Source organism: Phyllobates terribilis, unplaced genomic scaffold, assembly GCF_046119375.1.
Source record: "Phyllobates terribilis strain yellow unplaced genomic scaffold, ASM4611937v1 Scaffold_9__5_contigs__length_417890890, whole genome shotgun sequence".
In the NCBI taxonomy this organism is placed as follows: domain Eukaryota; kingdom Metazoa; phylum Chordata; class Amphibia; order Anura; family Dendrobatidae; genus Phyllobates; species Phyllobates terribilis.
The window spans coordinates 353,787,874-353,909,769 of NW_027362769.1; the positions used below are offsets into that span (position 1 = coordinate 353,787,874).

At 47.7% G+C, this 121,896-nt stretch overlaps 1 protein-coding gene across 4 annotated transcripts; it reads right to left on the reverse strand.

Moving 5' to 3' along the window:
• Nucleotides 1-23,382: 23,382 nt before the first annotated feature.
• Nucleotides 23,383-103,471, reverse strand: TTYH3 (tweety family member 3). Of its 4 annotated transcripts, none has more exons than XM_073648145.1 (14): nt 103,010-103,471; nt 82,352-82,521; nt 78,348-78,459; nt 73,715-73,935; nt 72,662-72,757; nt 62,956-63,028; nt 60,900-60,975; nt 50,766-50,821; nt 49,693-49,785; nt 49,476-49,568; nt 49,255-49,391; nt 48,079-48,255; nt 41,777-41,832; nt 23,383-27,675 (listed from the first exon to the last, which is right to left on the reverse strand). In XM_073648145.1, the coding sequence occupies exons 1-14, from the start codon at nt 103,133-103,135 to the stop codon at nt 27,638-27,640; spliced, it is 1,524 nt and encodes a 507-aa protein (XP_073504246.1). In that variant the 5' UTR covers nt 103,136-103,471; the 3' UTR covers nt 23,383-27,637. The 4 variants fall into 4 exon arrangements, with proteins under 4 accessions (XP_073504246.1, XP_073504245.1, XP_073504248.1 ...); XM_073648144.1 differs by having other exon boundaries at nt 41,757-41,832; XM_073648143.1 differs by lacking the exon at nt 23,383-27,675 and adding an exon at nt 36,053-36,154 and having other exon boundaries at nt 41,757-41,832.
• Nucleotides 103,472-121,896: the final 18,425 nt, after the last annotated feature.

A 121,896-nucleotide genomic window follows, 5' to 3' on the forward strand; every position in this document is an offset into this window, starting at 1 on the left:
TTCCATCTTTCCATCTTTCTTCTCTCTTTCCATCTTTCTTCTCTCCTTCCATCTTTCTTCTCTCTTTCCATCTTTCCATCTTTCTTCTCTCCTTCCATCTTTCTTTTCTCCTTCCATCTTTCTTCTCTCTTTCCATCTTTCCATCTTTCTTCTCTCCTTCCATCTGTCTTCTCTCTTTCCATCTTTCCATCTTTCTTCTCTCCTTCCATCTTTCTTCTCTCGTTCCATCTTTCCATCTTTCTTCTCTCCTTCCATCTTTCTTCTCTCTTTCCATCTTTCTTCTCTCTTTCCATCTTTCCTCTCCCCTTCCATCTTTCTTCTCTCTTTCCATCTTTCTTCTCTCCTTCCATCTTTCTTCTCTCTTTCCATCTTTCTTCTCCCCTTCCATCCTTCCATCTTTCTTCTCTCCTTCCATCTTTCTTCTCTCTTTCCATCTTTCTTCTCTCCTTCCATCTTTCTTCTCTCTTTCCATCTTTCTTCTCTCTTTACATCTTTCTTCTCTCCTTCCATCTTTCTTCTCTCTTTACATCTTTCTTCTCCCCTTCCATCTTTCCATCTTTCTTCTCTCCTTCCATCTTTCTTCTCTCTTTCCATCTTTCTTCTCTCTTTCCATCTTTCTTCTCCCCTTCAATCTTTCCATCTTTCTTCTCTCCTTCCATCTTTCTTCTCTCCTTCCATCTTTCTTCTCTCTTTCCATCTTTCTTCTCTCTTTCCATCTTTATTCTCTCTTTCCATCTTTCTTCTCTCTTTCCATCTTTCCTTCTTTCTTCTCTCCTTCCATCTTTCTTCTCTCTTTCCATCTTTCTTCTCCCCTTCCATCTTTCCATTTTTCTTCTCTCCTTCTATCTTTCTTCTCTCCTTCCATCTTTCCATCTTTCTTTTCTCCTTCCATCTTTCTTCTCTCTTTCCATCTTTCCATCTTTCTTCTCTCCTTCCATCCGTCTTCTCTCTTTCCATCTTTCCATCTTTCTTCTCTCCTTCCATCTTTCTTTTCTCCTTCCATCTTTCTTCTCTCTTTCCATCTTTCCATCTTTCTTCTCTCCTTCCATCTGTCTTCTCTCTTTCCATCTTTCCATCTTTCTTCTCCCCTTCCATCTTTCTTCTCTCCTTCCATCTTTCTTCTCTCCTTCCATCTTTCTTCTCTCGTTCCATCTTTCCATCTTTCTTCTCTCCTTCCATCTTTCTTCTCTCTTTCCATCTTTCTTCTCCCCTTCCATCTTTCCATTTTTCTTCTCTCCTTCTATCTTTCTTCTCTCCTTCCATCTTTCTTCTCTCTTTCCATCTTTCTTCTCCCCTTCCATCTTTCCATTTTTCTTCTCTCCTATCTTTCTTCTCTCCTTCCATCTTTCTTCCTTCCTGCAGACGCCAAGGTTATTATCACCAAAGCCTCTTGTATACAAATCCACAAAAATATGATCATTATTATTATTTTTTTTAAAGCAGCATTGATTCCATGGTTTGTTACATGTGAAAAGGGTTTACATACAAATCATCTATATAAACTACAATGAACAACTAAGGCCTTATTCAGATGTCCATTGTTCTCGTATGAGTGCAACCTATGTTTTTCACAGATAGTACTCGCACCTGTAATAGTGAATGGAGTCATTCACATGTCCTTGATTTTTCGCGCACCGAGTGACCTACACAAAATTGTGGAGACATGTCCGATTTTAATTTGAGTGTCAGATCAAAATGGACAATGCAAGTCTATGGGACCATGAAAAAACCAGACAGAACTCCGCATGCCATCTGGGTGATAGGAGAAATGGGAAACTTTTTTTTGTCACGTACGAGAAAAACTGATGAAACTTGGATGAAATTCTGACCGAAACACCTGATGAAACTCGGTCAGTTTTTCTTGGACTTGAAAAAAAACTCACATCTAAATGAGACCTAACAATTACAGACATGTATAGTAGGGGAAAGGACTTTGCCCCCTCAGGCTTACGATCTACAAGGTAATGGGGAAGGAGAGCTGGAGGCTGGAGCAGCTCCAGTGCTAGTGAGGAGGCAGTGGGGAAAGGCGAAACATCGCATGGACTGATTCCATCTATCTATCTATCTATCTATCTATCTATCTATCTATCTATCTATCTATCCAGTGTCAGACTGAAGGACATTGGGCCCACCAGAGGATTTGATTCTGAGGGACCACCTTACTCCCCCACTCAAGAGCCCCATAGTAGCTGTAAGGTTTGCACTATGAACTCTCCTGAAAGAGAAGCCAGGGCCCACCGGAGGATTCTCCGGTTCTCTGGTGGGCCAGTCCAACCCTCTATATCTATCTATCTATGTATCTATCTATCTATGATCAGCACATACTTATGAGGATTCTTTCCTGAGAAATATCAGGCTGCGGCTCGTCCTCCTCTCCCAGAAGGTCAGGGTGTCTCACCGGTTGGGTGTCAGTCTTTAGTGATGCAGTAAACTTAGTAAAACATTGACATAGTGGGACATCCTGCGTGACATTGTCTCAGGCCATCGGTCACACTCCAGCGCTCGCTGCATTTCTGGCTCTCTGCCCGCACTGGAATTTTGATGATTTCATCTCACATGGAGTTAATGGGGAGGACTATGATGAGATTATAAAGTTTACAGACGACCGCAGACCTGCAATTACTGCTCTGTTTGTTGATATTGGGACATTTTCCCTAGATGAGTTACATGTATGATGTATCGGATGGGGCAAGGGCGGACATATCATTGGTGCAACCTGGGGCCAAGGGGTAACGAGGTCACTATTACCCCCAAAACAAGTGTAATTGTGCATTATGATGAGCTCTTTGACAGCTGATGGCCAATATACTGGTCTTGCACAGTGGTCCTTTTCTGTTTGTGTCCACCAGTGCGATGGAGGATAACTTACCGATCATAGGGGGGCCGACCACCGAGAACCCCAGCAATACCAAGAATGGGGCTCTACCGTGCTCATCTTAAATGGCGCAACCTCTGCTCCATTCATTGTCTACAGGACTATTAGCAAAACCCAAGTACAATGTGCACGTATTCCCAGCTATGAGGGTCTTAGAGGTCGGACCCTCGGAATAATGAAGAGTTGGCATATCCTAACAGTGGCAATACCCTTTTAAGTTGCTATAATGCCACTGATGTGCTCTTCTTCTACAGCTCGCAGTTCACAAGATGTCAGTGTAGAAAAGGAAGCCAAGCAACAAGAGAAGCCCAGTGAGCCCTGATTGGTACCAAGAAGGGGGTCGGTACTGTTCATTTTTGATCAGCCGTATTTGTTCGATGGGAAGTGGGGTTTTCGCATTGAATGGCACTTTTTTTTTTTGTTAGAAGTGTTCATTGATAAAATGGTGAATACAGAGTGTCAGAACCATATCAGGAAGACCACTAAGTAGAAAGTGTTCATTTCCCCTGCAGCACTCCCAGAGGAAAAATTAGGTATTACAAAATGGTTATTAAAATCAATGCAGTGTCCATATTCTGCATGGACATACTGGGACCTCCAGAGAAAGACACTCGTTATTCTCCAGCCTGGTGAGGGTCCTGAATGAGGTGCTAGCCCTTTAGTAGAATTTTATTTTACTATGATGGGAACCCCATAGGCGCAGTTTAGACACATATGCTAAAGTAACCTACCTGCCAGTGTTTAATGGACGTGTGTGAAACTATTCCAAAGGATGTGAACTGAAATCCTGTAATGAGTTGTCACTTTGGTGCAGGGTGTCTGCGGAGGGGTGTGTAGGACGGGGTGCGGATTTTGGCATGTGGCAGCTGCTGGTAATGAAGAAGACACTTGACTAAGCAAGTAAACAAGTGTGTCAGGCTCCTTATGTTTCCCCTCATACTCACACCCTGGTGTCAATGTCCCTCCACTGAATAAATCTCACCTTGATGCCCTGGTGTGAGGGTCTCCTGCAGGGGGTCTTCATGTGAAGTGTGCCACCCCAACCCCAGAGCAGGAACCAGGTACTAGGTGCTAATTTCCCATATTCTCACCATGAGCAGACCATTTTAGACTTCAGGTGTTGTCCACCTTTTGGGACAATTTTGTTTTTCTTACTTATATGCATGGGTTTTTTGGCTAAAAATCATTTTTGTAATTAAACATTTTCCTCTGTGTTTTCCTCTATTGCTGGCTGCAGAATGAGTTTGCTGAGAACCTATCAGTGAGCTCATTCTGACGATCCAATAGGAAAGCTTCTAACTCTTATCTTACATTCCAGCTGATGAACACAGACCACATCAAAGTGGAATGTGCAGGGAAACAAAGAACCTGTTAAAGCAAATTTTTTTTAATGAAACCAAATGGCAAATATGACTTTTAGCCACAAATATATACAATTAGAGGAAAAAAAAATCTTCCCAGGTGTGAGAAACCCATTACAGATAGGGGTAAAGGGCACAAAGTGGCCGGTTCAGTTATATAGGCCCTATTGCCCCCCACAGATATTGATGACCTGATCAGGAGGACCACCAATCCCAATGTCGCTGCAATCACATTGTGGACTGGTGCCCTATGAATCTCATTGTAAGTACAGTATCATGTATGGCATTGGTATTATGTGAGCACTGTATGGCAGCATTATGTGGCACTGCCGCTTATGCACTGCATAATATTTCATTGCAGTGTGAAAAGGGTCCAAAATTAGTTGCTCCACAAGGTGCCATTCAACATTAGACCAGCCCTGATTACACAGCACCCATTCAAATGAATGGATGACTATATTTGTACTGATTCTGCCATGACTTTTCACGTTCGCTATAGGAAGCTGAGAGTACATTGATAAACCACTATATAATAAAATAGCCGTCAGCTGTATAGTGAAATTTCACTTTTATTGCATATTATTAAAATTAGTAATTCCCCGACTACAGCAAGGTTCAAAGTTTGGTTTCCAAATAGTCCTCATTAAGAAAAAAAAAATTCAGAACCATCCACTATTAAAAAGCACTCCAACATGTTTCGCTGTATACTGGCATATTCAGGGGATAATGGCCCTTTGATAATACCTGTATATGGTGAAACTTGTCAGGAGTTTTAGATCTTAATTTTTAAAAGTGGTTCTGCTGTTCCTGAATAGCAAATTATTCTCATATTATAAAGCAGTAGGTATGTCTAGATGGTGTGCTTGCAACGGCACTTGCAAGTCAGGAAAAGTGGAGCCACTATTAAAAAAGCACTCTAACATGTTTCGCTGTATACTGGCATATTCAGGGGATAATGGCCCTTTGATAATGCCTGTACATGGCAAAACTTGTCAGGGGCTTTACATTTTAATTTTTAACAATGGTTCTGCTGTTCCTGGATAGCTAGTGCTGGTGTGCACTGCGGGGGCATCACCTAGAAATGCCCACTACCATATAATATGTGAAAAAGTAAATGAGCTGATTAGCATCGATAGTGACTTAATATGAGTTTGTTTTTTGCTACAGTGGGTGTATTACTGGTTTTATTAATATGTAATAAAAGTGAAGCTTTATCTCTAAGGTTTGTGGATGGTGAAACTTTGGCAATTGCGGACGGTCCTCTTGATTAGAAGCTATTCTTGTATTAATACCATGTCATCCATTCTTTGTTACTTTTTGTATAGTGAGAGCTCCGTAGAGCCTGATGGCATCACTGGGCGGTCATTGTTCCTGCACAAGGCCTGTATAACAAGCTCTGTTCATTGATGTAGGGTCCTGGGTGAGCCTGAATGCTTTCTCCGCACCTTTTATAGCTCTTGGGTAGATTTAAAATGACATGGCTAAATTATTTCATATCTATATATTTTAATAAACAGGTCTTTTTCTAGAAATTTCTAACCTAATAACTTTGAAAAACCGCACATCAGAGTCAAGAAAACAGTGATATGGCTTTCTTTGGAACATGCCATTACTGAAGGTACCAGTAGGTGGCAGTATTCAACATATTAGATACAACTGATCAGATGAGCTGATTCCTATAAACAGTTGTAAACTAGCACCCCCTAGAGGACAATATTTATTGGCACAGCAATTAGAAAAAATAATATGTTTTGTCGCCAATCAACAACGAAATGGTGAGACTCTCAAGCACCTATCACTTTTCCATCAATATGCAATTTTTCTTACCTGGTGTAAATGCCGCTGTTCTCCTGAATCCGGCGATGTTTTTCTTTTGTTCCTGCTCCTCTCCATTCCTGAGATATCACTCCTTCTTTCCTGTATATAAACTGTTCCTTTTTGCCAATTGGGTGTGGTCCTCAATAAGAATTGTTCGGGACCCTGCCCTCTTGGCTAGCAAAACTAGATTTATATACACGGAAGAAGGGGCTATAGCTCAGGAACGAAGAGCAAATCAGGTAAAAGTGGAGCCACTATTAAAAAGCACACTAACATGTTTCACTGTATACTGGCATATTCAGGGGATAATGGCCCTTTGAAAATGCCTGTATATGGCGAAACTAGATTTATAAACAAGGAAGAAGGGGCCATATCTCAGGAATGGAGAAGCGTAGGAACAAAAGAGAAACATCGCCGGATTCAGGAGAACAGCGGCATTTATACCAGGTAAGAAGAATTGCATATTTATCTACAGTGTGTGATATAATCCTAATAGGAGGACGCCCCCTTTAAACCTTACCTCGCTGTACACCCCTCATTGTCAACCGAAGAAAAATGTAACCTAATTCTCAGCAAGCAGAAACCTGAACATTTCAGGATCCAGATGAAATCTGCTCCAATGTGAGAGGCGATAACAGCGACTCGATGCTTTGTGTAAACCGTCTGCTTCACTTAACCCGCTCCTCCCTGGATTATGAGGTTAGCCACACGCTAAGGTTTACATTAACATGTGCCTATAGAACGCGTCATAACAACAGGAAAAAATCATCTCATGTAACAGATTAACATGTCAGCAGATTTCCTCTGCAGAACAGTAAAAGAATAAAAACTACACTTGCTGACTTAATGCAAAGTGAAACATCTGTGAAGCGGTGCCTTACATTGTGCATGTTGTTATGCACTGTTTATTTCTACTACACATATAAAGCCATTCTGACCTTTACAAACACTATATGCTAAAGAGGCACTGTACCTTTAAAACTTAAAGGGATATAACAAGAAAAAAAATGCTTACTGTTTGGGACTTGTACCGATCATGAGAATGCAGGTGTCCTTCTTTACTATCCCATATTCTCAAATTATTTAATTGGTAAAACTGCAACGTGCTTGTTAAAAAGCAAGCAACTTTTGCAACTTACTTTTTTAAAAAATCCTCTCTGTCCTTATAAAGATTTATCATTTTAATACTGCTAGTTAACTAGGTTACCGCCCACCGCTACAGTATGCTAGGCACTGAGCACAGCGCGTACAAGCTCTTTCTGATAGAGTTTGTAAGCGCTGCTTTGACACTGGCCAGATCGCTGGATGAGGTCAACATCAGTGCCCCTGCCCTCCTCCGAAGCTGAGGAGACAAAGCTGCCTGTGCTTGCAGCATTGGAGAAGGCACAGTTCAGACCAGCATCGTAATAATGCTGCTGGTTTGAACTGTCAATCAGGACAAGCAGGAAACCAGGAGCGTTCCCTCCAGCAAACCTATGAGGAGGAAACTTAATTTCTTATTATACAAATTCAATACATCACATAGACATGCCAGCAAAATCTTAAACAGGCTGCAATACACATCACAACCACTGGGGGCCTCATTTAGACACATCTACTATATAATTATCTTATCCCGTCTGTCTGTCTGTCTGTCTGTCTGTCTGTCTGTCTGTCTGTCTGTCTATCTGTCTGTCTGTCTGTCCAGGAAATCCCACGTCGCTCATTGGTCCGGCAGCGGCCAATCAGCGCCGCGGGATTTCAGAAAAAAGATGGCGGCCGTTAGCGGCTCATCTGCGGGACGGAGCTCAGCGGCGTTGCACCCGGAAGATGAGCGCCGCGAGGCGCTCATCTCCCGGCCGGTACCAGCAGAAGGACCCCGACCGCCGGACCCATCTGCGGGACGGAGATGCAGCCGGGAGATGAGCGGCGCGAGGCGCTCATGTCCCGGCCGGTAGCAGCGGAAGGACCGCCGGCGTCGCTGACATCCATGCGGAAGGGAGGACCGGGAAGCAGCGCTGCGGGTCGGGATACTTCTGCTGCGAGCGCCCGCTCATGTCCTGGGTTCTCGCAGCGGAAGTAGCCGCACAGGCAGCGCCGCTCCCCGGACCTCACCAAGACGATTCGATGATTGGTCGCGGTCTTCGGACCCGACCAATCACTGATCTTAGCGCAAAAGTTAAATACCGCTGTGCTGATTGGTCGCGGACGCTGCCCGCGACCAATCACGATTTGGGCGCCAAATTTAAATATCGGCCGTGACCAATCAGCACAGTAGTGGTTAACTTTAGCCGCAAGATCAGTGATTGGTCGCGGGCCAAGACCGCGACCAATCACCAATTTGTGCGGCACATTTAAATAGCGGCCGCGACCAATTGGATGTCAGCGCCGCTCCCCGGTCCTCCCTTCACACCCTTGCCGCATGGATGTCAGCGGCACTGCCTGTGCGGCTACTTCCGCTGCGAGAACCCGGGACATGAGCGGGCGCTCGCAGCAGAAGTATCCCGACCCGCAGCGCCGCTCCCCGGTCCTCCCTTCACACCCTAGCCGCTGATGTCCCCATAGTATCCGCATGGTGTTACAAAGGTCCGGACATTTGTGTTAAAAATCGCTGATTGGTCGCTGGCGGTGCCCGCGACCAATCACCGATTTGGGCGCCAAATTTAAATATCGGCCGCGACCAATCACCGATCTTGGCTCCACATTTAAACACCGCTGTACTGATTGGTCGCGGCCGCTATTTAAATGTGGCGCCCAAATCGGTGATTGGTCGCGGGCAGCGGCCGCGACCAATCAGCAGAGCAGTGTTTAACTTTAGTGCCAAGATCACTGATTGGTCGCGTGCGGAGAGCGCGACCAATCAGAGAATCGTATTGGTGAGGAGCGGGGAGCCTAATCGTATTAGTGAGGACCGGGGAGCGCCGCTGCCTGTGCGGATACTTCCACTGCGAGAAGCCTGGAGATGAGCGACTGCTCGCAGCAGAAGTATCCCGACCCGCAGCGCCGCTCCCCGGTCCTCCCTTCACACCCTAGCCGCTGATGTCCCCACAGTATCCGCATGGTGTTACAAAGATCCGGACATTTGTGTTAAAAATCGCTGATTGGTCGCTGGCGCTGCCCGCGACCAATCACCGATTTGGGCGCCAAATTTAAATATCGGCCGCGACCAATCAGCAGAGCGTTGTTTAAATCTGGAGCCAAGATCGCTGATTGGTCGCGTCCGATATTTCGCGACCAATCAGCGATTTTGGCGCCAAATTTAAACACCGCTCTGCTGATTGGTCGCGGCCGCCATCCACGACCAATCAGCGAGATTGGCTCCAAATTTAAACAACGCTCTGCTGATTGGTCGAGGCCAGCGACCGCGACCAATCAGCAGAGCGATGCAGAGCGGGATTTAAATTTGGCCCCAAAGTCGCTGATTAGTCGCGTCTGACGGCCGCGACCAATCAGCAGAGCGTTGTTTAAATTTTGCGCCAAAATCGCTGATTGGTCACGGCCGGCGGCCTCGACCAATCAGCGATTTTGGCGCCAAATTTAAACACCGCTCTGCTGATTGGTCGCGGCTGGCGACCAATCAGCGATTTTGGTGCCAAATTTAAACCCCGCGCTGTATCGCTCTGCTGATTGGTCGCGGTCGGCGGCCGCGACCAATCAGCAGTATTGGCGCCAAATTTAAACACCGCTCTGCTGATTGGTCTCGACTAATCAGCGATTTTGGTGCCAAATTTAAACACGCTCTCCAGTCCTCACTAACATGGTTCGCAGATTGGTCGCGGCCGCCGCCCGCGACCAATCACCGATATTGCCGCCAAATTTAAACACCGCTTTGCTGATTGGTCGCGGTTGCCTAACGCGACTAATCAGCGATTTGGGCGCCAAATTTAAACGCCGCTCTGCTAATTGCGCCCCATCGGCCGCATACCTATTCTAGAATACCCGATGCGTTCGAATCGGGCCACCATCTAGTCTATATATATAATTGTCTTATCCCGTCTGTCTGTCTGTCTGTCTGTCTATCTGTCTGTCTTTCTGTCTGTCTGTCTGTCCAGGAAATCCCTCGTCGCTCATTGGTCCGGCAGCGGCCAATCAGCGCCGCGGGATTTCTGAAAAAAGATGGCGGCCGTTAGCGGCTCATCTGCCGGACGGAGGTCAGCGCACAACTACCCCGACCGGCGCCGCTGACCTCCATGCGGCTAACGTCGGAAGATCAGCGGCTTGGCCCGCTGATCTCCCGACAGCAAGTGTGAACGGAGGACCGGGGAGCGGCGCCGCCGGTCGGGATGCTCCTGCTGCGAGTAGCCGCTCATCTCCCGGCTTCTCGCAGCAGAAGGAGCCGCACAGGCAGCGCCGCTCCCCGGTCCTCGCTAATACGGAGCCGCACGAGCAGCGCCGCACCTGGGCCCACACTAATACGACGCTGATTGGTCGCGGTGGCCGGCCGCGACCAATCAGCGAGATGGGCGGCAAATTTAAACGCCGCTCTGCTGATTAATCGCGGCCGGCCACCGCGACCAATGAGCGAGATGGGCGGCAAATTTAAACCCCGCTGTGCTGATTGGTTGAGATGGCCGGCCGCGACCAATCAGCGAGATGGGCGGCAAATTTAAACGCCGCTCTGCTGATTGGTCGCGTTGGCCACCGCGACCAATCAGCGAGATAGCCGGGAAATTTAAACGCCGCTCTGCTGATTAATCGCGGCCGGCCACCGCGACCAATGAGCGAGATGGGCGGCAAATTTAAACGCCGCTCTGCTGATTGGTCGCGGTGGCCGGCCGACCGCGACCAATCAGCGAGATGGGCGGCAAATTTAAACGCCGCTCTGCTGATTGGTCGCGGTGGCCGGCCGCGACCAATCAGCGAGATGGGCGGCAAATTTAAACGCCGCTGTGCTGATTGGTCACGGTGGCCGGCCGTGACCAATCAGCGAGATGGGCGGTAAATTTAAACGCTGCTCTGCTGAATAGTCGCGGTGGCCGGCCGTGACCAATCAGCGAGATGGGCGGCAAATTTAAACGCTGCTCTGCTGATTAATCGCGGCCGGCCACCGCGACCAATCAGCGAGATGGGCGGCAAATTTAAACACCGCTCTGCTGATTGGTCGCAGTGGCCGGCCGCGACCAATCAGTGAGATAGGCGGCAAATTTAAACGCCGCTCTGCTGATTAATCGCGGCCGACCACCGCGACCAATCAGCGAGATGGGCGGCAAATTTAAACGCCGCTCTGCTGATTAATCGCGGCCGGCCACAGCGACCAATCAGCGAGATGGGCGACAAATTTAAACGCCCCTCTGCTGATTGGTCGCGGCCGGCCACCGCGACCAATCAGCGATATCGGCGGAAAATTTAAACGCCGCTCTGCTGATTGGTCGCGGTCGCCGGCCGCGACCAATCAGCGATATAGGCTGCAAATTTAAACGCCGCTCTGCTGATTAATCGCGGCCGGCCACCGCGACCAATGAGCGAGATGGGCGGCAAATTTAAACGCCGCTCTGCTGATTGGTCGCGGTGGCCGGCTGACCGCGACCAATCAGCGAGATGGGCGGCAAATTTAAACGCCGCTCTGCTGATTGGTCGCGGTGGCCGGCCGCGACCAATCAGCGAGATGGGCGGCAAATTTAAACGCCGCTGTGCTGATTAGTCGCGGTCGCCGGCCGCGACCAATCAGCGATATAGGCTGCAAATTTAAACGCCGCTCTGCTGATTGGTCGCGGTGGCCGACCGCGACCAATCAGCGAGATGGGCGGCAAATTTAAACGCCGCTCTGCTCATTGGTCGCGGTGGCCGGCCGCGACCAATCGGCGAGATGGCCGGCAAATTTAAACGCCGCTCTGCTCATTGGTCGCGGTGGCCGGCCGCGACCAATCAGCGAGATTGGCGCTAAATTTAAACACCGCTGTGCTGATTGGTCGCGGCCGCCGGCGACCGCTACCAATCAGCGAGATTGGCGCCAAATTTAAACACCGCTCTGCTGATTGGTCGCGGACGCCAGACGCGACCAATCAGCGAGATTGGTGCCAAATTTAAACAACGCTCTGCTGATTGGTCGCGGTTGCCGGCCTCGACCAATCAGCGATTTTGGCACCAAATTTAAATACCGCTCTGCTGATTGCGCCCAGTCGGCCGCATACCTATTCTAGAATACCCGATGCGTTAGAATCGGGCCACCATCTAGTATAGAATAAACCTCTCCCAGCAGAGTATCACAAAATCATATTTTTATACAAATCCGCTCATCTGGGGATATGTGGAGCCAAGAGGAAAGGTAAGGAAGGACAGACCTGTGGAAACACAAATATTCCAGGCACCTGGAGAATATGAGAATCTAGAAGAGCGCGATGTAAGATACAGTAGTATTATTCTGCTGAGGGGCTGATCATAAATCTTATTGTATATCTGTTAATTATAGGGCTCACAAAGAGAATGATGCCAAATTCCTGAGGGGGACGTTCCAAGGAACTCAAGTCCAAAAAAAAAAAAAAAAAAAAAAAGCTAGACCACTCCTTTAATGTCCCCAGTCACATTGCAAGGCTCTTTAAAAGGTTGGACATTGACTTATATTTTAATAAAAATTCCACGAAGTGGAACAATAGTTTTCTTTCATTCTAGGAGAGAGCTAATTTGCATGCTTTACCTATGAAGCATTGCCAATAAGACTTTATATTGAGCTGGTCTCCTTAAAGGGGTTATCCAGGCTTGGGGTTCCAACGTTCTACGTGACTGCAGCCTTGTGTATCCTCACAGCACGCACAGTGCGTGCTGTCACAATTCTCCAGTGCTGGGAGCGGGTGAGTGACCACAAGTATGCGATATGTATGCTTCCAGCCACATTCCGACTAGACATGTCACGTCTATTGAGTGAGGCCACGCACGTCTAGTCGGCAAGTGACCGCATGTATGCGATTTGTAGGCTTCCAGCCACATTCCGACTACATGTGTCACGTGTATTGAGCAAGGATGTGCACATCTAGTCGGCATATGACCGCATGTATGTGATTTAAATTAACAAAAAGCTGCAACAAATCCCTGGTATATGTAAGGTGTCCCAGAAGACATTATTGACTATAAATAAATCCAAGAGAGAAAAAGTGATGTGCGTCACTTTGCCTGTATATTGGATTTTCTATAGCAGTAAATGTTTGTTTTTAATTCAATAAAATTTATACCTTTTTATGAACTTTGTTGTATTTTTGGTCCTGGCATTTTTTCTCTCTTGGATTTATGTATGCGATTTGCAGGCTTCCAGCCACTTTCCGACTAGACATGTCACGTTTATTGAGTGAGGCTGTGCAAATCTAGTCGGCATGTGACCGCATGTATGCAATATGTAGGCTTTCAACCACATTCCGACTAGACATGTTACTTCTATTGAGTGAGGCTGTGCAAATCTAGTCGGCATGTGACCACATGTATGCAATATGTAGGCTTCCAACCACATTCCGACTAGACATGTTACTTCTATTGAGTGAGGCCGTGCACGTCTAGTCGGCATGTGACCCCATGTATGCAATATGTATGCTTCCAGCCACATTCCAACTAGGCATTTTACTTCTATTGAGTGAGGCTACGCATATCTAGTTGGCATGTGACCGCATGTATACGAATTGTAGCTTTGAGCAACATTCCAGCTAGATGTTTCACGTGTATTGAATGAGGCCGTGCACGTCTAGTCGGCATGTGATCGCATGTATGCATATCGCATACTTGTGGGTATACGCCCCTCTGCTGCTGGCACTGCAAAATTCTGACAGCGCTCTAAAGATTCATAAGTCTGCAGTCAGAGAACTCCAAACCTGGACAACCCCTTTAGGGAGAGACAGTCCTTCTCCTCAGAAGCCCCCTTTAATAATACTGCATTTACCTTTCCAATACGTCTGTCCCTGAATTTCCTGCCTCCATCAGTAGATGACAGTGTTATATCTCTGGGGTCATACGCCACAGGTAACATGAATGTCTATCGATATAGGGATGAAGAATCCCACCGGCTGCCACGAGGCTCAGGGAATCCGGGCCCCACCATCACCCTGCGGCTGTCACAGCTCTGACTTGCAGACGGCTTAATCTTTAATAATAGAAATACATTTTTGGTATTCCGCTTTTTTCCCTCTATTCCTGATTTTAATACAAGGAGAGCCGGCGTGCCAGGACAGACTTATAATTACTCTCTGTTCATACTTGCCTTACATTACCATACAATAGGAGTGTGGACCCACATCTCACACCCTCTAAAATTAGCAGTAACGGATGGAAAGTCTACGTCTGGTTCATCCTTAATAGACGGCAACATGGCGCCAAAATATAATGATTTTTATCCAGACTGATTTTTTTTCTGAAAAGAGCACCACACGTGTTGTGTTGAAGAACTACAGCCTGATTTCACCCCTTTCCCGTCGGTGACAATTTACACTTAGGCCCTTTTGTCCTTTCCTCTTCTTCAATCTAAGAGCCACAATTTTTTTATTATATAGCCGTATGATAGATTGGATTTTTTCCCCTCCATTTTCAGTACATTATACGGTAAAGTGAATGATTCCATTTAAAACTGCAACTCGTCCGGCAAAAAAAGAAACGAGCTAAATGAAAAATAAAAAAGTTATGGCTCTTGGAAGAAGAGAACGAAAAGACGGGGAAAAAAAAGTTGCTTTGTGCTTTAGGGGTTAAACAGGAGCAATCAGAGCTGGCTCTGGTCACTGCTGTTAGCTGCACCTGCCCCTATATGCAGTGGGGAAAAAAGTATTTAGTCAGCCACCAATTGTGCAAGTTCTCCCACTTAAAAAGATGAGAGAGGCCTGTAATTGACATCATAGGTCGACCTCAACTATGAGAAACCTGTTCTCTTGGCAAGAAAGAAGCAGCGTAAAAAATTTAGGTTTTGGTGCATTTTTTGCTGTGTTTTTCAGGATCCCAAAGTTCAGATTTGCTTCCACCACAGAAGCATGAACACAGGTCACCCAATGCAAGACATAGTTACATAGTTTATAAGGCCGAAAAAAAGACAAGCGTCCATCCAGTTCAGCCTATTTCTTGTGCACTGCAGCTATTCCGCAGCGTTGATCCAGGGGAAGGCAAAAAAAAACAATGCGGTATAGGCCAATTTACATCATTGAGGAAAAATTCACTTCCCGACACCAATCTGGCAGTCAGATTAAATCCCTGGATTAATTAACTATCACTAAGCATAAGATGTATTTTTATTGTTCTCAAGAAAGGCGTCCAGGCCTCTCTTGAACTCTTTAAGTGAGTTGGACATCACCACTTCCTCTCCCAGAGAGTTCCAGAGTCTCACGGCTCTGACCGTAAAGAATCCCCTTCTATGCTGCTGCAGGAACCTCCACGCATAATGTGACCCCTCGTCTTTGTCACCATCCTTGGTATAAACAGGTCATGGGAGAGATCTCTGTACTGCCCCCTGATGTATTTATACATGTTTATGAGGTCTCCCCTAAGCCTTCTCTTTTCCAACGTAAATAGGCCTAATTTTGACAACCTCTCTGGGTATTCTAGTCCCTCCATTCCCTTTATTACCTTAGTCGCCCTCCTTTGTACCCTCTCTAGCTCCAATATGTCTTTCCTGAGCACCGGAGCCCAGAACTGTTCACAATATTCTAAGTGCGGCCTTACCAGCGCTTTATACAGAGGAAGATCAATGTTCTCATCATATGCCCCTATTCCTCTTCTGATGCATGCCATGACTCTATTTGCCTTCGCAGCTGCTGCCTGACACTGGGCACTCCAATTTAATTTGCTGTTAACCAAGACGCCCAGGTCCTTCTCCATGTCAGATTTCCCCAACGGTTTCCCATTTAATATGTATGGGTGACTGCTGTTTTTCTTTCCCATGTGCATGACCTTACATTTATCGGCATTGAACCCCATTTGCCATTTTTTGGCCCAACTCCCCAATTTATCTAAATCCTCCTGTAGCTGTGCCCTATCCTCATCTGTATTAACTACTTTACAAAGTTTAGTATCATCTGCAAATATTGCTATTTTACTATGCAACCCTTCCACTAGATCATTAATAAATATATTAAATAATATAAGGCCCAAGACAGACCCTTGAGGCACCCCGCTAGTAACCCTGACACCCCCTGAGCTTACTCCATTGATAACCACCCTCTGCTTTCTACCACTCAGCCAGCTATTTACCCACTTGCACACATTGTCCCCCAGACCAAGCATTCTCATTTTATATACCAACCTTTTGTGTGGGACGGTATCAAACGCTTTGGAGAAGTCAAGGTCTACAACATCCACTGACTCTCCCCGGTCCAGCTGTGAGCTCACCTCCTCGTAGAAGGCCATCAGGTTTGTTTGGCAGGAGCGATCCCTCATGAATCCATGTTGATATGAAGTTAGACAGTTATTATCATTAAGATATTCTACAATAGCATCTCTAAGAAATCCTTCAAACAATTTACCCACAACAGACGTTAAGCTGACTGGTCTATAGTTCCCAGGGTCACTTTTAGACCCCTTTTTGAATACTGGTACCACATTTGCTTGGCGCCAGTCTAGTGGGACAGTCCCTGTCCATAAAGAGTGCTTGAATATAAGATACAGCGGTCTGTCTATCACATTACTTAATTCTTTTAGTACCCGGGGGTGTATACCATCTGGGCCTGGTGACTTGTCTATTTTGATATTATTTAGGCGTTTCTGAACTTCCTCCTGGGTTAGGTGGGTGATATTTAGCGGAGGGTTTACTTTATCACTCTGCATTTATATGTTCATGAAAAATACACATTACAAATGTAACAGCGGGGGGAGGTGAATTGGTGTGGAATAGTTTACCTAAGACATTGGCAGACCATTGAGTTTGTAGGACACTGTTTACTTTCACGCTTTGGTCTGTCATTGAGTTGCTCAGGCATTGTTCAATTTCACATCTTGGTCGGCCACAGGTATTGTTCAATCTCACTCCTTGGTCGGCCAATGTTTACTTTGTACACATCACTAAGTTAATTAAACTGTACTAATCCTAACTGCCATCTCAGGTGACCAAGGCAAGATGGTAAACTTGGGAAAATCACAAAAATAAATATGTTTCACATACTGCTGTACTTTCTTTTTTTCACTAAAAACGCAGGAAAATGTTCATACTAGGCATTTTTTCAGTGTCTTTTGCATCACCCATTGCTTTCAATGGGTGAAAAACGCTGAAAAAACGTTGAAAGAAGTGACATGCTCTATTGTGCAAAAAAACATGCAAAGCACAAAATACTGAGGACAAAAAAAACAAGCTGTGTGCATGAGATTTCTGGAATCTCATAGACTTTGCTGGTACTGTAAAACGCAGCTGAAAATTTGCATAAAACACTAAAAAAACGCCTAGTGTGAACAAAGCCTTAATGGAAGAGACAGATTGAAGTGTTTCTTACCGAGGATCCCAACTCTAAGTCTTGGCTGTACACATTTGATCCATTTTGGTCAAAGCTCCCAACCTCACCTGGGGTGGACTCTCTCGACTGTCCCCCGATGGCAGATGTTGGAAGAGGTAAAGATTGCGATGTTGGATTTCACTTGCTCGATCCTTGTGTTCTCAGGAAGAAAAGCTGCAGCCAGAGCTCACTCCCCTCCTCCTACTGAGAACTCATGCACGCTCAGCCAAATCAAGCATGCATGAGCATGGCGCAGTCGGGTGAGATAACTGTACTGTACCATATATGCATCTTGTTTAGATTAGAATGCATTTGCTTCTCTCTTTTTATTTTTGTTGTTGTTGCAAAAAATGGATTTTGGTTACCTCCAGCATTAGAGAGCCTTTTATACCCACTGATGACCACTATCTCCATTATGGAGACTTTACTGGACCCCAATGCAAGTGCATTCAGATCTGGGCCTGCGAGGAATATTGTTCTGAAGGATTTTCTGACCTAAATACCAGACAGGTTGGCCCTCAACCATCAAGTGTCCCTATCCACCAATGGATTTGACCCTTTTTTGTTGTTATTGCCATAAAAAAAAAGCTAAAACCAATTATTAAAAATCTTTACATATAAAATGCTTTGCTTTAATGACAAAATCTGCCAGAACTTAGCTGGCCAAACAAAGAAAAAAAAAACTTTTATCAGTAACAATCTTTGATAAAGTGATTTTCTGCACAAAGCCGCAGGACATTGAACTTTTCTATTCATGTGCTGCCACCTGGTGGACACTTAACAGAACAGCATGCACTTTCTTTGGATTTTCCTTTTGAGTTACTGTTTTATTAAAGTTTTGTTGTCTTTATAGGATGTCAGCATTGCTCAACTGACTATAAATACACTGCTCAAAAAAATAAAGAGAACACTCAAATAACACATCCTAGATCTGAATGAATGAAATATTCTCATTGAACGTTGTAGGGAGGTCATACAGGCACGTGGAGGCCACACACAATACTGAGCCTCATTTTGACTTGTTTTAAGGACATTACATCAAAGTTGGATCAGCCTGTAGTGTGTTTTTCCACTTTAATTTTGGGGGTGACTCCAAATCCAGGCCTCCATTGGTTAATAAATTTGATTTCCATGGATGATTTTTGTGTGATTTTGTTGTCAGCACATTCAACTTTGTACAGAACAAAGTATTCAATGAGAATATTTCATTCATTCAGATCTAGGATGTGTTATTTGAGTGTTACCTTTATTTTTTTGAGCAGTGTATTTGCAGTCATAGATGGAATTTAGGGCTATCTGGTTGTGCTCCAGACCCTCATGATGAGGAACTGTGACGGGGACAATCACAAATCTCCTCTATTTTATTGTGTGTTTATACTGTATTAGAAATTTTGTTGCAAAATGAAAATATTCAAATTATTTCTGATTTTTTTGGATGTAATTGTGATTGCCAATCTGTCAATAAAGCTTATGGTGACAAGTTTTGTGTTCATATATCGCCATCTGCAGGCCACATAAAGAATACCATGCAGGTCACTTTAGCATTATTAGATGTTTTGTACGTCAGTCATAATGAAGGGATCCCTGGAGTAAGATGCGATAAATTCAGTAAGAGGTGTGCGTCAGCTGGCGTGGCCTGGCATAAAAATGCCAAAAGTCACAATATTTTTACGTAACTTTAAACTTGTGCAGTTTTATGCCAGAATTCTGGTGAAAAGTACTTGACGACTCCTCCCCATTGGCTTATACTGGAGGACATAGCTTAGGATAGAAGAATCATTTGCTTATATATTTTGTGTAGATCTGGTGGTTTCTTCGTGCTCCTTAGTTCTATATAGAGAGGACTAATCACCAGTCAATCAATCTAATCATATATTTTTCAAGTGTTGAAGGAAATAAACAAAATAAGTAGAATATACAAATTCCATAAAGCTGCTGCTCTTGGCTGTCTTTAAACCAAAAGTTCCCCATTATTGCCTGTGAATTTATCTGCTACAAAAAGACACAAGGAGATGGTACTATCTGTACCTACATCATCTACAGAGAACGGCAGGGTGAGTATCTGTTGCGATATCATCTACAGGGAGAGACAAGGAGGTGGTACTACCTGTACCGACATCATCTTTAGAGAGAGGCAGGGCGGTATGTTTCTTCATAATCTACAGGGAGAGACAAGGAGGTGGTACTATCTGTACCTACGTCATCTACAGAAATAGGCAGGGCGGGTATCTGTTGCATCATCATCTACAGGGAGAGAAAAGGAGGTGGTACTATCTGTATCTACATAATCTACAGAGAGAGGGAGGGCGGGTATCTATTCCTTCTATAGGGAGAGAAAAAGGTGGTGGTACAATCTGTACCTACATCATCTACAAGGAGAGGAAGGGCTGGTATCTGTTTCTTGATCATCTACAGGGAGAGACAAGGAGGTGGTACTATCTGTACACCATCTACAGGGAGAGACAAGGAGGTGGTACTATCTGTACACCATCTACAGGGAGAGACGAGGAGGTGGTACTATCTGTACACCATCTACAGGGAGAAGCATGGTGGCTCTCTGTTACTTGATCATCTACAGGGAGAGACAAGAAGGTGGTACACTCTGTATCTACATCATTAGCCAGGAGAAACTAGGAGGAAGTACTTTCTGTACCTATATTATTTACAGAGAGGCAGTACTATCTGTACCAACATAATCTAAATGATAAGAAGGCAATACTCTCGGTACCTACATCACTTGTAAGAATAAATTGAAAGGCAGTACCATATGTTCCTATCCTTCATATCTACATGGAGAGACAGAAAGACAGTACTATCTGTGCCTATATAATTTAAAAAGAGGCAGTATTCTCTATACCTAGATCATTTATAAGTAGAGGAAAAAGTTAGTTTCATCTGTACCCAGATCATTTAGAGAAAGAGACATCTGTACCCAGATCATTTACAGAACGAGACAAACAGCCAGCACTATCTGTGACTACATTGTTTTGTGAACAAAAGAATGGATTGCTCTTCCTAGCAAGGTGATCAACGCATTACTGAGCTTTAAGTAGAGGGATGGTGATCACCGTGTCGTTACATAGCCGGTTGCCACACAATTGGCTCCAGTACTCACCGGGTAACACAATACCAGTTGGTAAGGAAGCACACATACACACATTTCCTTATGCCTTGTTTCCATATGTCCCTTCATGGTTTTGCAGCCTTCAGTCTGAATCTTCAATGTGCACATTCCAATAAGAACAAGGAAAACCACTGCATGAACAAGTGTGTCCAAGCTTTTGACCAGTGCTGTACCTCTGCTGCAGAGGATAAGTTCATCACAGTTATGAGAAACCTCACATTGACAGCACTTCAGAAAACAGCCCTCACAAAGGATGCACAGACATCAAGTTGCAGACACATCTGAACATCAACTGTCCAGAAGAGGCCAAGAGAAGCCGGCCTTTATGGTTGAATTGCTGCAAAAAAAGACAGCATACAAGATGAGACTTGTTTGGGCCAAGCACCACAAGGATTGGACATTCAATCAGTGGAAATCTGTACTGTGGTCTGACGAGTCAAAATTTGATTTTGATACCAACAGTCATGTATCTGTGAGGATCAGAAAAGGTGAGCGGATGGTTTCTACATGTGTGGTGCCCACTGTGAAGCAGGTGTGAAGATGTTGGGAGCTTTGCTGGTTGCACGGTTAGGAATTTATTCTAAATTCACAGCACACTTACTTAGCATGACGACCACAGCAGTGACATGCCATCTCATTCAGTTGTTTTCTTGTTCTTATTGGAATGTACACATTGTAGATTTAGACTGAAGGCAGCAAAACCATGAAGAAATAATATGGAAACGAGGATTAAGGAAACATATCAGAATATTTGTTAAACCATAGATTCATCCAACTGTCTTGAAGGAGTTCCCAGAGGTGTTAAACACTTGCTTCTGCTTTGGATTCACTCTGTCTCCAACTCATCTCAATTGGGTTGAGGTCGGGGGATTGTGGAGGCCATGTTATTTAACGTAGCACTCTGTCCTTTTCCTTCTTGGTCAAACAGCCATTACATAGGCTGGAAGTGTTTTGGGTCATTGTCCTGTTGGAATACAAATGAGGGTTCCCACTAAGTACAAACCAGATGCGATGGCCATTATTGTAAAATGCTGTGGTCGCCATGCTTGGTAACGGAGTCTGGAATTTGGAATAAATCACCGTCATCAACAAAGCCCCTATCTCCCCCGCCCACACAAACACCTGCCCCTCTGCGCCGCATGGTGGGCAGCACACATGTAAACGATTCGCTCACCAATTCTGCCTTTCACAAAAACATGGCGGTTGGTGCACAAAGTTTGGCTCATCAGACAACAGTGCAGATTTCCACTGATCTAATGTCCAATCCTTCCGTTAGTTTGTACTAACAAGTCTCTTCTTGTTCATGGTCCTCAGAGGTGGCTTCTTTGCAACAATTTGTTCATAAAGACCAGCTTCTCGCAGTCTCTTCTGGACAGATGATACTGAAATGTGTCTGCTACTTAATGAATGTGGATCTTTTATGAGGGCTATGATATGAGGTTTTTTAAGCTAGCAACTCTGATGAACTTATCCTCTGCAGCAGAGGTAATTCTTGGTTTTCCTTTTCTTGGGGAATGAGAGCCAATTTCATCATATTGATTGCTGGTTTTCATGATTGCACTTGAGAGTACCCTTAATGTTCTAGAAATATCCAGAATTGACCTTCATGTCTTAACAGTAATGATGGACTGTCATTTCTCTTCTCTGTATTTAGTGGAGTGGTTCTTACCATATTCCACAACTTTTTTTAAGCCAGAATAGTGGTCAGCACTTTATCGAACTGCCTCTGGAAAACACACTTGATGGTCACAAATACGTTCGGAGGCCAGTGATTCCACAAATGGACTCTTGCCGAGGAATACCTTTTCACTGGATGCCATTCTAGGTGACGACCTGATGAAGCGGATTGAGATAATGCCAAGAGGGTGTAAAGCGGTCATCAGAGTAAAACCAGATAGATTTGAGGAATCTACACGTTATGGTTTATGTCACACGTGGTCCTTTGTGGTTTTTCTGTCTTCAGCCTGAATCTATATTGAGCACACGCCAATAAAAATAAGGAAAACCATTGTATTAACAGTTGTGTCCAAAAATTTGACCGATATTGTACATTAAATACTCAGTTTATACATAAGGCCATTTTCTGGTGACACATTCTCTTTTTAAAGGGGTTATCTAGAACTTTACCTTTGATGGCACCCGGAACCCCCGCCGATCAGCTGTTCCCGGTGTCCGCCAGAACTGCTCAGTTGTGGAGCTGCACAACTCCGTCAACAGAATAGTTGGGTACTGCACGTCCCCCTATTGATTTAAATAGGGGGCAAATGTGCACTGACCGGCCGCGGTAACTATACAGTCGACAGTACTGTGCAACTCACTAACTGAGCAGTTGCAGCCGCCATCGGAAACAGCTGATCAGCAGAGGTGCTTGGTGTCGCACCCCCAGCCATCAGACCATTGATGGCCTAAGTATAGGCCATCAATCTTAAAGTCCCGGAAGACCCCTTTAAAAATCCTAACTTTTCAGTATTAGGGCAACTATAAAATAAAAAAGCAGTCCTATTGCATAGTGTCAAAATGTAAAACTGGACTGTCACTTCACATACTTTGAAGAGGTCATTTTAAGAAAAACATGGCCCTTTTGTGGCTTTAAAATCTTGTACAACTCATAACTGATATAAAAGAATTGTAATAAATAAGGTAAAAAAAAAAAAGTTCAGAAATAAGATTTGCAGCCTTTAACTTTTGACCGTTCATGTAAAAGCTTAAAGCAAATGATTTCGCCAACATTTGGCTCCTGAGAGGTTGGACCAGGAAACAGACCAATGGAAAGAACCCTGTCTGGTACAATGCATCGCTAAATCACAGAAATGAAGGTATTTCCAAGATTTCACCTCCCAGTCATTTAAAAAGGATTCATTTTTATTAAACATTACAATAAAATTCATACAGAAAATGGAAGTTAATCATGTGATACCTAATTGGACAATATAATAATAAAAAAAAATAATATAAATATAAAATTGTTTTCCTCCAATTACACCGGCTCTGGTCCTTACTTCCAATTACATTTTTATTTCTTCAAATTTAGAAGGTTATAGGAGACTCGAGTTTCACTGAAACTTCCGGATGAGGCGGGAGATTCCAAGAATTATTTTAAACCTCTTACAATGGTAAAAAAAACAAAAGTTACAACGCTCAACTTCTCAATAATCTGCCGCTTCCCAAGTCAAGTCTCTTTTCTATGTGCCCCCATTGATGATGTGTTGACGCGACACTACTGTTGCCGCCAATCACTGGCCACAGTGGTGACCCCAGTGACCAGTTTGGCAAATCCCATATTATGTTGACGTCATTGTTGGATTGAGTAAATCGAGTAGACCGAGGACTAAGGCATTGTTGGCCTAAGGTTACTAATTTTGTCATTTTTTTCATTGTAAGAGTTTTTTTTTTTTTTTAAATAGTCATGTGATACAAATTTAAAGTTGGACACTTTTGCACGGATTTTTCTTTATTACTGTTCACTCTTCCTAAATGCAAAATTAAGCAAAATAGTCTCCATTAAAAAAGTACTAACATTTTGATGCTGCAGATCTGCTTGCTCTTTCCCTGTGTTACAATAGCAGCAAAAATGGGGTTTGTACACAGTACATCAGAAAGTGGAGAGGGGGGAAAGCATCCAAGGAAGGTAGCTCACTCAGGCAGTGGATAGGGAGGAAAGCATGTGATCCTTCAGGAGAAATCGGTCAAAGGCATGAAGGTGTGTGCATACATGAAGAATGTGTGTTTTTTTTTTTTTTTGTAATTCACTCCGTAACGAATTACAATCTCTTTCCAGATCCCAGGTCATCATAAAGGACAGTCAATTCACGAAGAATAAATTCAATGCAAATAGAAATTTTCCACTAAAATCCGTGCAATTTGGCAAATTCCAACTGTGTCCGATCCGCTCATATCTAATTTAGACATATGTACAAGTTTTCGCTTTCCGACAACCAACAGGCCGAAGCAGGTTTATTTTGCAGTAGCCTTATGTTTTGCAGGCAGATATGAGTTTTGGGTTGACCATTTACTGTATAAGTTTTTCCCTTGTCGAGAATCTTACAAGAACCAAAATAGTTTAGAAAAGACTAGACTTAATTAAAGCCCAGATTTTTGAAGACTGGCAAGCAAGTTGAACCTATGAATATCACAAAGAGGACACAAACACCACAGTAATAATCTCAAGATTCGTCGTTGTCTTGAGTTGGTTTCCTTTACAATAACAAGGCAATCTTTTACAGGGGACACAGAGTCAAACATGCTATGTACATTTCACATTTTCAAGATGTTCATTCGAGAACAACCTGATTGGTTTCATCGCGGCTGCAATAGTCAAGAATAGGAATTAAATAAAAAAAAAAAAAAGAAACGATGAAGCGAAAACCCAGGTGCCAACAACAGCATTGTGCTTCGTAAATGGCGTTGACCAAAGTGGCAAGAGTAGTCCGTCATGGTCTTATTTGGACCAGCTTGGCTCAGTTTTAGATCCTATGGCCCGAGAGATGATGCAAAAATCGTTTCTTAAGACTCATTAATATTGTATTTATATCATGAAAAGGAGTCCTCTGTTTTCTCCAAAATGGCACAAGTTCATGGTAAAAGTGAGGTGCGCTACATAGATGACATCCCGTTACAAGGGTTAGGAGATATCTATACAAAAAAAAAAATCCCATTACTATTCCGCAAAGCTTTCTGATAGACAGTGGATGATCAAGCTCAACAGCTTTAGCACCAGTGATAGAAGTTAAAATTCTCCAGTTGTTAAGACATCTTGAATGTAGGCTTGAGGTTTTTACGTAAAGATCCAGCCATTACAAGATGTCCCCCTGAATTAAATCTCATGTCCATCCCAGCCACAAGATTAAGAAAGCAAATAAATAGTACAATTGTAATTGTAAAAGTAAGATCAAAAGAAATGAAAAGCTGTCAGTCCAAGACTCATATATGGCATTTATAGGGGCAGCAGAAATCAGCAAGTGGAGCAGAGGGGCCGAGAGAAAGAAAACCTAGCAAGTGGGGCAGAGGGGGCGAGAGAAAGAAAACCTAGCAAGTGGGGCAGAGGGGGCGAGAGAAAGAAAACCTAGCAAGTGGGGCAGAGGAGGCGAGAGAAAGAAAACCTAGCAAGTGGGGCAGAGGGGGCGAGAGAAAGAAAACCTAGCAAGTGGGGCAGAGAGGGCAAGAGAAAGAAAACCTAGCAAGTGGGGCAGAGGGGACGAGAGAAAGAAAACCTAGCAAGTGGGGAAGAAAGAAAACATAGCAAGTGGGTGAGATAGAAAACAGCAAGTGGGGGAGAGGGGCGAGAAAGAAAATATAGCAAGTGGGGGAGAGAGGCGAGAAAGAAAATATAGCAAGTGGGGGAGAGGTGCGAGAAAGAAAACAAAGCAACATTTTATACAATGTAGCTAGAGAGAAAGGGGTACAATTCATTGTACTATATGTATGTGTATAGTCACCCCCCATCTTCCAGCAGTTCCCCAGCTAACCCACCGTCTGACATGCAGTCATAGATGTTCATGAATCTCATCTCTATCCATTAGTGGCAAATCATCTCTTTAGCAGTGCCGAGTAGATAAACCAGAGTCAACTAGATGATTAAAAGAAAAAAAGTATATATAATTTTAGATATAATATGCAGTCAGAATGCACAAGGGGCAGTTTTCCTTCAGAAACAGTGGTTTTCTGTTGGCAAAAAAAGTCAAAAGGCAAGACTAGCCATACTGTAGTGGCATATATATATATTTTACACCAGTATTGATGGATGTAAATGACAGTAATGACTTGAAAAGTCTAAAAACTCATCATTGATTATTCTACAATGCCAATCCAGTCAAGGATTTTCAGACCTCGGTATGTAAAAAAATTGACGTATTTGTTCCCAAATTTTGTGGGAGTTTTATCCTCCCGAACCAGTATAAAATTTCTCATCCGTCATTGAAAGTAATGCAATAAGTCTGTGCGGCATGGAGAGGGAGTCTCTTGTATGGCATATGGAACTTAATGTTATGATGTGTAGGCAGTGACTGCAGTCGAGATGGGGTTTAAGCTAGTAGGAGTTTGTCCAAGACCTCAAAATTGATAACCCATCCATAGAACAGATTAGCGGGGGTCTGAGAGCAGTTTCCACGGCCACTGGAAGTTCAGTGTATGGTGAGAGTCAATACACAATAGCGCCATACACTGTACAGTGGTCGTTTTCTGGTACTGCAGCTCCGCTCTTATTGCAGTGAATGAGAGGATGTGCAGTACCCAAAAAAGGCCACTACATAGTGTACAGAGCTGTGCTGTCCCTGCTCAGTACACTGTTGGGGGGTGCAGATGGTCGGACCCCCACTGATGGATATCGATGACCTATTCTTGGGGTAAATCATCAATATTAATAGTCTTGAACAGCCAAAAAGCAGAATACACTATCGCACAGCATGGATCTACAGACATCGTACAGAGGGAAGTGTGACGAGACCAACACGACATGCGATTTACAATTGGGAATGTGCACAGAAAGTCTGGTCAATGGTGAGAAAACTGCTGCCAACCTTGCTAAAATAGTTTTAGTGCATTTTTACCCCCAAAAAAAAATTTAATTTCAATATTAAAAACAAATTAAGTGGTTTCCAAAAGTTACAAATAATACTGAAAAAAAGAACATTGGCTTTGTATGCATGGTGGGAAAAAAACAAAAAAAGTAACATTAAAAACAGTAAATATTGATGGTGTAAAAAGTATACAAAATAAAGTTACATATGATTTAAATAATAAATTGCACGGCAGCTCAAGAAATAAAAAAAAATAATAATAATTAAATTCCTTGCGTAACATGACTGATCAGAAACTCCAGAGGGAGCAACAATAAATTCAAGGACTAAAGAGATGAGCTCATCATGGAGGCCAAGGAACATCTTGTGGCTTCACGTTTCCATGCAATGGTTTCCTTTGTTCTTCCCGTGGACAGGAGGCGAGGAGCACAGGTTACGGGGGTGTCTAGGAAAGCCAACATTTAGTAGACACATTGAACCACATGGCAGGAGGAGGAGGAGGAGTTCGGGGCTATAGCGGGCAGACATCTGCCTGATGACGTCTAGGATCACCCGCGTCTTAGCGAGCTTCTGATTCCGGCCGGTTAGTAGCCAGATACTTTGCTCTCATGCTTGACGTGTACTAAAGGGATAAAAGGGTACAAAAAATAAAATAAGACAAAAAAACAAAGATTAGCACAATGTTGTCCCAGAATTGGAATATAAATTTACAAGAACTCACTGGATTCTCATCAGGATCGTCAGCAATGTCGGATGAGCGATTCTACACAACGGTATTGGATGGTGAGATGAAACTCTGACCGGTAAGGCTAAAAACACGACCACTGGGATGAATGGCGGATACATAGAAGTAGCGTTATGTGCAACAGAAGACTCTAATGGAGGTTGTACTTTACAAATACAAGACATGTGCTCCATCACCGATCATCAAGGCTCATCGAGGAGAACCTCACTTGCGCGTCAATTTCGAAAGTCAATTGAGAGAGCTTCGCATGCGAGCCCACCTCTCCGTCCCGGTGGTGTGAGATGGGTATTGATTTTAGAGGAGGGGTCTGTATCTATCAAACTTCTCTAAGTCCATGATGGGAATCCCCCCTTACAAGCCTATCCATGGGACCCTATAAATCATAAAATGAAATGGGCCACAGTGGTGGAGACGTGCCTCGTGCTACCGCTCAGGGTACTGGGATCAACGATCTAGCCTGCTTGGGCTATGAATGTTTTAGTCCTTAAAGTGAAGCTCCAACTTTAGGAAGAGCAGGTCCTCCAAGCAGACTTTCCTCTATAGCCCAGGGTAGCTTTAACATGTGGCGCTGGGGTCTCTCCTCATAGTATGACATGTGCCAGAGACCCCCAGCTGATAAATCTAGAGCAGGCTCTAAACAACGCCGTGCCAGAAAAAGCTAAAAAAATGAGTTACGTTGGGCAGAAATCCTTTCCAGATCTATCCATACGGCAAAGTGTCACAAACCATAATGAGAGGTGGGATAAAAAAAAAAAAAAAGAAACCATTTTTAGTTCGGTCAACCATTTTTTCTAAGCTACAAAAAGCATAAAAGACCACCAAGAAAACAAGGAAAAAAATTAAAAAATATATAAAAAAAAAAAAAGTTTTACAATGATGCAAGATTTAGGTTAGAATACTCTACCCGAAAAAAAAAAAAAAGGGTCAGCGAACCCCCTCACACTGCCATGTAGTCAATAAACACAATCTACACCAATCACACCACGATAGGGGGATCACAATACTTTTCTGCCCCCCGCTAGGACTCGACTGACCAGCATTACCCCCAATATGGTCTGAAGTGATAATGATCAGGCACATAGATGTCTATGTGAGTGATTATTGACATCACAACGTGGCCCCAAGAGCTTGACCACCTCACGATGGGGATACCGGAGAGGGGGATGCAACAAGAGGTGCCGCACTGCCTCTCCGGATGGGATTAGCAGCATTTTTCACTCCCTATTAAATAATATCCCTTTTATTTCCAGTTCGACTTGATATATAGAATTGTATACAAAGTGTTCTGATGACCATTTTCAATAAAAAATATACACAAAAATCAGAATATCCAAATGAGGTCACTGATCGCCCCATGGAAGTTCACCGATCCGGTGAATGAGATTATATATATCTATATTTTTCTTTTTTTTTTATTAACAATGTACTAGGGCCCATCCATACAGATTATATTGAAGGAGGAAGATGTCGGGGGAGGGACGGATCACGCATGTTGGATTTCAACATGTCCCATCCTTTGGGGAGATAAGCTGATGCCAGAGGTGTCTGGTAGCAGATTAGTCCCCCGCTCCATTCAGAACACACGGCGGCAGAGCCTGCGTATGTGCGGATTCCCATCTACATGGATGATCAGATATGGACCCTCCACCTTCTCGGGAGAATTAAACGTCTGCTGGGGAATGGAGGTACCGGAAATGTGTCAATCGGTAAAGGTAGCCTTCGTTTCAAAAGGGATTCTGTCCCTAACTACCCCCATACACAAAAGATAAAAGACAAATTTGGCCAATTATCTAAGGTGTATGGAGGCGGTGTTATCCAGCCAGCGAAAGCGTCTAAACCGACTAAGTAGTCTCTCTACATAGTGGTCCCAATTCTACCTGTGACATTAAAAAGGGGTATTCCCATCTCCAAGATCCTGTCCCAATATGTAGTAGATGTAATAATAATAATATTAGCAAATACTTCCAATTAGAAATGTAGTATAGTTCTTCTGATTAGCCAAGCGCAGGGCATTGCAGCAGCTTAGGTATCCATGGTTACAACCACTCATACAGTACCACTTAGTTATTTGCTACTGGTCGTAACCACGGACACCTAAGCTACTGCAATGCCTTGCACATGGGCTAAATCAAAAGAACTATACTACATTTCTGATTGGAGGCATTTGCTAATATTATTAGTACATATTGGGATAGGATCTTGGAGATGGGAATACCCCAACAATAACACAAGTTTCCAGGTCATTGACTGCTCCCTGGGCGACTACATTTTGGGATCACCTGAACGCAAGTGTAACACAGTAATAGCCATGAAAACAATGGAGGGAGATGGCAGGAAATCCACGGAGTGGTCATTGTTTTCTGCAGGAATGGAGGTCAATGTGTTAACACCTGTGAAGGGGAAGGAAACGAGAGAGAACAAAAACACCAACAATTTACAGCCCCAACGTTACTGCAATGACAAACACGGGGGAGCGGTGAGAGGAGGGGAGGAGGAAGCAAGCTCCGCTAACCCGCGTGCATGCAGCGAGCAAGTATGCCGTGCCACCGCGCTCCCCTCCGCCAAGTGTGGGGCAGCTGCAGCCAAAATGGCACTGCAGGCGATCAGTGTAAGCACTGCAGGCGATCAGACACAGTGTAAGCACACGCAGCGTTAGGCCGTTGGAAGGGATCAGGCAAGGATGAAAAGGACGTGTTCAGAGGAGTGTGGCTCAGAAGTGTCAGGGCGGCTGAAATGCGAGCATGGTCGGATAGCTACAGGCTGGACCAGAATAGGCCGCACCCAACAAAGGCCTGGCTCAGAAGTACTGATAAGATGGCGTCTGTGAGTGCGTCATGGGTCCTTATTACACCAGGTCTATGCTTGGGGCACGGCACATGTAACATGGGCAGAACAGCTGAAAAACCCAACAAAGTGACGACAACTTCTTATAACAACGCCTAGCCATTACTACTACATAAATAAAATGGCTGCTTACCTGCAAAACTGCATGGCCATTAAGGAAAAGACCCTTAAAAGGGTTGTCCTACACACAATATAAGATAGGCGTTGTATGGTCAGTGGTGGTCTAACTGCTGAGAAGACAGCCATAGAGGGTGTAGGTGCCCCGCAGTGACCACAGCTCCATTCACTTCTATAGGCATGGGAAGGTGCATGTGTGACCATTACTCTATTCACTTCTATGGGAGCGATAGTGAGCATGTGCAACTATTGCTAAATTCACTTCTGAGAAGGTGGTAATGAGCATGTGCGACTACTGCGGGAATGGTAATGAACATGTGCGGCTACTGCTCCATTTACTTCTAAGGGAATGTGCAAACACTGCTACATTCACTTCTATAGGAGTGGTAATGAGCATGTGCAACTACTGCTCCATTCACATCTATAAATAGATAATGAGCATGTGCAAGTACTGCTCCATTCACTATTGTGGAAATGGTAATGAGTATGTGCAAGTACAGCTCCATTTACTTCTATGGGAATGATAATGAGCATGCGCAACTACTGCTCCGTTTACTTTTATGGGAATGGTAGTGAGCATGTGCAACTACTGCTCCATTTACTTCTATGGGAATGGTAATGAGCATGTGCAACTACTGCTCCATTTACTTCTATGGGAATGATAATGCCCAGGTGTGGTAAGCATGTTCACGAGTTCTCAATTTACACAGGAGACACAAGTCCCCATTTGCTGACCACTGGGACCCCCTACTGATCCCACATGTATCACCTATCACCTAATAAGATCAATTAAACAATAAACCAAAACATATGGTGGGCGAGCAGCATGAACGACGCGTGTCTGTATCCTTAGGACCTGTAAGCCATACAATAAAGCTGGAGCTCCTTTACTTAGCACTCCTTTCCTTGCTCTCCATATTTGTTTCTTTAGCGCTCTATATTGTGCCACCCCTCTGGGAAATATATGAAAACACTGACAACTGGGCATTACAGGGGTATTCCCATCTCAAGTTTGTATCCCAGTATGTAGTAGGTGGAGAAAATACCTTCAATTAGAAATGTAGTATAGTTCTTCTGATTCACTATGTTGCTTACCCCATGTGCAGGGCATTGCAGTAGCTTAGGTATCCATGGTTATGACTATTAATAACTAACCGTCACTATATGAGTGGTCATAACCATGGATACCTAAGCTACTGCAATGCCCTGCACATGGGGTAAGAGACATAGCGAATCAGAAGAACTATACTACATTTCTAATTGGAGGTATTTGCTAATATTATTATTACACCTACTACATATTAGGATAGGATCTTGAAGCTGGAAATACCCCTTTAAGCATTGTCTTGTTAATGACTTTGCATGGTCAGACACACCCTAATGACAAGGGGAAAGGGAGCTCTCAGTTATTGAGTCATTCGCTGTATTTTCAGGAGGAACGGCACTATGCAGAGCTCTATGGAAAGATGCTCCAACATTGTTATCTCCTGGGAAATCCAACCTACATCATATACTAGAGCAGTGTTTCTCAACTCCAGTCCTCAGGACCCCCCCAACAGAGCAGGTTTTCAGGATCTCCTTAGTATTGAACAGGTGAGAGAACCTGTGGCATATTTTGGTGCCTTGATAATAATTCCATCACCTGTGCAATACTAAGGAGATCCTGAAAACCTGCTCTGTTGGGGGGGTCCTGAGGACTGGAGTCGAGAAACACTGTACTAGAGGATGCAGGTAGAAGCAGACACATCGCCCGGAGTGGACAGGACTGTGCCGTCTCAGGCAAAAAAGAGACTATTACACTGACGAGTAATGAGAGTGGAGGACATGACAAGAAGGGCTCTGCTTTTTCTCCAAGAAGCAGCGCCTCTCTTGCCAAGAGGTTGCAGCTAGTACTGCACCTCAGCCTACTCATCCCTTACAACACCTCCCCTTTTCTCTGAATCGTCAGTGCCGATAACAAGCTCTCGTCAGAAAATGGTGATGTCCATAAAGAGGAGCCACTCTCTTGATTTTTCCTCCTTATTCCCGTGAAGAATCGCCATCGGTTAGATATAAAATGTGCAACCTTTTGATGAAGCCTAATGGTGGAAAGGGTCGCGGCACAACGATGGGGACATTACACGGCCCTGGATGGAGAACAGTTGCGGGCACGGCCACCGCTCCGGAGGAAGAACAGTGGGCGACACTGATGATCAGGGGGCCGCGGGATAATCCGTGGGGATCGGGAGACACTTACTTTCTAGGTTTCTTTTATATACAGTGGGTACGGAAAGTATTCAGATCCCTTTACATTTTTTCACTCTGTTTCATTTCAGCCATTTGGTAAATTCTAAAAAGTTCATTTTTTTTTCTCATTAAAGTACACTAGAAATGTAGAAATTTTTGCAAATTTATTAAAAAAGAAAAACTGAAATATCACATGATCATAAGTATTCAGACTCTTTGCTCAGACACTCATATTTAAGTCACATGCTGTCCATTTCCTTGTGATCCTCCTTGAGATGATTCTACTCCTTCATTGGAGTCCAAATGTGTTTAATTAAACTGACAGGACTTGATTTGGAAAGGCACACACCTGTCTATATAAGACCTCACAGCTCACAGTGCATGTCAAACCAAATGAGAATCATGAGCTCAAAAGAACTGCCCAAGGAGCTCAGAGACAGAATTGAGGCAAGGCACAGATCTGGCCAAGGTTACAAAAGAATTTCTGCATTACTCAAGGCTCCTAAGAGCACAGTGGCCTCAATAATCCTTAAATGGAAGAAGTTTGGGACCACCAGAAGTCTTCCTAGACCTGGCCGTCCAGCCAAACTGAGCAATCGTGGGAGAAGAGCCTTGGTGAGAGAGGTAAAGAAGAACCCCAAGATCACTGTGGCTGAGCTTCAGAGATGCAGTAGGGAGATGGGAGAAAGTTCCACAAAGTCAACTATCACTGCAGCCCTCCACCAGTCAGGCCTTTCTGGCAGAGTGGCCCGACGGAAGACTCTCCTCAGTGCAAGACATGAAAGCCCGCATAGAGCTTGCTCAAAAACACATGAAAGACTCCCAGACTATGAGAACTAAGATTCTCTGGTCTGATGAGACGAAGATAGAACTTTTTGGTGATAATTCCAAGTGGTATGTGTGGAGAAAACCAGGCCCTGCTCATCATTACCTGCCCAATACAATCCCAACAGTGAAACATGGTGGTGGCAACATCATGCTATGGGGGTGTTTTTCAGCTGCAGGGACAGGACCGGCTGGTTGCAATTGAAGGAAACATGAATGCGGCCAAGTACAGAGATATTCTGGATGAAAACCTCTTCCAGAGTGCTCTGGACCTCAGACATGGCCGAAGGTTCACCTTCCAACAAGACAATGACCCTAAGCACACAGCTAAAATAACAAGGGAGAGGCTTCAGAACAACTCTGTGACCATTCTTGACTGGCCCAGCCAGAGCCCTGACCTAAGCCCAATTGAGCATCTCTGGAGAGACCAGAAAATGGCTGTCCACCAACGTTCACCATTCAACCTGACGGAACTGGAGAGGATCTGCAAGGAAGAATGGCAGAGGATCCCCAAATCCAGGTGTGAAAAACTTGTTGCATCATTCCCAAGAAGACTCATAGCTGTACTAGCTCAAAAGGGGGCTTCTACTCAATACTGAGCAAAGGGTCTGAATACTTATGACCATGTCATATTTCAGTTTCTTTTTTAATAGATTTGCAAAAATGTCTACATTTCTATTATTTTCAGTCAAGATGAGGTGCAGAGAGGACTTTAATGAGAAAAAAAATGAACTATATGTTCTTAAATCTAGGTCAGGGTGCTCTCTACAGGTGGGGTCTATTGGTTGCCTGTATAGGCGGTGCAGACATCTTACTTTGTTTGGGTATCCATGGTTATGACCACTCATATAGTGACAGTTGTTAATGGTCGTGACCATGGATATCTAAGCTACTGTAATGCCCTGAACATGGGGTAAGCAACATAGCAAATCAGAAGTACTATTCAACATTTCTAAATGCAGGGATTTGCTAATATTATTACACCTACTACATATTGGAAAGGATCTTGGGAGATGAGAATACCCCTTTAAGGTTCTGATACACCCTATATAGCCGTCAGTTGACCGATTGCTATCTCTACTGTGCTCCCAATATGCATGCGCACTTGCTTCGGCTGAGCAAGCCTTTTCAATTTATCCCGTGGGAGAAGGATCAGATGTTGAATTACGACCAGCCGATCCTTCAGTCCTGTAGAATATTGATCTGATAAGTGATCCGTCCCGCAGAATAGGTGGGTTTGGCCGACTTGTATCATATATAGGGGGGCTTTTATTTTCAGAATCGACTGGAAAGCGATAGAACATCTTCGCCACATGCCAATCACTCCATAGGATGGGAGTACCCCCTTAACGTGGATATTTTTACGGGTCACCAGTATCTTTCTCCTTTTATCCAACTGGATATGAATATCAATTAGGAGCAAGAGACTGGGTAGACATGAGCAATCACTGCCTGCATATATGTGGCACAAGGCATGCTGGGACATGTAGTCAGCACAGATGTCATACTTTACATTTTTTTTTCACTTACAGGGGTATTCCCATCTCCCAAAATTCTATCCCACTATGTAGTGAATGTAATAATTAGAAATATCGTATAGTTCTCTTGAATCGCTGTGTCTCTTACCCAGTGTACAGGGCATTACAGTAATTTAGATATACTACTAGGGGAAGAGGAAAGTGGCCATAGCAGCGCAATATGTCAGACTAAGAGGAGCCTGATATGTCATGGACCTTGATACTCCACCCTTGTCGCTATCCCCATCCCCCCATTATTTTACCACTTGCTTTGGAAATGCTAACATGTACTTATTCCTGCCAATAAAGCCCATTTGAATTTGATATCAATGGTAACTACCACTAACTGTCACTGTACGAGTGGTCGTAACTAAAGCTACTGTAATGCCCTGCACATGGGGTAAGTGACAGTGAATTAGAAGAACTATACTATATTTCTAATTGAAGGTATTTGCTAATCGTATTATTACACCTACTTCATATTGGGATAGGATCTTGGAGATGGGAATATCCCTTTAAAGCGGGACAAGAAGATCTTGATGCCGCTCCCATTGAAAAGGTGACTGACGCGCTTCAGGCTTTGGCTGTAGTGTTGTGGGAGTTGGTGGAGATGTGTAAAGTAAAAGGCATTGGCCCGGGGGAAGGAGGGAGAGAAGGAGGAGAAGAGTGCAGGGTAGAGGGGAAGGAGAGGGGTGAGTGAGGGGAGGAGGACCTGGGTTCAGTACCTGTTCCGATAGAGAGCGCTGTTACCAGTACGTCCGTGCACTGTCCGAGGGTTTAAACTGCCAGCTCAAATGGCTGCTACTGTCCATGGCAGCCAAATACAACTGTGAGGTTGCAGGAAAGAAAGAGAAAAAGAAAGTGGAGCCTGAACGTGCATGAAACATGATATAGTGCAGCCGACACACCATGGCGACTCGTCCGTCCATGTGTGCGCAGGAGGGGGCGCTATCACTCTACAGGAATAGCCCTGGATCAAAAATAGGGAGCACACAGGGGAGGGGAAGACCGGGAGAAGAGATACCAACACACACTGCAGCGGGCGAGACGTCTCTCAGTCATCTCTATGTAGAGGGGACACTCGTGTGGCTTTACAGATCAGTACCTGGTAGTGACCATGTGAGTCCATAGTGGAGGAGAGAATCACCCCCAAATTGTACAGGAGATCCGAACATTCGGTGCATAATACCAGCCACCTGCAAGGATGGAGACCTCCAGACCTTCATTTTCCTGACCCTCTTTACTCACATATCCTTCAAAAATGTGTCCATCACCTACAAGAGATCTGCATTTTCCCCTTAAAGCTTATCCCCAAAATAAATGTACGAGTGGGTGACTGGTCTCCAAAAAGATGAGGCCTGTTGAAAACCAATATGTCCAACTCTTGTTTGACCTAACATCTGCCAGTGGGGGAAGAATTGGGAGACCCTCATTATAGGAGAAACTGTCCGACATTAATAGAAAAGGGGTCGTATCATCAACAGGTCCGCTATCCACAGGACTGGAGATAGAAGTCTCATGTCCTTGCATGTCTAACCCCTACTCCATTCAGTTCTATGGGAGTGGTAGGGTGTGTGTCACAAGAGCACATCAGACCCCAGTTCTCGGGGTCACAGGACCCCCACCATTCATAAGCCATATTGATAGTATGACCCCTTTTATCATGCACATCAGATAAATGTTGCTGGGTTGCCCACTTAAGGTGTATGGTAGTGGTCAGGTCAATCAAGGGATGGAAATGTTGGATTTCAACAAGTCTGATCCTTTTGTTCTCGCAGCCAGAAGTGTCTTTTTCAGAACACAAGCACGCTCGGTGGAATAGAGCATACATTGCATGCTATCTACGGTGTATGGACAGTTTTAGTTTGTCTTGTATCCTATATGGCAGGGTTCCCCAACTCCAGTCCTCAAGGCCCACCAACAGGACATGTTTTCAGGATTTCCTTAGTATTGCACAGGTGATAATTACATCACCTGCACATCACCTGTGCAATACTAAGGAAATCCTGAAAACATGACCTGTTGGTGGGCCTTGAGGACTGGAGTTGGGGAACCCTACTATATGGAATCACCAGTGATACAGGGAAATATCTCCAGTTACGTCGCCCATGGTACAGATCTCCTGACTACTTAGGTTTTGTATGGAGAAAGGATAAAGATCTTTAAATTAAATCTTTTCCGTCGCCTTCCCCATTACCGTAGGGCTGCAATGAACGGACGCAGTCGGGGACGTCACAGTAATGAGTTTTAATTAGTCAAGCCTTGCATGACCATTCAATTCCTGTTAATTTTCCCTTTAATGAGCAGCCCCGGGGAGAAGGCAGACCGCAGTGATTACAAAGGCCGTAATGAGGGGGGGTTAATCTGTCAAATCTGAAAGCAGATCACAAAAGAAGGTCCTACGCACTGTACAGCCTTTGAAACCTTGTAAATTTTACTATTTTCATTTACTTAATCCATATAAAGCGCAGTTTTTCCGATAGAGAGCACCAAATCCCTGAATACCTGCAGCCACCACTAGAGGGAGATTAAGAGCTTACTGCATACATTTAACCCAATACTAAGAAGCAAGCTCCCCCTGGTGGTGGCTGCAAACGGACAAAATTTTACCTAAGTACTGCAGCTCTTCACAGTGGAATCAGAGCAGTGTAGCAGAAAAAAGAAAGTTACTGCGACAGTCAAAAAGAAAAAAAAAAACACCAGCATACGGGTGCACATTTATTACATGTATTAAAGGGGTTTCCTCGCCTTATAAAGTGATGGCTTATTACCATGACTTATAACCATGGAGGGGGCTCAGCCTCTGGGATGCCACCGATCCTTTCAATATTCTCTGCAAAGACACCCCCGGTCAGCTCCCTGCGCAGGGAGCCGCCGTCAGCCCATACGATCAACTAGGACTTTGCTGTAGCTCCCTGCACTGAACTGGAACAATGATAGAAGGGACGTGGCACTACCCTACGTCGGTGTTCTAGGTCTATGCCATCACTTTAGAGGTCAAAACCCCTTTAATCGGCAAAAAAGACATGAGCTGTACAATTTAGCGATGAAAAAGCAGAACACACAAGTACAAGGAATAGGACTGATCATCCTTGGTTGAAACCTGTGGTCCCATTCAGACGAGCCATATAGGAAGCGGTGAATAGACTTCGCTTACACATGCATGCTCGTTTTTGCTGAGCGTGCATGAGTTTTCAATGGGGAGAGTGATGAAAGCTGTTGGCTAATCTTCTGGGGAAAATAAAAGGATCTGGAGCTTAGATTCAACATGGCCGATTATTCTTGCAATCTGACATCTGTCGGGGGAGAGTCAGGAGAGCTCTTACACATTACATGGTTGGCCGAGGGGTTGGGATCTCCAAAATTTGTCTGATATTATCCTAATGTGAGTGGGGGCTTCTATAGCTTCAGTATTATTCTAGGAGCGCTCCCTGGTCCTGCGGCCATGGTGGTAGTCTATGGCTGTTGGACCAGAGCACGGCGGACCTGCCGGCATCATCAGAAGCTCTTCTGATAGACTGGGCACAATGTCATCTGCGCAGCACGTCCCACGCAGACATCAGAATACGCTCCAAGGATGACAGCAGATATGAGGGTCCGTTGGATCAGGGTCCCGTGACTCTGTTCACCCGTAGTCCCGGTTTTTCTCTGCGGTGCTGATCTCGGAGCGTGCTGCCCCAAGATGTTCTCCCTCACGTTGGGTCTCGCCATAGCATTATCTATCTGAAGAATTCTACATTTTCAGCATTTTAGGAAAGACTCCAATTAAGAACATGACTGGCCCACACGCCGACAGTGTATGAAGCCGGCCCAACCATACCGCCCCCGAGCCTCAGGGACGACCTTCTAGTTCTAGGGTCTCCACAGTCAAGAAGAAAGTACACGCCAAAAGAGATAGGGGCTTTATACCAACAAGTGCGAAATCGACTCCATGGATATGGCTATGGCTGTGGAATGAGATGTGATGGATGGGATGTTTCGGTGGCCACACGTCCGGCCATGTGGTGTGGAAATATCTCATACGGCTTCCTATAAAGAACTCCTGACGTCCTCTCTTCCATCTCCTCTCAGACTTCTGCTGCCTTTCTCATAGAGATCTATGGCAGGGGAGCGCGCTGGAGCTCGGAGGGGGGTCTGCTCAGAACTTCAGCACATTTGGACGTGAGAAGGTAGACGAGGAAACGACCCTCATCCGCCCGCGCTGCCCACCTTTGCCTTGTATGTCAAACCCATTTGTGCACCATGAAGTCGTGAGGACCAACTTCAAGCACCGCACAGTCTGAGGGATGACGAGGGCACGTCGTGAGCAGCGAGCGCCAGCTGTAATACACAGCCAAAATCCGTCTGCAACAGCTGGGACTGGAGAAAACTCAGATCTTGGCCTTTTAAATTCAACGATAGTGACCGAAAGATGTAAGGGGAATCTGGCAGCAGGTTTTTCTTATGTATTCTTAAAGCAAAATTATGTAGAGGCCGAGACCCCAATTCCCGCAATGTGTCACTTATTCTATTGTTTCAATACAATCAGTGTTTTATCAGCAGGAGATTATCATCACTAGGTGTCTTCTGCCTCCTAGTTCTCCTGCTGTGTATCCCCACCCCCTACACAGAAAGCCACCAATCAGGTGTGGGCGGGGTTATACAGAGCTCAGCATTGGCACTGCTAGATCTGCAGCAGAGAAAACAGGGATTTTATCAAAATGACAGCAAGTGATACATCGCTGGAATCAGGGTCTCTTCCCCTACATCATGCTGTTCTAAGATTACATAGCAAAATCCCGGTGAAAGATTCCCTTTAATTTAACAGAATGAAGAGGGAGCTGTCCAGAAACGAGTCACATGGTGCGGATGGTTGCCAAAGCAGCCAGAAGCCTAACATGCCCAATAGACTGTGCTGAATAGATTGCCTGACTGGTAATGCTGCATTGGTATAGAGAGCAAAGAGTGATGTCCCGAAGGGAGGTTGAAAAAAAAAAAAAAATTTTTAATACATTTTAATAAAAAATGTTAAATTGTTAGAGAATACCAGAACTGCCCCAATTGTAACCAGCAGAATAATGAACTTAAACTTAACAAGGTGTAAATAAAAGTGAAAAAACATGGCGGAGTTACTTTTCTAGCACCCATAGAACTTAATTACTTTATATCTGCCCAAATCTTTGAAAAATAGGCGTAGTCCCGGTAAAAAAAAAATTATATATATATATATATATATATATATATATATATATATATATATATATATATATATATATATATATATATATATATATATATATATATATATATATATATATATATATAAGCACTGCTAATAGAAAAATATAAAAAAGTAATGGCTGTTAGAAAGTGATAAAAAAAGAAAAAAAAAAGAAGAATACTTTGTCCTAAAAATGCACAACACAGGCTGGAGCTAAAAAGGGTTAAAACTGCGGTCCACGAATAGAAACAGCGCCATCCTGTGGGGTATGTTTGGTAATGCAGCTTATTAGGAATGAGCTGCAATAGCAGACACAGTCCGCACACGGCAGTGGAGCGCTATTAAAGGGGTTGTCCAGAATTAGAAAAACATGACTGCTTTCCTTTCAGAAACAGCGCCACCCCAGACTATGGGCTGTGTCTAGTATTGCAACGCAGTCCATTTGAATAGCATGCCAACCCATGGTCAGGGGTGGTGCTTTTTTTTTTTAAATCAGCCTTGTTTTTTGAATTCTGGACCCCTTCAAAAGAGAAAAAAAACAGACCTTTTTTCTTATCCTGAATAGCCCCTTGAAGTTTAATATGCAATATCTCAGCATTTCTGGAAAAGTCTAACAGCACAAAAAGTTCTAGACCCCCTCCACCCCACTAAGCATGCACTTCAGCAGTGGGGAGAACTACAGCCTAAAACGCATCTAATTTAATACCTACTTTTTAAAGGGGTATTCCCATCATGTCAGCAGGCTCAATGGGGTGGGGGTTACAGAGGTTGGACTGAGGCAGTGCAGATCGCCAGGCTCCCTTCACATCAGCACTCTTGGCCATCGGCTGGGAACTGTGGCGTTTCACATTCACACGAAGGGAGCTGTGGCGCTGCAGCAGGTGGCTGGGAACTGTGGCGCTGCAGCAGGTGGCTGGGAACTGTGGCGCTGCAGCAGGTGGCTGGGAACTGTGGCGCTGCAGCAGGTGGCTGGGAACTGTGGCGCTGCAGCAGGTGGCTTTTGCAGAGGAGAAAACTGTGACAGGATCTATTGGGGTCCCCAGAGGTGGGCCCATCAGCGATCATTAAGTAACGGCACATCCTAGCGATGTGCCATGACTTAAGGAGATGGGAATACCGCCTTAAGCCACTATCGCGCGGTTCTTCTAGGACTATGTGTAGGAAGTGATCCCCGATGTAGTCAGCTCTGCCTTGATGATGAATGGGGGTGAAGTGGTGACAAAACTTACTGAAGGAGGAGGTGACTCACGGCCAATCAGAGGAGTGTTTTCACAGCGGGGATTTTGGAAGTTTGCATTCTGACTCCTGCAAAAATGGAAATACTGTGATCAAAAAAACGTGGCTTCAGAATCCAGGTGTCGAAATAGACGAAAACAGATTCTGTGCAAAGAACTTATCAATCTACAGCCACCTATGGCAACAATGGGTTAATAAGCGAAGCCAACCAGACCGTGTCCAGTATTGAAGACCATCAGGGCGCATAGTTTACATAGGGAATCTTCTAGTATCCCCATCAGATGATGGGGGGCTGTGTAGTGGTAGCTGCTGCACCAACCCCCTGCCACTATTGATCATATGGGAATTTCCTATGACCTAGCTCATCAATAGTTTGGTGAGGGTCCGATTTGCCCTCTCTTGTCCCCCCTCACTTATCAGTTGTTTGAAGATGGCCTTTTCACATAAAAAAAAAAAAAAAAGGATGGGGACTCTAGTGCAATTTTTGGAGGTAACAATTGTAAAAGTCAAGGTCAATCAATCAATCCCTTTAATGAGCTTTGCCTCATGACTTTGCAAAAGGAGGTTGTGGATTGGCATCTTCTCCAGATACATGTTTCAGGGTTTTTGTCTCTCATCAGTGCAAAGCAGAAGAACAGGAATTGTTGGGTGAAAGGCATTTGGCAGGGGCTCTAAGGAGGAGAGGAAAGGTTTCTCCTTGTGGAGAAGGACAAGTGGGAGTAAACAGATTTATAGGACGAGAAAAATTCCTCTGGGAAATTAGATATGCAAATAGCCTCTTCAGAGAGGAAGAGGAACGCTAATACCACCTATTGGAAGAAACAATCCTAAAAGTCAATATCAAGCCTGATAGTGCTCTTCCCAAGGGGAAAATGTACCCCTTTGTCCCCCCATTTGAAGGCCTCTCACCCAGCAAAACCAGTTCTTCTACTTTACACTGAGGAGGAGCAAAAACCAAGAAACACCTCTTCAGAGAGCAAGAGGAAAGCTAGTTATCACCTATTGGAAGCAACAATCCTAAAAGTCAGTATCGACCCTTTAAAAAGAGCCTTATAGCTCTCTCCATAAGGAGAAACTTTACCCCTTAATCCCCCTTTTGAAGGCCTCTCACCCAGTCAAACCAGTTCTCCTGCTTTGCACTGATGAGGAGCAAAAACCACAAAACACGTTTCTGCAAATGAGAGTTTCTGGTTTGGCTTCTTATCGTGAAGCCCTGCATATACATGAACGCTCGGTCCAGCTCCTCCTGTGTTCATTTTGAGAGAAGGACTGGAGGTGGCTTATCATGTGGAGAAGAAAAAGGATTGGCGGCTTCTTTTCTCCCCGGCATGATCTCTCGGGTAACTTGGGAGACCTCCATACACATTACTGTCGACCGATCCCACCAATGTCGCACAGTTTGGCTAACGTTAGTGTAAGGTGTATGGGAGCCTTAAGTCATGTGGTAAGGCTCTAAAAGGTAGATGACATTTTTTTAGGATTGCTCCCTACAACTGAGTTCCTGTTCCTGTTCCTTTGTGAAGAAGATATTGGCATATGTAATTTCCCAGGGGTGTAGCTACTTTACTAACTGTTTGAGTTTAAGTGAATGGGACTGAGCTGTAATACCAGACACAGCCACTAAGAATAGGATGGCGCTGCTCCCCTTTCAAATAGGTGATCGGCTCGGGCACGGGGAGTCGGACCTCGTCCAGTCCCAATGATACAAGTCCTATAATGCAATGTGTTTAGGATTTGCATGTAGTCAGCCGCTTGTTCCAAGTTTACTAATCGATCTGTTCGCAGCCCCTATAAGGACTGACCTCCTGTCGGGGGACCCGGATATTTTTTCCATATGTTGGTCAGATATATATATGGCGAGTTTCCAAATAACTACCGTAAATCTGTATGGATAAGTGAAAGGTAAACCTAAGTGTGATGTATTTATGGAGCTGCGGTCCGGGGCTGCTATCCAAAAAAGTGCATGAGTTGCAGTAATAATCATCAGCTAATTTTACCAGAAGCTGAACAAGCAGCTGACACACTGAACCCTGCGACCAGGCAAATATCATGGATGAAATGCATCATCGCCATGTGATACGCAATCACACATCATAACTGTTTCTGTTATTGGTGCCATCAGGTGCATATTCTTTTTTTCTTAAATGCATGTACTTGGTCTAAAAATTATTTTAGCAATTGGATTTCATTAAAAATGTTGCACTGCATGACTTCTACAGTCACCAATTCTGCAGCCAACAATAAAAAGTGCAGTAGAGTTAACAGAGAATCTATCAGTGAGCTCGTTCCGGTAGGGAAGTTTGTATCGCCTTCATCCGTCCTTTTCTCAACTCCTCTCAGGGGATTTAGAACCACATCAAAGTTCAGCTCTCCTTTGATGTCGTCTGTGATCAAAGAATGAGCTCACTGGTGGATCCTTCGTTACCTCATTCTGCAGGCAGTTTCTAAAAGCCAAACGATGCAACCTTTTTAATTAAACCCAGTGACAAAAGTTATTTTTATTCCAAAATACATGTATTTAACTAAAAAAATAAATAAAAATAAATTCTCGTAAACTTTGTGTTTCATATTTCTGCCATTTCAAAGGGGTTGCACCTAAAATGCTATATCACAACTTGTTCAATCCCCCTCTGCTCTGGTGGTCTGCACCCCATACTGATCCTACAGTCATGACATGTTATCAATCCATGTGACAGCTGCAGTCAGTCACTAGTCTCAGAGGTCTTGTGCCAAACATGCAAGCATTGCTGATGAGGCTAGTGATTGGCTGCAGCGGTTACATGAGTGTACAGCACATTATCTCTGTAGAACCAGTATATACCATTGCATCTCACTAAATTAGAATATCAAAGTTAATTTATTTCAGTTCTTCGATACAAAAAGTGAAACTCATATATTATATAGAGTCATTACAGAGTGATCTATTTCAAGGGTTTATTTCTGTTAATGTTGATGATTATGGCTTACAGCCAATGAAAACACAAAAGTCATTATCTCAGTAAATTAGAATAATTATCAAAAAACACCTGCAAAGGCTTCCTAAGAGTTTAAAAAGGTCCCTTAGTCTGTTTCAGTAGGCTCCACAATCATGGGGAAGACTGCTGACTTGACAGATGTCCAGAAGGCAATCATTGACACACTCCACAAGGTCCCAGAGCTCCAATTTTAATTTGGACATCAAGGTCCCAGAGTCTGGAGGAAGAGTGGAGAGGCCACAATCCAAGCTGCTTGAGGTCTAGTGTGAAGTTTCCACAATCAGTGATGGTTTGGGGAACCATGTCATCTGCTGGTGTAGGTCCACTGTGTTTTATCAAGACCAAAGTCATCACAGCCAGGACATTTTAGAGCACTTCATGCTTCCCTCTGACGACAAGCTTTTTGGAGATGGAAATGTCATTCTCCAGCAGGACTTGGCCCCTGTCCACACTGCCAAAAGTACCAATACCTGCTTTACACACAACAGTATCACTGTCCTTGATTGGCAGCAAACTCGCCTGACCTTAACCCCATAGAGAATCTATTATAGGGAATCTATGGGGTATTGTCAAGAGGAAGATGAGAGACACCAGACCCAACTATGCAGACGAGCTGAAGGCTGCTATCAAAGCAACCTGGGCTTCCATAACACCTCAGCAGTGCCACAGGCTGATCGCCTCCATGCCACATTGCCGCATTGATGCTGTAATTGATGCAGAAGGAGCCCCGACCAAGTATTGAGGGCATTTACTGAACATACATTTCAGTAGGATAACATTTTGGATTTTAAAAACATTTTTCAAGCTGTTGTTATAAAGTATTCTAATTTACTGAGATAATGACTTTTGTGTTTTCATTGGCTGTAAACCATAATCATCAACATTAACAGAAATAAACACGTGAAATAGATCAGTCTGTTTGTAATGACTCTATATAATATGAGTTTCACTTTTTGTATTGAAATAAATTAACTTTTTAATGATATTCTAACTTCGTGAGAAGCACCTGTAGATATAGTCAGGGACCACCATTGCAATGAGGGGGATTTAGGAAGCGAGTATAACAACTACAGTGATTTCATTTTTTTATAATATTTATTCCCTGCACTTATCCAATTTTTTTCCCTTCCCTAACAACTCCTTTAAAGGCAATCTATCACAAGGTTTTTGAAACCCTATCTGAAAGCAGCATAATGTAGGGGCAGAAACCCTGATTCCAGCAATGTGTCACTTATTGGGCTGCTTGCTGTAGTTTTGATACAATCCCAGTTTTATTTGCTGCAGATCTAGCAGTGCTCTAGATGCTGAGCTCTGTATAACCCCGCCCCCAGCACTGATTGGCTGATTTCTTCCTATGCACAGTGTACAAAGCTGCCAATCAGTGCTGGGGGGTGGGGTTATGCAGAGCTCATGAATATGGAGGACAACATGGCAGCAGGTAGTGATAATATCCTGCTGATAAAACAGTGATTTTATCAAAACTATAACAAGCAGCTCGGTAAGTGACACATCGCTGGAATCAGGGTCTCAGCCCCTACATCATGCTGTTTTCAGATCAGGTGGCAAAAAACTGGTGACAAATTCCCTTTAAGGATAGCAGTTTGCGGTCCGTGAATGAGCACACTCTTTGGCAGGACGAGAGTCCGGGTTTCAGCTGAAAAACTCATTCACTGACAGCACGTTGGGGAATTGATGTCGGGCCGACACAGTAAATGCTGTTTTTCATCAAGCACGGGTCGGGATTCGAGGCCGAAGCGGTTAAGTACACATCGGGGCAATTTTGATAACAGAACTACATTAGTAAGTTGTAGAGCATGCCATGTTTGGCATACTTAAAGGGATTGTCCCATAAACAAAAGTTATGGCCTAACCACAGGAGAGATGATAAATGAAGCAGTACTGCACATGTGCGGCCACCATTCCTATAAACAGTGGTCGCACATGCTCACTACCACTTCATTTATCGCCCGTCCTGCAGATATATGCTGTCTTTTAAGTGGCATTTTAATGAAGTCCTGTTCTTACAGCAGCCTCTGCGGTGAGCAGTGACCGGACTGAAGGTCTGCTTTAAGTTTCTGTTATTGGAAGGAGGGCTCTGAAGAGTAAAGTGCTGACATATGTGGAGGAAGAGTAGGTGCTCTACGGACCCCCTGAGGGCTCTAGCGTTTCGCATTCACATCGTCAGATCTCAGATACAGCAGACACGAGGATAAAGGGATGTGTTAATGATTAGGCTTCTAATTAAGCAGCTCATTCAAATCCGTCCAGGGAGATTAGTCTTTGCATCGAAGTCATTGAATGCGAATAGGACGTTCCTTATTATGTTCTGGGGTCTCCGGAGGTACGAGGGGATAATAAAAGTAGGGTGATAAAGGAGCTGCACGGAGGATCGGATGGGTGTCTGCAGCAGCGAGTTTTTTTCTCCACTCCTTTCCCGACCATCTATAAGGGCCGGACAGCCTGACATCATTTTGCTGAAGGCGCACAAGGCGAAACCTTCCCCCCAAATAAATTTGGATTCAGGAATGAGCCTTGTGTCGGATTCGCTTGCCATCCTGAAGTCTTGGCCAATGGCCAAGACTAGTCATTTAAAGGCCAGGTAACCTTTTAATTGCCGCAATTAAGAGTCAGTGGAACATGATCAAAGAAGTAGTCCCCTTTAGAACTGAAAAAGGGGACCGAGGAACCTAAAAAGCCCCCCACGGCTGCCTGTATACTATGGCCCCAATTCATCAAGCAGTTTCCGACAGGTTTCTGGCATACAACGGCTTAAAATGTCGCAGTTGTTTTGTGCAACACGTACACAAATTTAGCGAATTCTTTTTACACCAATCCTGAACAACTTTTCGAAATGCAGGCAAAGCTTTGTCGGGGGGGGGGGGGGGGTGCATGGCCAGGCCAATTTACGCACCACTCATGCCCCCCCCCAAAAAAAAGTAGTGTAAAATATGACAAATTAGAATGCAATAAAATTATTCCAGTGGTACCCAAAATAAGTAATGGGGTATATTACAAAAATTCATAATTTTGCAAAACGCTGATATAACTAAAAATAAATAAATAAATAAATTACTCTTTAAAAAGGTTCCATTCATTTTGATGGCATATTTGATGAAAATGTTGATGTAAGGTTCACCACATTAAAATGAAGGAAATGACTGTGAAGGCCACAAAATAGGACGTGAAATTCTGATGAGGAAGGGCCATGTGCAAAGGCACCCAAAAGGGCCATGTGCAAAGGCACCCAAAAGGGCCATGTGCAAAGGCACCCAAAAGGGCCACAATCTTCTTGTTCTCTGTCCTATATATTCTACCTTTCTATTCTGTGAGTAGGACTTACATGTACTCTGTGACAGGTGCGTTGCTCACGGTATGGGCAGCCGCTGGGATACTTGTCTCGCTGCCGTAGCTGCTCCCACAGCTGTACAAACTGGGCATGTGCACCCTGTAGAGGTTGTCATGAGTCTGTCGAGTCCCTGGTGTGGTGGCCTCCTCGTCTCCTTCTTCATAACTGCCCCTGGCAGGAACAAAAAAAAAACAAAAAAAAAAATAGTGCACCGATTACCAACGTGCCGTAATCAAAAAAATACCAACTTCCGATATTAATGCTGTTATAGGTAAAATAGAGATTGTAGAAATGGAAAAGTGGAAATTCAGCTTCTATTATTTCCTATAAAGGTTCAAATTCCAAATACATGGTTGGAAAGTCTATTTCAGAGAAAATGAAAAAATAATGCCATCTGCTGTAAAGCCACCAGGGGGCAGAAGAGAGATAGGAATCACTAGATATAATGTACAGATTAAAGCAAAAATTTAAAAAAAGGTTACTAATAGGTCTAAGAGGCCAAAAATAGTATTGACTTATAGCAAGAAAACTGCATGATTGTGGAAAATCCAAAAACTTTTTAGAGTTCATGTAATAAGATAGTATGGGTAGACCACACATTTTCAGCTCAGACAAGCCGTTCACCAGGTTGACCCTAAAAGCGTAGTCCACAAGTTCCTGAAATGTAAAATAAAGGCTAGCAGTAGCCCTATTTGCCTTAAAAAATACCCTTTGTCATTTTTACTTCCTTGTGTGCCTGTAAGTGCAGCTAATCTCTGATATTAGAGATGGAATCAGTCTCCTTCCCCCTCTGGCAGCTGACAGGAGTCTTCTAAGCTATAAGGCCTTGACACTGTGGAAACTGTACTCCAGTCCTGACAAGAAGGGTAGAAAGCAAATACTATTGGCTGATCTGTAGCAAAGACGGGATCACGGAGCAGAGATCCGGCCACAGAGAGTGTCTGATCATGTGTGTCCACCAGTACTCAACGCATTAAGAGGACATGCTCGCTGATATACACTTTACACACCAGGTGGCGCCATACTGTGCAACTAAATGTCGTATCCCATCATGTAAATGATCTATATTATGGCAGATACCCAAGATAGGATAATATTGGGTTACTTAGTCTAAGGAAAAGGGATTGTGGGTAAAACCTCTTGTGATATCCAATCAGGTGGCTGACTCACCTCCTCTGCTGCCAGGTATGGGGCACACTGCAGACTATGGAGCTGAACATCAGGGCCGTGACGAAGGAGAACAGGACCAGGTAGATGAGCCCCTCCACGCCATCGTAGCAGAAACCAGTGAGAGACTGGACGTAATCCTTAAAGGGGACAACAAATGAGACGTCTTAACCTTTGCAGGTCGCCAGTCACAGACGCCAAGGCATTGCTAGCATGACCCTTACCAGATGTAAACCGCGGCAGTCCACCAGGGCCGTGAGATGCTGCAGGTTAATCTCCGTAGAGTTGAGGACTCCCTGTATGTTCACCAGTTTATCCTGCGTGCAATGAAAGGTCAATCTGTTACACCTCCGACCACACAAGTGTGAGACCACAGAGGGACCCTCCGCGAAACTTGACAGTCATGAGTTGAGAGTGTAGGGTGATGGTGTGCACGCTTACCATGGACTTGGGGTAATCTTTAACGGCGGACCGCAAGAGATCCAGAACATCATCCTGCATCTCCACCAGGGCTTTGTGGCCGCTCGACAACATCTGGAAGAGACCCACAAGGACGTTACGGGACGTTTCTACATCTTCAGGACCAAACTATTGCCAAATTCAGACCCCTGTTCTCCAAATCGCTGGGGTTCAGAGTGCAGGAAGTACAACTCTGGGTAGCTAAAGGGGTTTCCAAGTTGCTAAAGATATATCCTACACAAAATAATGACCTATCAAAGGGGTATTCCACAGGACTCTCTGAGTACTCTTAGCGAAACGGATGTATCCCAGCCTCAACACATCTGGGGGAGGAATGCATGGAGTGGTAGACTCGCACATGAAAGCACAGATGTCTGCATTGTGAATCCCATAGAAGTGAATAGAAAAACCCTCAAACATGGGTGTGCAATCACGCAGCGAACCCGGGCAGGAAAGTGGAAACCCACTCACTCTACATCGTCATATCCGGCGCGCTGCACGTATGGGGCACGCTCAGGTGACGGGCGATTCATCAGGCACCCGAGTCTGAATGCTGCGATCCGAGTTAGCTCAGATTACTGCAGTTTGACCTCTTAGATGCCGCTGTGCAAGTGATCGCTTGGCTCAGGTCCCCTATGGGGACCAATACAAAAAAAAAAATGTAAAACATAAAATATAAATTAAATCTAAAAGACATATTTGCTATTGTTGAGTGTTAAAACTAATAAAATATTAGTGAAAGCAAAAAAAAAATATCCTTTTTTTTTTTAGAATTTCTCTTCCGTCCAGAAAAAAAAAAAAGGGCTCGTAGAAACCTCAAGCCGGCCCTGGTCTCCCCTCTTGGACCTGGATCTAGCAGACATTTATAGCAACATGACGTCATGGCTGCAGCCAACGCCACAGAGACCCGGGCAGAGGCGGAGACTTGGACGCAGAAATTTTGTAGAAGAGTACAACCCCCTGATAATACACCACCTCTTCTAAAATGCAGGAGGTCCTTAATCATGGAGCTTCAGACGTACGAGGTGACAGAAGCGGCACAAGGTTAGACCTACCTGCTGGAAAGGATTAGCAGATCCGGGGTTGCAGAACAGATAGTAGTTTAAAATTTCTGGAAAAAAAAAAAAAAGAAAAACATGATATAAATAAATCCATGATCTTTCCGTAGCCGGAGCCGTGACACCACAGGATTTGGGTCTTATCAGCAGAGCGCAGACGGCAAAGCATTTAGCATCGAGCTGAAGGCGCGTGGGGAATCGCTGGGGATGGAAAACCTTTTACATTAGATCTACGCGGCGCGCTTACATCTCTCACTTCTACAAGGGCGATTATACTCAGCGGGGGCAGTAAATGAACGTCCGTTACATCAGCTTCATTTACAGGAACGTTTCACATTTATGCAATAATAATCAGCTTTCCAATTCCAAACGCTGGTCAGAGATGATGGGCGAAGACCCAGTGGAAAGTGGCCAGATATACAATGTGGCAAAACGAGTGAGCAGCCAAGAAACGAGCCCGTCTGGTCAGAGATCTGAGCAGGGGCAGTGGTGGTGTGGGGTCGGTGGGGCAGGCAGGGCCATACCGGGCCAGTGGCGGCAGGCAGCGCCATTCCGGGCCAGTGGCAGCAGGCAGCGCCATACCGACCTCCGATTATCGACTGCCCGGCTGCAGCCACTCAGATCCTCTCGTCTTAGGAGAATGGATTTTCTAGAATAGTTATTCTTCAGATACTATTTCTGTCCAAGTGCTACATCAATGCCCCTACTCTGTGCCAGTCGTTGACTACAATATAAACTTACCACCCTAGCACTGCTCTATATTCTGCCGTTGATCTAAATCCAATTTCCTCCGTAATCTGAATCTCCCACTCCCATCTCCAAGATGTCTCTTGTGCTGCACCTTTTCTCTGGAATGCGCTACCCCAGAATATCAGGTTAATAACAATTTTTTTAAAGCATGCCCTAAAAATGTGACGTTTTAGGCAGTAACACATTCCATAGATTCCTGTGCTTTTATTATCATTAAAGGGGTATTCCCATCTCCAAGATCCTATCCCAATATGTAGTAGGTGTAATAATAATAATAATAATAATAATAATAATAATAATAATAAATAATAAATAATAATAATAGTAAATACCTTCAATTAGAAATGTAGTATAGTTCTCCTGATTCACTTTCTCACTTACCCCATGTGCAGGACATTGCAGTAGCTTAGGCATCCATGGCTTCGACCACTAACAGCTAACTAACCAACTGTCATTATATGTATTGTCGCAACCATGGATACCTAAGCTACTGCAATGTCCTGCACATGGGGTAAGCGACATAGCGAATCAGGAGAACTATACTTCATTTCTCAATCTCTTACCCCATGTACAGGACATTGCAGTAGCTTAGGTATCTATGGTTTTGACAACACACATAGTGACCGTTGGTTAGTGATAGAAGCTATGGATACCTTAGCTTTAGCAATGCCCTGCACATGGGGTAAGTGACATAGCAAATCAGAAGAACTATATTATATTTCTAATTGGAGGTTATTATTACACCTACCACATATTGGGAATGGATCAATGAGATGGGAATACCCTTTTAATGCTCAGAACATCAACCTTTCATTTGGTTTCCCCCATACTCCCACAACACTAATGCATATACATATACATGGCTGGTGACCCTCACATACATTCCTTGTGTGTCCCCCCCTACTGGAAGATTTGGTAACAAAAATAGGATTGGTTTGGAGCATACAGTAAAATTCTTATAAGGACTCGCAGCTCCGCACGTCCCGGCAGGTTTGTATAGCGTCTGAATGAGAACATGACGGCTATAAATTTAAGTCTCCGACTTGCAAATTCCGCAGACGGCACAGAGGAGACGTCCTGGGATAGAGCAGATCCTGACGCCTCGTCTTGTGAGAGATGAGCGCCTGGAAGCATCGCAGCCCCCGCCTCATTAATGCCTTTGCTTTGCCTTCACAATGTTAATAAGCCGCACTTGTCAGACACCGCAGCCTCACATTTCACACCTCGGATCCGCTAGATGGAAAATATATCAAAGCAAAAGGAAAAAAAAAACCCCAATGTCTGACCCTGAAAGAAGGCAACCATAGGGAGCGAGGGATAAAGAGAGAGAGAAGAGGGTAGTGGGAAGGAGAGGAAAGGGCTTGTCCTGGCTTATGACATTGATGACCTATTCTTGCTCTAGGTCACCAATATTACATCGGTGGGGGTCCAACACCAGGCACCCCCTTCCCGAACCCCACAACTAGCTCCGACCGGATGTACAAAATGTGCAGAACAGCACAGCTCCGTACACTGTAGTGGCCGCTCCCGGTACTGCAGCTCAGTGCCTACTGAAGTGAATAGGAACAAAACTGCAGTACCAGGAGCAGCCACTACACAGTGTACGGAGCTGTGCTGCTACAGCACCATTAGCTCAAGCTGAAAAAGCTGATCGGTGCGGGGCGGTAATGCATCCCCCATCTGATAGTGATCACCTCTCTAGGCAGAGGTCACCATCAGTATCATACACTGGCCAGAAACCATCTCACATTGACTATATACAAGTTGATCAGATAATATTCACCTGCACCAATACCACTTGGGACAAGCTAATACCACAGTGATTAAAGGGACTGTCCGGTCAGCCAGAACCCGACTAAACGGTGTGTATGATACGGGGGAGAGCGAGGGAAGGGGGAGAGAAAGGGAGAGCGAGGGAAGGGGGAGAGAAAGGGAGAGCGAGGGAAGGGGGAGAGAAAGGGAGAGCGAGGGAAGGGGGAGAGAAAGGGAGAGCGAGGGAAGGGGGAGAGAAAGGGAGAGCGAGGGAAGGGGGAGAGAAAGGGAGAGCGAGGGAAGGGGGAGAGAAAGGGAGAGCGAGGGAAGGGGGAGAGAAAGGGAGAGCGAGGGAAGGGGGAGAGAAAGGGAGAGCGAGGGAAGGGGGAGAGAAAGGGAGAGCGAGGGAAGGGGGAGAGAAAGGGAGAGCGAGGGAAGGGGGAGAGAAAGGGAGAGCGAGGGAAGGGGGAGAGAAAGGGAGAGCGAGGGAAGGGGGAGAGAAAGGGAGAGCGAGGGAAGGGGGAGAGAAAGGGAGAGCGAGGGAAGGGGGAGAGAAAGGGAGAGCGAGGGAAGGGGGAGAGAAAGGGAGAGCGAGGGAAGGGGGAGAGAAAGGGAGAGCGAGGGAAGGGGGAGAGAAAGGGAGAGCGAGGGAAGGGGAGAGAAAGGGAGAGCGAGGGAAGGGGAGAGAAAGGGAGAGCGAGGGAAGGGGAGAGAAAGGGAGAGCGAGGGAAGGGGGAGAGAAAGGGGGAGAGAAAGGGAGAGCGAGGGAAGGGGAGAGCGAGAAGGGGAGAGCAAGGGAGAGCGAGGGAGGGGAGAGCGAGGGGAGAGCGAGGGGGGGAGAGAAAGGGAGAGCGAGGGGGGGAGAGAAAGGGAGAGCGAGGGGGGGAGAGAAAGGGAGAGCGAGGGGGGGAGAGAAAGGGAGAGCGAGGGGGGGAGAGAAAGGGAGAGCGAGGGGGGGAGAGAAAGGGAGAGCGAGGGGGGGAGAGAAAGGGAGAGCGAGGGGGGGAGAGAAAGGGAGAGCGAGGGGGGGAGAGAAAGGGAGAGCGAGGGGGGGAGAGAAAGGGAGAGCGAGGGAAGGGGAGAGAAAGGGAGAGCGAGGGAAGGGGAGAGGAGAGAAAGGGAGAGCGAGGGAAGGGGAGAGAAAGGGAGAGCGAGGGAAGGGGAGAGAAAGGGAGAGCGAGGGAAGGGGAGAGAAAGGGAGAGCGAGGGAAGGGGAGAGCGAGGGGAGAGCGAGGGGGGGAGAGAAAGGGAGAGCGAGGGGGGGAGAGAAAGGGAGAGCGAGGGGGGGAGAGAAAGGGAGAGCGAGGGGGGGAGAGAAAGGGAGAGCGAGGGGGGGAGAGAAAGGGAGAGCGAGGGGGGGAGAGAAAGGGAGAGCGAGGGGGGGAGAGAAAGGGAGAGCGAGGGGGGGAGAGAAAGGGAGAGCGAGGGAAGGGGAGAGAAAGGGAGAGCGAGGGAAGGGGAGAGGAGAGAAAGGGAGAGCGAGGGAAGGGGAGAGAAAGGGAGAGCGAGGGAAGGGGAGAGAAAGGGAGAGCGAGGGAAGGGGAGAGAAAGGGAGAGAAAGGGAGAGCGAGGGGGGGAGAGAAAGGGAGAGCGAGGGGGGGAGAGAAAGGGAGAGCGAGGGGGGGAGAGAAAGGGAGAGCGAGGGAAGGGGAGAGAAAGGGAGAGCGAGGGAAGGGGAGAGAAAGGGAGAGCGAGGGAAGGGGAGAGAAAGGGAGAGCGAGGGAAGGGGAGAGAAAGGGAGAGAAAGGGAGAGCGAGGGGGGAGAGAAAGGGAGAGCGAGGGGGGGAGAGAAAGGGAGAGCGAGGGGGGGAGAGAAAGGGAGAGCGAGGGAAGGGGAGAGAAAGGGAGAGCGAGGGAAGGGGAGAGAAAGGGAGAGCGAGGGAAGGGGAGAGAAAGGGAGAGCGAGGGAAGGGGGAGAGAAAGGGGGAGAGAAAGGGAGAGCGAGGGAAGGGGAGAGCGAGAAGGGGAGAGCAAGGGAGAGCGAGGGAGGGGAGAGCGAGGGGAGAGCGAGGGGGGGAGAGAAAGGGAGAGCGAGGGGGGGAGAGAAAGGGAGAGCGAGGGGGGGAGAGAAAGGGAGAGCGAGGGGGGGAGAGAAAGGGAGAGCGAGGGGGGGAGAGAAAGGGAGAGCGAGGGGGGGAGAGAAAGGGAGAGCGAGGGAGGGGAGAGAAAGGGAGAGCGAGGGAAGGGGAGAGAAAGGGAGAGCGAGGGAAGGGGAGAGGAGAGAAAGGGAGAGCGAGGGAAGGGGAGAGAAAGGGAGAGCGAGGGAAGGGGAGAGAAAGGGAGAGCGAGGGAAGGGGAGAGAAAGGGAGAGCGAGGGAAGGGGAGAGCGAGGGGAGAGCGAGGGGGGGAGAGAAAGGGAGAGCGAGGGGGGGAGAGAAAGGGAGAGCGAGGGGGGAGAGAAAGGGAGAGCGAGGGGGGGAGAGAAAGGGAGAGCGAGGGGGGGAGAGAAAGGGAGAGCGAGGGGGGGAGAGAAAGGGAGAGCGAGGGGGGGAGAGAAAGGGAGAGCGAGGGGGGGAGAGAAAGGGAGAGCGAGGGAAGGGGAGAGAAAGGGAGAGCGAGGGAAGGGGAGAGGAGAGAAAGGGAGAGCGAGGGAAGGGGAGAGAAAGGGAGAGCGAGGGAAGGGGAGAGAAAGGGAGAGCGAGGGAAGGGGAGAGAAAGGGAGAGAAAGGGAGAGCGAGGGGGGGAGAGAAAGGGAGAGCGAGGGGGGGAGAGAAAGGGAGAGCGAGGGGGGGAGAGAAAGGGAGAGCGAGGGAAGGGGAGAGAAAGGGAGAGCGAGGGAAGGGGAGAGAAAGGGAGAGCGAGGGAAGGGGAGAGAAAGGGAGAGCGAGGGAAGGGGAGAGAAAGGGAGAGCGAGGGAAGGGGAGAGAAAGGGAGAGCGAGGGAAGGGGAGAGAAAGGGAGAGCGAGGGAAGGGGAGAGAAAGGGAGAGCGAGGGAAGGGGAGAGAAAGGGAGAGCGAGGGAAGGGGAGAGAAAGGGAGAGCGAGGGAAGGGGAGAGAAAGGGAGAGCGAGGGAAGGGGAGAGAAAGGGAGAGCGAGGGAAGGGGAGAGAAAGGGAGAGCGAGGGAAGGGGAGAGAAAGGGAGAGCGAGGGAAGGGGAGAGAAAGGGAGAGCGAGGGAAGGGGAGAGAAAGGGAGAGCGAGGGAAGGGGAGAGAAAGGGAGAGCGAGGGAAGGGGAGAGAAAGGGAGAGCGAGGGAAGGGGAGAGAAAGGGAGAGCGAGGGAAGGGGAGAGAAAGGGAGAGCGAGGGAAGGGGAGAGAAAGGGAGAGCGAGGGAAGGGGAGAGAAAGGGAGAGCGAGGGAAGGGGAGAGAAAGGGAGAGCGAGGGAAGGGGAGAGAAAGGGAGAGCGAGGGAAGGGGAGAGAAAGGGAGAGCGAGGGAAGGGGAGAGAAAGGGAGAGCGAGGGAAGGGGAGAGAAAGGGAGAGCGAGGGAAGGGGAGAGAAAGGGAGAGCGAGGGAAGGGGAGAGAAAGGGAGAGCGAGGGAAGGGGAGAGAAAGGGAGAGCGAGGGAAGGGGAGAGAAAGGGAGAGCGAGGGAAGGGGAGAGAAAGGGAGAGCGAGGGAAGGGGAGAGAAAGGGAGAGCGAGGGAAGGGGAGAGAAAGGGAGAGCGAGGGAAGGGGAGAGAAAGGGAGAGCGAGGGAAGGGGAGAGAAAGGGAGAGCGAGGGAAGGGGAGAGAAAGGGAGAGCGAGGGAAGGGGAGAGAAAGGGAGAGCGAGGGAAGGGGAGAGAAAGGGAGAGCGAGGGAAGGGGAGAGAAAGGGAGAGCGAGGGAAGGGGAGAGAAAGGGAGAGCGAGGGAAGGGGAGAGAAAGGGAGAGCGAGGGAAGGGGAGAGAAAGGGAGAGCGAGGGAAGGGGAGAGAAAGGGAGAGCGAGGGAAGGGGAGAGAAAGGGAGAGCGAGGGAAGGGGAGAGAAAGGGAGAGCGAGGGAAGGGGAGAGAAAGGGAGAGCGAGGGAAGGGGAGAGAAAGGGAGAGCGAGGGAAGGGGAGAGAAAGGGAGAGCGAGGGAAGGGGAGAGAAAGGGAGAGCGAGGGAAGGGGAGAGAAAGGGAGAGCGAGGGAAGGGGAGAGAAAGGGAGAGCGAGGGAAGGGAGAGAAAGGGAGAGCGAGGGAAGGGGAGAGAAAGGGAGAGCGAGGGAAGGGGAGAGAAAGGGAGAGCGAGGGAAGGGGAGAGAAAGGGAGAGCGAGGGAAGGGGAGAGAAAGGGAGAGCGAGGGAAGGGGAGAGAAAGGGAGAGCGAGGGAAGGGGAGAGAAAGGGAGAGCGAGGGAAGGGGAGAGAAAGGGAGAGCGAGGGAAGGGGAGAGCGAGAAGTGGAGAGAAAGGGAGAGCGAGGGGGGAGAGAAAGGGAGAGCGAGGGGGGAGAGAAAGGGAGAGCGAGGGGGGAGAGAAAGGGAGAGCGAGGGGGGAGAGAAAGGGAGAGCGAGGGGGGGGAGAGAAAGGGAGAGCGAGGGGGGAGAGAAAGGGAGAGAGAGGGGGGGGAAAGGGAGAGCGAGGGATGAGAAGAAGAAGAGGAGCGAGGGAGAGAGAAAGAAATACAGAGCTGGGGAAATAAAACAGGGAAAGAGATAAGGGAATAGAGAGAAATGTCATAATACAATGAATATTAATCACTGCAGCGGATCAGAAAGCGTATAAACCAATATGAATATCCATATTTATGGAATCCGTCCGGCGTCGGCCTTTCTCACATGGAGCCCACATCTGATCACAATCAGCCATATCAGGTTGACAGTTTGGGCACATTCATGACATTGGAGACAAAACATCAAGTCCAACCCCAAGTAGTAAACGTTCCATCAGACGTCACCCTGCCCCGCCCGACAAACATCCAGAGAAATCCGCTTCCTCTTTCCTGGGGTCTGAATGAGGGATGCTGAATATTTCATGCCTCTCCCCCAGGAGACGTGGTGCGTGCAGGCGGCACAGAGCGCAGGGGAGCGAGCGGCCGGTGATGTGGACAGATGTGCTGTATAATTCATGGCTCCCCTTTGCGGCTGCTCCACCAGCTGTTCTTCTCTTTGTTTTGTGACTTGCCCACGGCTCGGCTCGGCCATTACACTGTAATTAGCCGAGGGCAGCACAATTTCAGCTTCCTAACCTGCATTAGATCATGGCTAGGAAACACATGTTATAAAGACGCAAGGAACAGCACCAGACAGAAAGACGTCAGATCAAAGGCAAGATGAGACCGAACATCAGCATAAATGCGCTTTGTGAAATTGGAATCATATTGCTGCTGCTTCCAGAAAATGCACCACCATTCTAAACAGGTGGATACTGCTGACTGCAATACCAGACACTGCCCTTAGGCAGTGGTGGCGCTCTTTCTGGACTCTAGAATCTGTGATTGGAACTGCAGTATGCTGCCGGTCTATGCAGCCGATCACTGACCTCAGGAGCAATGGGAGCATGTATGTAACCGATGACTAACTGCTGTATATATACACACCGTAATACAATAACAAAATATCCATCTAGATGGGGGAGATCGAGGGCCATCGAGGAGGGAGGTGGGGGGAATCAAGGGTGAGAGGAGGAAGCAGGGATCACCAGCCAGTGAGGAAGAGGGGGGGATCTTTGACAAGCAAGAAAGTGTGTGGGGGGGATCTTTTGCCAGCAAGGAAGGGGGGGGGGGGGATCTTAGGCCAGCAAGGAGGAGTGGGGGGGGTCTTTGGCCAGCAAGGAGAGAAGGGGTGAGATGAAGAGTGAGAAAGTCTGGGGGTTGAGGATTATAAAGTACAGAAAGGGGGTGTCAAGCACAACAAGGAGAGGAGGGGAATGAATGCCAAGTGCGATATACATATTTGCGATTTCGGCTAGATAGATGCTTCAGCTAAACAAAGAATAACTATCTGTTCTGGAGAACGCTTCAAGACGATCAGGAGGGAAAGGAAGGGCGAGATCTGTGATGTATTATCCTCCAAAGTAATTACTGCACTTGAAGGAACGGATCAATCTCCCATTAGAACGAGTTTAGCTCCAATGTCTTGCGTGAGCGGCGGCCGCCAGCCCTCTATCGCCTCCTCCACTGATGTTTTAAATAGGGTTTCATACAAACGCGAAGTGACAGGCTGCTAAATTAGACATGAGCGAGAGCGTCAGATGAAAGCTTCATCTCCAAAGTGCAAAATCTTGTTACCGGGATGTAGCAGAATGTAGATTTCTTGTCTGGTATGCTTTCGTCCCGCATTACTGGAGATGCACAGAGTCCGTGCACCATGTAAATACGAGAACATTACATTTATCTGCAGTAGTGCGGAGTGCAGCTGGAGACGTATAGAAGGACATGGATGAAAGAAGAGGCCGTCTCAAACAGAAATGCATGCGGCCACTTGATGGCGCCTTTTACTCTGGCTCATAGCTATTTCATCCATGTCTAATTCATTCCACTTTTTTCCTTTTATCCCATTCTTAGATTTTGTTCGCATGCGCCCAGCTTCTTGGACCTGCAGTCGAATGTGGCAGTGCTACTGTTCTCTTACGTCTCGTCTGCTTTTGATGCAGCTTGCTGCTAAACGGGGCAGTGTTGTGTTACCCTTGAATTACCTTTGCCTTCGAGGCAGCCTGCAGGCATTGAGTGCTGCTGCGCAGCTTGCTGTTCCATAGTTTGCACTGCAAAGTCCTTGTCGGCACCCCTCCAGGAATCAGTGGGGTCCGAGCAGTTGATCCCTGATGACCATGCAGCAATAAGCCATAACGTCACAATGTGATAAGACCCCTTGAAATTTCATAGCAAAATGTATAATATTGATTAAATGGGGGCTGTTTATCCTACATTTGCATTGGCGCAGCCCTGCTGAATGTGTCAGTCTGGTGGCATAATCCTAATGAAAATCTCTCGCTAATAAGCCATTATGCTGATCACCTGCTATAAAGGGTTAAAAAGCCGAAAGATCATGACACACGGAAAAGAGTATGATCGGCTTAGAGCTCTAATGGAAGAAGCCGAGCATTAGGGGGGCGAGCGGGGGTCTAATCTTTGTTAATGTGGGCTGGGGAGCAGATGTAGCGTGCCAGGGGGATGCTTAAAAGGTGAGAGGAGAGGAAACAGATAACCAGCAGTAAAATCTCGGGTCAGGAAAATATGCAAAACCTTCATTTCATCTTTGCCTTTTAGGTATAACTACGTATGAGCTGACAGAGACCATCTATCCCTTTAATTATCCCTTTAATCTTTAAACGTCAGCTATTCCTTTGTGCAGAGGGACTACACCCATCATTAAGGGCACGTGCAGACCACCGTATGACTCGGATGAGTGCGATCCGTGGTTGTGACGGACAGCACTTGTGCCCATATTATTCTATGGGGCTGTGCACACAACCTTTTTTTTCTCCCTAGGACAGACTCAACCTAAGGGAGAAAATTGTAGCCTGCACGATTAGCCTCAGAGAATCGGATGGCACCAGCCCTTTCAACTCTATGGGTCAGTGCAAAAAAAAAAAAATCACACCCCGATCACACGGATTTTCTTAGATGTGGAGAACACGGTCGTCTGCACCGGCCTTTATTATGAGATATCCAGCACATAAATTGCAAACTTCCACTCCTTAGATTACATTTACTTGTGCAACAGCTGCTTGACATTGAGTGATCAGGTGTAAACCTGTAAGTCGCCAAGGCTTCCTCGATCCACTTACCTGCATTCAGGATAGATTTTTCGTCTACCACTTTGGCGACAAATTTGTCGGGGTCCACGCAAAAGTCACTGGAGCCCTTGATGATAAAGGAGACACGAGTTAAACCAAGTATTTTATACCATATATCATTGAAGGGGGGCAATCACCACTCCTGACATGTCAGTTTTAGTAAAGGGTGTAAGGGTATGTGCACACGATGCAGAAATGAAGCAGAAAATTTCTGCATCATTTCTGCATCTCCCTGGCAGAAAAAACGCATGCAGATTGTGCATGCGTTTTTCCTGCAGAATACATGCGGATCCACATGCAGATTCACATGCGTTTCCGCATGCAGATGACAAGCGCTTTCCAGGCGATTTTAGCATCACCTGGAAAGTGCTTGATAACTAGGTCACACTATATAAATCCATGCAAACAGCATGGATTTATACAGTGTGAACCGAGAGAGTGTATATACTTACCTCTGATGGCACGCGCTGTCCTGCTCACTCCGTTCTCCCGGCTGCCGGCAACTTTGAATTGAAAGACCTGCCGACGTCAGCGTCACGTGACCCGTCACATGACTCTGACGTCACCGCAGGTCCTACAACTCACTGCAAGTGCCGGGAACCAAGCGGGAGCGCTGCGCGGGCCGACAGAAGGTAAGAATACATTTATTTTTTATTTTATTCTTCTTTTTACAGCTTTTTTAATGGTACCTGGGTGTGGATGAGACTCTCCTCTCCTCCACACCCGGGTACCATCCGCACATTAGAACGCACCAATTACGCAAGTACAAATGCTGTCTTGCGGAATTGGCGCGTTCTAATGCAAGTCAATGGCGGCGAAATCGCCGCGTTTCCGCAAAATTAATTGACATGCTGCGGATTTTTGACCGCAGCGTTAACGCTGCGGAAAAATCCGCATCATGAGCACAGCACATGCGGATTTCCATTGGGGAACATTGCTGCCCTTCTACCATGCGTTTTTCATGCGTTTCCGCGGCGTTTACGCAACTGCAAAAACGCCGCGGAAACGCATGAAATACGCATCGTGTGAACACAGCCTTAGAGTTAATTTAAAGGCCTTAGATACATTTATAGGCCGTAAAATGCTCCCTGGAAAAAAGGTACAAATAGGTCTCTACAAAGAGCAGGGATCTCAAAAGACAGAGCCAAAATGAAAAACTTGGACAAAGTCGCGGGCCAACCAGTATACAGAATAATGGGCCCCACACAGTCCGCCATACAGAATAATGGGCCCCACACAGTCCGCCATACAGAATAATGGGCCCCACACAGTCCTCCCGTACAGAATAATGGGCCCCACACAGTCCGCCATACAGAATAATGGGCCCCACACAGTCCTCCATACAGAATAATGGGCCCCACACAGTCCTCCATACAGAATAATGGGCCCCACACAGTCCTCCATACAGAATAATGGGCCCCACACAGTCCTCCATACAGAATAATGGGCCCCACACAGTCCTCCATACAGAATAATGGGCCCCACATAGTCCTCCATACAGAATAATGGGCCCCACATAGTCCTCCATACAGAATAATGGGCCCCACATAGTCCTCCATACAGAATAATGGGCCCCACATAGGAGTGGTGGTTCTGGTGTCGCAGGCCAAATATAATCACCCTGCGGGTCAGAGTTTGACATGTATGACAGAGGAAGAGGGCAGGAACTCTACTGCCACCTATTGGAGGTTATAATCCTACAAGTCAATATTGGCCCTTTAAAAAGCATTGTCAAGTGACTTGGGAGATAAAGCCAAACATAAATCTTCTCCAGAAAGCAGTTTCGAGTTTCTTGCCCCTCATCAGTTCAAAGTATGAGACTGCTTAGCTGGATTTATCCACAAGACCCCCTTTCGAAGGCCACTCATCCAGTAAAAGTCTGGTATTTTGCACCAACAAGGAGCAGGAAACCCAAAACAGGTGCTCTATAATAATAATGATCTGCACAATAAAATTTAAAAAAAAGGGTTATCCAGGCTGAAAAGCAAAGTCTGTAATCACTCAGACTGCCCAATTGTGAGAGACCCTTTAATTTTGAGGGGCTTACCACGGCCACAGCAAGCTCCAGACCCATTGATGCCCAGCTAATGATCAGCGCTAGGACGCCAAGGAAGCAGACCCTGCAAATACAAAGACTACATCAATAAAAGACAGGTGTGAATGGAGGCTTAAAGGGGTATAGAAAAAAAATGCTGCTTTCGTCCAGAAACAGCACCCCCTCCCCACCACAGGTTGTGTGCAGTATTGCACCTCACAGCTGATTGTTGGGGCCCAGTAAGTAAAAGGATTGTCCACATCTGACAATCTCTTTAGCAACTTTGGACATGGAAACTAGCATTTAGGGTAATTCTCAAGCCATATGGTGGGCAAAACATTAAAAGGCTGCACGGTATCACATCATCGGGGGCCGGAGGAGGCGGGGGTCTCACAACTGCAGGCTATAACCTCGCTGATCCCATCCAGCTGGTCTACTGCCGGGACAGTGCTGCTTCTTTTGCTGACTGCTGCAGTTTTCGGGTCCTAAAGTTTCCGTAAGAGCTGGATATTTCCAGTAAAAATGATCCAAACTTCACCCGCAAAGCAGTAGGGGAGCGAGGTGTCAGGACGGTGGTTTTTCAGCATTTTTTGGCAGCTTTCAGAAAGGACGGTCCTCACACCAGCATTTTATTCAGGATTTCTACTGTATGGAGATGAAGCTATATATTACTTTACGGTACAGTCTCCTCCCACGTTATGCAGCTCTCCCAGTTGTCTCTGAGCAAGTGAGTGGAGACTAGTAGGATGTCAGCACAGATGCAAGAGTGACTCCTGCCTCTAAGCAGCACTTGCCAGGCATAATATCCATCTGTATGGCAGTGTATTACACTTTCAGGCAAGGCCTAATAGCCTCAAGTCAATGGCGGACCTAGCCGGCCTGGCATCTGTGGCAGCCTGCTGTAAACCTGTGATCATATCACTAGTGCAGACTACTGATCCTTCCAGCCACGCTGCTCTCGCTGTTATCAGATGAAAGGAGTAGTAGTCTCCTCTCCCGACCTGGGTACCACACGCAGCGCGTTTCCGCCGCAAATTCGCGGCCATTGACTTTAATTGAAACGCAGCAAATCCACAGGTTACCTGCGGTTTTGCTGCGTTTCAATTCAAGTCAATGGGTGCGAATTTGCGGCGGAAACGCCCGAACAATGGTAGTGCTGCATTTTCTAACGCAAAGCGAATCCGGAGCGGAGATTTCCGCATAATGTGCACAGCACATCCGGATTTGCATTGCTATGCACGCCAGACCTATTAACTAGAGTTTTCGCAGCAGGAAAAAACGCTGCGAAAACGCTACGTGTGCACATAGCCGTAGGATTTAAATTAAAATAAGTACTTTTCATTTAATCAATGTTTTTCAGACGGGAAACCTGTCGAGTCAACAAAAGTCGTAGCTGAAGGAATCAAGAGCCACCTTCCAGGTAATCATTTTCTCTTAGCTTCCTTAGACAAGTCGGAAAGAAAGTTTCTCGCCATCTGACACCGCTTTGCCTTATGTAACCTGAGCGCAGCGGAGGCTTGTACGCAGGCGAAAAGGACGCTACAAAAGAGCGAAGACACTTCAAAGTACAGCTACGTAGTCAATGAATTAGTAATGAGGATTAGACACTTTCAAGGGCTTTGAGCTCAAAGCCAAGCGAAAAAAAAAACTTCCCAAAAGCTGCAGGGCAAAGGTAACGTGGGGCTGTAGGGAAATCCTGTGCTGCGGAGTCACGCTGTGAACTCAGGATTTAAAGGTACAGCGGTAGAGAGTGAGAAAACTGCACGAGGAGCCTAGCAACATGACTGAAGATGTTGGCAAAAGCCAAAAACCATATGAAAACCGCTGTTTTAGGGTACGTGCCCCTCATTAGGGCAGAGCAGATGCAATCTCCGCTTTAACAGGTAAAAGTGCTTGTAAAAATATGAAACATTTAAGTAAAAACTCTCCTTTCTCAAGAAAGTTCCTGTGTGTCGCAGTCACAGGTGGCCAGCTTCCTAGGCTAGCTGCGCAGCACTTACAAACTCTTTGCTATAGAGCTTGCAAGCTCTGGCCAGATTGCCGGACTCAGACAGCTTGCTGTCCCTACGCTCATGCCTAAAACGGAGAAGTCAGACTGTCCAATAAAATCGGATCACAATGCACGGACTGGCCAGCAGCTCTCCCGACCAGAGCGTGACAGCTGCATATATTTCTATGCAGCTGTCACGCTTGGTTCGGGAGAGCTGTCGGCCAGTCCGAGCATTGCAGCCTGATTTATACAGCTGTCTGACTGCACCCCTTACACAGTCCGAACCAACACCACCAAAACATCAATCTCCACCCAGACAAGCAGGAAGGTGGATTGCAAAGGAGAAGTGTGTTACTGAAGACAGACGATGTGGCAATGCCTTTAAGGAGTCCTACTGTGTCTGGAGTCTTCGGGTCTGGCACACGCTGCGTTTTTGATACGTTTTTTCCTGAGCAATTTTGTCACATACCCTGAAGGATTTCCTATTGACAGCAAAGTGAATGAGATTCCTAAAGTCTCATGCACACAGTGCTTATTTTTTTACTTACAGATTGGCAGGGGTACGCCCATCTCAAAGATCCTATCCCAAAATGTAGTAGGCGTAATAATATTATTATTATTAATAACTAGATGGTGGCCCGATTCGAACGCATCGGGTATTCTAGAATAGGTATGCGGCCGACGGGGCGCAATTAGCAGAGCGGCGTTTAAATTTGGCGCCCAAATCGCTGATTGGTCGCGTTAGGCAACTGCGACCAATCAGCAAAGCGGTGTTTAAATTTGGCGGCAATATCGGTGATTGGTCGCGGGCGGCGGCCGCGACCAATCTGTGAGCCGTGTTAGTGAGGACTGGAGAGCGTGTTTAAATTTGGCACCAAAATCGCTGATTAGTCGCGACTAATCAGCAGAGCGGTGTTTAAATTTGGCGCCAATACTGCTGATTGGTCGCGGCTGCCGACTGCGACCAATCAGCAGAGCGGGGTTTAAATTTGGCCCCAAAGTCGCTGATTAGTCGCGTCTGACGGCGGCGACCAAATTTAAACCCCGCTCTGCATCGCTCTGCTGATTGGTCGCGGATGGCGACCGCAACCAATCAGCAGAGCGGTGTTTAAATTTGGCGCCAAAATCGCTGATTAGTCGCGACCGCGACCAATCAGCAAAGAGGTGTTTAAATTTGGCTACAATACTGCTGATTGGTCGCGGCCGGCGACCGCGACCAATCAGCAGAGCGATGCAGAGCGGGGTTTAAATTTGGCGCCAAAATCGCTGATTGGTCGCCGGCCGCGACCAATCAGCACAGCAGTGTTTAAATGTGGCGGCAAGATCGGTGATTGGTCGCGGCCGCTATTTAAATGTGGCGCCCAAATCGGTGATTGGTCGCGGCCGCTGCCCGCGACCAATCAGCAGAGCGGTGTTTAACTTTAGCGCCAAGATCACTGATTGGTCGCGTGCGGAGAGCGCGAATCGTATTGGTGAGGAGCGGGGAGCGGAATCGTATTAGTGAGGACCGGGGAGCGCCGCTGCCTGTGCGGCTACTTCCGCTGCGAGAACCCGGGACATGAGCGACTGCTCACAGCAGAAGTATCCCGACCCGCAGCGCCGCTCCCCGGTCCTCCCTTCACACCTTAGCCGCTGATCTCCCCACAGTATCCGCATGGTGTTACAAAGGTCCGGACATTTGTGTTAAAAAAAAATCGCTGATTGGTCGCTGGCGCTGCCCGCGACCAATCACCGATTTGGGCGCCAAATTTAAATATCGGCCGCGACCAATCACCGATCTTGGCTCCACATTTAAACACCGCTGTGCTGATTGGTCGCGGCCAATATTTAAATTTGGCACCCAAATCGGTGATTGGTCGCGGGCACCGCCTGCGACCAATCAGCGATTTTTAACACAAATGTCCGGACCTTTGTAACACCATGCGGATACTGTGGGGAGATCAGCGGCTAGGGTGTGAAGGGAGGACCGGGAAGCGGAGCTGCGGGTCGGGATACTTCTGCTGCGAGCGCCCGCTCATGTCCCGGGTTCTCGCAGCGGAAGTATCCGCACAGGCAGCGCCGCTGACATCCATGCGGCAAGGGTGTGAAGGGAGGACCGGGGAGCGGCGCTGACATCCAATTGGTCGCGGCCGCTATTTAAATGTGCCGCACAAATCGGTGATTGGTCGCGGGCAGCGTCCGCGACCAATCAGCACAGCGGTATTTAACTTTTGCGCTAAAATCAGTGATTGGTCGCGGTCTTCGGACCCGACCAATCATCGAATAGTCTTGGTGAGGACCGGGGAGCGGCTGCCTGTGCGGCTACTTCGTCTGCGAGAACCCGGGACATGAGCGGGCGCTCGCAGCAGAAGTATCCCGACCCGCAGCGCTGCTCCCCGGTCCTCCCTTCCGCATGGAGGTCAGCGACGCCGGCGGTCCTTCCGCTGCTACCGGCCGGGAGATGAGCGCCTCGCGCCGCTCATCTCCCGGCTGCATCTCCGTCATGCAGATGGGTCCGGCGGTCGGGGTCCTTCTGCTGTTACCGGCCGGGAGATGAGCGCCTCGCGGCGCTCATCTCACGGCTGCATCGCCGCTGAGCTCCGTTCCGCAGATGAGCCGTTAAAGGCCGCCATCTTTTTTCAGAAATCCCGCGGCGCTGATTGGCGGCTGCCAGACCAATGAGCGACGCGGGATTTCCTGGACAGACAGACGGACGGGATAAGACAATTATATATCTATCTATCTATCTATCTATCTATCTATCTATCTATCTATCTATCTATCTATCTATCTATCTATCTATCTATCTATCGATAATATTAGCAAATACCTCCCAATTAGAAATGTAGTATAGTTCTTCTGATTCCCCATGTGCAGGGCATTGCAGGACCTTAGACATCCATACAGTACAGACCAAAAGTTTGGACACACCTCATTTAAAGAGGTTTCTGTATTTTCATGAATATGAAAATTGTACATTCACACTGAAGGCATCAAAACTATGAATTAACACATGTGGAATTATATACTTAACAAAAGAGTGTGAAACAACTGAAAATATGTCTTATATTCTAGGTTCTTCAAAGTAGCCACCTTTTGCTTTGATGACTGCTTTGCACACTCTTGGCATTCTCTTGATGAGCTTCAAGAGGTAGTCACCGGAAATGGTTTTCACTTCACAGGTATGCCCTGTCAGGTTTAATAAGGGGGATTTCTTGCCTTATAAATGGGGTTGGGACCATCAGTTGTGTTGTGCAGAAGTCAGGTGGATACACAGCTGATAGTCGTACTGAATAGACTGTTAGAATTTGTATTATGGCAAGAAAAAAGCAGCTAAGTAAAGAAAAACTAGTGGCCATCATCACTTAATGAAATGAAGGTCAGTCAGTCCGAAAAATTGGGAAAACTTTGAAAGTGTCCCCAAGTGCAGTTGCAAAAACCATCAAGCGCTACAAAGAAACTGGCTCACATGAGGACCGCCTCAGGAAAGGAAGATCAAGAGTCACCTCTGCTTCTGAGGATAAGTTTATCCGAGTCACCAGCCTCAGAAATCGCAGGTTAACAGCAGCTCAGATTAGAGACCAGGTCAATGCCACAGAGTTGTAGCAGCACACAAATCTCTTCAACAACTGTTAAGAGGAGACTTTGTGTAGCAGGCCTTCTTGGTAAAATAGCTGCTAGGAAACCACTACTAAGGACAGGCAACAAGCAGAAGAGACTTGTTTGGGCTAAAGAACATAAGGAATGGACATTCGACCAGTGGAAATCTGTGCTTTGGTTTGATGAGTCCAAATTTGAGATCTTTGGTTCCAACCACCGTGTCTTTGTGCGACGCAGAAAAGGTGAACGGATGGACTCTACATGCCAGGTTCCCACCGTGAAGCATGGAGGAGGAGGTGTGATGGGGTGGGGGTGCTTTGCTGGTGACACTGTTGGGGATTTATTCAAAATTGAAGGCATACTGAACCAGCATGGCTACCACAGCATCTTGCAGTGGCATGCTATTCCATCCGGTTTGAGTTTAGTTGGACCATCATTTATTTTTCAACAGGACAATGACCTCAAACACACCTCCAGGCTGTGTAAGGGCTATTTGACTAAGAAGGAGAGTGATGGGGTGCTACGCCAGATGACCTGGCCTCCACAGTCACCAGACCTGAACCCAGTTGAGATGGTTTGGGGTGAGCTAGACCGCAGAGTGAAGGCAAAAGGGCCAACAAGTGCTAAGCATCTCTGGGAACTCCTTCAAGATTGTTGGAAGACCATTTCCGGTGACTACCTCTTGAAGCTCATCAAGAGAATGCCAAGAGTGTGCAAAGCAGTCATCAAAGCAAAAGGTGGCTACTTTGAAGAACCTAGAATATAAGACATGTTTTCAGTTGTTTCACACTTTTTTGTTAAGTATATAATTCCACATGTGTTAATTCATAGTTTTGATGCCTTCAGTGTGAATGTACAATTTTCATAGTCATGAAAACACAGAAAAATCTTTAAATGAGGTGTGTCCAAACTTTTGGTCTGTACTGTAGTTACGATCACTGATATAGTGACAATTAGCTAGTTGTCATAACCATGGATACCCAAGCTACCAGCAATGCCCTGCACATGAGGAAAGAGACAAAGTGAATCAGAAGAACTACACTACATTTCTAATTGGAAATATTTGCTAATAATATTATTACTATTACACCTACTACATATTGGGATAGGATCTTGGAGATTGGAATACCCCTTTGACCTATTCTAATGAGTGGGGAAAAATCTGCAACAAAAACATGGCAAAAAAAAGTATTTCACGCTGCGTTTTTCCTCCTAAGAGATGCAGAAATGTCTGAAGTAAATACTTAAAGTGTGCACAGACCCTTATTCACAAGCTACCGATAAGTCAGTGGGGCAGATTTATTGTTATGGTAGACCGTTAAAATACACCATATTTTGGTGTAACTTTAGGCATCAAGGTTGAGGGGCTGCGACTTAAGATGCATCAAAGTTTGGGTGCAAAAAAAAATTTCAGCCAACTGAAAAGACGTGCCAAACCCATCGCCCAGCGTGAGCCGTCATGATAAATCTAGCGCATTGTTAGACGTCTAGTCTAAATAGGTCTGACCTTTCAAAAAGCAACGTGACTAAAAATCTCAATCTTATTAGGAATACCCCCACTTCTTTTCTGGCAGAGAGCTAATTTGCATAATTTAATCCCAGGAAGCATTGCTTTCACTCCATTTTAAGGATAGTTATAGTCATAAATAAGAAAAATGTCAGACTTGTTGTAGGAGTGTATATAAAGCCTGCCGGTGCCGCATGCTCTTGATGGCATCATTTTAATCAGGGACTTTAAAGTAGATAAAATATATGAATCATAGCATTTAATAAGAGCACATTCACTGGCGCTGTCCGCCTGCCTGCCTCCGGGGACAAATGCGCCATTTATGAATTATTTTCTTTTCAGATAAAAAAAGATTAGACAAATATGTGGCACAGCGCCAAACACCAGCTGCTGTGGGTAGCCATGGAAATCACATCGAAATCCTAGCGCCCGCAGAGCAGAGGCAGTTTTGTACATTTTAGTTTTAATATAACACTACACAACAGGCTTCAAATCTGTCCAGAGGTAATACAGGCCTCGTTGTCCATAGCAACCAATCACAACACAGCTTTCATTTTACCAGAGCAATGTGAAAGATTAAAGCTGAGCACTGATTGGCTGTTATGGCTATGTGATAAAGTAGCAACAAAATACTAGCTTCTTAAAGGGATATTTCAGACTATACAAATTCACCGATACACAGTTACGATAGATGTGGGTCCTGATGCTGGGCCCATACATACTGACACAAAAAGGGACTAGTGTCCTCTACACGCAGCCAGGAGGAGCTGAATAGTGTGGCAGGTCACACTTGTATCCTGCTACTTCATTCAGGTCACTGTTGAAGCGGCACAGAGAGCGCGCCCAGCCAGCCAGCCTCCGAAGCAGCAGCGGCACAGAGAGCGCGCCCAGCCAGCCAGCCTCCGAAGCAGCAGCGGCACAGAGAGCGCGCCCAGCCAGCCAGCCTCCGAAGCAGCAGCGGCGGCACAGAGCGCGCCCAGCCAGCCAGCCTCCGAAGCAGCAGCGGCACAGAGAGCGCGCCCAGCCAGCCAGCCTCCGAAGCAGCAGCGGCACAGAGAGCGCGCCCAGCCAGCCAGCCTCCGAAGCAGCAGCGGCACAGAGAGCGCGCCCAGCCAGCCAGCCTCCGAAGCAGCAGCGGCACAGAGAGCGCGCCCAGCCAGCCAGCCTCCGAAGCAGCAGCGGCACAGAGAGCGCTCCCAGCCAGCCAGCCTCCGAAGCAGCAGCGGCACAGAGAGCGCACCCAGCCAGCCTCCGAAGCAGCAGCGGCACAGAGCGCGCACCCAGCCAGCCTCCGAAGCAACAGCGGCACAGAGCACGCACCCAGCCAGCCTCCGAAGCAGCAGCGGCACAGAGAGCGCGCCCAGCCAGCCAGCTTCTGAAGCAGCAGCGGCACAGAGAGCGCGCCCAGCCAGCCAGCCTCTGAAGCAGCAGCGGCACAGAGCGCGCACCCAGCCAGCCTCCGAAGCAGCAGCGGCACAGACAGAGCGCCCAGCCAGCCTCCGAAGCAGCAGCGGCACAGAGCGCGCACCCAGCCAGCCTCCGAAGCAGCAGCGGCACAGAGCGCGCACCCAGCCAGCCTCCGAAGCAGCAGCGGCACAGAGAGTGCTCCCAGCCAGCCAGCCTCTGAAGCAGCAGCGGCACAGACAGAGCGCCCAGCCAGCCTCCGAAGCAGCAGCGGCACAGAGAGAGCGCCCAGCCAGCCTCCGAAGCAGCAGCAGCACAGAGAGAGCGCCCAGCCAGCCTCCGAAGAAGCAGCAGCACAGAGAGCGCGCCCAGCCAGCCAGTCTCCGAAGCAGCAGCACAGAGAGCGCGCCCAGCCAGCCAGTCTCCGGCTGTAGTCTTGTGGCCATGGAAACAATGGGGGACACAAGCTCATCGTTCTGAAGGTCAAAGGGGGTCCAGTGGTCTAATCCACAATACTGTAACTAGAGAGGACTTCAAAGTTCTTCCCACGAGGCCAAGTTTAAAGGGGTATTCCAATCTCAGACACTAATGGCAGAAACAAATACTTATCTATATGGCGTTAAAAAAAAAAAAAAAAAAAAGGTGGCAGAGACATAGATGGACAGGATTATGGAGACGGCCCAGTCCGCTGTGCTCTGCCATTACCGGAAATCCAATTCACTTTTATGGGCGTTACAGAACCCGCATAGAACAGCAGGCTAGGCCTTGTGTGTAACCCTGTCCATTTCTGGGGCCGGCAAAGAGACAGATATATTTACATGTCAGCCATGAACAGTTGAGCGGGTTTACACCAATTTTCACTTATTGTGTGTCCAGAATTCTATTTCAGCCGTACCGTACTCATAACTCATTGGTCGGCCATTATACATTTTTTTGTAGTGGGGAGGAGGTAAATTGTGCAAAAATAGCAATCATGTCATTGTATTTTGTGATTCATTTCACAAACAAACATTTATAGCATATTTTAAAGTGATTATCAATGTGTATTTTTTTTAACATTACATTTTAGCACTATTTGGGGAGTCTTAATGGGAAAATCATTATATATTATATACACTGTCAAACCTACTTTCCGTTAACCATCAGAGGAAAATGCTATATACACATATAGATACATATAATACCACTACGCTGATGAAATAACCATAGAGCGGCACAGCTGGACCAGCACTACTCACCCTGCCAGAATCGCCTTGGAGTTTCGTATCAGGCCGAACAGCACCAAGAGGCATATGAAGACATGAAAAAGGAGCAGGCCCAGGTACCCCAACCACCTGGGAAGAGAAGACAACATTCAGCCCATGCCCCTGTATAACATGAGATATAAGACGACAATAGCGGCTGGTGCTCCCCTTCCCGATTACCGGATGGCCGCATGCTCCAGCTAGTCTGTATACTCAGAGTTGGGACAACGGCCAAAATAAAACGCTCTCTAAAACTTTACTGCCTTAGGACAAAAGTACAAATCCCGGGTCTCATAAAGCGGCCAGAATAAGCAGTGCCAGGGCTCGATAACATCCACAGATTGCAGATAAAGCGCTCAGCTGTGACCGGAGCACGTTCTGGGTACCGCGTCTCATCACACTGCGGAGGATTTACCTAGAGCCGCCCTGCTCAGTCCTCCATCGGGATTCGATGGATTAAGATCTAGTCCAAATGTGCGACTATGATAGACCAACGCTTAGTCAGGCACCCGACCCAAAGGCCAAGAGAGGGCGAGGGGCCCGACCCAAAGGCCAAGAGAGGGCGAGGAGCCCGACCCAAAGGCCAAGAGAGGGCGAGGGGCCCGACCCAAAGGCCAAGAGAGCGAGCATACAGCTCTGCACCGTAAGAGCTGTGATTAGGTGAAATGCTCTGAAAGCTGACGGAAAGGTAATTTTGCAAGCTTTATAACAGCAGCTTGTCAGGAGCTGAGAGGTAGATAACTGCCACATAGAAATCAATGGGCTGCAGAGAGGTGGCTGGGATGTTAGGATTAACTATTTTTCTGAAATTTAGCTACTGCACACACTCAGCCAGGTGGTCAAGCTCCATGGAAACCAGCTGTACACTGTAAAAGATAAAAGCCCCCATTGCAGGAGAATGAAACCAGATAAAATAAGCAAGTAAATTGCAGACTTGCTTATTTTCATGCTAACTAATTAAAGCAATTTAATAACATGCGAATACTCTCTTTAAGGAACGTTTCATCGCATCTGTGTGGAGATGTAATGTGGCTGACACAGCCTTACCTGTACCAGTCAAACAGATCCACCTGTGCGGCCAGGTCATCCATTGAGACGTCCGTATTCTTCCAGAATGGGATATCGGAGGTTTGCTGCACCAGTGTGTACAGGAGACCCTGAAGTTTCTGCACGATGTGAAGGTAATCCGTCTGCTTTGTAAACATGGCTTCCAGTTCTAGGAGATTTGGTTCCACGGTTTGGTTAAGAGCTATGGTGGTTTCCGACACCTAGAAGAAATTACGACAGAGCTTTAGTGAGGGAATATATGTCTTTATTCGCCATTTCGGGTTTTAATGTTGATGGGTCCAAAATTCCATCCTAATTAATCTCCTAAAGCATCAGCACAGTGATCAGAGCTTCATTTTCCTGATACAGAGAACAGCATGATGAGCGCAAGTAAATGGAGCCGCAGGTGCTGGCTGTGCTTAGGGAGCTAAGAGGTTAACATTGTGACTCTCTCCAGCTGCCACTAGAGGGAGCCAAGAGGATAACATTGTGACACTCTCCAGCTGCCACTAGAGGGAGCCAAGAGGATAACATTGTGACTCTCTCCAGCTGCCACTAGAGGGAGCCAAGAGGATAACTTTGTGACCCTCTCCAGCAGCCACTAGAGGGAGCTAAGAGGATAACATTGTGACCCTCTCCAGCAGCCACTAGAGGGAGCTAAGAGGATAACATTGTGACTCTCTCCAGCAGCCACTAGAGGGAGCTAAGAGGATAACATTGTGACTCTCTCCAGCTGCCACTAGAGGGAGCTAAGAGGATAACATTGTGACCCTCTCCAGCTGCCACTAGAGGGAGCCAAGAGGATAACATTGTGACACTCTCCAGCTGCCACTAGAGGGAGCCAAGAGGATAACATTGTGACTCTCTCCAGCTGCCACTAGAGGGAGCCAAGAGGATAACTTTGTGACCCTCTCCAGCAGCCACTAGAGGGAGCTAAGAGGATAACATTGTGACCCTCTCCAGCAGCCACTAGAGGGAGCTAAGAGGATAACATTGTGACTCTCTCCAGCAGCCACTAGAGGGAGCTAAGAGGATAACATTGTGACTCTCTCCAGCTGCCACTAGAGGGAGCTAAGAGGATAACATTGTGACCCTCTCCAGCTGCCACTAGAGGGAGCCAAGAGGATAACTTTGTGACCCTCTCCAGCTGCCACTAGAGGGAGCCAAGAGGATAACTTTGTGACCCTCTCCAGCAGCCACTAGAGGGAGCTAAGAGGATAACATTGTGACCCTCTCCAGCTGCCACTAGAGGGAGCCAAGAGGATAACATTGTGACACTCTCCAGCTGCCACTAGAGGGAGCCAAGAGGATAACATTGTGACTCTCTCCAGCTGCCACTAGAGGGAGCCAAGAGGATAACTTTGTGACCCTCTCCAGCAGCCACTAGAGGGAGCTAAGAGGATAACATTGTGACCCTCTCCAGCAGCCACTAGAGGGAGCTAAGAGGATAACATTGTGACTCTCTCCAGCAGCCACTAGAGGGAGCTAAGAGGATAACATTGTGACTCTCTCCAGCTGCCACTAGAGGGAGCTAAGAGGATAACATTGTGACCCTCTCCAGCTGCCACTAGAGGGAGCCAAGAGGATAACTTTGTGACCCTCTCCAGCTGCCACTAGAGGGAGCCAAGAGGATAACTTTGTGACCCTCTCCAGCAGCCACTAGAGGGAGCTAAGAGGATAACATTGTGACCCTCTCCAGCAGCCACTAGAGGGAGCTAAGAGGATAACATTGTGACTCTCTCCAGCAGCCACTAGAGGGAGCTAAGAGGATAACATTGTGACTCTCTCCAGCTGCCACTAGAGGGAGCTAAGAGGATAACATTGTGACCCTCTCCAGCTGCCACTAGAGGGAGCTAAGAGGATAACATTGTGACCCTCTCCAGCTGCCACTAGAGGGAGCTAAGAGGATAACATTGTGACCCTCTCCAGCTGCCACTAGAGGGAGCTAAGAGGTTAACATTGTGACCCTCTCCAGCAGCCACTAGAGGGAGCTGACTACATACGATTACCCATTGAGCTCCATAATAAGTGTGTGGCTGGATGTAGCACTGCACTGGACTTGGTATTCTGATGCAGTGCAGATATTGTCAGGTCCTTAAAGAGACCCTCCACTCTTTACAAACACTACTTATTAAAAGGGCTCACTGACAATAAGCTTATCAATAAAGTGTCATCCTGCTGAGAATTCAGTGATTAGATATGGAGTACGTTTTTAATTTGCCGGCAGCGCCTCCGTAGGGAAAATCAAGCATTACACAGTATTCATTTAAATCAATGAACTGTGTGTGAAATGCAGGATAGCAGAGGTCCTCCGGAACGAGGGGGGCTTTTTTGCAACCATCCTGGAGCCCCTGGGAGCGTCTTCATGTCTGCCCTGAAGGTCATCGGGTCACCAATGGTCCTAAATAGAGATACCCCAATAATAGAGGTGCTTTGTGTAGATCATATCCCATATCACATGTATTTTGGGAAAAATAAAAATAAAAAAATAATTGCAATTGGCTCTCACTGGAAATCCTGTACAGTTTGCCTGTTACAGGCTTTTTGTCTCCCTGCACAGAGTTGGCTGCAGAATGAGTTTTACTGAGAATCCGTCAAGTCTTTTGTGTCCATTTATGACCACAGCAAGTTTCAGTTCAACTTTCAAGTGGTCTGTGGTCCCAAATAAGATGAGAGCAGCAAAAAAAAAAAAAAAAAAGATAGAAAAGCCTTAAAAAGTTTGTCAGCTCACTGACAGATTCTTAGTTAACTCATTCTGAAGCAAACAATAAAGGCTTTTCTAAAATTTTTAATCGTGCCCAATTATACACGCATTCAAGTAAAATAAACACGAACCTTAAATTGATACCAAATCCTAATTCTGTAATTTAAATTTTAAAGGACAAATGTGGGGGTCCCCTTCTATAATAGAGTGCGAAGAGCAACTAATAAGCAGCACCTGTCACTCAGATGAGCATCTATGGCCGCCAAGTATTATTGTATTAGGAGCCAGACCAGATGGTCTCTGACTACCATAATAAAGGGCTATGATGAGATCACCCTCTTAAAAGGGGTTTTCCATAATGAAATAGGCCAAACACACAAAGTGTCCAACTGCTGCTAACTATTGGCTAACTTGGATGTGTTTCCCTGCAGCGCACCCGGAGGAGAGTTGAAGTATTACACAGCAGTGACCATTCCAATCAATGGACTGTGTGTAACAGGTCCTCCTAAGCAAGAGATGCTCTTTGTCACTGTGCTTAGAAGACACCATAACGCAAGTACCAAGTGTGGAGAGGGGCTTCCTTTCCTGACGCACCATATATTGGGTTTGGGGGCAGACACACTGGCATACAAGAATTGTGTGCTCTCCCGGATACGATGTGTGACTCTGAAAAACAGGAAAGCCGAGCATCCCGTCCATTGTGAGGTGCCCCATGAACAGGTTAGGAAGTGCCGCAGTCCAGCTGCAGGGGGCTCGGGTAGCGGGTGTATACACGGGATTTATTATATATCCATAACGTGTATTGTGCAACCAGACGACTCGGCAATCAATCACCGCATATTCCAGAAACACAAATGTCAGAAGTGGGGAAATGGCACAATATTGGACACACGAGTCTGCTGATGGGGGAAAATTCTGTTCCTTTTTTATTAAAATCCTATCATCTTGGGCGAGAGGTTGTATTTTACTGACTGGCTCAGACTGATCTAACCCTGACAATTAAAGGGCCATCCCATCTCCATGATCGGTGGGGATCTGACTGCTGTGATCGCCACCGATCCCGAGAATGAAAGGTGAGTAGCAGCACCGTAGTGCAGAGATGCGCGGCCAGATTTTGCACCCGCGACACACTTGGCGGCCAGATTTTGCACCCGCGACACACTTGGCGGCCAGATTTTGCACCCGCGACACACTTGGCGGCCAGATTTTGCACCCGCGACACACTTGGCGGCCAGATTTTGCACCCGCGACACACTTGGCGGCCAGATTTTGCACCCGCGACACACTTGGCGGCCAGATTTTGCACCCGCGACACACTTGGCGGCCAGATTTTGCACCCGCGACACACTTGGCGGCCAGATTTTGCACCCGCGACACACTTGGCGGCCAGATTTTGCACCCGCGACACACTTGGCGGCCAGATTTTGCACCCGCGACACACTTGGCGGCCAGATTTTGCACCCGCGACACACTTGGCGGCCAGATTTTGCACCCGCGACACACTTGGCGGCCAGATTTTGCACCCGCGACACACTTGGCGGCCAGATTTTGCACCCGCGACACACTTGGCGGCCAGATTTTGCACCCGCGACACACTTGGCGGCCAGATATTGCACCCGCGACACACTTGGCGGCCAGATTTTGCACCCGCGACACACGGGCGGCCAGATTTTTTTTGTCCGGATTTGTGGGCATAAAAATATAGTCTGCAGACTGTAGATCTGCAGCATAAATTGAATTTAATTACAGATTTCACCATTTTCAATGCACCATGGTGAAATCTGCAGCAGATCTGCAACCCTGGAGCGCTGTGCACATGTAACATGGCGGACGCCGTCTCTCGATTCGTGGTGCGTGCGCAGACATATAGGGCACATTACACACAAGGCTGAGCAGAAAAAAAAAAAAAAGTGACTTCTTGCTACTAACCCGATCCTGGATTCCAGCCACGGTGCGGTTGACATGTCTCAGCGAATATGTCACTCGGTGGATGCCATCGCTGGTCTCCCCGTTGCCATAGAAACCAACAGCGATGCCAGCGCTGCAAGGAAGAAACGGAGCAGAAATCATTATGTAAAACACCTAGAGGAAAAGAAGCTCAGGCGGCCGATGCCTGCGACTGACAGCAGCGGCAGAAATCCCCCAAGGGGAGAAGAAATACATTATAAACACTGGGAAATGCAGCAAAATGTCTTCAAACAATAGAGGATAGGGTGGACAAACACAGATTTATGTACACTCTACAACTTTTCTTTTTTGTATACAGCTCCTGTACAGACCGATGTGTCTCCGTGGTTACAGCCTACAAATAAAGCCTGCGTAGTCCGATCCCGCTGTCGCATGGTGCTTTCATCTACCCGACCCTCTCTCTTTCCTATCTGGAGAGAAGTAGAGCACATGGCTGCAGGATCAGACTACATAGGGCTTGTTTGTAGTCTGTAACCATGGAGACACATAAGTCAGCATAGCAGCTGTGAACACAAAACGGTGAAAGCTTTTTTTCTTTTACAACACCCTGACTGACAAAGCTTCTTCATTTCTTCTATTCGGGGCGCACTGGAGCAGTGTCACGTAAGGGGTATCACTAGGACAGGTCCGATTTGTGGGTCCCCACCGATCTTGAGAATGAGGAGGGACACAACGTTGGTGTTGCGCCTTTGTGAATAGGGCCCATCTGCAGCTCCCTGCACAGCGGGTGGTCCAGGAACCACGCTACAGGGGACGCACAAGAAGGGGACCAGCGTTCTGACCTGTCATTATGAAGATTAGTGGGGTCCCTGATCACAAAGTGATTGTATATCCCAGTGATCATTCAATCAAATTTATCCCCCTTTAAATGGAAGTTATCCCACCTGAAGATTTAGGAATTCTTCTAAAGGGGGTCAGAAAATACCCCATTCACCACCCGCAGCGGTGTAATCCTGGTGGCATCCATCCATTATAAGCGAGAAGCCGCCCAGGATGCGATAATACTCAGACCGCCGCTGACCTAGATGAGGAGCAGCCGGGACGACGTGTGCAGAGAAAAGCCAGAGGACAGAAAGCTCCGCTGGCTGCCAGGATGGCCACGATCTATGTGCAAGTGACACACTCAATATCCTATTAATGGCGCGTCCTGACTGCGGCCTCAGCCCCCGGAGAAACCCCACGTCCATCACTGAATACGGGGGAGCAAGTGGGGGACTGGGAGATTCCTTCACCACGGGCAGAATGCCATCACCATAATAATAAGTCACGGGGACATATGTGCCAAGTTAACCCACAGCGGCACAGGCGGGGGTATGAGGCTGCAGGTGAGGCCGGGACCGTGTTGTGCATGGCTAGAAGAAGAGATAGCCCTGAAAGTGGCCAGAAATCCGCTGGCCTCCATCCAGTAACAGGGGGACTGTCAGATAAAGAACATGCACGGTCACCGATTCCTTCACTGTCTATAGGAATGTCAGATACAGAATATGCATGGCCACCGATTCCTTCATCGTCTACAGGACTGTCAGATACAGAATATGCACGGCCACTGATTCCTTCAATGTCTATAGGACTGTCAGATACAGAACATGCACGGCCACTGATTCCTTCAATGTCTATAGGAATGTCAGATACAGAACATGCACGGCCACCGATTCCTTCACTGTCTATAGGACTGTCAGATACAGAATATGCAAGGCCACCAATTCCTTCATTAGTCTATAGGACTGTCAGATACAGAACAAGCACGGCACAGATTCCTTCATCGTCTACAGGACAGTCAGACACAGAACATGCACGGCCACCGATTCCTTCATCGTCTACAGGACTACTAATAACAGGGCATGCGCGGCCATTGCTCTATTTCAGGGCCCTGCTCTCGGAGCCAGTGGAGGTCCCAGTGGTCACCAAGTTATCCTCTATCACATGAGTGTGAGCATCTCCATGTAGCGGGAAAAAAAAAATCCACAGAGAAATGAGGATATCTTACAGATTTTCACCAGCGCAAGCATCAGATCTTATAGAGAACTGTCCAGACTGGATACAACTGTAGCAAACTCTCAGCTGTGAGGAACATTGTCCTGATCACATAAGCAAGAAGAAAAACAATTTTTGAAGAGGAAATGAAACACAAAATGATGAGGAACTAAAAGGGAAAAATGACACGACTGCAAAACGACATCCCTGATCACGCGGACGGCCGCGGGCTGATGTGGGGGGTTTTCAATAGTAGGTTTCATCAGAAATGATCCCCCCTCTGGACACATGGACAGAACATTGTGGCGGGCAGAGATTGTTGCTTTAAGATTACACCAAGGCAGAAAAGAAACAATTGGCCAAAAGTATGCGAACCCCACGAGGCCAAGCTCACCAAGACAACCCAAAGCGTCTGCACCTCTCCATAGATCTCTATAGAGAGATGCACCCGTGACTGCCACTGCAGGTTACAGCGGATGTCAGGACCCCTGTAATCCCGAGAGCAGTACCCCTTAAATATTTAAAGAGGGTTTTCCTGAACTGCGATACCAATAGACTAGGAAAGGCCATCAATAGGAGATCAATACGACCGACTTTCAACATCCCCGTCATTGTCTACATTTTGTAGTGGCCTTTTCTGGTATTGAAGCTTAATTCTCTTCAAAGTAATTGACTCCGGACTGCAATACCCTACACCGTGACGTCAAAATGTGCGGCGCTATGCTTGGTAAATGATAAAGAGGGCGCAGTGATCATCTGATCGCCTCTCTCAAGGATCACAATCCTTTAAAAAACCCACTTGTGGACCAACAAATGAAAATGTCATTGCAGAGTCCTATGTGGTCTTGTTAGACAAGACCGCATAGGACTCTGCAATGACATTTTAGTTAACAGTTGAGAACAGATAGGATTTTTAATAAGAGATGAATTGCAAAGTTGCTGGTTTTAACAAATCCTTTGCAATTTTACTCCTTCAGTAAGTTGAGACAACCCCTTTAAGTACGTACATCTAAAAATGGATTCCTATGGCCATTCATTGGGTAAATCAATGATGCCTGTCAATGCTGGTAAACTGGTGGTGTTAGACATCTCCCCCCTAGGCAGCATCTATAAAAGTGATCATGAGAGCTTCCTCCCGCCACACCGCTGGGTGCTACCTCCTATTTGGGCTCCCGGATTAGATTATATTCCCATCTATGTGGGAATCCTAGAAGAATCGATCGACTGCACGCGAACATTCAATTTGTAACATGGCCAATAAATTAGATCTTATAGAGCGGTGGGAACCTTTGATCCTAGACGACCTCTCGGATTACATTATCCTCTGAACGTGAAGAGAAGATATCAGTACGGATTTTAGGGGTGGTGAGAGGTCCACTTTAAATCACATCGGATTTTTGGGGGAGGAGGGAGTGGGAGTGAGGGGCCCTTTCTAGATGACCTCAATATATATATATATTTTTTTTTTAAATCACATGAGTCTCCCCTGACCATTACAGGAGAAGAGGAGCCATTGCCAGCGTCGGCCATTGTTAGAATCCAGAATTATCTATCCCAGGCTTTCTGTTCTTGGAAAGATCTCAGGAGCGTTAATTACTTAGTCTGTCTAATTATAGGCTTACACTTCAGTATCTGAGGAAATCTTCTATTCTGGGTGGAGAGGGCCGGCTATTGTGAGATGGATCCCCCTCCCACCCGAACGCCCCATGGAAAGTCAGAGCGCCGCTCGTCCCCCGCACATCCAAAATCTAGACGGATGTGAGCAGATATTACTGGTGATCAGACTGTGCTCGCTTGATTATGGGGGACCCAAGAGGCAGCCCCCCGCCCATGAGACTCTCTCAATCTGTATATCACACTTCTCAAGGACAGGCGGAGATCTTCTGCTCTATGAGGGGTACAGGTACTCCGACCCCCCCAATAGGTTAACACTGCCAAACAGGGACTTACAACAGCAATACAGAAAAAGAAAAGAGGAGGTCATGTCTCACCTGCAGACGAGGGTGGCGATGATCACGCACCAGGCGGTGCAGCAGCAGTCCGCGCTCGTGTTCTCCTCGGTCTTACGGTGACGGCAACAGAACCAGAAGGAATAGAAGAGCAGGAACAGGAGGTCGAGAGCGAGACAGGCGAGGGCCACACAGCTCAGGAGCATCAGAGACTGCAGGAGGAGAGCACAGGGGTTACACGGGGCTTACAAGAGATTCACAACCCCCCCCCCACAATAGAGCGTAACAGATCCCTCCCACAATAGAGTGTCACAGACCCCCCCAATAGAGCGTCACAGACCCCCCCCCCCACAATAAATGTCGTGGTGTCAACCAATATGGCCGCCTGCGCAGATGGTATGTCACTTATTCCAAGGGACCCCCAACCTGTGATGTACCCCCTCCAGGTCCCACTGTGCAGGCTAAGGGCAGCACAGCCCCATCCATGTGAGGAGGGGCACCTGTCGTTTCCATCAGAGGCAGCGGCCGGGGTGACCTGGGCAGCAGAAGACAGGGAATCTGTCACCACTTTGCAGTTACCAGACCTCTACTATGGCCATACGGGGTATAGAAAAGTGACTCTATACATACCTGTATGGCCCATAGCAGAGGTCTAAATACAGAGAAAAGCGCTTTAATCAATTCTATTTTCTACAGGCTTGGCGTCCGGGGGACGGGAAGAAATCCCAGCCTATGTGCTTAATTATCATATTCCCCCCTCCCCCGCACGTCACAAGACCCTGTGACATGCACTGTGCTCCCTGACTTCCTAAGTATAGATTTACCTTTCTATACCCCATATGGCCATAGTAGAGGTCTGATATCTCCAAAGTGGTGACAGATTCCCTTTAAAGGGGCGCAGCAGTGAGCTGGCAATGCAGCCCATTTAATCTCAGGGCGAGCCCCCATCCATGGTCGATCCTCGTATCACCCACTTGTTATCATGCAGGCAGCAGGGAGAGCTGGGCGACACCTGATCTGCCCCCTCCCCTCCTGTGCCATGATCCCTCTGCCTGTGCGGAGGCGGCACAGTGGGGGCACAGAGGGGCGGGTGGAATTTATTATCCAGCTCTACTCATCCATTTACAGAGAAGCGAGCGTGAGAACACCTATACCATAGTGTGGGCCGCAGGGCTCCCACGTACTGATATACTGCAACACGAAAAGATTAGGACTTGCCAGAAGCTCTGAGTCACCGGCCCATTAAAGAGCCCTCGCTGTCACTCACACCAGGAGCTATTAATGGGCGCTGCTCCCACGTGCAGCTGCCACCTATAGACCGCCACATCAGGGGCACGTACAAAGACCCCGTGGACCGGGATTATTACGAGGGGCTAAGAACAAGCAGCCAACCCCGGAGGGGGCGGGGGGGGGGGGCACCAAAGACCTGTGAAGAGACCAGAGGCATGCAAAAGGGCCAAGGCAAGCACGGTAACAGGACAGTGGGCACGGGGTGAGATAAGGGGGCACAATTTATTTCCTGCAACTTAGCTCTAGGTCTGAATCTTCTGCCCATGGATAAAGATGGCTGCACCCCAATAGCTGGCGTCGAGCGCTCGTGTAGATGGCAGTAGTTCCTTTGTAACCCCACATGATGCATCGCACTACAGAGGACGGACCGCCAGACACCGCTCTACAGAGGACGGACCGCCAGACACCGCTCTACAGAGGACATACCAAGACAATGCTCTATAATGTACAGTGATATACCCCTCAATGCATGATGTCCCATTGTATACCACTCTATCCATGATATACCGCTCTATAGATGATGTCCTGTTATATACCCCTCTATCCATGATATACTGCTCTATAGATGATGTCCTGTTATATACCCCTCTATCCATGATATACCGCTCTATAGTAGAAGTAAAACCTTCTCTGAATCCGTGCAAGCGTAGGACATGGACCCGGGGGTTTTCCCGGGCAGCACATCTGGTTTATGGATGAAGAGGAAAATGAATGAGATTACGCAAATATTTAGTTGCTGCGAGGCCTCGTATAAACCAGAGCCGGTAATAAAGCTGTAATGAATTAGATTGTGTTACATTTATTTATGCGGAGGGCGAGTAATGGAGAAAAGCGAGGCCAGAACCAGAGAGAACGTCAAAATCATTCCCATCTGGCTGAAAAAGAAGAAACTGCTGCAAATGGATTGTAACCCTACAGAAACAAATGCAAAGTGTCGCCAGACCCCGCACGGTCCGGGATCCGCACATCGGTGTGTTGTGGGGCGAGTATGGACAGCGAGGCACGGACCGGCCGAGGGTCTCCTGTACAGAGCTCATATACGCCTATGACGCTGCCGAGTCCACGGGTCAGGCGTCCAGTCCGTGCTTACCAGGCTGTGTTAATGCCGCCCTAGGTGAGGTACCTGCGGTCTCACCCCTTCTAGCATTTGGTATTCTGCCATGCAGTGTACAAAATATACAGGGTGGGCCATTTATATAGACACACCTAAATTAAATGGAAATGGTTGGTGATATCAACTTCCTGTTTGTGGCACATTAGTATATGGGAGGGGAAAAACTTTTCCAGATGGGTTGTGACCATGGCGGCCATTTTGAAGTCGGCCATTTTGGATCCGACTATTTTTTTCAATGGGAAGAGGGTCATGCGACACATCAAACGTATTGAGAATTTCATAAGAAAAACAATGGTGTGCTTGGTTTTAACGTAACTTTATTCTTTAATGAGTTTTTTTACAAGTTTATGACGACTTATTAAATGTGTTCAAAGCGCTGCCGATTGTGTTGGATTGTCAATGCAACCCTCTTCTCCCACTCTTGACACACTGATAGCAACACCGCAGAAGAAATGCCAGCACAGGCTTCCAGTATCTGTTGGTCACTACCCATCTTGGAAAAGTTTTCCCCCTCCCATATACTAATGTGCCACAAACAGGAAGTTGATATCACCAACCATTCCCATTTAATTTAGGCGTATCCATATAAATGGCCCACCCTGTGTGCTGCTTAAACACTTCCATAAAGTTGCCCAATTGAGTTATCCTAAAGTTACCGCCATATACTGAAAATATAACTTACAGAACAGCGTTATGCAACGTGATGACCGCCATACAGTGCCCAGATAAACACACACAGCTGCCTAAATAAGTCCACTAAACAGGGCTGCCACAACATACTGCTAGCTAGTGGACAGTACAGTATATGTAGCAGCGTCGTGAAAAGTGATTACCGCCATACACTGCTGACTAATATACTAAAGAGTGCTCAAATTATATACAGCTGGCTAAAGAAATGTACTTTACAGTGCTGTCATTGCCATATACTGCAAAACCAATGTACCGCACAGTGCCCAACTATCGACACACGTCAGGCAAAGGTAATACAGCCATACGGAGCACAAATAAGGACATACAACAGCCTAACAACCAAGGCAGCCACCATCATATACTGCAAAATGAATGGACCCTACAGAGCCCCCCCAAAAAAGCAGTGTGTTTCCAATTAAAATACCGCCATATAGTGCTCAAATAACATCGATATACAGTGGGTATATAACTGCCACATACAGAAATTATTCCAGTAACACTGCTATAAGATATTTACTACTGTACAATTAAAGATTTGATAAGGTCTCAGTCCTCAGCTACCAGGACAGCTGAAGAGCCCCCTTAAAAGAAGATCACCGGTCACTTGCCATAAATACGTAATTATTACCTGATGTAAATGCCGCTGTTCTCCTGAATCCTGTGCAGGTTTTCTTTTATTCCTGCGCCTCTCCGTTCCCGAGATATGACCTCTTCTCTGTATGGAATTCCAGCCTTGCTAGCCAACTGGGCATGGCCATCTACTATTTTGTGGGCGTGTCCACAAGAGCAACACCCACTTGGTTATGAAGACTAAATTTATATACAGGGAAGAAAGGGCCGTATCTCAGGAAAGGAAAGGGGTAGAAACAAGAGAAAAACAACGTCGGATTCAGGAGACAGGCGGCATTAACCCTATGAGGAACTAAATTATTTTTACAGCAAGTGTCAAGTTTTCTTTAAGGCTGAAACTTTGAAGGGTGCATCCTGCAAGTGTTTATCTTTAAGCAGATATCCCCTTTTAAAAGGATTGGACAAGGCAACTGTAACTACATGAGATCAGCAACTACTGCAGTAGAGGGTATTCACACCTATCAGTATGACGTCACCGTACGGAAAGTCGTGTCAGGTCACGGTAGTGAAGCTTTTCCACAGACGCCCTGGAGACCACAGCTCCTCTCCTAATTAGATCTTTCCCTTCCTTACCGTCACTTATTTCACCCGATAACATCGACTGTCCTGCGGAGAGCAGGACATTTATCCTTTTCATTAAATCAAGGCAAAAAGCACCAAGTGGTCTCTTCCGTAAAATTCTCAAAGGTATTTCCAGGCTCTCTGGAAACATTGTCAGGGAGGAGTGGGGGGCGACGAACATGGGGGTCTTGGCTGTGAGTAATGCTCCTTACAACATCCAGAGGGCTCATTCCAAATTCAAGTCTCGTACGAGGCCAGGAAGCTTTTCTTCGGTGTCCTACTCTAAGAGACGGATGCTGGAGAACTTCCAGGTCTTTCCTCAAAACTTTTTGGAAACCGCTGCTTTTCAAGACGCGTCCATACGGCATACACCCCCCCATTAAGAGGAGTTTGGTTCGGAAGTTGGCATCTTATCAAAGTGTCTTAGGAAGGCTCTGCCAGCGCGGTTCTTCAAGAGGCTTCACGTTGTGTTCGGGGGCAAGCTGGCACCAAGGCTACAGACTTCTGCTGGAGAATAGCAATGGCTGAGAGAAGAAATTAAAAGAACGGAAAAGCATTTGGAGAGTTAAGGCAGGTCGTCGGGGCAGACAGGTATCTGACTATTGTGGGCAGTAACTCTACAAGTGATACCCAGAGGTGTCAGAAGTAGATGTACACTGGCCCTGGTGCCTGCAGGACAACAAATGCCCCTTTCCCTCAGTAGATGTCCCATTTTTTTTTCACTGGGCGCCGGTTACCCATCTGTAGGGCACCACTCGCTCATCTGTGGGGAGACGGCTACTGATTTTTTTAGCTTTACATGGAGAACTCCAGTAGAGGCCCCCCAACTATTTTCAGAATGGAGAGCGGCTCCGAACATGGACTGTCCATTGAAAGTAATGACCATGGAAATGTGTAATGCCTCATTTCCACTTCGGAGGCGCTGTAGAAATAATGCAAGCTTGCTGCAATTTCCTCTCTCAGAAATTGTGTCATTCACAGCCCCCTTAAAAGGGACTGTCAGCACAGAATGACTGTTCAAACCAAGTACAGGCACTGTACTTGGTTTGAACAGTCAGTCTGTGCTGACAGCCCCTTTAAGCGGGCTGTGAATGACAATTTCGAGCTTTCAGACTTTTTAATTGCCTATATGGTACACTGCTCCTCAAGCTATCAGCTGTGATCTGAGAGAGGAAATTGCAGCAAGCTTCCAAACCAAGCACAGGTGCACCCTTGGTGTGGCCAAACAGTTCAGTGCACCTTCCCAGCTGCTTGGTTTCTATCTATCTCTACCCTTCTTTGGCTCTGTAAAGCCAGAGAAGTCAACCAAAGAAGAGGGGGCAGAGATTGTTTTGGAATGAGGAGCAGATCGTCTAACGCCTCGAGCGCGGAAGACGGCGGCGGCTCCAGTCAATTAGACACTATTCACAATCCTGCCGCAGCTGCGCGATGCAGAGCGGAGGACGCGCCTATTTCTGTACGCGGCTCCGCGCCTCCAATGCAAGAGAGAAAGAGGAAACGAAGAACCGAATCCCACATTGTCCTTATGCCGCTTCCACAGCTTTCTTAATTTAGCGACAAAATATATTGGGCTCTAACAAAAGGCAGAAGAGGGGCTCATAAAGGGGTGAGGGGAGCAAGGCGCTGCTGGACATCTCCAGGGAATACAAAATGACCGGCCATTAAAGATCTCCCAATCCTTTTCTTCCCTGACACCATCAATCAGAGAAAAGTTGGAAAGCACACGGCCGGTCCTCGAGTCTTTACTGTCATGTCCCACACCAAGCTCTGTGAACCCCATCTCAGGATCGATGGGGGTCCTACAGGTTGAATCTTCATCGATCATACACAAGATGGGACTAGCCCAACCATCAAGGGAAGGGAGATGCACCAAGTGACAACCACCACCATAAAACCCTGAAGCGGGGACTTGGGAAACAGATGGGTTATAGAGTGCCTCTCACTTCAGATCCTAGCGGCTACCATCATGGCATCTGTCAGCCACTTGCCAGGTCTTTGTGGCCCCTGCCGGAAGAAGTCAGCTCAGGTGGAATCTGAAGGCCGCAGAGGTCCTTTCCCTCGATGGATGTTGAAGCCGCCAAGGGACCGGTGGTGACAAAGTATAGAGGTCATCTTTTCTCTTCGTTCTACCACTGCCCTAGACCCACCGAGGTTAACTTTCATAGTAGTGGAAAACCCCTTTAGGCCAAGTGCCAACTATGCAGAAATGCTGCATATTTTTTCCGCTTCTCCCTGGCAGGAAAAACGCATGCGGATTGTACATGTGGATTGTACATGCGCTTTTCCTGCCAGGGACATGCGGATGTGAAGCTTTCTTCACATGCATTTCTGCATGCAGGTTGACAAGCGCTTTCCAAGCGATTTTAGCATCACTTGGAAAGTGATTGACAACTTGGTCACACTATATAAATCCTTGCAACTGGCATGGATTCATATAGTGTGACCAAGTAATAGTTTAAAAAAAAAGAATAAGAATGGTAAAAAATAAAGATTATACTCACCTTCTGATGGCCCCCGATGTTTTCTCTGCTGCGTGCGGTGTGTTGGACGGCTCGTGGTGGTGTGAAGGACCTGCAATGATGTCATTGAGTCATGTGACAGGTCACGCGTCTGCTGAGGACACCGCGGGCCATCAGAAGGTGAGTATAATCTTTATTTTTTATTTTAAATTCTTTTTTTTTAACAGGTTCTATGGTACCCGGGTCAGGAGGAGTCTCCTCTTCTCCAAACCCGGGTACCATCCGCACATAGAATCGCTTAATATCCGTGTGTGCAAATGTACAGATATTAAGAGATTCAGTGCAAGTCAATGGCGGCGATTACTCTGCGTGTCCGCAAAATTAATGGACATGCTGCAGATTTTTTCGCAATGATAATCCGCAGCGGAAATTTCCGCAGTATGTGCACAGCACATGCGGATTATCATTGGGGACCATGGGGCATGTATTACCAAGCGCATTTTAAGTGTTTTCGCTGCGGAAATTCCGCGGCAAAGACGCTTGAAAAACGCATAGTGAGCACGCAGCCTTAATTAGAAAAGGAAGCACGCACAATACATGCAGTTACATGGCAAGCGGCCAACAGCCATGGAGGAGCACAGTCGTCACAGAGCGTCTCCAGTGATCAGCGGAGGAATCCTTTTGTAGCACCTCCACAGGGAAAATGAAGAATTACACCGTGCCTATTCAAATCAGTAATTTTGGGGGAAGGGACATCCGTAAAAGCTTTTGTAAGAGGACAAGCCCAGGCTGGTTGCAGGCTAATTAGCCAGCTCATCATTAATAGTCCGTCCGCCTACAGAAGTAGCCACATTGCCGGTACAATTCCTCGCTTTAGAACAAGTGTTTCTCTATGTCGCAATCTCAGACGATGTCATTACCGATCCTCTAATTAGCCTACGGATGAGGCCGGGGCCTCTTTTTATTTCCTCCTTCTAGAAAGGACACAAAGCAGCTGAGTTAATGGCGTAAATGACTTGAATTCTGAGGATGTGATTCTATAAAGGAAAGTTTCCAGACAATGCGAGAAACTAGATCCTGTGAATCAAGAAGCCTCGACTTTCCCACCGGGCTGTGAACAGGAAACGGACGGATTAGGAGACTGAAAAGCGCAGCCAAGACCAACCACCGACCGCTGCCTTATGTCGCCTCCGAGAAAACTACCGGGACGGCCGCGTTCACACACACCGCAATCGCTGCGGATTCTGGATCTTTGCATGGAGACATTGTTACAGCAGCAAAGTGGGTAAGAATATATAACAATTCTCATTCACTGGCTGCACAACTTGACCTGCGCATTCATTTGGCACCAGGATCGGAAATGGTCACCAGAGCGTCGGCACTAATTTTTTTTAAATAAAATTATCCTGCCACCTTCCCGCCGTTATACAAATGGCATAAAATAAAATAAATATTATTTATTTTAATAAAAAAATAAAATTCTAAAAATAAAAGTAAAAATAAATTTATATTATGTATTTTAATATAAAATCTAATAAAAACTAAATAAAAAATAAATAATTGTTTTATTTAAAAATTATAAAATCTAATAAAAACTAAATATAATAAAATATAATTATTATATTTTAATAATAAATAAAATTTAATAAAAACTAAATAATACTAAAATATAATAAATAATACAAAATAATAATAATAATAATACAATAGCACGGATGCAGCACATGATCGCTGGTTCCCATTTGCATCGGCTGCTTTCCTGAATTTCCTGCATTGTTGCAAGGAAAATGACGCGTTACGTGGTATTCGCCAATCTGGTGTAAGGTTGGGGAAATTCGAGGGTGTTTGCTGAGCGCGTCGCTATCTTTCCGTGTCCTTGCGCGCTTCACACTCCGGTCAGCAAACACATTTTATCAAGAGATCAGTGACACCAAGCACACAGACGTGTCGGACCAGCTTAGTAGCAGAGGTCCTTTTACACCTGCAGATTTCTGCCCATAATGAGCGCTGATGGACACTATAACAAGGCTATTGGCGCTAGTTTAAAAGCCCTTTAACGCTGCCCGAAACAACCAGTATGGGGAGGACTGATCGCGCGGGATGTGGTGCAGACATCACCGGTTGATTGCTGACCATTGAGACCGCGGATATCGGCCTTTGTAGAAAAGCCCCAAAGCCCTGTTCACATGCCCGTTAATGGCAGCAGAGTTGCAGTACCCAAGAACGGCCACTACACAGGAGCTGTGCTGTTCCGGCTCAGCAGGCACGTAGGGGTGGACCGCCACCAATCTGATGTCCTATCCTAGTGAGTCTCCGTCGCTGCTTCAAGTCTCGGATATAATCTTGTAGTGATGTCAGCGCTGCAGACAATAACAGGTCAGGAGCAGCGGCAGAGGCTCAGATCGGGACCCGGGGAGGGTGAGTAAAGCACACTTTTTTGGTTTTTATAAACACAAGCAGCACCTGGGGACGGGTTCTCTAAAAGTAACATGGTGTAAACAGGAAGCGCCGATTGCACGTGCGACTGTAAGAACGTAAAAAACCCTCCACGCATTATGATGAACTGTAATTTGGAAAGAAAAGGTCACATCCATAAGAAAGAGCCGGAGTATAAAAAAAAGGACTTAAATGTCAAACATGCTTTCAATTACTCCAGAGGGAACGCGAAGAATACATGTGGCAAGCTTCATTTACCAAGTTGTAAAAAATGACAATTTAGATGAAATTTATATCACTGGAAGTAGAAAAGACGAAGCAAACGACGAGCACGGAAACGAGCGGAGCCACCTAATGAATGGTGGATGGCATCATCATCACCCGCCAGGAGGACGACGTGTGACGTTGTGGGGCAAGGAGGCAGGAATCGAGCACTGATCCAGGATCAGAGGTGGCAACTTAAGGGATCGCATGTGCCGCTCTGGTCTGGCCATCCCTCGGGGAGGATGAAAGGGGTCCCCAGCCACCGCTCTGGCCATCCTGTGGAGGTCCCCAGCCATCATCCGCTCTCAGATATCGGGAGTAACCCTATAAGCATTTCCCCATTTAGCTTTGGCAGGTTCACGGAAGGTGAGCCAACGCTTGACACAAAGAACTCAAAACACCACGAATACCCTCAAGATCCGAAAAGGAACACAAATGTTGACCAAAGCAGCTTACTGCGTAATCCGGCCTAATCGTGGAAAATGCAGGACTGATGTTTCTCCTTTCGTCTGAGGTTTCATCACACCAGGATTTCTACCGAGATCTGAATATCTTTCCCCAGCACATGAATGGAGCGAAGGTGCGCAAACTTAAATCCGTTCTACAGACCCTCATTCTCACCGTCGGTCGGGGTCCCATCGGTATGTCCCCCAGTTTTTCCCAACCCATAGGATAGAGAATAACTTACCATGTTGGAAAAAAAAAACCTTTAGAAGTGAAGAATGTGTGTCCCAAGTCATCAACCATGTCCATCGCTGCCATCCAGACTGTGATGAATCCGGCCATAAAAACAACTAACAGCAGCATGAGCCTCTCCCCACTGCCAATCTACAGCAGGAGAAAGTGATAAACTTCACCCTTGGTTCTACACTGCCCAAAAGAAGGGACAGTGAGTGTGAAATAATCTCACACCCCGGCAATCACTCATCACCCGTCCCGTAGATGATGAACGCGTTCCCATCGCTATACTCTGGTGAGCAGTGGATTTTCATACAGTTCTGCTGATTATTTATCGCCGTCTCCAGCCGTACTATTAGCTCGGTATTAGATAGAAAATCCCGTAAAGACGTGAAAGGTAATCAATCGTATTCATTACTCCGCCGGTAAAATGTTTATCTGCTGAATGAGAAGCCATAAACACAAGTCAATGATGGGATCGATTCCTTCTCCGGGATTGTCTAGAGCAGGATCTTCCGATACTGGGACGGGTTTCCTAAAGATTTATCTGCATCGTTAAATAATTAACTCTCCTAAAGACGTTGGGATCTGCGGGAGAACATAATCACGGATGAGGTCAGACTGTATGGTTAGAAGGTCGCAGAGGGACCTCATCCACTCGTGTGGATTATTGGCTTGGGCAGCGGAGATCTATGGGATCACACATCCTATAAACGGCGTCATATGAGCGTGGCATCACGTACAAAGTCAACCACCTGCCAAAGATACTCTGGCAGGTAAAGTTGTCCGTCTGGTTTGAACTTTATAGTTGGCCACACACCCTACAAAGCCGCGAGCCAAATGCTCGCTTGGCCGACAACTACTTCCCAACCCTATCTGGATGTTCAGTCTGAGAAGAGAATGGGAAAATAAAAATCTCTGCCAGACATTTCTGTCTCCGGCTTATGTCCCGTGAGAACAAAATGATTGGACATTATGAAATCCAACATGCCTGATCCTTATGCAGCAGAAGGAAGAGTTTGGGCACCCTTATATACAAGAGAACAGTCGGTCCCAGTGAGATTAGTAGGTTCGGAGGATGTTATTCTACCGCGTATCGGCACTTTTAGGCCACTGTCGACAGATCTTGATATACCATGACAAGATTGAGCTCAGCAACAAGACACAAGGTAGTTATACTGCATCAGCAAGATATCCCCCCTGCCAAAGATTTCACAGCGGACTGGGGTTTTGAGATGTGCTGTTCAAGATGTTTTGAAGAAGCACCAAGAAATGGGCAACGTATGGACTGTAGACGCAGTGGTCGGCCAAGGAAACTTTGTGCAGCAGATGAAAGACACCTCTTGCTTACTTCCCTGATGTCGGGCAGTAGCATCAGCTCAGAGCTGGCAGTAACCGGAGAGAAACAGCTACACCCTTATACGGTTCTGTGAAGTCTGACCAAAAGTGTTCTTCATGGAAAAATGACAGCAAAAAAGCCATACCTTCAACCTGGAAATATTTTGGTGTAAGAAGGCAGTTTGTTCCGTGGCTGAAAAGTGGCACAATAACGAGGGTCTTCCGGCAGCAGTGAAGCATGGTGGAGGATCCTGCAAGTTTATAGCTGCATTTCAACAAATGGAGTCGGGGATTCAGTCAAGATTAATGGTGTCCTCAAGACTTGGAAATACAGACATATTCTTACCCATCTTACAGTACCATCAGGGAGGAGTCTGATTGGCTCCAAATTTATCCTGCAGCAGAAAGACCCCAAACATCCAGACAAATTAGCATAAAGCTATGTAAGCAACAGGTCCTGACTTCCAAATGTACAGCTGAAAATTTCCTTCATTTCCAAAGGATGCATTATCCCCGACCCCGCTCATTACTAGGCGTCACACGCGGCGTCCTCCGGATGGAGGGACAGGCAGGACATTATTAAAGGTGAGAGATGGGGTCACCCTGCCTCAATGATCCTCCACTGACCCGGCCTTAAATCACTCTGACTTTTAATGCCTGTTCGGGCCTTATTGATTTCCGTGAAAAATATTCCATTTTCACAAGAATGGGGGGAGGGGTATTATAGAGCCCGGCCGTAAATACAGAAATGGAGCTTAAAGGGGTTGTCCAGGAATTTTTTCTCACCTACACCAGCCACTGGGCTTTCTATTATGCCTATTTATAGAAGGGTTATTAGGTAAAAAGCTGAGAAAATGCTGTCTTGAAACTGGGACCCCCGGCTATCAGTTACAGTCTACATGGGGACCAGGCAAGTGTTCATTTCCCCAGCAGCGCCACCACAGGGGGATTGAAGCATTGCACGGTGAGCGAGGCGCTCTCCATGTGCTAGAAGGACCGGGCACAATCTGTGTAGCTGGAGCGCTGCTGCAGACGATCGGCCCCACCACATATTGTTTCCAGATTCTCCTGTAAAGTCTCAATTTTTCTGCCATGTTAAATAAAAACAGATTTCCTCTGCCTGCTGGATTCCACTGTGGACAAATGAGCCAAAATACCATCATGTGCGTCAGAGTACAACAGCCAGAAGCTGCACGACAGGGGGCAGCGGGTCAGGTCTTCCAGGTCACGGAGTCCGGCGTGTTCTGTCCTGTGGTATGGCAGCCTGTGTAAACAGTACAACACAAGGGATCCAACATCTCCACCCAATGATGGCTGATTGCCAGACCAGTATGCGCACCCCCCAACCCCCTCGAAGGCCAGCCCAATTGCTTCCCCCCCACACCGATGGACAATGCTTTGCCCGGTATGGTCCCCCCCACTCCTCCCCCTCCCAACTATGCTTTGCCCAGTATGCCCCCCCCCACTCCTCCCCCTCCCAACTATGCTTTGCCAAGTATGGTCCCCCCCCACCAGACTATGCTTTGCCCAGTATGGTCTCTCCCCCCCCCCCCCCCCCACCAGACTATGCTTTGCCCGGTATGGCCTCCCCTCCTCCCCCTCGGACTATGCTTTGCCTGGTATGGCCCCCCCCCCCACCCAGGACTATGTTTTGCCCAATATGGTCTCCACCACCCCCCTCAACGGACTATGTTTTGCCCAGTTTGTCGTACCCCCCTTCCCGACGGACTAGGTTTTACCCAGTTTGTTGTCCTTCTGACGGACTATTTTGCCCAGTTTATCCCCCCATCCAGTATTCCCCCCCCCGATGGCACCAAAGCATGCGCAGCCCCACCCCCGACTGGCTATGGGCAGCCCAGTATGGTGCCTTCCCTCCTGATGGCCGTCCCAGTATTACCCCCCCTCCCTTGTGGCCGATGAGCATTCGAGTATGGCCCCCTCTGCCTTGATAGCTGATGGGTGGCCCAGTTTGGCCCTCCCAAGTCTTCACACAGAGGCTGGACAGACATCTGTCTGAGATGGTTTAGTGAGTCCTGCATTGAGCAGGGGGTTGGACACGATGACCCCGGAGGTCCCCTCCTACTCTAACATTCTAGGATTCCCCCTCTTGTCTGGATTTATCTAGTGCACTTTTCGGAAGCCGATGCAGTTCCCCTCCAGACTGATGTAAAGAAATCAAAGACGGCTCCTGACATGTGGATGAAACAAGATGACGCGCCCCCGGCTCTAGTCTCTCTTTCCCACAAAAAACCCCCATAGTAATGAGCTGACACACAATGTGGGGGGGGGGGGTCACATACCGCAGCAGAGCAAGGAATGCCAGCAAGGCCACGGCCATGAGTCACCGGCTCCGCAGCCCCAGGGAGCTACGAGCCCAGCGCCCCCTGCAATCAGTATGGCCCCCATCAGGGCTCCGCACAGCCTCCCTTCTCTTTCAGAGTGGAGAATTTGTCAATGATCTTTCTAAGATTTCTACTGGAAGATGTGTAAATCTCCCCTGATCGTGTGATCGCTGCACCTTTATGTCTTATGTATTCGCTGGGGATGGTAATGCTCCAACGCCATACAGGGAGCTGCCGATCCTATGTGCACAGACCAGCTGGGAGCCCGATAGAGGACGGGTGACGTCAGCGCTGCAAAAGAGCAAATCTGCACATCACAAAGGGAGAAGGAAAGTCAGTGAATGCAGAAAGCGGCTCCCCGAAGAGATATAGAAGCAGTTCCCAAGGTAACATGAAGAAAAGCACATCTGGGCGGCACGTCGTGTGCGAGGGGCACGGTCTGCTGCCCACAAAACGGCACAAGGCTGCCACGCCGTGCAGGGGCATCAATACCTGCCGATCAAAGAGCGAAATACATCGGTCACTAGGATACAGGTACTGCCTATATAAGTGGAGGTTAGAGGGGTTGCCGAGGCTTGGCCCCCGCGCCCCAAAAGGCACCACCGCCAAAGACTGGAACCCCCCATCCCACCCCAAAGGCACCGCCGCCGAGGACCGGCACACCCCAAAAAGGCACCACCACCGAGGTGCAGAACCCCCCATCCCAAAGACCCCAACGCAAAGGATTCCACTCAAAAGTTGCTGTATTCTCCCTGCGGGCACAGTCTGGAGACCCCTTCCTAGTGTTCGGAGGGGTCCCTGCGATCAGACAGGCATTACCTACCTGGGGAAGTATACATAATGGCAATGGACATGTGGTCAGAGGTGATCTGATCTCCGGCACCTCCACTGCTGCAGGTACCAAAGTCCTGACTGGCACAAGCTGACCGATGCCAGGCTGCATGCCCTCCTGTGCTGTCAGAACGGACGAGCTGTCAGGGGGGCACGACCTGTAATGAGTGGTTGCTCTGGATACACTGACAATATTCTCTGATTATTTCCTTTTGCTTATGTGGTGGCAACATAATCCGCAGCGCCGTACAGATGTCGTCACCCAGTTTACAAAACGCCCCAACACATCAGCGGGCAGCGCTCGCCCTGTTACACAGCTTGTAAATTGCAGCTCCGGGCTCGTCACCGGCTTTCTGCAGCCACCACATTATGTCAACGTGATCATTTTCTGGTTTGCAAACAAAACCATGAATGCCCACGCGAAGCTTAACCCTGGCAGTGCCAGAAAAACTGGAGCGGCCGGAGCCACCGATAGGAAAGAAGGGAGAAACATCGGGCACCAGCAGCAAGGAGGGACCACTGCTGACGATCACTCCTGAGCTCCCCTATTAATAGCAGGGGTTCGCTTTCCCTACAGCGCCACCACAGGGGAAATGAGGCATTGCATCATTCTTATAGAAACAAATTGCCACCTTTTGGATGGAAGACACTATAAAAGTCTTCTCCCTCATTATTTGAGGACACGCAAGGATCAGCCAGTCATATTACATCAGAATCAAGCCCCTGAAGAAGCAGCGCGTAGCCCCTGAAGAAGCTCCAGATCTAAGGAGTTAAAGTTCTTTTCGTTATGAACCTCGCCCAGACCCTACACGGGTGAGATCTATGAGCCTCCTGTGACCACTGCCCTGAGCTGGGATTGGACCAACAACAGAAGACACTAGGATGCAACGGCCCGGATAAGGGGGTCGCTTAGTTTCTTGGAAGACTCTGAAGGTTACAACGGCTTGTCTACCACTACAGGGGTCTGTTAACCTACGCCACTGAGCCCCAGCGTTGTGCCACGGCCCCCAGCCTCATACCCCATACACCAGTGTCGTTAACCAGCCTCACATGGCCCATGAGATTCCAGCCACAGCCTGAAGCAATGGACAAAAGCCTCGTCCCCCTGCCCCATCCACCCAAAAGGTTACCCAGCCTGGTCACCGCACCCCCAGCCTTATCCAGCCATTGGTTCCCCAGCCTCGCCCCCCTGCCCCGTCCACCAGCTTCATCCCCCAGCCTCGTCCACGTATCCCCAGCCTCGCCCCCGTACCCCAAGTCTCATCCCCCTGCCCCCAGCCTCGCCCCCGTACCCCAAGTCTCATCCCCCTGCCCCCAGCCTCGCCCACCAAGTCTCATCCCCCTGCCCCCAGCCTCGTCCCGGTAACCGAAGTCTCATCCCCCTGCCCCCAGCCTCGGCCCCGTACCCCCAGCCTCATCCACCCTCTGGTTCCCCAGCCTCGTCCCCCTGCCCCCAGCCTCGTCCACCCACTGGTTCCCCAGCCTTGTCCACCCACCGGTTCCCCAGCCTCGTCCTCCTGCCCCCAGCCTGCAGCCACCGAATTCTCTCCCCGATTTCTAAGAAAACTAACCAGGAAAACAGATGTTCTCACAGGACGCAGATTAACCCCTTAGTCACCACATCCTATAGGAGCCATACACTAGAAATGTCCCTGTCCCCAGAAAATAAATGGGATCCATTACGAACTGCACAAAGGGGATTACAGCTGGGGTCCGGCTGTCCCCTGGACAAGGGATCACGTCTGGTGGTGGTCCGGCACATATGATGTTACAAGGAGCCGCCATGCTGGACACTAGCAACGCGACACAGCCGGAAGGAGCAAAGTAACTGTGGATCGTGGCCTAGGGACTCCCGACAGGCAGAGCGCCCCCCGCTGGGGGAAGCAGCAGGTAGTTACAGGCCCAAGCTACTGGAGAGTTCTGTAATATCCAAGCGTCATCTCCTCATCTAATAGAATCACAGATATTATGTAATGTCCATATACAGTGCAGCACCACGGCCTGTACAGGAGGAATCAGTGACGAGCGACACAAGTGTAACCCGTGTGTGAAAGATATACACCGAGCGTATGATGCACGGCGCATGTACGATAGATATACACCGAGCGTATGATGCACGGCGCATGTACGATAGATATACACCGAGCGTATGATGCACGGCGCATGTACGATAGATATACACCGAGCGTATGATGCACGGCGCATGTACGATAGATATACACCGAGCGTATGATGCACGGCGCATGTACGATAGATATACACCGAGCGTATGATGCACGGCGCATGTACGATAGATATACACCGAGCGTATGATGCACGGCGCATGTACGATAGATATACACCGAGCGTATGATGCACGGCGCATGTACGATAGATATACACCGAGCGTATGATGCACGGCGCATGTACGATAGATATACACCGAGCGTATGATGCACGGCGCATGTACGATAGATATACACCGAGCGTATGATGCACGGCGCATGTACGATAGATATACACCGAGCGTATGATGCACGGCGCATGTACGATAGATATACACCGAGCGTATGATGCACGGCGCATGTACGATAGATATACACCGAGCGTATGATGCACAGCGCATGAACGATAGATATACACCGAGCGTATGATGCACGGCGCATGTACGATAGATATACACCGAGCGTATGATGCACGGCGCATGTACGATAGATATACACCGAGCGTATGATGCACGGCGCATGTACGATAGATATACACCGAGCGTATGATGCACGGCACATGTACGATAGATATACACCGAGCGTATGATGCACGGCACATGTACGATAGATATACACCGAGCGTATGATGCACGGCGCATGTACGATAGATATACACCGAGCGTATGATGCACGGCGCATGCACTATAGATATACACAGAGCGTATGATGCACGGCACATGCACTATAGATATACACAGAGCGTATGATGCACGGCGCATGTACGATAGATATACACCGAGCGTATGATGCACGGTGCATGCACTATAGATATACACAGAGCGTATGATGCACGGCACATGTACGATAGATATACACCGAGCGTATGATGCACAGCACATGTACGATAGATATACACCGAGCGTATGATGCACGGCGCATGTACTATAGATATACACCGAGCGTATGATGCACGGCGCATGTACGATAGATATACACCGAGCGTATGATGCACGGTGCATGCACTATAGATATACACAGAGCGTATGATGCACGGCACATGTACGATAGATATACACCGAGCGTATGATGCACGGCGCATGTACGATAGATATACACCGAGCTTATGATGCACGGCACATGTACGATAGATATACACCGAGCTTATGATGCACAGCACATGTACGATAGATATACACCGAGCGTATGATGCACGGCGCATGTACTATAGATATACACCGAGCGTATGATGCACGGCACATGTACGATAGATATACACCGAGCTTATGATGCACAGCACATGTACGATAGATATACACAGAGCGTATGATGCACGGCACATGTACGATAGATATACACCGAGCGTATGATGCACGGCACATGTACGATAGATATACACCGAGCTTATGATGCACAGCACATGTACGATAGATATACACCGAGCGTATGATGCACGGCGCATGTACTATAGATATACACAGAGTGTATGATGCACAGCACATGTACTATAAATATACAGTGTATGATGCACAGCACATATACTATAAATATACAGTGTATGATGCACGGCGCATGTATGATAGCGACAAGGTCTAATCCAGATACTTGTATGGAGAGAGTATGTGTTAGTGTATGAATGATGACCATGCATGATGCAGGAGTGATACCGCACAGCGCGTGTATGATGGACATGATTGACAGCCGGATATAAGCCTGAGTGATACATGTATGACTGATGTGTGCACAGCCTGGGGTCAGTGATGATGGTTACGGTGAGGAGGATGGCGGCGGTTACGGTAAAGATGGTTATGGTGGTGACGGTGAGGAGGATGGCTATGGTGAGGACGATGATGGTGGGGGTGGTGGTTACGGTGAGGAGGATGATGATGGTGGTGGTTACGGTGAGGAGGATGATGATGATGGTGGTTACGGTGAGGAGGATGATGGTGATCGTGGTTACGGTGAGGAGGATGATGGTGATCGTGGTTACGGTGAGGAGGATGATGGTGATCGTGGTTACGGTGAGGAGGATGATGGTGATCGTGGTTACGGTGAGGAGGAGGAGGAGGATGGTGGTGGTGGTGGTTACGGTGAGGAGGAGGAGGAGGATGGTGGTGGTGGTTACGGTGAGGAGGAGGAGGAGGATGGTGGTGGTGGTTACGGTGAGAAGGAGGAGGAGGATGGTGGTGGTTACGGTGAGGAGGAGGAGGAGGATGGTGGTGGTGGTTACGGTGAGGAGGAGGAGGAGGATGGTGGTGGTGGTTACGGTGAGGAGGAGGAGGAGGATGGTGGTGGTGGTTACGGTGAGGAGGAGGAGGAGGATGGTGGTGGTGGTTACGGTGAGGAGGAGGAGGAGGATGGTGGTGGTGGTTACGGTGAGGAGGAGGATGGTGGTGGTGGTTACGGTGAGGAGGAGGAGGAGGAGGGTGGTGGTTACGGTGAGGAGGAGGAGGAGGATGGTGGTGGTGGTTACGGTGAGGAGGAGGAGGAGGATGGTGGTGGTGGTTACGGTGAGGAGGAGGATGGTGGTGGTGGTTACGGTGAGGAGGAGGATGGTGGTGGTGGTTACGGTGAGGAGGAGGATGGTGGTGGTGGTTACGGTGAGGAGGAGGATGGTGGTGGTGGTTACGGTGAGGAGGAGGATGGTGGTGGTGGTTACGGTGAGGAGGAGGATGGTGGTGGTGGTTACGGTGAGGAGGAGGATGGTGGTGGTGGTTACGGTGAGGAGGAGGATGGTGGTGGTGGTTACGGTGAGGAGGAGGATGGTGGTGGTGGTTACGGTGAGGAGGAGGATGGTGGTGGTGGTGGTTACGGTGAGGAGGAGGATGGTGGTGGTGGTTACGGTGAGGAGGAGGATGGTGGTGGTGGTTACGGTGAGGAGGAGGATGGTGGTGGTGGTTACGGTGAGGAGGAGGATGGTGGTGGTGGTTACGGTGAGGAGGAGGATGGTGGTGGTGGTTACGGTGAGGAGGAGGATGGTGGTGGTGGTTACGGTGAGGAGGAGGATGGTGGTGGTGGTTACGGTGAGGAGGAGGATGGTGGTGGTGGTGGTTACGGTGAGGAGGAGGATGGTGGTGGTGGTTACGGTGAGGAGGAGGATGGTGGTGGTGGTTACAGTGAGGAGGAGGATGGTGGTGGTGGTTACGGTGAGGAGGAGGATGGTGGTTACGGTGAGGAGGAGGAGGATGGTGGTGGTGGTTACGGTGAGGAGGAGGATGGTGGTGGTGGTTACGGTGAGGAGGAGGAGGAGGATGGTGGTGGTGGTTACGGTGAGGAGGAGGAGGAGGATGGTGGTGGTTACTGTGAGGAGGAGGAGGAGGAGGATGGTGGTGGTGGTGGTTACGGTGAGGAGGAGGAGGATGGTGGTGGTGGTTACGGTGAGGAGGAGGATGGTGGTGGTGGTTACGGTGAGGAGGAGGAGGAGGATGGTGGTGGTGGTTACGGTGAGGAGGAGGAGGAGGATGGTGGTGGTGGTTACGGTGAGGAGGAGGATGGTGGTGGTGGTTACGGTGAGGAGGAGGAGGATGGTGGTGGTTACGGTGAGGAGGAGGAGGATGGTGGTGGTGGTTACGGTGAGGAGGAGGAGGATGGTGGTGGTTACGGTGAGGAGGATGGTGGTGGTGGTTACGGTGAGGAGGATGGTGGTGGTGGTTACGGTGAGGAGGATGGTGGTGGTGGTTACGGTGAGGAGGATGGTGGTGGTGGTTACGGTGAGGAGGATGGTGGTGGTGGTTACGGTGAGGAGGATGGTGGTGGTGGTTACGGTGAGGAGGATGGTGGTGGTTACGGTGAGGAGGAGGAGGATGGTGGTGGTTACGGTGAGGAGGATGGTGGTGGTGAGGATGATGGTGGCCCCCTCCCCCGCACAGATGGCGGCCGCTCACCTGCTGATACTCCCCGTCCTCCGGCTTGAAGTCTCCGCTGATGAACTCCCACTTGAGGCTGAGGTGCGGCAGGCGGTGCAGCAGGGTCACCCACCACGGCGGGCTGTAGCTGATGGCAGCCGCCATGTCGGAGCTCAGCGCCGCGGTCTGCCGCTCCTCCGGTGCCGCTCCTCAGTGCCGGCTGTACCGGCCGGGTGTACGGGCTCCGCTCACAGCTCGGGCTGCCGCCTGCCGGCCATCCTTCCTCCCCGCTTATATCCCGCAGTGTCCCCGGAGGCCGCGGCCCCGCAGCTCTCCCCCGACCATCGTCACCACAGGGCAGCTGTCAGCGGCTCCGGCGGCTCCGGCGCCCCCGTCTCCGGTCCCCACTCCCGAGCTCTCTGCGCCCCAGATCCGGCTCTTTGTTCCCGGAGTGTCGTTGTGCTCCAGGCTCCTCCCTCCTCCCCGGTGTGTCCCCGCCCACGCCCCGCCCATCCGCTCCGGTGTCTGACACTGCGACCCCCGCACTGCCGCTCTGCGACTTCACTGCGATATCTGTCCGCACGATGTGAGCTGGGACTTGCAGGCGCTGTGCTCTGTATTGCGGCTTCTTGCCGTTTGACCTGCGGTTTTCTTTCTTCCATTCTTTGCCCTTACGGCTTTCTCATCTCTTTATTCCATTTTTATAAGTCACTAAATAACAACGATTCGGCCTTTCCATTTTTTGGGGGGAGTTTTTTGTTTTGGCAGCTTATCTTCTAGAGAACAAAGTGATGGGCACCACTGCAGCCAATCAGCCGGGCAGTGCCTCCATATATCAGGGTGTAGGCGGCTGAACCCATCATTACCGGTGGATGCGGCCGGCATTTGTTACGGTGCTTACTGTGGTGACAGCTGAGAAGGAGACGCAGCACGAGGCGGAGCCTGGTGTGTGTTTGATAAGTTTTTGATGTTTTCTGCCACGGTTGGGTAACCAATGCAATGGCTGGTACAGCAGGGAGGCGCCTGTCTAGGGACTGGTACAGCGGGGAGGCGCCTGTCTAGGGACTGGTACAGCGGGGAGGCGCCTGTCTAGGGACTGGTACAGCGGGGAGGCGCCTGTCTAGGGACTGGTACAGCGGGGAGGCGCCGGTGTAACGGCTGAACAGAAGTATGAGCCTGACTGCCACATTCAGGAGAGTTTAGTCAGAGGGAGACCGATGTGTGTTTGATAAGTTTTTGATGTTTTCTGCCACGGTTTGGTAACCAATGCAATGGCTGGTACAGCGGGGAGGCGTCGGAATAGCAGCTGGTACAGCGGGGAGGCGCCGATATAGCGGTTGTATAGTGTCCTGTATAGTGTTTTGTATAGCAGGGAGGCACCGGTGTAGGGACTGGTACAGCAGGGAGGCGCCGGTCTAGGGGCTGGTACAGTGGGGAGGCGTTGGAATAGCAGCTGGTACAGCGGGGAGGCGCCGGTATAGCGGCTGGCTGGTACAGCGGGGAGGCGCCGGTATAGCAGCTGGCTGGTACAGCGGGGAGGCGCCGGTATAGCGGCTGGCTGGTACAGCGGGGAGGCGCCAGTACAGCGTCTTGTATAGCGGGGAGGCGCCTGCATAGTGTCTTGTATAGCAAGGAGGCGCCAGTGTAGGGACTAGTACAGTGGGGAGGCGTCGGTGTAGGGACTGGTACAGCGGGGAGGCGCCGGTGTAGGGGCTGGTACAGCGGGGAGGCGCCGGTGTAGGGACTGGTACAGCGGGGAGGCGCCGGTGTAGGGACTGGTACAGCGGGGAGGCTCCAGTATAGTGTCTTGTATAGCGGGGAGGCGCCGGTGTAACGGCTGGACAGAAGTATGAGCCTGCCACATTCAGGAGAGTTTAGTCCGAGGGAGACTGATGTGTGTTTGATAAGTTTTTGATGTTTTCTGCCACAGTTGGGTAACAAATGCAATGGCTGGTACAGTGGGGAGGCGTTGGAATAGCAGCTGGTACAGCGGGGAGGCGCCGGTATAGCTGCTGGTACAGCGGGGAGGCGTCGGTATAGCGGCTGGCTGGTACAGCGGGGAGGCGCCGGTATAGCGGCTGGTACAGCGGGGAGGCGCCGGTACAGCGTCTTGTATAGCAGGGAGGCGCCTGCATAGTGTCTTGTATAGCAGGGAGGCGCCAGTGTAGGGACTGGTACAGCGGGGAGGCGCCGATCTAGGGACTGGTACAGCGGGGAGGTGCCGGTCTAGGGACTGGTACAGCGGGGAGGCGCCGGTCTAGGGACTGGTACAGCGGGGAGGCGTTGGAATAGCAGTTGGTACAGTGTGGAGGTGCCGGTATAGCGGCCGGTACAGCGGGGAGGCGCCAGTATAGCGGCTGGCTGGTACAGCGGGGAGGCGCCTGTCTAGGGACTGGTACAGCGGGGAGGCGCCTGTCTAGGGACTGGTACAGCGGGGAGGCGCCTGTCTAGGGACTGGTACAGCGGGGAGGCGCCTGTCTAGGGACTGGTACAGCGGGGAGGCGCCTGTCTAGGGACTGGTACAGCGGGGAGGCGCCTGTCTAGGGACTGGTACAGCGGGGAGGCGCCGGTGTAACGGCTGAACAGAAGTATGAGCCTGACTGCCACATTCAGGAGAGTTTAGTCAGAGGGAGACCGATGTGTGTTTGATAAGTTTTTGATGTTTTCTGCCACGGTTTGGTAACCAATGCAATGGCTGGTACAGCGGGGAGGCGTCGGAATAGCAGCTGGTACAGCGGGGAGGCGCCGATATAGCGGTTGTATAGTGTCCTGTATAGTGTTTTGTATAGCAGGGAGGCACCGGTGTAGGGACTGGTACAGCAGGGAGGCGCCGGTCTAGGTGCTGGTACAGTGGGGAGGCGTTGGAATAGCAGCTGGTACAGCGGGGAGGCGCAGGTATAGCGGCTGGCTGGTACAGCGGGGAGGCGCCGGTATAGCGGCTGGTACAGCGGGGAGGCGCCGGTATAGCGGCTGGCTGGTACAGCGGGCAGGCGCCGGTATAGCGGCTGGTACAGCGGGGAGGCGCAGGTATAGCGGTTGGCTGGTACAGCGGGGAGGCGCCGGTATAGCGGCTGGCTGGTACAGCGGGGAGGCGCCAGTACAGCGTCTTGTATAGCGGGGAGGCGCCTGCATAGTGTCTTGTATAGCAGGGAGGCGCCAGTGTAGGGACTAGTACAGTGGGGAGGCGTCGGTGTAGGGACTGGTACAGCGGGGAGGCACCGGTGTAGCGGCTGGTACAGCGGGGAGGCGCCGGTGTAGGGACTGGTACAGCGGGGAGGCTCCAGTATAGTGTCTTGTATAGCGGGGAGGCGCCTGTTTAGTGTCTTGTATAGCAGGGAGGCGCCGGTGTAGGGACTGGTACAGCGGGGAGGCGCCGGTGTAGGGACTAGTACAGCGGGGAGGTGCCGGTCTAGGGACTGGTACAGCGGGGAGGTGCCGGTCTAGGGACTGGTACAGCGGGGAGGCATTGGAATAGCAGCTGGTACAGCGGGGAGGCGCCAGTATAGCGGCTGGTACAGCGGGGAGGCGCCGGTATAGCGGCTGGCTGGTACAGCGGGGAGGCACCGGTATAGCGGCTGGTACAGCGGGGAGGCACCGGTATAGCGGCTGGTACAGCGGGGAGGCGCCGGTATAGCGGCTGGTACAGCGGGGAGGCGCCGGTATAGCGGCTGGTACAGCGGGGAGGAGCCGGTAGAGCGTCTTGTATAGCGGGGAGGCGCCTGCATAGTGTCTTGTATAGCAGGGAGGCACCGGTGTAGGGACTGGTACAGCGGGGAGGCGTCGGTGTAGGGACTGGTACAGCGGGGAGGCGCCGGTGTAGGGACTGGTACAGCGGGGAGGCGCCGGTGTAGGGACTGGTACAGCGGGGAGGCGCCGGTATAGTGCCTTGTATAGCGGGGAGGCGCCTGTATAGTGTCTTGTATAGCGGGGAGGCGCCGGTGTAGGGACTGGTACAGCGGGGAGGTGCCGGTCTAGGGACTGGTACAGCGGGGAGGTGCCGGTCTGGGGACTGGTACAGCGGGGAGGTGCCGGTCTAGGGACTGGTACAGCGGGGAGATGCCGGTCTAGGGACTGGTACAGCGGGGAGGTGCCGGTCTAGGGACTGGTACAGCGGGGAGGCGCCGTTCTAGGGACTGGTACAGTGGGGAGGCGCCGGTTTAACGGCTGGACAGAAGTATGAGCCTGCCACATTCAGGAGAGTTTAGTCAGAGGGAGACCGATTAATAGCATGGCAGTTGTCATATTTTTCACTTACACTTTTGTTCATGGGAAAAACTCTTTATTTTAAATCACTAGATCTTGGAATAATAATAACTTCCACAATCGGATGTGTTTATCTCAGAACAGGAACATTTTATTTAATCTTATAAATGTGCCCCTGCTGTGTACTGTGTAATGGCTGTGTCTGACTGTACAGGAACATGGTCTGATCATACCACATCTCCTGGGCGGGGAAAAGAGTATACAGACAGGACAGCAGGGGATCACAGCTGATTCTTTTTGTGAGATAAAGCATTTCACAAGTGTTTTTAAACAATGTTTTACTTCAAAGAAAGATTCAGCTGTGATCCCCTGCTGTCCTGTTTGTATACTCTTTTCCCCGCCCAGGAGCTGTGGTATGATCAGACCATGTTCCTGTACAGTCAGACACAGCAATTACACAGTACACAGCAGGGACACATTTATAAGATTATCTCAGAACAGGAACATTTTATTTAAAACACATCGAATTGTGGAAATTATTATTATTCCAAGATCTATAGATTAAAATCAACTTTTGGTCGCGGGAAAACCCCTTTAATATGTACCAGCATGGCCAACATGGGGTTTCAGTTGCCCCTCTGCTCAAACTGCAATGGCCGCTGTCACCTCCAGGATCACTTGATAGTGGGGGTAGATCGCTCCCCAATAGAGTTTGGCTCCTGTAGGGCAGCGGCTGTGCAGCTGCTCAGCCATCGTCCTTGGGATCAGTTGGTGGACCAGCGGTCGGACCCCCAGCGATCAGTACGTTATATCCTATTCTTTGGATGAGTGATAACTCGCCCTATTGGGAATAACGGGTGTTTTAAGTGGTGCTACCACTCAGCGGCAAGGATTGGGGTGAGGTGGCATGAGATGGGCGCCCGGCCTGCCACCTAGGGGCTGTCACATCGCCTTGCAGTCTGCTGCTGGTTTTATAGGACTATGGAGGGGAAGCAACTACTGTGATGTGCGGACACAGCCTAGAGGGGTCCACACATCACTCGCTACATTACTATACATTATTGGGGGAGGGGGTCTTATCCGGTCTCGTTGTTAAATTCCATCCTAAAGTAGAAATGGCTTTGTTCGCCCACAACCTCGTTTCTGCTGTGCGGAAGCCTCCAGGGTAAGAGCGTTGATTTGGGGGATAAAATCTTCCAATATACATGATATAAACGCAAACCTCCCCCCCCCCCCCGGGGTCTGACTGGATCATCTGTTGACCGCAGATGCATAAATAATGACGTGTCTGAGCTGCACAGCGGGGGTCTACTATGTGGCCCCCAGCAGCTGTGACAGTCGGGGTCGGTGACCGGCGTGACAACTGTCCCTTATCTCTTCCCACATGCCGTGCTGGTCTCAGCACAGTCTCGTCCAGACCGGCAGATCCATATTATAACAAGCCCATGGTCACTTATCAAAACTCGGACCACTTACTTCCCGGAATGGCGCCATTCCATCAATGGCGGCACTCCGTTTACCGGCGACCAACCTTTAGTACCTGGCTTATACCCCAAATTTTTTTTGCATCAGACTTTTCAGACATACTACACCATAACGTATATATACCCCCTCCTTTTTTCAACCAGATGTGTTATTCCCAGGAAGTGTTACCTGAGTCACACATTTTTTTTTCTGTATGTCTATTAATTATAGGTTTCTTGTCGCTATGTCATACGGTGTCTGATGAAGGTCCATACAGTGGGACTGAAAGGTTACCCGATTTTTTTTTGTTGGATTGCCAATTACTATTCATTTTAACGATGCCCATCCTGCAAAGTCAGACATCGAGTGTCACCGTACGGACAAAGAGACCTGTGACACCCAATGACCAATTGTTCCATTTATTTCCAGGAGGAGTAACAGAGGAACATGACAATCTAGATATCTTCGAAGGGACGCTCTAGCATTATTAGTATGGGAAACATATGTATATATGGCAAGAACAGTGAGGGGCCGGCGTAGGACATTAGATTGTGAGCTCTGTTGGGGACTGCAGCCTTTGTACAGCGCCATGGAATAGGCTGGAGCCATAGAAGCAGTAGGGAAGAAACTGGAGGAGCAGACTGCCGGCTTGTGCCGCTGATTAGATCGATGACCTGGATCTGATAAGAGGTCAAAGAAAATAAGAAATAATATTAATTGTGCCCGTCTTGGCGAGCGAAAGATAATTTCCTGCCCAGGATTCAGGGTGCAGAGCGGAGGAGAGGACGGAGCGCTCTGTGCCGCAGATCCGTGCTGCCGATTAGATCTGCTGCTCCATTATCCGGCAGCCGGGCCGTGCAGCAGATAACAGCCTCCACTACTATAACCATTTTAATAAAAGAGGTCGGTGTCATTAGTCACCGCAGAGCCGTCCTTTTTTTTTTAGTCTAAGCGGAGCCCCCTCCCTCCATGATGGTTGATCATTGTGAGATTAACCTATCTTTTTAGGAAATGCTTGCAATCCCAAGGAAACAACAATTTTTCAGCATTGTCCCTCTGTTACTCCTCCTGGAAATGTATGAATAAATTGACAACTGGGTGTTAACATTTCCCTTAGTGAATGGAGTATGTCTGCGCAGTGTCACAATAGGAATGGCCATTTGTCAAATTATATTTCCAGGAGGAATAACAGAGGAACATCAGAATTATTATTTTATTTGTTATGGGGAATGTAAGTGTTTACTGAAAAAAGTCATGTTAGGAGAGCGAACTGGTCCTTAAAGGGCAGAGGGTCTGGTCCTTAAAGGGGCTATGCAATCAAAATCCCATTTTCATATAAAAGGGGGGGTGGTCCTATATTCAGGATCCTGATCTACAGAGCAGAGCAGAGAGCATCTTTTTTGGAGGATCTGCTATGTCCATAAACAGACGGGGGTCCGGCAGGGGGACGTCTGACCATCCGTCATCTTATTGTCAAGGGATCATTCTAGATCCCTTAACAATAAGAATCCCTTTAAAGAGACAACCACTTTGAGCTTCTTAGGGACAGATTTTCTTAATGTAGCCTATATGTCAATGTCCCGTCCTCTCCTGCCAGATCTGCAGAGGGTAAGAAAGAAAGACGCTGTGCAGAGGTACAAGGAGGAGACGCTCTGCAGAGGCAGAAGAAGACTATGTGGGTGCAAGTTACATGTCGGAGACGGCCTGTCGTCTCCCCATATTTCTCTTTGGGTAAGTACTTTCATTCCACTTTAAATGCAATTCAGGATCATCTTAAAACTTTGCAGTATTGTTCCTCTGTTGATCCTCCTGGAAATGTATGAAAACGGTCATCAGAGATGGCAGATTATATCAGATATTGATTAGATAGAAAAAAAAGTATATAAACTCTCAACTTGCCAGATTATAAGACTTTCTGGATTACACTACTATGTACCATCCCTTTAAGCCCTGACATTCAGGGTCAGCCATCAGAGGAAGCAGCTGTCCAGACGTCACCGTCATCTGCCGTTATCTCGGTGCCGCAGGGAATGAGCGGCGTCATACGGGTACACAGTGTTTAGGGAGCGGAGCCCTAACATCACTACTACATAAAGTAATCACCCGACTATAATCACACTTGGTGGCTTTTACAGAGGGTGTGTATACTTTTGCAACAGTTTTTTTTTGTCTCAGATGTATTACAGTAAAAAATTTAAATCGTATTTCTATCTTGTGCAGTGGGTGCATATCACTAGTATGGCTGGAGGGAGTCTGACTTCTCAGACCCCCATTGATCCCAAGAATGAAGGGGCAACAGAGCTACTGTATTTCCTCTGAACAGAAGCACTTCCAGCCGCCTGGCCAGGCCGAGAGCCGCCCGCCTGGAGCATCCGCTGCCGCAGGGCCGCCCGCCTGGGCCTGGAGCATCCGCTGCCGCAGGGCCGCCCGCCTGGGCCTGGAGCATATCCGTTGCAGGGCCGCCCGCCTGGGTCTGGAGCATCTGCCGCAGGGCCGCCCGCCTGGGTCTGGAGCATCTGCCGCAGGAATACCCGCCTGGACCCGAGGCATCTGCTACCGCAAGGCCGCCTAGCTGGGCAGCGGGCAAAATAAAAGCCTGCTCAGCTTCCTTATAAAAAAAAAACAAAAAAAAACGAAACTCATTAATGCTCACCTTCTGGCTGCTCCAAGATCTACGCCAGCACAGGAAAAGGAGGTGTCACTCGCCAATAAGCTGCCGGACAGCTGCAATCTATGATTAGCTGCAGCGGTTAGGTGACTGAGTAAAGCATCATCATAAAAACATCCCACAAAAAGCTACTGAGCGCACCTGACCGCTGCAGCCAATCACAGGTCGCAGCAGTTCGGTAGCTGGTTCTTCAGTGACGTTTCCACTTCCTTTCTAGTGCACACCACGGAGTAGCCTGCGCAGGAGCCGAGTGACTGCCAGTAGCTGAGCATTAATAAAATCTAAATTTTTTTTACATATCCAATCCTCTAGGAAAATTTAGAACAGGCGGCAGCAGTGCGTGGCTCCTTTATCCCCAGCCTCACACTATGTATAGTAAAGTACCAGCTCTGCCTGGAGTGCCCCTTTATCCCCCGCCTGGCATTAGATATAGCACGGCACCAGCTCTGCCCGGAGTGCCCCTTTATCCCCCGCCTGGCACTAGGTATAGTACAGTACCAGCTCTGCCCGGAATGCCCCTTTATCCCCCGCCTCACACTAGGTATAGTAAAGTACCAGCTCTGCCCGGAGTGTCCCTTTATCCCCCGCCTGGCACTAGGTATAGTACAGTACCAGCTCTGCCCTGGAGTGGCCCTTTATCCCCAGCCTCACACTAGGTATTGTACAGTACCAGCTCTGCCCAGAGTGCCGCTTTATCCCCCGCCTGGCACTAGGTATAGTACAGTAACAGCTCTGCCCGGAGTGGCCCTTTATCCCCAGCCTCACACTAGGTAGAGTACAGTACCAGCTCTGCCCGGAGTGCCCCTTTATCCCCCGCCTGGCACTAGGTATAGTACAGTACCAGCTCTGCCCCGGAGTGGCCCTTTATCCCCAGCCTCACACTAGGTATAGTACAGTACCAGCTCTGCCCGGAGTGTCCCTTTATCCCCCGCCTGGCACTAGATATAGCACGGCACCAGCTCTGCCCGGAGTGCCCCTTTATCCTCTGCCTCGCATTAGGTATAGTACAGTACCAGCTCTGCCCCGGAGTGGCCCTTTATCCCCAGCCTCACACTAGATATAGCACGGCCCCAGCTCTGCCTGGAGTGCCCCTTTATCCCCAGCCTCGCACTAGATATAGCACGGACCCAGCTCTGCCCGGAGTGCCGCTTTATCCCCCGCCTCACACTAGGTATAGTACAGTACCAGCTCTGCCCGGAGTTTCCCTTTATCCCCCGCCTGGCACTAGGTATAGTACAGTACCAGCTCTGCCCCGGAGTGGCCCTTTATCCCCAGCCTCACACTAGGTATTGTACAGTACCAGCACTGCCCAGAGTGCCGCTTTATCCCCCGCCTGGCACTAGGTATAGTACAGTACCAGCTCTGCCCCGGAGTGGCCCTTTATCCCCAGCCTCACACAAGGTATTGCACAGTACCAGCTCGGCCCCGGAGTGGCCCTTTATCCCCAGCCTCACACTAGGTATTGTACAGTACCAGCTCTGCCCAGAGTGCCCCTTTATCCCCCGCCTCACACTAGGTATAGTACAGTACCAGCTCTGCCCGGAGTGTCCCTTTATCCCCCGCCTGGCACTAGATATAGCATGGCACAAGCTCTGCCCGGAGTGCCCCTTTATCCCCTGCCTCGCACTAGGTATAGTACAGTACCAGCTCTGCCCGGAGTTTCCCTTTATCCCCCGCCTGGCACTAGGTATAGTACAGTACCAGCTCTGCCCCGGAGTGGCCCTTTATCCCCAGCCTCACACAAGGTATTGCACAGTACCAGCTCGGCCCCGGAGTGGCCCTTTATCCCCAGCCTCACACTAGGTATTGTACAGTACCAGCTCTGCCCAGAGTGCCCCTTTATCCCCCGCCTCACACTAGGTATAGTACAGTACCAGCTCTGCCCGGAGTGTCCCTTTATCCCCCGCCTGGCACTAGATATAGCATGGCACAAGCTCTGCCCGGAGTGCCCCTTTATCCCAGGCCTCGCACTAGGTATAGTACAGTACCAGCTCTGCCTGGAGTGCCCCTTTATCCCCAGCCTCGCACTAGATATAGCACGGACCCAGCTCTGCCCGGAGTGCCGCTTTATCCCCCGCCTCACACTAGGTATAGTACAGTACCAGCTCTACCCGGAGTGTCCCTTTATCCCCCGCCTGGCACTAGGTATAGTACAGTACCAGCTCTGCCCCGGAGTGGCCCTTTATCCCCTGCCTCGCACTAGGTATAGTACAGTACCAGCTCTGCCCCGGAGTGGCCCTTTATCCCCAGCCTCACACTAGATATAGCACGGCCCCAGCTCTGCCTGGAGTGCCCCTTTATCCTCAGCCTGGCACTAGATATAGCACGGCCCCAGCTCTGCCCGCAGTGCCCCTTTATATTTAGCCTTGTAACAGAGTCTTAGGTGAGGATTTATTAAAAGGTATATACTGAATATTTACATGTAAAACACAAGATTTCATGCGGATAGTACAACCCCCACTATGTACAGAATATGGGGGGCGAGGAGGTAGAAAATACATTTCCATTGGTTGGTTAGGACACAATAAATAACTACTATCAAATATTTCATGAATATAAGAATGAAGCCCTTATTGGGTCTCGTTCACACACGTGGCTTGTTTTCCAAGGCCTTAGTGTATGAAGGAGAAGCGCTGACATCAGCACTGCAGGAGAATGAGAGAAAATACTGAAAAAGCTCAGATTAATTATCAATCCTGCCCGTGTAACAGGCGGCGGCTGCCGAAAAGCCAGACAAGCAGCTTATATAGATGTAGCAGAGCTGAATGTATGAGGACTGGATGCTAATAATGACTGTATGAGGACTGGATGCTAATAATGGCTGTATGGGGACTGGATGCTAATAACTGTATGAGGACTGGATGCTAATAATGACTGTATGAGGACTGGATGCTAATAATGACTGTATGGGGACTGAATGCTAATAATGACTGTATGAGGACTGGATGCTAATAATGGCTGTATGGGGACTGGATGCTAATAACTGTATGAGGACTGGATGCTAATAATGACTGTATGAGGACTGGATGCTAATAATGACTGTATGGGGACTGGATGCTAATAATGACTGTATGGGGACTGAATGCTAATAATGACTGTATGAGGACTGGATGCTAATAATGGCTGTATGGGGACTGGATGCTAATAACTGTATGAGGACTGGATGCTAATAATGACTGTATGAGGACTGGATGCTAATAATGACTGTATGGGGACTGGATGCTAATAATGACTGTATGGGGACTGGATGCTAATAATGACTGTATGGGGACTGGATGCTAATAATGACTGTATGGGGACTGGATGCTAATAATGACTGTATGAGAACTGGATGCTAATAATGACTGTATGGGGACTGGATGCTAATAATGACTGTATGGGGACTGGATGCTAATAATGACTGTATGGGGACTGGATGCTAATAATGACTGTATGAGGACTGGATGCTAATAATGACTGTATGGGGACTGGATGCTAATAATGACTGTATGGGGACTGGATGCTAATAATGACTGTATAAGGACTGGATGCTAATAATGACTGTATGGGGACTGGATGCTAATAATGACTGTATGAGGACTGGATGCTAATAATGACTGTATGGGGACTGGATGCTAATAATGACTGTATGGGGACTGGATGCTAATAATGACTGTATGAGGACTGGATGCTAATAATGACTGTATGAGGACTGGATGCTAATAATGACTGTATGGGGACTGGATGCTAATAATGACTGTATGGGGACTGGATGCTAATAATGACTGTATGCTAATAATGACTGTATGAGGACTGGATGCTAATAATGACTGTATGAGGAGTGGATGCTAATAATGACTGTATGGGGACTGGATGCTAATAATGACTGTATGGGGACTGGATGCTAATAATGACTGTATGGGGACTGGATGCTAATGACTGTATGAGGACTGGATGCTAATAATGACTGTATGAGGACTGGATGCTAATAATAACTGTATGAGGACTGGATGCTAATAACTGTATGAGGACTGGATGCTAATAATGACTGTATGAGGAGTGGATGCCAATAATGACTGTATGGGGACTGGATGCTAATAATGACTGTATGGGGACTGGATGCTAATGACTGTATGAGGACTGGATGCTAATAATGACTGTATGAGGACTGGATGCTAATAATGACTGTATGGGGACTGAATGCTAATAATGACTGTATGGGGACTGAATGCTAATAATGACTGTATGAGGACTGGATGCTAATAATGACTGTATGAGGACTGGATGCTAATAATGACTGTATGGGGATTGGATGCTAATAATGACTGTATGAGGACTGGATGCTAATAATGACTGTATGAGGACTGGATGCTAATAATGACTGTATGAGGACTAGATGCTAATAATGACTGTATGGGGACTGGATGCTAATAATGACTGTATGGGGACTGGATGCTAATAACTGTATGAGGACTGGATGCTAATAATAACTGTATGAGGACTGGATGCTAATAATGACTGTATGGGGACTGAATGCTAATAATGACTGTATGAGGACTGGATGCTAATAATGACTGTATGAGGACTGGATGCTAATAATGACTGTATGGGGATTGGATGCTAATAATGACTGTATGAGGACTGGATGCTAATAATGACTGTATGGGGACTGGATGCTAATAATGACTGTATGAGGACTGGATGCTAATAATGACTGCATGAGGACTGGATGCTAATAATGACTGTATGGGGACTGGATGCTAATAATGACTGTATGAGGACTGGATGCTAATAATGACTATATGGGGACTGGATGCTAATAATGACTGTATGAGGACTGGATGCTAATAATGACTGTATGGGGACTGGATGCTAATAATGACTGTATGAGGACTGGATGCTAATAATGACTATATGGGGACTGGATGCTAATAATGACTGTATGGGGACTGATGCTAATAATAACTGTATGGGGACTGGATGCTAATAATGACTGTATGAGGACTGGATGCTAATAATGACTGTATGGGGACTGGATGCTAATAATGACTGTATGGGGACTGGATGCTAATAATGACTGTATGAGGACTGGATGCTAATGACTGTATGAGGACTGGATGCTAATAATGACTGTATGAGGACTGGATGCTAATAATGACTGTATGAGGACTGGATGCTAATAATGACTGTATGGGGACTGGATGCTAATAATGACTGTATGGGGACTGGATGCTAATAACTGTATGAGGACTGGATGCTAATAATAACTGTATGAGGACTGGATGCTAATAATGACTGTATGGGGACTGAATGCTAATAATGACTGTATGAGGACTGGATGCTAATAATGACTGTATGAGGACTGGATGCTAATAATGACTGTATGGGGATTGGATGCTAATAATGACTGTATGAGGACTGGATGCTAATAATGACTGTATGGGGACTGGATGCTAATAATGACTGTATGGGGACTGGATGCTAATAATGACTGTATGGGGACTGGATGCTAATAATGACTGTATGAGGACTGGATGCTAATAATGACTGTATGAGGACTGGATGCTAATAATGACTGTATGGGGACTGGATGCTAATAACTGTATGAGGACTGGATGCTAATAACTGTATGAGGACTGGATGCTAATAATGACTGTATGAGGACTGGATGCTAATAATGACTGTATGAGGACTGGATGCTAATAATGACTGTATGGGGACTGGATGCTAATAATGACTGTATGGGGACTGGATGCTAATAATGACTGTATGAGGACTGGATGCTAATAATGACTATATGGGGACTGGATGCTAATAATGGCTGTATGAGGACTGGATGCTAATAACTGTATGAGGACTGGATGCTAATAATGACTATATGGGGACTGGATGCTAATAATGACTGTATGAGGACTGGATGCTAATGGCTGTATGAGGACTGGATGCTAATAATGACTGTATGGGGACTGGATGCTAATAATAACTGTATGAGGACTGGATGCTAATAATGACTGTATGGGGACTGATGCTAATAATAACTGTATGGGGACTGGATGCTAATAATGACTGTATGGGGACTGGATGCTAATAATGACTATATGGGGACTGGATGCTAATAATGACTGTATGAGGACTGGATGCTAATAATGGCTGTATGAGGACTGGATGCTAATAACTGTATGAGGACTGGATGCTAATAATGACTATATGGGGACTGGATGCTAATAATGACTGTATGGGGACTGGATGCTAATAATGACTGTATGGGGACTGATGCTAATAATAACTGTATGGGGACTGGATACTAATAATGACTGTATGGGGACTGGATGCTAATAATGACTGTATGAGGACTGGATGCTAATAATGACTGTATGGGGACTGATGCTAATAATAACTGTATGAGGACTGGATGCTAATAATGGCTGTATGAGGACTGGATGCTAATAACTGTATGAGGACTGGATGCTAATAATGACTATATGGGGACTGGATGCTAATAATGACTGTATGAGGACTGGATGCTAATAATGGCTGTATGAGGACTGGATGCTAATAACTGTATGAGGACTGGATGCTAATAATGACTATATGGGGACTGGATGCTAATAATGACTGTATGGGGACTGGATACTAATAATGACTGTATGGGGACTGAATGCTAATAATGACTGTATGAGGACTGGATGCTAATAATGGCTGTATGAGGACTGGATGCTAATAATGACTGTATGGGGACTGGATGCTAATAATGACTGTATGGGGACTGGATGCTAATAATGGCTGTATGAGGACTGGATGCTAATAATGACTGTATGGGGACTGGATGCTAATAATGACTGTATGGGGACTGAATGCTAATAATGACTGTATGGGGACTGATGCTAATAATAACTGTATGGGGACTGGATGCTAATAATGACTGTATGGGGACTGGATGCTAATAATGACTGTATGGGGACTGGATGCTAATAATGACTGTATGGGGACTGGATGCTAATAATGACTGTATGGGGACTGGATGCTAATAATGACTGTATGGGGACTGAATGCTAATAATGACTGTATGGGGACTGGATGCTAATAACTGTATGGGGACTGGATGCTAATAATGACTGTATGGGGACTGGAAGCTAATAATGACTGTATGGGGACTGGATGCTAATAACTGTATGGGGACTGGATGCTAATAATGACTGTATGGGGACTGGATGCTAATAATGACTGTATGGGGACTGGATGCTAATAACTGTATGGGGACTGGATGCTAAAAATGACTATATGGGGACTGATGCTAATAATGACTGTATGGGGACTGGATGCTAATAACTGTATGAGGACTGGATGCTAATAACTGTATGGGGACTGGATGCTAATAATGACTGTATGGGGACTGGATGCTAATAACTGTATGGGGACTGGATGCTAAAAATGACTATATGGGGACTGATGCTAATAATGACTGTATGGGGACTGGATGCTAATAACTGTATGAGGACTGGATGCTAATAACTGTATGGGGACTGGATGCTAATAACTGTATGAGGACTGGATGCTAATAATGGCTGTATGAGGACTGGATGCTAATAATGACTGTATGGGGACTGGATGCTAATAATGACTGTATGGGGACTGGATGCTAATAATGACTGTATGGGGACTGGATGCTAATAATGACTGTATGAGGACTGGATGCTAATAACTGTATGGGGATTGGATGCTAATAACTGTATGAGGACTGGATGCTAATAATGACTGTATGAGGACTGGATGCTAATAATGACTGTATGGGGACTGGATGCTAATAATGACTGTATGGGGACTGGATGCTAATAATGACTGTATGGGGACTGGATGCTAATAATGACTGTATGGGGACTGGATGCTAATAATGACTGTATGGGGACTGGATGCTAATAATGACTGTATGGGGACTGGATGCTAATAATGACTGTATGGGGACTGGATGCTAATAATGACTGTATGGGGACTGGATGCTAATAATGACTGTATGGGGACTGGATGCTAATAATGACTGTATGGGGACTGAATGCTAATAATGACTGTATGGGGACTGGATGCTAATAATGACTGTATGGGGACTGGATGCTAATAATGACTGTATGGGGACTGGATGCTAATAATGACTGTATGAGGACTGGATGCTAATAATGACTGTATGGGGACTGGATGCTAATAATGACTGTATGGGGACTGGATGCTAATAATGACTGTATGGGGACTGAATGCTAATAATGACTGTATGGGGACTGGATGCTAATAATGACTGTATGGGGACTGGATGCTAATATTGACTGTATGGGGACTGGATGCTAATAATGACTGTATGGGGACTGGATGCTAATAATGACTGTATGGGGACTGGATGCTAATAATGACTGTATGGGGACTGGATGCTAATAATGACTGTATGGGGTCTTATGAGGACTGGATGCTAATAATAACTGTATGGGGACTTATGAGGACTGGATGCTAATAATGACTGTATGGGGACTGGATGAGGACTGGATGCTAATTCAGTTTCCATACTGTCGGCTGCACATAACCTGTGTATAAGGGAAGATGAGCTGCGGGACAATGAGGATTTTAGGGCCCGAATAAATGATTCAAACAGCCGATAAATGAGCACATTGCTGGCTGCCAAATGAGTTAACTGAGAATCTGTCAGGGAGCTAGATTTGATGGAGAGTCTGTAACTCTTTTATCGTGCTCCTCTCAGCTGTTTTATGACCGCATCAAAGTTTATTAGCACAACTCCGAGGTGCTCAGTGGTCATAAATCAGCAGGGAAGAAGTTGATAAAAAGACAGAAGAGTTATAAACTCTCCATCAGAAGGAGCTCACTGATGGCTTATCAGACAGCAATGAGAAGGGGGCAAAAAAAAACAAAGAAGGAAGGGTGCAAACTGTGTAATGTAATCCAATTACAAATTAGTTTTTGTCCAAAATTAATTGATTTAAAGGGGTTGTCCAGACTTGGGGCACACTATGTGACTGCGGACTTGTGAATCCTCACAGTATGGAGTGCGTGCGCGGTGAGGATTCTCCAGTGGCGGGAACACGAGTGCAAGTATGAGATTCGCATGCATGTGGTCACGTGTCGACTAGACATGCGCTCCCTTGCTCAATACAAGTGAATTGAGAGAGGCCGGACACGTCTAGTCGGGATGTGGCCGGAAGTGTGCAAATCACCGGCAGCGGAAAATCTTGACAGTGTTCAGTGTGAGGATTCACAAGCCTTTAATCACATAGAATGACTGCAGACTTGAACCCCAAGCCTGGACAACCCTTTTAATTAAAAACAAAAATAGTACACCTTAGGGGACAAAGTCCTTAACGTCCCAGGGGAAAAATTGGGCACTGCAATACATGTCAGATCATTCTTTCCCCTGTCAGAGAAGAGTTTGTTTGCCTCCATATACAAATTGTCCAGTTCTGCCTAAATCTGCAGGTAGCACTGTAACATGTTACAAACTCGGCTCTGCTACATCCATTAGTATTCAACATAACCTTTGTGCCCTTCACAATCAGACTGGACTGAGCCGCAGAATCTGACCATGTAAGGGCCGCCGGTGTACAGTGATTATGAACATACATGTATCTAAAATTACACGTAAATCAGGTGATAAATTAAGGTGCAGTGAGATAGAAAGTGGGGATGATGGATCTGCTGCATCCTTGTGGTGCGCAGAGGTGGGGCTTTAAAGCGAGGATGACGGATCTGCTGCATGCTTGTAGTGTGCGAATCTGGAGCTATAAAGCGGGGATGATGGATCTGCTGCACGCTTGTAGTGTGCGAAGCTGGAGCTATAAAGCGGGGATGATGGATCTGCTGCACGCTTGTAGTGTGCGATGCTGGAGCTATAAAGCGGGGATGATGGATCTGCTGCACGCTTGTAGTGTGCGAAGCTGGAGCTATAAAGCGGGGATGATGGATCTGCTGCACGCTTGTAGTGTGCGAAGCTGGAGCTATAAAGCGGGGATGATGGATCTGCTGCACGCTTGTAGTGTGCGAAGCTGGAGCTATAAAGTGGGGATGATGGATCTGCTGCACGCTTGTAGTGTGCGAAGCTGGAGCTATAAAGCGGGGATGATGGATCTGCTGCACGCTTGTAGTGTGCGAAGCTAGAGCTATAAAGCGGGGATGATGGATCTGCTGCACGCTTGTAGTGTGCGAAGCTGGAGCTATAAAGCGGGGATGATGGATCTGCTGCACGCTTGTAGTGTGCGAAGCTGGAGCTATAAAGTGGGGATGATGGATCTGCTGCATCCTTGTAGTGTGCGAAGCAGGAGCTATAAAGAGGGGATGATGGATCTGCTGCATGCTTGTAGTGTGCGAAGCTGGAGCTATAAAGCGGGGATGATGGATCTGCTGCACGCTTGTAGTGCGGGGAGCTGGAGATATAAAGCGGGGATGATGGATCTGCTGCATGCTTGTAGTGTGCGAAGCAGGAGCTATAAAGCGGGGATGATTGATCTGCTGCACGCTTGTAGTGTGCGAAGCAGGAGCTATAAAGCGGGGATGATGGATCTGCTGCATGCTTGTAGTGTGCGAAGCAGGAGCTATAAAGCGGGGATGATGGATCTGCTGC

Bases quoted from the DNA above. Each gene is read 5' to 3' on its own strand.
- TTYH3 (XM_073648143.1), bottom strand. From the start codon at position 103,135: ATGGCGGCTGCCATCAGCTACAGCCCGCCGTGGTGGGTGACCCTGCTG. The intron at 49,392-49,475 runs GTAAGGGTCATG...GTCCCCTTTAAG, and splicing joins ACTGCCGCGGTTTACATCTG to GATTACGTCCAGTCTCTCAC. The intron at 48,256-49,254 runs GTGAGTCAGCCA...TGTTCCTGCCAG, and splicing joins CATACCTGGCAGCAGAGGAG to GGGCAGTTATGAAGAAGGAG.